At 38.9% G+C, this 144179-nt stretch overlaps 4 protein-coding genes and 1 long non-coding RNA gene across 5 annotated transcripts; 1 reads left to right on the top strand and 4 right to left on the bottom strand.

Annotated features, from left to right (window-relative positions):
- Positions 1-12224: 12224 nt before the first annotated feature.
- Positions 12225-19853, bottom strand: LOC139738552 (dnaJ homolog subfamily C member 27-like). The gene is made up of 5 exons (XM_071649174.1): positions 19719-19853; positions 16575-16647; positions 14162-14358; positions 13293-13363; positions 12225-12333 (listed from the first exon to the last, which is right to left on the bottom strand). Exons 1-5 carry the CDS (start codon positions 19851-19853, stop codon positions 12225-12227), a joined length of 585 nt encoding a protein of 194 aa, XP_071505275.1.
- A 2609-nt stretch (positions 19854-22462) lies between these two features.
- LOC139738553 (uncharacterized) lies at positions 22463-24685 on the top strand. The gene is made up of 3 exons (XM_071649175.1): positions 22463-22588; positions 23331-23428; positions 24487-24685. The coding sequence occupies exons 1-3, from the start codon at positions 22463-22465 to the stop codon at positions 24683-24685; spliced, it is 423 nt and encodes a 140-aa protein (XP_071505276.1).
- Positions 24686-31593: 6908 nt separating this feature from the next.
- LOC139738566 (kinesin-like protein KIF9) lies at positions 31594-47722 on the bottom strand. Its single transcript, XM_071649187.1, is given in 17 exon segments — positions 31594-31719; positions 32838-32942; positions 33611-33711; positions 34368-34547; positions 35159-35281; positions 36202-36458; positions 37648-37808; positions 38521-38576; positions 38579-38771; positions 40013-40224; positions 41113-41260; positions 42028-42204; positions 42685-42909; positions 44548-44654; positions 45140-45305; positions 45710-45835; positions 47564-47722. Coding segments are annotated over 17 exon segments (2622 nt in total).
- A 7945-nt stretch (positions 47723-55667) lies between these two features.
- Positions 55668-110166, bottom strand: LOC139738568 (krev interaction trapped protein 1-like). Its single transcript, XM_071649188.1, has 15 exons — positions 110113-110166; positions 109114-109453; positions 88755-88888; positions 76351-76485; positions 67139-67201; positions 64442-64535; positions 63662-63769; positions 61948-62046; positions 60992-61055; positions 59910-60061; positions 59057-59223; positions 58427-58562; positions 57553-57732; positions 56877-57002; positions 55668-56102 (listed from the first exon to the last, which is right to left on the bottom strand). The coding sequence occupies exons 2-15, from the start codon at positions 109372-109374 to the stop codon at positions 56004-56006; spliced, it is 1818 nt and encodes a 605-aa protein (XP_071505289.1). The 5' UTR covers positions 109375-109453; positions 110113-110166; the 3' UTR covers positions 55668-56003.
- A 10702-nt stretch (positions 110167-120868) lies between these two features.
- On the bottom strand, positions 120869-124149 carry LOC139738569 (uncharacterized). The gene is made up of 3 exons (XR_011711454.1): positions 124071-124149; positions 121813-121991; positions 120869-121258 (listed from the first exon to the last, which is right to left on the bottom strand). It is a non-coding gene; the product is annotated as an uncharacterized lncRNA (long non-coding RNA).
- Positions 124150-144179: the final 20030 nt, after the last annotated feature.

Here is a 144179-nt window from a genome sequence, read left to right on the forward strand (position 1 = left end):
TGACCTTTGTCACTAATATTACGAAATCAACAATTCCTGTGTGATTTATAAACCCTCTTTCTTTCCACGCATGCATACTTTGTACGCCGCTTTTATACCTGAAAAAAGAGAGAAAAGAATAAGAATACAGAAATAAAGTGTAACCAAAATCAATAACCAAAGTATCAGAAAATAAAGAACGGATAAGTAAATAAATACATATTGATGTTTGTGCATGTGTGAATAGCCATCAAGCTTGTTGATTTTGCAATATGCTTCGCCTTCCAAGAATTCTGAAAATTTAATTAGACTATATACAGACACGTTCAACTAAGAAAAACTATAAATGCTAGTGCATAAATTCTTTTTCCTCTTTTCTTCCCCATATATATGTATATATATATATATATATATATATATATATATATATATATATATATGATGTATATACAACACTGTGTGGGGGAATTGCGGTGTTAACAAAATAAAGTCGATATTGTTACTATTGTTACTACTGTAAGACTTATTATCGGTTCACACTATACTTAGCACACACTGAATCTTTGTTTTATGATTTAAAGACTCTTAGAATTTCTGATTTTCACATATGGCAAACAGCAATATTTATGTATAGATAAACTAACAATCAGCTCCCTGAATTGTTTAAAGATATGTATATTTCAAATTATAGTATTCATTCATATCCTATACCCGTCATGCAACAGATTATCATTTGGAAAATCCTGAATCATTATAGCTCAAAATTTCATAAGACATCATGTTCCAGGGCCCCATTTCATAAAGAGTTTATTTGATGGCAACTCTTTGCTGGAATGACTATTGTCATGGTAACGACTAGAATACAGCTTCCTGATTGGCTGTTTGCTGTGGAAAGTGGTCATTCCAGCAAGAGTTGTCATCCTAACATCTTTTATGAAATGGGGCCCAGATGTATGGAAATCATTGCATGATGACGCAGTTCTTCTCTACAATGTTTTAAAATCATCTTATAAAAACGTACTTCTCACAATGTACCTCTCGAATTAGAATTTACCTTTTTGTTATAGTTCCCAACTCCTGAACACTGTATCTCATCGCTTTTCTTCTCTTCTCTCTTCCCTCTACTCTTCCTGCTCGGGTACCTTATTCTCGGGTTTTGTTTTGTTTTGTTTTGTTTTGTTCTTTTTTTCGTCTTTACACATTCCACCTTGTGTTGTCCTTTTTGGTCAAATGACATTCAAAATACTTTAAAGATTTACATTATAATTTTGTTCTACGTGTGTATAATGTTTTGTTCCTTCCTTTAGTTAAATAAAAAATTGTTACAAGGCATATCATGTTCAGAGGCCGTTGTCCAAGTCAAGCGTTTTGCTTATTGATAACGGTCTCCTCCACCTGTACACTTATCTGTAATGATATTTATGTATTATTTCACATGATTATATATTTGTAATGCGAAATTTTGTTTATATTTTCATGAATTGTGAATGATATGTTCGATGTTGTTATACTTATTTTCTGTTATGTACAAGTGGAGAAATAAAACTTACTGAAACTAAACTGAAACATACTTTATTCCTTCACAAATCAAAGCATGTAGTATACATTCCTATATGTTACTGTGGGTAGGTAAGTACTTGGAAAAAATACAATGCACAATTGACAAGGGCACAAAAATATACATACATTTACAAACAAACATGTTTGCAATATATATTATATATATATATATATATATATATATATATATATATATATATATACATGTATATACATATATATATATACATATATATACATATATATATAATATATATACATATATATATAATGTATATATACACACACACACATATATATATTTATATATATATATATATATATATATATATATATATATATATATATATATATATTAGAAAGGAACTAATAAATCAGATCAAGTTCAACGAAATCATTGTACATGTGTGGGTGTGTGGAACATGGTGAAAGAGAGAACTGATGTTTGTGCTTCGACTTATTTTACGTGTACTCCTTGACAAAGTGCTTAGATGCTTTGAACAAGCTACCGACGGCCTCAAACGACCCCTTCGCAGAAAAGGAGAAAAACAAGAAAGCAAAGAAATCAAGAGAGAATGAGAAGGGAGAGAGAGCAAGAAATGAGAGGGGAGTGGGTGAAGAAGAGAATTGGTTGATTATAGTGTCGAGATTGGGTGATGTATCATATCAAATATTGGTTCAACCCACACACACGTCTGTGAGAACAAAGACATGGTTCATTGTCAATGATTGTTCTATACTCTGAAAGAAAAAAAATCCTAAGATATATCCATCATTATAATGCATCGAATGCACCTATATAAGAGTTTTCCCTTTTCAACACAGGGGGTAAAATTTGAACAATTATTGGTATAAACTTGCCAAGAATAAAGACCAGTTTATGACACATAGGCCTGTATTGCCTCGGCATCTGTTTCTCGCAGCTTTCTCCCTATTAGCCCTAAAACGGGAAAAGGAAAATATGAAAAAGTCGAGAATTTTGTGATTACAAAATGGGATGCAGAAACCGACCAGCTGATGGTATTGCAACGATTACAAAGTGTTCAAAATACTTTAAACGTTCGATTCTCTCTCACTGATTTTTAGACTTTTCACCAGCTATTGATATTTCTTTGATATCACCGTAAATGCACCACCCTCGCAAAGCACAATATATAGCATTCATCCAAAAATGCACAGAGATTATCTTACGATACGATTTTGACATTTTTCTAATCCAAGTTTACATTTCCTTTAATCAGTGCTAATAGCAGCAAATCGCGTCAATCGAATGTTGCGATGGAAAAACGATTCGAATCACATCTTGTCCGCGAAAAAGAATCACACGGGATTAAGAAAAAATTATATATCATACCACCCACGATAGAATAATATATTGAATTGAAGTGGTTGAACAAAAACAACAGATGAGGAAATTCAGGGGCAACTTAAGGATGGTTTTGATAAGATTTGCCGAAACGGTTATGACCTCATTATGTGAGCAGTTGGTCTAATGTGGCATCCTTCCGATATCTCAAAATAATTCCTCTTGGTGGGTCACGTTACTTTCTGGTCTCCTCTATTATACGGATAGGGTCTTGTTGTAGAAATATGGAACCAATTTCACTCATCCTGAAATAGGAATCTCGCGAACATATCAAATTATGTAGTGAAAAAAAAATCAGCAGAATTCTGTATTGGGATTGTTTCATGAACAGAACAAGTATTTCATTGACAAGAACTAGTCCTCTGCAAAGCATAAAAGGGAAGATAAAGAAACGCAAAACTTTCAAGTGCTAATATACGAAGACGTTTTATAGAATCACTGTTGTTGCTTAAAGGTCTGAATCACCACTGTTCTGTATTTATACTTTAATGATTTGGTGATTATATTTACAATAATGATAATGATAATAATAATAATAATAATAATAATGATAACAATAATAATAATAATATTGTTGTTGTTATTATTATTATTATTATCATTGTTATTATTATATTTATTTTCATCTTTGTTCCCTTTTCGCGTGAGTTATCCCTTTAGATGAATTGATATTGAATGGAATGAACACACACAAACACACACACACACACATATAGGTCATATATATATATATATATATATATGTATGTATAATGAGAGACTAGAATGTGAGAGAAAAAATATTTTGTATTTTGCAATTAAATTAATCCCCTATTTACTTTTTTTTTCTAGTTTGCAATGTGTTTTACAAATTTATCGAGTTATTCAATTCAATTCAATTCAAAGTTTATTTCATTTTTCGACAAAACATATAAGTTACACTTCTTTTGACAACAGAGAATAAGGTAAGCAGAACATTATGTATCGAAAAGAATATAAAACAATTGAGGAGGACCACATAGTAATTATACACTGTAGTAAAAAAAAACAGAAGTGATCGAAATATAGTACATGTATAACTTTGCTTAAAGTGCGGAAAATGGAGAGACCCACTAAAAAGACAAAGCTTGTAGAATGTGGGCCCCTCTGGAATAATAACATCAATGGAAAAATTAATTAAAGCATTATAAATACTATAGGAGAGGAAAAAAGAGGAAGAAGTCTGGAAGCCCACTGAGAACTAGAATCACAGATAAATACACTTACTATTACAGACTATTATTCATGCTGTGACAAGCATGCAATGGATTCAATCTTATTTCATCCCTTTTCCATTACGTATCAAAGAATGAACGTTTCATGTTTTATTTGTTTAAAAAGGTAGAAATCAAATCAAATTAACAAGGAAGACAAGTGATGATGATGATGATAACGATATTCAATTTCATATCATCCGAAACTTAATGTCGCAGCAGAAGTCTCAAGTATGTACAAAGGAGATTTTTTTTTCAGGTCTCAAAATTATCATCTATACCCTCTTTACATACTTTTTACTGTTCGGCTATAAATAGAAGAAAATTTCGATATAACTAAAGAAAACTGCCGGTTCGGAGGACTTCGTTATAATGGGAATCGCCTGTATTCTCCTAAAGTACTCATAATCACAACTTATCCTTCAATACTATTGTAATCATCAATATCAGAACAAATCTACTTGGATATGCAGAATCGATTATTTCTTATCATTCTCCCATCATTTCATAGTTATTAATTTACACACACTTCCTTCCTTCCTTCCTTCCTTCCTTCCTTCCTTCCTTCCATAAATTTCCTTCTTTGGGTCTTCCACTTTTTTATACACATTAGATTTTTAACGTTCCCTTCGAATCGGTTTTATAAGCTATACCAGTCCTGCATTGTAACTTTAATAAATAAATCGTACAAGAAGTGTTGAAAAGGAGCAAACACAAGCGATCGTGTATTATTTAAATACATTTTCTTCCTTCATTTCTCCTTTAATTATTTCTTTGAATCCACTCATGAGACAATAATAGGGCTGTTTGGCTATCAAATAGTATTGAAAAGACCCACGTTCTTCTTAGATTACTGCAGCTGCAAACATCTTATATTTATTTTTCTCCTACCGAGTTTTTGTTAATGGCCCAAAAAAGAAAAATCGTAATTCTCTTTTGTCAAACTTGTATACATGCACTCGAATATCCGGTACCATCAGTTCAAGAGCGTCGGTGAACCTCAAAGTCGAGATTTGTATGTAAACATTCTTAACGAGTGTCCTTTGAAAAAAAATTAACCGATTCACAAGCATAATAAAGAAATACAAATAAAACAATCACAAAAGCGTTGCACTTGAATTTTCCATGCGAAAGCGGCAGCGGGATTTTCATTCAGAAAAATTTGGGGTTGGATGTGAAGTACCGCGACCACTGCAAGACGGCTCCAATCAAGTTGTATATTTATATAACACATACTTTTATTTAATACCTGATCTCCAGGACAATTCTGGTGGCTTTATAGAGACACGATATGTTTGACTTCGTGGGTGTGAGAGATTATTTGTTTTATTGTGTAAAGTCACGTTACAAAAACGAAAGAAGACACGAGAGAAGAACGACAAACATATCCACTGACTTGGGCATCGGTGTGGTGTTGGAAATGATCTTGAATCTTGACCTCGGTTGATGCTTCAGGTGTCTGGAGTAGGGTGACGCCTCGACACCGTGGAATGGTTTATTTGTCGACTTGTCGAGATGTCTCTGGTTCCACTCGACATAATCGTATATGGTTTATTTTTCTTATTTCACGCGAACAATGGAACGAAATTCCTTTAAAAGAGAATGAAGTGGCGCCTTTTCTTTTTGTTGTTCTTGTTCTTTTTTTTCTTTTTTCTTGCTTTCATGTAAGGTCAAAATGATTATGGAGACGAAAATTGTTTACTATACTTGCGATTTTTGTTCATGAATATTGTCCTCTGTATGGAATCTGTGACAAAGGTTAACCGTTTGTATCTGCGTCCGTCCTATCAGGGTACAGAGATATATTTTTGTTTTTCTTGTTTGTTTTCTTTAAGCCGTTTCTCACTTCTTTTTCTTTTTTTTTTCTTTTTTTTTTGGGGGGGGGGATGATGGATAAAGGACAAAGAAAAACAAGCGGGAAGAGATCGAACCAACAAGAAGAAGCAATGGACGGGGAGTGGAAGTAGACATATGTGGTAGAAGTAGAAGTAATAGTTATAGCAGCAGCTATAGAAGAAGAAGAAGAAGAAGAAAGGAGGAGGAGGAGAAGAAAAACAACAACAACAACAAAGAGCTGTAACAAGAGGAGGAATGGGAAGTAGAGGTACACGGAGGAACAAACGAACTTGTGGTGGTATCAGTGCCCCATTTTCCTGGATTTCTTACAGAAAAAGAAACAGGAGTGGATGCATGGAAAAGGCGTTTTCAGAGTTATTTAGCCAGCCGAGGAAGGCGCTAATAGTTTTCAATTTATTGAGAGACACAACGGCAGTAATTTGGCAAATACAATGTATAGGCCCTATCAATTACAAGTAGAAAGTCCCCATTACACTGTTTCGATGTCGTCATCACGGCATATACTTTTTACCGGTATATCATGGGCGCCTAAAATCACAATGATCCGAGTCATTCTTCATCACGTGACAATGACGTCAGACACGTGACGTCTGATCCAATAACAAGTATTGCATTCTCTTTTTGTGTGTGTGTATGTGTGTGTGATTCATTCCTAGAAGAGAATATATATATTTTTTTAAATCTCCAAAGAGGGTAGGAACCCCCTCCTTCTGAGATCAGTGGTAAGAGACCAAGGTGGAATAGAGCTCAAAGCTTCTTATCAAGTAACTTCTCTCATAGAAAAAAAAAAACACCTCCAATTCAAAAAAAAAAAACAAAAAAAAAAAAAAACTGGTCATAAACCGTCCATGCAAAACATACTGTTCTCCTTCGGTGATGCGGCATAGCCACCTTGACTGGGTCGGCAATGATGGAAAGAAATTCATTTAAAAAAAGAGTTGTGATTAATACAAGAATGATAAAGGCGTAACCATTTATAATATACTGCCAATGAAAATATTATCATCATCAATGATACTATATATAGCCGTAATGTTGATCTTGGATGCCAAAATCAGTTGACCTCGAGATGAAATCAGCAAAAAGTGAAATGACATCAATAAATCAGCAAGAATTAAAATGATCGGTGACACGATCAGAATACTAGTACATTAGGCCTACGTATACAACAAGTATAGCAAAATGAATACAGAAAGAGTAAGTAATCAGGGGCCCTATACAAATACTAGCTGTTTGAATGAAAGCTTGAATAAATGAATAATTGCAACAACTAATCCAATCAACAAATGGCAGATCAATAATAGATGGAAATTAAACAGATACAGATCAAAAAAAAAAAAAGAAATCGGATTATATCAAACGTAGCACGAATATAATTCCACAATACATGTACGTATGTATTTAGATATTGCCAGCAAATACATGTGTACTAAAATAATATACAAGCCCCACCGTTGTCACCACAGCGAAGTTGGGTACACCTGTACGCGTACTCTATGTAGGGCCTACTAGTATCATATTATTCGCATAGTCTGTCATACGGGCGAGATGTTTATCGCATCGCGCAAGCGAGCGGAGACGCGCGCTCCGTGCGCTGCGTGCGCTGGTATACTCCAGTACGTGGATAGAGCAGTGTAAAATTTCAATATGAATGACGGTGTAAATTGAAGAGATATGAACACTGCGTGCTCTTCGCAGATCGGCCGGGCGTTGTGGCGTGCGCCTGTAATCCAGCTACTCTGGAGGCCGGGGTTGGAGGATCGTTTGAGAGCGGGAGTCCTGTTCGTCGTTGCGCTATGGCGATCGGGCGTCCACGCTAAGCTCGGCATCGATATGGTCGTGTGGTCGGAGGACCGGACGACCAGGTCGTCTAAGGAGGGACGAACCGGCCCAGGGCGGAAACGCAGCAAGCAAAAGTCCCCGTGTGGAGCAGTAGCGGGATAGCGCCCGTGAATAGGTAGCGGCGGGCAGCCCGTTCGACACAATGAGACCCAATCCTTTTGCTTTTTTTTTTTTTTTTTTTTTTTTTTTTTTTTTTATATAAATCGATGTTTGTTTTTCTTCCTTCCCTCTTTTCCCTTTTTCTATCCTTTTTCTCTCTTAATTTTCTTTTTTTTTTCTTTTGAAGGATCTTGCTTTGAACCTGTTTCTGTTTCTCTCTTTTTACTCGTCCAGTTTGAGTCCCTTTTTTTCATTAAACGAGTCTTCGTATCATCGTGTAATTATCATGAAAGATGACAATTTTTGTATATATGCAAGCTATCTGAGACTGAAGAAGAAGTATTCCATTTATTTTGTAATTGTCGAGTAGTGAAGTCAATTTGGAACGATCTTTATTTGTTTGATTAGAAGACATCATTTTCACACTTTTGTACCCCCTCTGTTCAATTTGAGAAACTGTTTTGTGTTGCAAATGACAGATTCATGGTACTGTATATGTATTTTTTGTGTATCTGTATTTGCAAATTTCAAAGTAATTACCATTCCTTGGCTGGGATCAAATTAAAAGGATATTGAATAATCATCTTATAGCTTAAAAAAAACAAGAACAAAAAAAAAAGAAGAAAAGAATCACCTGTCCACATGTGTAGTTGTTACACTGTATAATGTCCAGGAGAAGTACATGTAAAAGTAGATTCTGATCATGCTACTACAAAATTGTAGTACCTCTTTATTGCTTCTTTGGGGGAGGGTTTGTTTCTTCTTTTTTTATACCAATCATTAGTTATTAGTAACATTGTAGTAGAAGTAGTGTGTGGAGTACTGTTTTAACAAATTGAAGTAGATTAAATATGATAATTTTGACAAGCTTTTAGTTATATCCATGTTCATGTACTCTTAGAATGTTCAATTGTTCATAGTTGCTGTTGTTTTTTGTCTTTTAAAATCAACAAAATATATAACGAAAAAAACAAAAACTCAGTACATGTAATCTCATACATAGGCCCCTCCGACACAATGTACAGCCACACATAGATGCATAAACACACATACAATCCATTTACAACCACACACAAACTATCACCTGTATGTACAAGTCATTGAAAAAGAAAATATATGTTCTATGTACACATTTTTTAATCACATGGACACAATTAAGAAGGATATCTTGGGAGAGACATGTACAATGGACTGTACATACTTTAATAATACTTTTTAGAATGTAATAAAGATACAATATTTCCATGATTTAATTTGTACGATAAAATACATTGTATGAAAAAGAAATAACCCTACTCGAATACTGACACTTGATGATACTGCAATGCACTTTTGAAATTTGAATCATAAACATTAGAGAACTTCATTGCTCACCATCTTTCAGATTAAATTTCCATGAAGGACAGTAGCAATGATGTTAAATGTAAGAAATATACAGATCAATTTCTACTGGCACACACACACACACACACACACACACACACACAACAACAACAACAACAATAACAACAAGTGTATTATCTCTTTTACTGAAAAGTGGACAAATTCCATCTTTTCAGAATCCTGCTTCTGGTATGAAATGACCCACAGGAAATATGCCATGTACCATAAAAAGTGGATTTTTTTTTTTTTTTTTTTTTTTTGCACATTTTGCATGACAAGAGCAATTCAAATATACAATGACATTATTATACTCGCAAATTACTTTTCTAGCAATTGAAAAAAAAAAAACCCTTTTCAAATATGCAATGTAACATCAAAATATTCTTTCAAATTCCTGTCATTGCAATTCAAGAACTCTGCAAATTTTATACACAATAGAATACTAGTCAATAACACCAAGGTGCAAAGATGAGCAGGAGAATCCATTGAAAGCAGAAAGGAGAAGGAAACCACTTAAAATGTGAGGTTACTTATACTCAAAGTAGTTGGAGTATGTTTTGGTGGTCGCTCGTCTCTCTTCTCCATAGACATGGCAGAAGGTCTCAGTGTGTGTCATCACAAATAACTGCCACATAGTATGAACTTAATTTGTACATACATGTACATGCACCACGGTAGAGGTACATGAACTACTCCAGCACACTGTTGATCAAAGGTGGACATTATATTAATATTATGAGAAATTTCATGAGAGAAATGTCTGCTACTTTAAAGGTTTGCTGGCTTAGTAATGTATTTTAGGTTGATTTCATTTTGTTATTGTTGCTTTTGGTTGGTTTATTCACCTATGTTCAGGTCTACACACAGTTCTGCCCACTGGTCTCACAAAATAGCTGATATGATAGCAACTTTTGCTGGAATGGCAATTGCCATGGTAATGACAAGAATCCAGCTTCCTGATTGGCTGTTGCTATTGGAAGTTGCCATTCCAGCGAGAGTTGCTATCCTGGCATCTTTTATGAAATGGGGCTCAGATGTTGTGTTCACACTGCTAGTCTCCAATTCTCTGAGTCTCAGAGCCTCCCCTGTTATTAATCAACAGTAAAATAGCCTTGCCTATCATATTTCAATGATGCAGCACACACTTCTTAAAGGACAAGTTCACCTTCATAGACATGAGGGTTGCGTGAATGCAGCAATATTAGTAGAACACATCAGTGAGAATTAGAGGAAAATCGGACAATCCGTTCAAATGTTATGATTTTTTTAAGTTTCTGCTCAGTCACGGCTGGATGAGAAGACTACGATAGCTTGTGATGTCACATGTGTACAACGATATAAAGAAAGTATAAAGAAAATTCAACATATTTTCACTTTTCTTGCATAACAAAAGGTCACTCGACTTCTCTCTTTTAGAAGGCAGGGGTAATAATATTAACCTTAATATACGTCAGTAACAAGTTGAAGAAATGTGCACTTTCTTCAAAAAGTAAAGTTTTGTGAAATTCTCTTTTTATTTTCCTTATATCGTGGTACGCATCTGACATCATACGCTGTAGTAGTCTTCTCATCCAGCAGTGATTGCGCAGACACTTTAAAACTTCATAACTTTTGAAGAGATTGTTGGATTTTCCCCAAATTTTCACTGATGTGTTCTACTAGTATTGCTGCATTCACTCAACCCACATGTCTATGAAGGTGAACTTGTCCTTTAAGTCCAAGTACAGCTATTCTCCATTTGCAACAAGTTTCTTTTGGATACTGCATTATCATCACAGTGAAATCACAAATTGTTCCACTGTCTGTGACTACTTTGGAACAATACAATCTTATTGCACATTACATTCCTATAATTGTTGAAATAGTGCTATAGGCAGGACCCTGCCAGCAGGTCACATTAAAAAAAACAAGGAAAAGTAGAAATTACGCGGTGCGTAAAATATGTCCCCGCCGGAAGTAGCATTTAGTATCAAAATGTACTATATAGGTCAAAAGATCAAGGTCAAAGGTCAAAGAAGTCAAAGGTCAACATTCTGTGTAGAAGTTTTGAAGCCCTCACCTAGTGCCATCACATAAAGCAAACGGAATCGAAATCCGGTTAGAAATGGCGAAGGAGTAGCATTTTGTAGCCAATGTACAATATAGGTAAAAAATCAAGGTCAAAGGTCAAAGAAGTCAAAGGTCAAAATTCTGTGTAGAAGTTTTGAAGCCCTCACCTAGTGCCATCACATAAAGCAAACGGAATCGAAATCGGGTTAGAAATGGCGAAGGAGTAGCATTTTGTAGCAATATGTACAATACAGGTCAAAAATCAAGGTCAAAGGTCAAAGAAGTCAAAGGTCAAAATTCTGTGTAGAAGTTTTGAAGCCCTAACCTAGTGCCATCACATAAAGCAAACGGAATCGAAATCGGGTTAGAAATGGCGGAGGAGTAGCATTTTGTAGCAAAATGTACAATATAGGTCAAAGGTCAAGGTCAAAGGTCACGACTGAAATTCTGTGTAGAAGTTTCAAAGCTCCCATGTAGTGCTATCATATAAAGCAAACAGAATCAAAATTGGCTCATAAATGACAGAGAAGTAGCAAATTGAAGATTTTGATCACACACGGACGCACACACGGACGCACGGACGGACGCACGGACGGACGGACGCACGGACGGACACACGGACACACACACGTACGGAGCCCGTTTCATAGTCCCCTGCTCGAACTCGTTCGGCGGGGACAAAAAACAACAACAACAACAAGCATGAACTAGTGTTCCTCTGAAGTGCAATAGAATACCAATATGATGTCAATCCATCCACAAGAGAGTCATTGAGCCCCTGCATAGGTTCCCTGTGTCATGTACGTGCCAATAATGCAATGGTTCCCTGCAACAACACTACACCCCTTGACAGAGGGTCACCTGGGAATGTCTGTGTACGAATTAGGCTTATACATGACGGCCTGGAGAATTTCACAGAACATTTTCATAATCCCATCTCCCGTCATAGCAGAGGTCTCGTAGTATCTGTTTCGAGAAAACAAAGCAAAACAAAACAAAAAGAAAAAAATTACATAACAATCCAGCAACTCACGAGGTTGGCCTATTCCAGGTGCCTATGCCAGTGAATCACACAAAAGTGCTGTATATTATTGTATATGCCGAATATTTTGCAAGGTTTTTATTTTCACAAATTTCATGAGTTGGGTGTTATTCGCGAATTTAAAAACACACAAAAATATCAACTCTGATCTTAACATAAATATGATACGCACATACACATTTCTGCATTCAGTACTGTACTCCACGACCACGAATTTGACCACTCGCAAAATTGTCCGAAGTCTTGATTCATAAAACACTAGACTCTGTAAATATATGCCGTATATGGTATAACTCATATATTCCGCTTAACATAATATTACACAATTCAGTACTTGTACAACTATTTTGCAAGTGGTTAAAATGGCACTGCCAAACCATAGTGAGTGAATGAGAAATAAAATAATATTCTCTATCAATAATCTCCACTTTTGCATGGACAATGTACACTGTGTTTGTGTCATAGGAGACAATAGTTTGGCATGTTTATTTCTTTAATATATATACTTATAGTGGTTAACTCACAAACTTTGCAAAAACTAAATTCCACTGCCAAAGAGAAGGCATCATACAAAGTATTCAATAGTTAAGTGAGCACTGTTTGTGTCTATCTGTAAATCAACACACCAACCCATCTTTAGTGATGATGACATTGTGATTAGAAGTGAGACTTGAGATTTAAAAAAAGACCAATTTTGTAACCATTTCTGCACTTCTCACTGGCATTTCTGATTAAAAAAACAACAACAAACAAATGAAAACCAACAAAATAATGAGACTCCTCCTACTCATCTGTAAATAAAACACTTTCACTTTAACAACACCCTTCTGCACTATACTAGTATACCATATTAAGAATTTTCTTTACAAGAGCTTTTCCCTACCTCAGTTTCTTCCCAGCAGCCCAACGCATTGCTTCATCTGAAGACACAGCTCTCTTTCCTCTGATGTCAACCTGCAAGTTGCAAAAAGGAAGAAGAAATGAATCATGTCATTACTGTATACGCTATATATTTCGCGGGGGTTTTATTTTCGCGAATTTCGCGAGTCGGGAGCTATTCGCGAAATTTACAACACGTGAAAATATTACCTTCCAAAATGAATCCCTTGCCTTGATGATACAAACATTTCAGTTCTAGTTTACCATGTCACGGCTTACCGAACAGACCACACTGGCTAAGCTTGTGTACGCACGTCCACGTCTACTTACGAATACTGTAGAGAGCCAATCCATTATCGCAAGGGGACCACTCGTCAGAAATCTAGCGCGATGGACTTAACCACTTCAAAAATGTTGAATTCTAACTTACTAGTTCGCAGAGTTTGGTAAGTTTTTTTCATGCAGTGTATAACTAGTATCATTCTTATTTGCTAGTAAGTTGAAAATTCACACTTTCATTGCCACTTCATATTTTCTCTGGTCCCCCAATCGCAAATTTAACCATTCGCGAAAATGTGTGACAGCGGCAATTCGCGAAAATTTATGTACGCGAAAATTATAGCGTATACAGTATATCATTGTACAAAGTTGAACACAGGGACAAAATAAGCAACATTTCCATTTGCTTCTGCAATATGCATTTAATGAATGGATGTGTGAAGGATTGTACAGTGCATCATACATGACGTAAATTGTGCAGGGATTACTGTATCACTCCAGTGTCACTACAAGCTAAATTTCAAAATTACTGTGATAGCAACGATGTTTTATTCTCATATGATCACATTCTCAGCACCATCTTGGGTTTAGTACCTTATTGGCCACCACGACTGTGTGACACTGGGTGTTGCTGTATCTGGCCAGCTCTCGGAGCCAGAGCTCCAGGTTCTCAAAGGAGTGCCGGTTGGTGACGTCGAAGACGAGGAAGCAGGCTTGGGTGTCTGTGTAGAGTTCACTGCGCACCTCCTGGTAATCTGGATGACCGGACAGGTCCCACAGGTGTACTCTCACTGTTGGGGAATCATAAGATAATGAACTCTAAGAAATCAAGAGGAGAAACACAGAACATTTCAAATAGACAGTACACTCATTTTGTTTTGTTTAATTTCATTTCAATTTCACTTTGCTTCTTTTCATTCCATAGCCTTAAATAGTCTTCCATTCTACTTTCATTTCACTTACTTTCTTTACTTTCCTTTAATTTAATTCTACATCCTTTCGTTTTATTTTGTTTCCTTTTCCTTTGAAATGTAATTTAAAACAAAGAAAAATGAAGTGTAATCGTAGGACATAATACACCTGCTATCTAAAATAAATGTAAGACACTGTAATTACACATGAAAAAAAAAAAAAGGTCAAACATTCAAAATACAGCTGTCAAGTCACAGGATCTCAAGAGCAACTGTAAATTAGTGAGAAATAAAGACAGCCTACACAGATATGATCTTCCACAGATATACACGATGTACATCATACAGTATCAATATATTTGCATGTCAGTCAATATGTGTGTGGGTTAATGAAAATATTATGCATGTATCTGTGTACCTAAGTAATGATACGTGTTACATGTGCATCACTGATTTTTGCAAACACTACTCCTGGTTACCATGAGTTCCGTCTTGTTGGTAGCAGATTGAAATGACTTATAAATGATTTATATAGATAATTTATTGTCTGAATCTATAGAAACACAATAAATGAATTGGAAGACATAAACTAGATATATCGCTACGGCGACTGATATGCCTCTGCCATAATGCATGGTTCTCCTAATAGGTCTATAGTACAATGTCTTGACAATGTGTGATGACAGTTTCACACAATTGGCAAAATATTAGAATGACAGGTTTGACACATATGTGCTGAATGTTCACTTTCCTAGAACTGGGTTCAATTGGATGAATGATTAAAATGTCAGAGTGCAGGTATTTGGGGAACTGATGATTTTTACTTGACTTTTGGCCCTTTTATAAGTTTATGCATTGAGTAATTTTCAAGGTATTGAGAAAAAGTATAATTTCAGTATCAAACGGGAAAATAGCATTATCTAAACCTGGCCTTTGACCTTTGACCTCACAGTTCCAAAGAGAATCACTGTTAGGTTGAACATGCATAAATATGTAAGTTTCAGGATGATACCTTGAGTTACTTTTGAGATATGGAGGAAAAAGTGCAATTCAGCACTTTCACTTGACCTTTGACCTTTTGACCTTTAAACTTTTGGCAAGAAACTTCCCACAGAATATATATTGGGTAATACATGCATACATCAAGTTTTAAAAAAAAAACCTTCAGGCATTGCATAAATATAAGGAAAGTAGCGATATTTTGAGGAGTTGACCTTGACCTTTGACCCCCTGACCTTTGAACCATGACCCCCAACTTCCCTAGATAATCACTGCCCATTGGAACAAGCATATATACTAAGTTCCATGAAGATACCTTGAACCGTTTGCGAGATATGGAGAAAAACATGAATTTTCAACCTTTTTTTTTCACAAAATAATCTGTCACCTTTGACCCCGTGACCCTAAAAGCCAAACAAAGTATTATCCCCCCAGGATATACCCTCATACCAAGTTTGATGTAAAACCACCACACGATTCTTGAGATATCGACAAAAACAAAACGGGACGGACGGACGGACGACCCGAAAACATAATGCCTCCGGCCACTTCGTTGGCGGAGGCATAAAAACACTGTCAGAGACTCCAACTCTCCCGTCCAACTCACACATTAACTTGGAGTCTCCCGCTTGCTAGGGGTTTCAGGCGGGAGAATCTCCAGATCAGAAGGTGCTTCGGGTTGGAGTCTCTGCACTGTTTTTAATGATACAGTTGAACCTCTCGTATCCGGACAAGTCGGGACCGGGGCTTATCCGGATAAGGGATTTGGCCGGATACGAGAGACTCAATGCTTTATACATGTACATACACACATGTACTGATGTAGCCCATTGTAGTACCACATGTGGTAATGTGTATACTGCAACCTTTTCATTGTTACACTCAGTAACAGACCCCAAAATAGAGGTTCGTGTTTGCAAGAATGAAATCATTTTCTTTTATAAATTCTTGGGATGATTTACCTAAATAATTATTAAGAAATGTATCAAGTATATGTAATTCATGTGAAAAAGAAAAAATCACGGCGAGATTGCGTCCGTATAATAGAGAGATCCGGATAAAGGGAGGCCGGATAAGAGAGGTTCAACTGTACTCACAATCAATATTAGACACATTCTGAATCTTGAAGCCATAGTCCACTCCTACTGTGGGTTGGTATCCAGGGGCAAACTAGAAAAAGAGGGACGAATTGTTGTTATTCTTAATAATGTTCCAAGAATTGCCACGAAGACTGAAAAATGATGAATTTGTACAACACTGAAAGATTTGATAGCTAGCATATATACAAAATATGAACATACATTTCTAAATTAGATTTACACACATAGAGATAGATGCATGTAAAGCTTGTTCTATTATACCAGAGAGGGAGGGAAGGGGTTTAGGTACAACAGGTGCAAAATAACTTTAAGCAGAAACTACTCAGAGTTGTCATCTAAAGGGAAATTAAGGGATGATGGTTACTGTAGATGCTCTCTCCTCCTGCATTGCTAATACAAAGTCACATTTTTATTGAAATGCTTCATAACATCCGATCTTTAATACCCTGAAATGAAATACAGTAAACCTCGCATGAGTCGAAGCTCTCGGGACTGACGAAAATGCGTCGACTTAAGTGAAATTCGACTCTCGCGAGAGTCGATTTTTTTTCGACTCACAGTTATGTACATGTATTATAGTACATTTGCATGCATATGTGTGTGTGTGTGTGTGTGTGTGTGTGCGTGCGTGCGTATGTGTGTTTGCATTCAAATTTGTCTGTTCTTGAAGATAATGTTTTTTTTTTGTTCTAAATTGAACATGGAATTTGTATCAATACTAGTAGTTAAACGTAGTTCTGAGAATGTCTGCGCTGTAATGTGGCAATGTGCCGATGTGCTATGTCTATGGTGCAACATCTCTGTCACCCTACCCTGAGACAAACACTCTCCCAGGCCCATCCCACCTCCATTGAACAAAACTATACAGCCAGCCAGGCACGCACAAACAAGCTCCGCCCACTTGGCCTGTCACTAAAATATTAAAGCAGCGATTGGTTGACCAAGGAGTTCTGGCTTGACATGGATAAAGTATGGATGTGCTGTGTGTATGGATAAAGTACCGGGTATATGGATCGATGTGCTGTGTGTAAACATGTACTAGTATACATGTGTATGTATTCGACATGCGTGCAGAGCGGTACGGTGAGTGTGCATGCTTACCTGCAGCAGGCCAGGGACGGGGTTCTGCGACACATGACGCAAATCTCTCGTTTGAAGAGGCTACACATATCTTGGCAATCAATGACTTAAAGTCAAAGATATAAAACACCTGTTTCTTGACCCTGGCCTAATCTAAGCATCAGTCATCGCCACAGCGCCACAGGAGGGGGGGGGGGGGGGGGGGGGGGGGGGCACCGCGAGAGGAGGAGATTGTTTTGGTTTTGGCATGGGCCATGTAGCTCCATGGTGCGTGTGTGTGTGTACGTGTGTGTGTGTGAGTGTAGACATTCAGCGTATGCAGACAGAGCATGCCTGTACTGTAGTGACCGGAACTATTGTCATTCCATTTTGCTCTCCCCTTCTCCCTCCCCCATCTCTCCCCCCTCTCCCTCCCTCTCTCTCTCTCGCTCTCCCCCTCTCTCTCTCTCTCTCTCTCTCCCCCCCTCTCTCTCTTTCTCAATGATCCAGTCAGCAGGCTGATTGTAACCAGGGAGGTAGTCTCACCTCCCCGTTGTAACTCACTGCCAAATAGCACATTGTCAGCACCGGCAAACTGGCAATGCTCTCCTTCTTATTCCTGTATTTTCGTTATTTACGGGTCAATTTTTTTCGTTCGAAATGTAAAATGGATGACCATAGAATTTCTCAATAGAATATAAAATTGAAAACTTTAGAAAGGATAGAGAAAATTGAGTTCACTTTGAATGGTCTGCCACAGGCAGATATCCTTATCATGCTCTTACGTAATACGACAGCTGCTTTCTCAATGATCCAGTCAGCAGGCTGATTGTAACCAGGGAGGTAGTCTCACCTCCCCGTTGTAACTCACTGCCAAATAGCACATTGTCAGCACCGGCAAACTGGCAATGCTCTCCTTCTTATTCCTGTATTTTCGTTATTTACGGGTCAATTTTTTTCGTTCGAAATGTAAAATGGATGACCATAGAATTTCTCAATAGAATATAAAATTGAAAACTTTAGAAAGGATAGAGAAAATTGAGTTCACTTTGAATGGTCTGCCACAGGCAGATATCCTTATCATGCTCTTACGTAATACGACAGCTGCTTTCTCAATGATCCAGTCAGCAGGCTGATTGTAACCAGGGAGTAGTCTCACCTCCCCGTTGTAACTCACTGCCAAATAGCACCGGCAAACTGGCAATGCTCTCCTTCTTATTCCTGTATTTTCGTTATTTACGGGTCAATTTTTTTCGTTCGAAATGTAAAATGGATGACCATAGAATTTCTCAATAGAATATAAAATTGAAAACTTTAAAAAGGATAGAGAAAATTGAGTTCACTTTGAATGGTCTGCCACAGGCAGATATCCTTATCATGCTCTTACGTAATACGACAGCTGCTGGAGTCATCAAACCCTGGCTTGGCCTCCAGGTTTGTCACGCCTGAGCAGAAAGCTTATTTGCAATGGACAAGTACTTCGACTCCCAACTCCCAAACGACAAATATACGCACCCCACTTTGGGTATTCCCCAGTTGGGGACTCGCCTCAAACGAGGGATTGACGGCATGATGCCGATTTTTTTGTTCTCTTCTAAATGTAATGAGAATGCCAGACAAATCTTCTTCGGCTCAAGTGATGTAAACTACGTATATTTTGTACAAAAGGGACTGAATGTTTTACTTCGACACAGCCGAAATTCGACTCTCGTACTTCGGCTTATCCAAATATTTCTTAGAGAAAATACATAGGGAAAAATCGGGACTTTTTATTTTGCTTCGAGTTAAGTGATTTTCGACTCACTCGACGTCGACTTATCCGAGGTTTACTGTATGTATTGCCTGACAATATGTGGAGTTTCAACCATCCAATTATCAAAGTGGGGTGGGGGGAGGGGGGGGGGGGGGGAGTGGCGCGCACCAGTGGCGAGGAAACAACTGCATTGTACCAATCCAGTGAAAATATTCAATAAAAACAAAAAGTCCAGAGAAAATGGGAGGGGGGGGGGTTGGGGTGCACCCGGGGCACCCCCATCTGGATCCGTCACTTCTGCAGATTCGATGTATTCCACGTTCACTCACCTTGTCCTCACAAAAATGCTTGATGATGCAGGTTTTCCCAACCCCAGCGTTGCCCGCGGCAACCACTTTGATCCACATCAGGGAGGAGACCCTGTCCTTGACAGAAATTGGAAGATGACCAGCACTTCTGTCCATGTTGGTATCTGAAAGAACACAAAAAGAAAAAAAAATCAAGCAATTTAACTAAACAAAAGGTCAGCCCTAAATGACACTGATCAACCTTTCACACGTCGACTAGCAAGGGCATCATCAGCTAGGCAGGGCAGGGATTACACGTTGTTGGTAGTCAAAGCCAACAGTCACACATATTCATTATCAAGTTAACGATCAAAAACCAAGTTTACAATTGTATTATGTTTACATGTTGTTTGTCGAAGGTTATGATAGTGGGATTTTGAGAATAGAAAGTAAACAGTCTTTAACCAAGAACGGTGACGTACCAGATACACTTATACTATTAGTAATATGATACCGTGGTATATGAAGTGCACAGAGCGGGACCTGCTGGTTGATGGAGTATCGGGAGACTCGCCGCTATTCGATGGGCTCGAGTCGCGAGTCGCGAGTCGAGAGGCTGGGCTTGCGCTACTCTCGATCGTCACCGACTCTAAGTTGGAGATTCATATAACTCAAACCGACTCGAAACTCTGAGGATTTTACCAAAATATGACTTCATGAACATGCCTTCTTACCTTTCACAGACAGTCCTCAGTTTAGGGAAGAACAAACAAGCAGACTAGCGCAAAGTGAGCCGGTGACATTATTCATACTCGAACTCTAGTAGTAGTGCTCTTGAGGACGTTCCTGTTATGGGTCATGGACAACTCGACCTATAGCGTACCCGACCCTAGACATCACGACCTGAATACCAGATAGCTCGACAGAGTTGAGTTATCAAAGGTTTGGTTTTCAGGGATACAACCAACTTTTAAAAAAAAAATGTAAGTACACATGAAAGTTTGAATATAGATCGAATTTGATAATTCAATCTACATGAAAATCCATATTTTTTCGACATGAAAATTCTGATCTACATGAGGAGCTGCAGGATTAAAGGGGTATACCAGAAAATGTCATAACTTCACATCGGGTGGTACATAAATCGAAAGTGCAATGTACTAGTATACAGATTTGTGGAATCTGTTGTGGTCCAATACCCAGAACATGATATACTGAACAGGGATGATGACATAGAAGCAACGGCTCATCACATGGCAGTAATGTAGCAATGTAGCTTTGTAGCAATCAAAGACCCGTTCAATATACCTGTGTAGAATGTATATATACATGTTTACACAGACTGTTCTAAAGTTGTTCTGTTTTATTATCAGTTCTTTTATTCTTTGTTTTGTTATTCTATTTCAGTTATGCATTTTTATGTGAAGCTACTATAGGATCCTACTGGGCAGTATCTTATAAAGACTTGTGAGATTCAAATCAATCACAACTTTACGATTGATTGCAAATCCATCTTATAAAAAAGTTATGATTGATGATTAAGACGGAGAACTGCAATAAATCAATCACAGTTTGCGTTTGATTGCAGCTTTCAAGAGATTTGTGATTGATTGATTTCTATCACAAGTTTTATAAGATAGGGCACTGGTCAATCATAAACTAGTCTGGAGATCAAAGATATGATCGTCTTTCCGGTCCTTGAAATGAAATTCAGTTTGTTTAACTGTTTGTTGCTTTTCTTAATGCCTTCTTATTAAACATACCATTTTGACATCACAAATTGAAATTCATGAGAAAAGATGACATTGCACCACTCAACTCGGAAAACTCAGAAAAAGTCCTACTTTTGGACGGATTGTCCGATGCATTTCCACTGCAAGAGTATTCCATCCCACTTCCCAGGTTTAGCAAGCGGCTTCTGCATTCAATGAACTGAATATTTGGAAGAACTACCGGCCATAAGTCCTAATTAGAGCAATCCAGTACGGTGGGACAGTCAAGAATGTTTCATTTTTTTTTCCTCACTGAACTTGAATACTTCGAAGAGTATACGTATAAAAGCAATGGGAATGAAATTTGTTCCATGCCCATACTGATTGTTCATTAACTTAGATGGTTATTAATTTTAGAAGCAGAATTGATGAAAAATTTGAGGCTCTACTGAACATAACTACCTCGTATTATTTGCACCGTAGTGTGGATCTGACTGATGTTACTGTTGTAGAATCCGAAGATATGTGAACTAAAAGATGAATAACGTTTGTACTTTGTATTCGATTTAAAAAAAAAAATAAAATTTCACTGTTCTGTAAATATGCTAACAATGATATGTACTATATAGGCTATATAATGCACATATTCATGTGTTTTTTGTGATATGTCTACTTTACACTAGTTTGCATACATTCGGAATACATGTGTATATACATATCATTACATGAGTCACATAAATAAATGACGTTTTGATTTTTAAAGCGATGTTTTCTGCACTAAAAGATAAATTAATCAAAATAATGCCCGCCAATGACCGGGTCGAGTTGTCTAGGGTCAGGCTCGTTTTATCAAGGGCCGGACAGTCTTGAGGTGGAATCGTCCGAATTCGCAGCAATCCGTACCCATGGTACCAAGACGCTTCGCTCCCAGAGAGACCAGTAGCTGTACAACTGTACGAAACCAACGGATCAGGCGGAGGAGTCGGCGGCTAGCTGACGCTACATACTCACGGTTACAGAGCTTCACGGCGTACGACAGGAGGACCGACGACCCATATTTTGTGGAGCTTTAAAATGGCAGAAGAACGAAAGATCTGTAGTACCAACGGAGACGCAAACGAGGACAGAGAAACTGGAGAAGATAATCAGAGCAGTCGATCTTTAGCAGACTTTGTGACTCAAAATTATGCTGAGCAAAGGGTAAGATGCAAATTAATTCTACTCTCGTCAGCTTCTTTGTTTGTAGATTCTAATGCCAATGTAGCCCCGGAGACCGCGCCGCCAGGCGCGGTCCTGGCGGCTTCCCCGCAGTTTCGCTTATGTTATAGTTCAAGTATTCTGTGCGCTTGTGTAAGTGATTGTGAATTCTGTGAACATCGGTGAGCTGCTTATAAGACATCATTTTGTGCATCACAAGGAATGAAATGCATCAAACAGTCGCCGATGATAGTCATTTAGGTTTCATCGACCCATGTAAGTATTCCTAGTAGTTTCTGTTGAAAAATTAAGGAAATATAGCGCCGCAAAGGCACCCGTTTGTTCAACATGAAGATCTTTTATGGGAGCACGGCGCAGCCGCCACACTGCGTGTGGCGGCTGCGCCGTGCTCCCATAAAAGATGGCGCTATATTTCCTTAATTTTTCAACAGAAACTACTAGGAATACTTACATGGGTCGATGAAACCTAAATGACTATCATCGGCGACTGTTTGATGCATTTCATTCCTTGTGATGCACAAAATGATGTCTTATAAGCAGCTCACCGATGTTCACAGAATTCACAATCACTTGCACAAGCGCACAGAATACTTAGGAACTAACATAAGCGAAACTGCGGGGAAGCCGCCAGCTGGCGGCGCGGTCTCCGGGGCTAGTCCATCACTAGATAGTTTTATCCACGTGTTTTTAATTCTTCTGTTTGTTTGTGTTTTTTTTTTTTCAGGAAGCCCGACAGATGCGAAGTGGTGTCGCTAATCCCAGCACTGATGAAGAGGAGAGAGCAGATAAATTCATGGAAAGAGCCCTGAGTGAAAGCAGAAGGTGAGAATGTCATGAAATGGAGACAGAAAGTACATCATACAGTTTTTAGCCTTCCATTTGTAACACTTAACAGACCTTAATTGTGTTTGTCAGATTCTGGCAAGGCTAGGCCTAACGTTGGAAGGTGAATTGATCCTTAAGTGGAAGTTAAGGTTTAACCCATTGAGGAGAGGCTGACAAAGACTCCAACTCTCCCGCTTTCGACGGGAGATCTCCTGCCGAAAGCCCATTTTACCAAAATCTCCCGTTCTCCCGCTTGAGATTTAATTTCTCCCGCCCTGGCTCTGTGTCTCCTGCTTGAAATGATTTCTTACTTATTGCCATCGTATGTTTAAAAATAGGCCTTAGATAGCACGAGAGAGCATCTAGAACCCTAGCTAGCTTCCAGGGCCCTGGACCCCGTGATGTGCGCAAGCGCTTTGCGCACATCAAGTTGGAGTCGATCTCCCATTTGCGAGGGGTTTCAGGCGGGAGAATCTCCAGATCAGAAGGTGCTTGGGGTTGGAGTCTCTGGGCTGATTTGGTTCAACACGCATTTCCCATAGACACTTGCGCTCCGAGTAAACTCGGGACTTGTCCTCAGCCTTTAAGAATGAAAGTTTTGACATTTAATTAATTAACTGGAGGCTTACAGTGATATAGTGCAAGGTTATTGTACAAGTGTTTGTTGATTACATGTATGATGTATATAATCTGATAAATGAAAACAATGACGATGATATTGATTATGATGAAAACATTGTGATGAGGATAGTACCAATAATGATGATAATGCATAATATTAAATGATGATAACAATTATGATACTTAATAATAGTGACGCTAATAATAATGATAATGAAAGTGCAGGTGATATCAATGCTAACGACAACAAGAACATGTAACAATGGGCATATTTCATGCCAAATAAAATCTGTCACCGACACTTCTGTTTTTGAGTCATATGATTTACAGCATAGGTGCAGTTAAGGAAATTTTGCTTCGGAATGAATCGTCCTGCTATTGCTGTACAATGCAAAAGGAAATATTTGTTGTTGTGTTTTCCTCGATCCCTACAGGATGAATTTAGAGGTCGCCCGCTCACAGAGGCGACAGAATGAACTCTACCGCGAACTCGGCGAGGACAAATTCCACGCGTGGACCATGGAGCATGCGTCAGAGGTGATAGTCACCCTGCCCCGGGATGGGGATGCGGCCGTGGTTGACGTCATAGCAACAGATGCAGACAGCTCAGACAGCGGAGACATGATGAGATGAGAGCGTCTTGACATAAAGGGCTCTACTGTAAAACAACCTGAACTTTTTGCTCTTACATGTAATTACAGTGTATCTCGATGCATGCTCTTGGCATATGTATATCATATGGATTAGAATCATGGATTTACAGAAGAAGAATTCAAAGAAAAAGAAGGGACGAATTACATCGCTGTATACACTAGATGTAAAATATGCAGCTCGAGGCACACTCAAGGTAGTTTAGCCAGTGGAAATTAAGCATGTATTCCGGTCATGTGACCATGCACTTATATTCTTCATAGCATGCACTATATAGTGTAATGTGTTACAGTTGCTGCTTGACCGCAGAGTGCAAAATGAGAATGATACAAATGATAAAAGTTCAATTTGATATCTGTTGCAAAGCTGATGGCGATGCGTCTACCCAGCAGTCAGTCAACATACAAATGTAATTATAAGTCTCTTATGAATATCATGAGCTCTGTAGATGAATGTTGATTTGGCACTGGTAGAATAAAATCTGATCAATTGATTGATTCACTGATGTCGGATACATTTCCGAGCTAAGTGAAATTTGTTAGGTTGATCTGTCATACAAATCAAAAAGTGCAGGGTTTGATTAGTTAATACTAATGTGGTACAGTGCACCAGAATGGTATTTACATTGAATGCCTTGTGTGTTTCACATCAACGTAAATCCCCTTTATGCACTGCATTTGCCTAACACATAACTGTACTTTTACTTGCAGTGCCATGAGAGTTGCATCTAAATTGTGTTTGATTGTTTCATGGTAGAGAAGTGAAATATGCTGAGTGTGAGTTGTGTTATTAGTGAAATGTATGTATTTCAGATATCTTTCTTACATTCAAAACATCAAGAGTAGTGGAGTGATCCATTCCTTCCCTGCCTACAAACTTCTAAAGTTTAACTGTGTCTGTGTGTTGAAAGCTAATGTCTTATTGGTACACCATATGTGGTGTGTCATCCCGTTTCCCATACAAAGTCGCAGAACATAAAAGGAAGAAAAGTGTGAGTAAAGCCAAATTTGACAGTACAACCTTGACTTTTTTTCCTAATTTTTGTATATTCTGTCCTTGTAATGAGGCAGGACAGATTATACTGTATATCATTTTAAAGCATAGCATCTCACAAGATCTGTCAAAAAACAAAAATAATTTTCCTGACATCATATGGCTTTTGTGATGACACATCTCATATACTCAACTCTTTATATGACCATTATAGACACTTCGCTTAAAGCCCAAACAAAGTTCTGGTACGCCTGCAAAAGTTGTCAAATTTCGCTCCCAAATGTGAACGTATGCTTAGGAAATGTGCAGGATAACGATGTTTTTGCAAGATATTCGATGGGTAACGACGAAAATGCGAAATATTAGCCAAAAAGGTTCAGTCTCAGTACTTACCCGAACGGGGTCAGGCTAAACTCGGACTCGGGGATAACTCGGCTTCGCTTTTGACGGCGGGATGAGTTTTAATGGTTGTCCCTCTGATTGTACAGTGTTGTCCTATGGGAGCGGCCTGTATAAACTGTGTTCTGGCTACTCACAGTAATGGTCCGAGTTGTTACAACGCGCGCATCAAAAACCTCTTTTGCGCGCATGCAAAATTAGTGTGCGCCTATCAAGCACCTCTAAAACAATCAAAGGCGCTTGATAAACAACAACAAAAACTCCAAAGACCGCGCATCTCAGCAACTGAGGACCGCGCGCTGTCATTTTTGTTTTGTTTTGTACAGGATTACGTTAGCACCTGTGGTTAGCACGCACTTTCCTGTCCATTCAGTTAGGCCGCATTTGGTATTATGCAGTGGCCGGTAGAATGTGGCGATCACTAACTGCATGTGAATTGTCTGAAGTAGGGTCGAATTTTTCCCGAGACCGAGTTAGTCTGGAGCCTTCTGGAATAAAAGTCGGTTTTCCTACTATTATTATTTTTCTCAAAATACTCCAAACCGACTCATCATTCCGGCAAACCGCGTCAGCCAGGTAAGTTTCTTAGTGGACTCTTTCGATATATTGCAAGCAAAAATGAAATGGTGCTAGACGGGTTCTCAAGCACTTACTGAAACTTAGTTTTCACTTTAACTTGTCAAGCTTTTCCATCAGCATTGAGTATAAAACATCAAAACTTGACCTGGTTGTAAAGTTAGCGAGCTCACTGAGGTGTAGCTCAGTGAAGGAATGTCATGGTGACACAATAGGGCATAGGGGATTTGATGGTGATCTCTGTTCAGTAACAATTAATTTCGCCAGATCTGTGCAAATTGTTGAAGAAAGCACTATGGCAATTCAGTGCTTGCCAAGTGACAAACAAAGCACTCTAAGGGTTAATGTGCCGCACAGTGAAATGATGGCCGCACACTTTTGAAGGATACTGCCTGTAATAGCCTTCCTAGGAATGCTTGAATTGCTGTGTATGACATATGCAAGTAATATGTACGTAGCTGATTATTGAAAGCCATTCATGATTGTTTCCTTGCATGTGAAATACGAGTATAAATGGGCATTGTTAGATGCATTCAAGTGTACATGTATGTAGATGTTTGTACGCTAACCGTTCTTATACATGTACTTGATAGCCGCTCCTGTACATAAAAAGATGACATACATTTTACTTCTATTGTGATTGTGTAATTATTTTGATACACAGCATATATGTGACCGTGCACCTCAAAACGAACATAAAGTCGCACACACTGATTTTGCGTGAGGACTGAAAATAAGTGAAATGGGTCAACCTAGCCGAACTTGACTTGTTCATATTTTCTGAAAGAGCGGGTCTTCTTTTACATTATGCTAAAATTTGGTATCATAAAACGGGCAGGAAAGTGTGTTTTTGTAGCAGTTTATCTCGAATACTTTTGGTAGAATATTGTGATTAGGTGTGGCTTTAGAATCCCTTTTTCATTTCTGAAAAACCTTGTCCACACTCTTCACTATCAATTCTAATAACTTTTAAAAGGATAATGCTACTGCTTTGAAAGTTGTCATTAATTATGGACAGAATGTGTTAATGAGGCATGCTTAATTTCAGTTTAATCTGATAATCCCTTCATTGTTGCTACTCTGGTGGTTTACTTCATGTTTTTTTGTCACATTCATCGTACAGCAGGCACGGTTCGGTAAAGATTAAGCGCTTGAATAGACACTGTACTTCAGAGCCGCTTTCCTCAGTTCACACTTTTCCTGAGTTTGTGCTTTCTTTCCAATATTTAGATAGGTTAGGAGAGTCCGTTTGATTTGAGTTATACATCATTTTAAAGCTTAAAGTCTGCTCTTTCAGAATATGGTCTTAGCTAAAAATTCATATCTGGCGACTTTTTGTTTGTTTTGAGGTGCAGGGTCACATATGATGGTATTGGTGTCAGGAGAGATAGATGTGAAAAAGAAAGGAAGAGATAGAAAGGGATATTATATATATATATATATATATATATATATATATATATAGTGAGAGAGATATAGCAAGAGAGGAAGAGAGAGAATTTCGGAGGAGGCAAGGAGTATTATACTTTCTTTCTTTTTTTATTTGTGGTGGATGTATCAGTGTCCCTCCTATGCAACCATTAAATTTCTTCATTACTGGTCATTTGAAACTTGTAAACTCCCTCAAATATCTCTGAAATATACATCAACTTTTGTGATGCATAGCAGCTTATCAAAAGTCATCAGAATTTAGTATGTTAACTTTGTCTTGCATCGCCAGAGATTTTAATATTTTCAATAGATTTGCAGCCAGCCTAAGTTCTATGGTTGAGATGGGGGATTCAGATTTTAACCTTATGCAAGATGATAAGAAACCACTCGTGGAATATGAAAAGAGCATACGATTCTAACAGGAATTCACAGTTAATTTGATGAAAATCAGATATGAAATGGCTGAGATAGTCAAAAACAAAGTGATGCTAATAAAAGGTGAGTCCCAACTTTTATTACGACCTCTTTGTTTTTGGATCTCTCGGCTATTTCAAAACCAATTTTCATCAAATAAACTTTGAATTCCTCTTAGAATTGCATGCTCTTTCACATTATGCAAGAGGATTCTCATTATCTCACACACAAAAAAAAAAGAAGAAGCTGGAAACCTGAAGAAATAAAGACCTGCACAGACAAAACTATGACTGGCATGTGGCACAAAGAGCCTTGATATATTTTTGGCTAAAAAGTGTGTGTGTGTTTGCTTGTTTGGTTTTTTTTTTCCTATTTCCTTTTACCCCCCTATTTTTCCTAGATGAAAACTGATACTAATCTAGTGTCAGAATTTGATATCAATAAATATTTACAATGTCTTTTGCAAATGATAGGATGGGTTAATCACATGAATTTGTGCAAGAAAATATTTTGCCTCTTTCTTTCCACCTCTCAAGCTTTTTTTTTTCTTCATAAAACAGGTGAATTTGTTCCCCCACAAGAGTCACAAGTTAAGCTGTACAGTGGGATAGAATTCAGTTTGTCATTCATAAACTTGTCCAGAACTAGGGACGCAGGAACTCGGGCAGCAGCCTTAATAGGACCCTATTTAATTGTGTGCAGAATAAGCTCTCTAGATAGTTTTCAGGCCTTGCCATCCCGTCTATCTGGATTCCTTGCAGGAAATACTGAAGACAATTGGACAGACTTATCATTCCTCTCACACAATCAAGCTTATAATATCAAATTCAACACAAAGGACAATCATGAACACAGTTCGTATATTAGATGTTGATCTTTTTGCCATTTAATGTGAACATAGCGTATCGTTAAATTCCACCTGCCTACAAAACGACATCAAGGTGAATGCATCAATGGAAGGACATATTGCATGATTATGCTGATACAAATTCAAGTAGACATAGGCATATGTGAAAAAAGAAGAAGAAGAGATAACCTTTAATTGAAAAGTTGATTAGGCAATTGAATAACATATCAAGCACAATGTACATATTCCACTTATTCACATTATTTACACACACTGGCCGCAATTCATAAAGATAGTTTAAATCAAATCCATGTTGTGAATTTAGTCTATGAACACCCCCCCCCCAAACAAACAAACAACAAACAAACAAACAAACAAACAAAACGAAACAACAACCCAACATATGCAATAATAGGGCATACATCTCACATGCATGCGGCAGTGTTCATTCATTACTGGACGTCTGTTGGCACACACATTGGATCGCATGCATATACTCCATAAAAATCTGCATTATTGATGGATTGGAGTTAAACTATCTTTGTGAATTCTGGCCACTTCAGTGGAGCAGCTTGGAATAAATATATCACACTCCTCTGGATGATATCAATCTTAGTATCAACCAATAAGAGTGTCTGACTATCATATACAACAAATACACCATTTTGTTCCTCTCAGATATGTACAATTTCTGCATTCTCTGTACATTGCATCACATTCCCTGCAATTTGCACAAGTACGGCACCAGCCCATCAACTCAAATCATGTAAGTACAGTGTCTGCCTTGGATATGTTGATTCTGTTCATGTCAAAAACCTGTTTGTGTCAATCTCTCAGCATAGTGTCCAGATTTTGTTTTCTTTTAAACTTAATCACAGGTGAACTAGCACATAAGCAAAGCATTCCAAAAGTCAATCATACTTCCTACATCCACACAGAATTTACCCAAGTAAAGGCCGAACCCTGTACCTAAATAGCTTCATGGTATCAATGTTGATGTTGGAATGTACTAAAATACTGTATGTCATTTGAGTCTAAACAATATATTCTCATGATTAACACAACATGTTTTGTGAGAAGAGACATACCAACTTACGGTGTATGTATGTGACTTCACATATAAAGTACTGCAGTGGTATATCTGGTTCAACATATGATTGGGGTATGCCGTTATGTTCCTGTCATCGCAGTCACATCATTTTATATGATGAGCGGCAGCACACAAGACGAACACACAATGAACATGAAAAAAAAAAAAAAGAATGATATTGATCTCATATCCACTAAGCTTAGTATGTACTTTCAACAAGTTTTAAAGCAATATTTTCAGTTTTATAAACAACAGAAATGCAGCATACACAGACCATTTGTGACAATGTGCTTTATCTGTAGTTATCTCTTTTTTCTTGACTTCTTATATTTTTGGGCATAAAATTTGCCTCCACAAAGCTTATCTCATTTGACATTATTGAAAAAGGAAACATTTGATTCTTGGAGCATATACATTCCTGTATCAAATAAGTTTTCTCCATATTCATGGTACATTTCTTCTTCTTTTTTATAAACAAAGAAATATGGCAGTATTTGATGCCACAAGCATAATCATATAAGGTGCCAAAAGAACCAGATATGGTATGTCCTCATTAGGACAGTACTGTCACTGGCATACATGACTTGGAATTTGATTAATTCATACAAGAGTAGCATTCCTGATATCAATTTTGTCATCGACTATTGCTTGAGAACCTTACTCTTTACTAATGGGATGGGCAAGTGCACATTTTTGCCAAGTCATTACAGTATTTCCAAAACAGTTATGTAAAGCTACACATTTCCATTGCAATTTTGCATAATCATATGCAAGCACTTCATGGCTAATAATCCTGTCGGCTCATATGCTTGGATGATGTTTCAGTTACAATGTTCAGCCGATTTGGAAAGGCCTAAGTTAACATAAAAGAGGCCTGATATCTATCTCAAATTATGCATTCAAACTTTGAATCAAAGAAGACATTTTGGTTCTCCGTGTTGAAAAACTTTCACAGGAAGTCTGGCCATGGAAAACTCTTCTTTAGCTGAAATTGGCTTGAACTTTTCTTTGGCTGTTATCAATTGGACACAGCAGTGGCATTTATCTTTGTATGATCACTGCAGAATGCAATATGGAAAATTTATCATCCATGTAGTTGACAGCATAAAATTAAAAAAAGGCTTGTTCTTTGTGTTTGCACTAGTTTTGGACAGTCATCACAGTGGGAGGTTGATTGCGAACAGTGACTGTTGGCGAAATGACGGACCGCTTGCGATTGGACGACACTTGAGGCTGCGGCTGCTGCATGGCTTGCTCCAAAATTTGCTGCAAGTAGAAAACATAAAGGAAGAATGAAGAATCATATATCAATATCAATATCAATATCGTCGCTGGGGCGACAAAACCTCGTATCTACAAAATGTCAAATGTTCAGGAGAGCCAAAAAACATGGTGGCCAAAGCACTATAGTGAATGGGACAACCTTTCCTTTGACATGCCTTGGTGGCTTCATTTTTGGAGTAAGACAGTTTGGATTTGGACAGGACATCACTTAACCCATTATTTGACCTTTGATTAAAAAAAGTCATTTTCACCAAAATTGCAGATACAAGGTCTTGTCACCCCAGCAACGATATGTACTTCAGCAGATTTTGAGATGAATGAAGGATCCACATATTGCAAATGATACTTTTACAATTCTCCTCCTGCAAAGAACAAAACTGTCTCGTTTTTAACTGTTTACTGTTCCTGTTTTAATAATAAGAATACACTGATTAGCCAGCTATTTTCACACCTTTTTTAAAGTGCCCTTTTGTTATCAGTCAGTGTGGAAGAAAAAGAAAATCACTGATCAAAACAGTTTTGTGGGACTGAACGAATGAATGTCCATAAAGTGAGGTTTATTAGCTGCTACAGAGATGAATGTTGTAAAAATATTTAAAAATTATCACTGAATCAGAAGTAACCTCGTGCAAACAGCATGATACCCAATACTTTCCATAGTCAGTTCTTTAATATAACCATCTATCTGTACAATTACATAACCAAACCTCATAGAGGACTAACAGCAGCCTGCCTCTTGGCTTAAAACTGGGGCCCGTTTCATAAAACTTGTCATCAGTGACAAGTTGTCATAGATTTGACAAGCTACTGAAATCCTCGCATCTGATTGGCTGAGAGCAAATTTGTCATAGAAATGTGGCAGTTGTCACTGATGACAAGTTTTATGAAACGGGCCCTAGATGGCACAAGTTTGCTTATGTTGTTCTTCTCCAGGTACCTCCTTTTATCAATTTAAAACTAAGACTTATCGTAAAGTAGTGGAAACAATACATTATTAATACACACAGGAGGCTCACGAATGACAGGAAATCGATACTCCCCGGACTGAGTTGGGGGCAAAACGACAACTACATCAAAGAAGAGGTTCTTATTTAACTCACCCGTCTGTCTGTCCTCATCTTGGCGTTGTAGAATGAGGCGGAGTCTGGGTTCTCCATGAGCAGCTCAGACTGCAGGCGCTCAAACTTCTCTCCCTCGTCCTCTGGCTGCAGGAGAAAGCAGACAAAGAGAGATCGATCAGAAAATCAATCTATCTCTGGAATATCCATGTTTCGGGACAGACATCACCAACTTTATTCATTACATTCCAGATACAGAAAATCACGAGTTTAATTTCACAAGCCTGTTATGGTCTCTTTTATTTTGTAGAATTAATTCCAAATACTTTGTACACTGCTTTGCAATACAGGTGACTCCAGTTACAATGAAGATTTCGGGAACGGCAGTTTTCTTTCGTTAAATTGAAATTTCCTCACAACTGAAGGGGCTTTTGCACCATAGATTTTAATGATGATGATTTTGGGACTTGAATTTTCACTTCGCTATAACAAAATTTCGTCAAAACCGTTTTCATTTTACTGGGAGCAGGGATTCTTTTGCAATGCAGTCATCATGTTCTGCAATATCATGCGAGCAATAATTTTATTAATAGAGACAACATAAACACCTTTAGCATGAAACCTGAACTCATTCCATTAAATCATACATCCTCTACCTCTTCCTCATCTGTATTTGATACTGTAACACACTGCTGATCGTAACTTTGCAGAGAACGACTCTACCCCGAAAAGTTCTCTCTGGTCTCACAAAATCCATGTGGTACAACAAACCCAGCCTTAGTCAAGGTAAGGTGGGTCCGGCACATTCTACTTACCATGTCATACATAGTTCCTGGTCTGACTCCGATGCCAGCCCCAGAACTGCTCTGTCCCTCCTCGGCACTCAAGAAGCACTCCGAGTACCAGTTGTCAAATTCTGGAATGAGAGCAAGAGGAAAACTATCAAACCTCACCAAGCATACTCTGGAGACAAATAGTTCACAGCAGAGAGAAATTAAAGGAATAGTATAGTTTTGGTTGAGACAAGACTTCAGGTTTCAAACTGTTTTGTGAGATGATGAGAAGCCTCTTATGAAATATTAAAGAGCCCACAATTCTAAGAGGAATCCAAAATTTATTTGATGAAAATTGGTTTGAAAATGGCTGAGATATCCAAACAAAAAGAGGTCATAACAAAAGGTGGGACAAACCTTTTATTAGGACCACTTTGTTTAACTTTGTTTTTGCATATATCAGCCATTTCAAAACTGACTTTCATCCAATAAATTCTGAATACCTCTTTACTTCTTGCTCATTTTGAACTGTACTGCTACAACAACCTTCTGTATACAGACCATTTTCATAGGCAGTTTTGCTCTTCCCAGTATATTAACCAAATCCTTAACTTTAACAGTCTTAAATTCAGCAAATGGTGTGGTCAGTACAGCTGTAAATATGGTACAATGCCAAATAGCATTCTTGTTATAATGGTTCAAAAAGTATCATTTCACATGACTTTTATCTCTTCACAACAAGCAAGCAGCCACATGTGACAAATACAAAATGATAAATTGCGTGAAATTTTCCACTCACCCGTGACCAGACGTTGCCTGCACTGGTCCACCAGCTTCTGGCAGTACTGGATCTCAGACTTGACCTGGCGGAGTTCCTCGTAGTCGCTGCGGTACGAGGCCTTGAGCTCCTTCAGCTTTTTAATCATCTGGAACTCTTCCTCACTTATCACTGTCTCACCCTCCTCGTTCACAAATTCCCCTGGAAAGTCACAAGAAACCACAAGAGTGTTAAGGTTTCATCCCTCATTGGCACATTATCCAAAGAGTGATTCAATACCTATACCAAGCTCTAACTTCACAAAATCTGTATTGAGGATTTCTGTATGACACATTAAAACATTCATTTTAGTGGAGTTCTCAGAACATCATCATGAAAAAAATATGAAAGGAAATTCAAAGCAACATCTATTTCCAATTGAAAATACCAAAACACTGGTTTCAAAATTGACATTTTCCCTTTGAACTGATATATGTAATATATCTTTTAGATACAAATGGAACAAAACCATTCTACACCCTCTTTATTTTCATATTCTTTACCACATGGTCAATACTCTGACAGATCTGGTTCCTGATTGCAAAATCAACTACACTCAGCACGAAATGCAGAAAACCACAGAATACTCCAATTATTAATACAGACACACAGAAAATAAATGCTGCATAAAATTTTAAATTTGCATTCAGGAAGTTTGGAAAGTTGGACACATCGCAATACGAGCACTACACATAGAGCACAAGAAGAATACTTCTGAAATCAAATCGAACAGATTTGAACCAGAAAGCGAGTTCTGAAGAAAAAATTCTGACCTTGTTCTGCCTTCTCCTGCCTGAGTTTGTCGATGGCTGTCCTTGTGACGTCAATCTCCTGCTTGGTCATGTTGATAGTCTTGGCCAGATCCCGGCAATGCTTCCGCTTGGACTTCAGTATATCTGTCCAGCAATGGAACGGAGAAGGGGGGGGGGGGGGGGAAGCATGATGAGAAGTATTCACAACTTGAAAATTTGAGAGTATATAATGCTTCAAATTCTAATCCTCCTCTCTTTGTTTTATATGTCACCTTTTATCAAAACACATAAATTCACTCACCTGAAGCACTGAACAGGAGAGTAAGAGGTCTCATGATATTTCGTTCAGAAAGGTCCAGATGTCAATGAATATACACATGTATTCAGATATTTCTATTTTTGAAAGCATATACATGTATGCTATTTCTACTCTTTGAAAGCATATGCATATATGCATAGTATCAACATCATTATATCAATGAGTAAAATGTACAATAGTATATAGAAGAATTTAAAATGAATATGTCTTATTGGTATAACAAATTGGTGCTGTTGTTGTTTTGTTCCAGTGTTCCACGTTTTACAAGCGTGGCTTTTTTGTGGAACACTGTTTTCCATCATTGTGATTATTTACTATTTTTGTTGCCATGACAAAGTGCATTGTTTCTTTTTTACGACATCATTCGTGTATAATATACTTTATATTGTATTGAAAAAATCCTTTATCAGACGAGTGTAAGAGAAATGAAAAAAAAATTGTATCACTTTGGATTATGTCAACTTTTTCTTTTCTTTTCTTTGTGATGATGGAAATAAATAAACTATTGAATTGAATTGAATTGAATGATATTTCTACTTTTTCAAAGTATACATATAGGGCATTTCTACTTTTTGAAAGCATATTCATATATGATATTTCTACTTTTTGAAAGTATACATATAGGGCATTTCTACTTCATGAAAATATATAAATATATGATATTTCTACTTTTCGAAAAGCGCGTTTCTAACTTATCAAAGAGACTGAGAGAGGAGAAGAATCACAACGAAGATGGTGCTGGTACCTTTATTTTCCATCAATATCCTGTTGATCTCACTGCCCTTCTCATGCTTGAACTCCTCAAACGCCACGGTGCGGAGGGGCGGGGTGTTGGGCCGGGCCTGCCCCTGGCCGTCCGAGGTGGGGCCCTGGGAGCCCGTGGCCGACCCGGTCTCCGTCCGCACCGCCGACTCTCTGGTGTCCAGACCGACGTTGCCACCCCTGACGGGCGACGCCCGCTCGATACTTGGAGATGGGCTCGACGCTCCTTTTGGCTGAGGGCTGGAAAGGAAAATAAATACAAAGATTTGCATCAAAAGAAGGTGGATTCCTCACTACAAAGAGATCATAAGATTGATTTGCATAAGGCAGGGCTCGACACTTGCGGTGGCCCGGGGACATCAAAAATGAAAGTCGGGCCACCAAATTTCAAAAAAGTTCAACTTTGGTGGCCCGCCTCGGGCCACCAACATTTTTTTAAAAGTAGGGGCCTATGTCAATAAATTCGTAACCTTTTGTGCCAGAAATGCATAATAAAAAGTAATGCATGCAGTGAGTGTGCGACTCATTAAAGAAAAAACAGGACTCGTCTTTTAATGTTTGTTTTTTTTGGGGGGGCCATCAAATGTTTCTCTCGGGCCACCCAAAAATTTGAAATTGATGATTTTGGTGGCCCCATCGGGCCACCCAAAAAAAAAAGTTAGTGTGGAGCCCTGCATAAGGGTTAGTGAAGTGATTTACATAGGACACCTGTTGCTTTTTCCTTTTTGCATTCAAGACATTTGTTTGAATGAAGCACATACAAACAAGAGCTGACTGACTAATCACATGACTATCACTATCACATGTTGTGGAATGGTATATATCTATTCATGAATTTCATAAGTTAAATAAACATAAGTTATATTGGTATACACAAAATAATGACTAAACGACAAAGCATTCTTTTGCAGCCAGAGACTGTATCACATCTCTTGAACACATAAGTATTTCAGTAACATGCATTGCAATTAAGTTGATATGATCATAACATCCATTTCAACACAAGACCCATTGTCAGGAGTGCATCATTGGGACATATTCAACAAAAGAATTTGGCTACGAAACAAATCAAAACAAAGCAAGTACACACATACACTTCAAAGCACATTCCTAACTAGACATCCACTTCGCATCCGATCAAGTCCTGTAATGCTCAAGTTGCATCAGACCTCTAAAGTCTTATGAATCAGAAAATTGGATCTGAACTTATGTCATGTGACGTTTCTCCCATTAACAATCAGTTTCTTTTGGTGTCCTTCAAATGGAAGAAGCTGATTTTTAATCAGCAAAACATCGCATGATGTAAGTTTAGATCCAGTTTTCTGATTCATAACAATATGGAGGTTACATTTTGACTGATGAATAATGCTCTACATTAGTCCATACAGCATCAGTCCATTACAAAGTAGTAAACAGTCTTCGCACATACCTGCCCCTGTCCTTTGCTTTGCGTCCTCTTCCTTTCCTCGCCGACACCACGGAGGAGTGGGCCGGTTTGGAAGACGCCGGAGCGACCCCGATACCGAAGCCCTGTCCGTCCACTTCTCCCACGTAGGTTGCGCCACCATCCTCATCGAACACTACACCAGCCTGCAAGGGTAGGAGTTCACAAGCAGAATGTCATGAAATCAGCATCATGAGGGAACCAAGGAGAATGAAACAATAAAAACATTACAAAAATTATCGCCTCGACTTCACAGAGTGACCCACATCAGGGAAGGAAAATGATGTTATATAATCATATTTGTTGCATCAAAATGATACTCTGGTCAAAGTTTCTAATGATCTTTAGTATGACATGCAGCCTATAGATACAAATTTTGAAAATAATAAGTTAGTATGAACAATCCTACCTTGAGTGGTGTATCACACATACAGTCTATATGTGCAAACTGCATGGAGCTCACGAGAAATTTGTGACTACAATATGCTGACATCAGAAAATTAATTTTCTTTTTTCATTGTTTCTGATATGCTTTCCAAATCACGATTACATCATATTGTGGCAAAATATCCAATTAAATCTATCCTTCATAAAATCCACAAAAATTTCCGGATCACTACCAAAATGTAATCATCTGTTCCTTGTGTCATTCTCAACCTTTCCCGCAAGTTTTATCCAATTCCGCGTACCAAGTTTTTGAGTTATTTTGCACACGGACAAACAAACAAACGGTAACGAAAACATAACCTCCTCCCTTGGCGAGGTAATGAGGGTTCTCTGACATCCTCCAAAGCATAGAAACACAAACAGAATATGTAACTATAATATAAATACAAACAAATACAGTTTTAAGCCAACCTTTTGGGCTGCTGCGACGGCGTTGGGGTCTGTGCGGTCGATGAGGGTGAACTTGTGCGCAGACGGCTCTCCACCTCATTCTCCATCTGGCTGACCATGGTCTTGAAGGAAGTGAAGATGGACTGGACCTGCCGGACGTTGACGATGTCAATCTCGTCCAGGGATCCGTCCAGGTACCGCCTCACCTGGTTGTTGATTTCCATCAGCTGCGTGTCCGACAGCGGCTCATACGTCACCTGGCTTCGGTTGGCCTGCAGGATGGCATGGTGACGGCAAAATACTTTGTAAATGAACGCGTCACAGATGAACACACCTTCAGATACACCTGTATTTGTACGGTTTGTATAAAATCTAGCTGATTCATGGAGCTGAGAGTATTCCCGATCTTCAAACCTACCTCGAGCACCATTGGGCGGCTAATGAAACTAATATTGAAAGTTCCCTGCTCCTCAACTCATTGTGCAAAAGGCCAATATTCCAAACATTGATTAGTTTGTGTGTGGTTGGGAGTTTGAGCAAAATATGTGAAGTTGGCAAGCCGTTGACTTAGTTTGGCGTGTGATTGTGGCACACAGAGTTAACATACATACAGAAAGAATCTGCACCAGAAAACAGTGACTGGAGAAAAAGCAAGGTTTCCTTGAAGAGTGTCAAAGCAATACTTCAGATAAAGGGGTATGTTCTTCTACTTTTCATACATCATGCCTTCATCGTTTCTAGTGGGTGCAAAAATTAAGACGAGGATGTACCCATCCACAAACCTCCCAAACCTTTCTTCAAAAACACTGTCAACTGTTCGCAGGTGTCGTTTTTAGTTTGGCGGCGATTTCAAAAAATTTCGAAATTTCTTGCGCACGTTTTCCGCACATGGGGTCATGAGTTGTTCTCAAAAATGTCTTGAAAGCTTCATCATGTGCGCATGACATACGCAAGATGTGCGTGATGGTCGCAAAATCTTTGTGAAACCCCAAACAGATACCGACAGTTTAAAGAATGTCTCACGTATGTTTTGAGAAATCTACAAAGTTTTTCTGATCATTTTACGGCATATCCGCAAACTATTCACATACTTTTTGAGACATTCTCAAGAACATCTGGCGCATGTTTGGGGGCAAATCCACACCCCTTGACATCTGGACTCGATAACACTCTTGCCCGAGGTGTCTGACTTCATAATGACTTCATTTCATTTCATATCATATCATATATTAGGTTTTTTACAAATTAAATCATAACATAAAATATGAATAAAGTAACAAAAAAATTAAAAACCCATATAGCTAGAGAACGAAATGTTTGAAGAATGTTTGATCAAATCCTATATGGATATGTAGCAACATTATCCAAAAAGATAGCAAACTCCTATTGAAACAAGAGGTGGGAATGGTCAAAATTCAGATTCTTTTCTCCGAATTCAGAATGGTTGGGAGGTCTGCATCCCTTCTGTTTGAAACGCCTGCAGTGACAGAGACTAGCTTTGAAGCCCACTCACCAGGGTATCATGCATAGCCAGCTCATGCTTCAGGTGCTTGATCTCCTTCTCCAGCTTCTTCACCAGCAGGGCGGGGTCGAAGAACTCGTTCACGGCGGGGTCGATGGCGACGCACATCATGCGGGTGGCGAACCTCAGCGTGGAGATCGTCTCCTCAATTTGCTTGGCCTCGCCCCAGATGTTGGCTATCATCATCGTGTTGCAATTACCACCTGTGAGAAAAGCATTTTTCCCCCCAAAGATCAAATGTTAAGTCAACATTCTGCAACACCTGTATAATAGTACATACTGTAAAAGTGAAATTTGCACATATTTTGCACAACATGAAACAAGTGCGAAAATAAACATAGACAATTTTTTTTATTGTTGTGTGTAATACTGTTCCAAAGTTTGATTTCGCAGAATCAAAAACATGCAAAATTTATCTAGCCCGACTGAGTGTAAAAATTACTCGCATGAAAATGTCAATTTTTACAGCATGACGTCTGGTTGAAGTTTTGGCAAATATTTCAGTAGATAAAAATAATTTTGTTAAAAGGGAACGTCATGATGTAATTCATTAGTTGTTGTTGTTTTTTTCAGACACACTGGCCAATCAGTATAATTGTAATGTAATTGCAATCTTTTCATAGAAACAAACAAAAATCCACCACTCAAGACAACATTCTTTATCATCAATACAATACATACTCCTTGGTAAAGTTTTTGACAAAAAAACCCCAAAGAATCAGGATACAATTAGCATAATCAAGAGGAACATGTATCCAGTTGCAATTCATTATGTTTACAGAAACACTGGCAAATCACCATTGTGTTGTAATTACCACCTAATTTAATTGTAATATCTGCAGAAATACAAGCAATTAATCAATATAAAATGAAAGTAGAAAGAGACAGAGGGAAAAGAAAAAAAAAGAAATACTACTCACATACAATGTAAATAACTGGGAGAGAATTAGAAATGGGAGAACTTCAACACATGAAGCACACTTTTCTATTTGCTGTTTTCATGTTTGTTTTTCTCAAAGATCTTTTTAAAATCAATTTCACTTAAAAAAACACCAAACAAACAAACAAACAAAAAAACTATGCATGCTGACCAATGGAGTCTTTCAGGCAGTGAGTCAGCTTTGTCTGTCGGTAGGGAATGTGCTCCCTCTTTCTGTCGGCCAGAGCGATGGTGGTCTGCTCCAAGAACGTCAGCGACTTGTTGATGTACACGGCTTCTTGCTGGGTCTTCCCTTCAGACTGGGTGGAAGAGATCCAAGGACAAAGAATCGCAACAATTAATTGTTTTCACATGGTTTCATGCTGCCTTAGTCACCCTAACCCTCCAGCTTCCCCAACCCCTTCGAAACTGACACAGAACTGACGCAGAATCACGCTCTTGAAATGTCCAAGTCGTCAAAAACTGCTCCATTTTTGCTGTCTTCTCCAGCATATGACAATGCTTTGGAATTTGTAGGCAACATCATTCCCTTGAAATATCTTTTTTTCTTCCACTGACTTCCCTCCCCTATCTAATAAACTGAAGAGAGGCAGATCATAAAACTCTGCGGTACACTAATTGCCTCTGACAGAATTGACCTGCACTCAGTGCAGGCCACCTACTTAGTAAAATCGATCAGCAACAAATCTGTACATCTTCTTGTCTCCTTTTTTTTTTCCTTCTTCTTCTTTCTTGTTTTTTTAACAGCATTTGGATATGCTCCTGGATAGATAACACACCACACAGGAAGAGCATCTTCCACACAAAAAAAACACCAAACAATAAAAAATAGAGGAAATCAATATCTTGGTGCACTAGGACCACCTACAGCGTAGTTTCACAATGACAATGTCCCTTAAACTTGCCACAAGCACCACTGTTTTCCTTTGATTTCAGAAAAACTTGATTTTCCCCCATCTGGCATTGATATTGCGTGTGAGGATTTTCTGTTTCGTTCCCACCATGACACACATAGCAATTGAAAAAAAAAAAAAAAGAAGCAGAAAAAAATGTTTTCATGACTCACCCCAGTCTTGCTGAGTCTCTCTGAGCCAGCCAGGTCCACGAGGTTGAGTTTGCTGCGGATGTACTTGGCGTTGGACTCTGTCCGCGAGCGCGACTCCACGTGGATGGTGAAGATGCAGTGGGAGCGGGAGGAGACACTGTTGAGGGAGTGGGCTGCAATGGCGCGGTTTGTCTCGCCCTGCGATCAAAACAACAGACGCAAATAAAGACAATATGATGATAACTGCTAAGAGGAGAAACTTAATTGTAGACTCGAGTTGACTATACTGAATAAAGTGAAAGCACACAGTCAGAACAGAGAAAGTACATAAAAGTAAAACCAACAAAGAAACAACTGTAAAATAAGAATGAAGAGAATTTGCTTTTTATGGAGATCAAGATTGCAGTTACAGACAATTTTCTTAAGTTTGTTTTTGCTGTTACTCTCCATGAATTAGATCGTATGCTAGATCTGTATCATCATGAACAAGTGGAAAAGAAGGAATTAGTCTGGAATTTGAACCCACATCACCTACAGTAAGCAGTAGGTGATGTAGGTTTAAATCCTAATCAATCCTCCCTCCCACACTTTATGAATGCCAACTGCATCTGGTCCCACATGTAGCAAAGCATGTTGGAGAGAAAGCAGCCACACAACATTCTGCACTGCTGCACACACCTCAAACAGGAGATTCAGGGCCTCCTCTTCGTTGTGGGCCAGATGGACGCCGAGACCCTTGATGTTGATGCCGTATTCGTCCTCGGTGATGGTCATGTTGGGCAAGCCTTGGATGCTGTAGGGCAGGGTGGAGAGGAGGTCGAACATGGTCTCGTTGTAGATCTCCAGGTAGCTGATCCGCACCGTGATGGCCTGCTCGGGCCTTTCCTCAATCTCCTTGTAGACCTGCAAACCAGAAGGGAGCATGACAGACCGACAAATGATGACAATAACAATCGATGGTGATGATGATACAGTAACATACTGTATAAGCCATATATATTTGGCAGGGTTTTTTATTTTTTGCAAATTTTGGAAGTCACATGCTATTTGCTAATTTACAACACACAAAAATTATTACCTCTGATCCCAACACAAATGTGACATGCATGCATGCATGTTTTGGTACACAGTACACAGTACATGAACAAAAGGCATTATAATACTGACTTTGCGATCATGTCTTCAACTACTCAAGAAATTGTCAGAAAGACCCGATTTGCGAAAAATTAGACTCATTAAACATATGGCATACACAGCATTCAAGTCTATCAACCCACAAATCAAAGCACACAACGGATGTCTCCTCAGGCTTTAAGAACTTGTGAAACATGCATTTTTAAGAATGCATTTTTAAAAGAATGTCATAATGTGCGAGAAGGTTTGTGGCATATCTGAGTGCATTCCAAGGAACTTTTTCTCAATTAACAAGGTTTGCAATCTTTGCAGTCACCATGGTAACAACTGATTACAATCATAACTTTTTCACTGTCATTTTCATTATTATAATTATTAACCATCATGCTGGTAAATGTTTGTGAACACTTTTAAGGCTCATGAACTATCATGCCCACTCTGCCTATGATCTAAATCTAACCGAGCCACCTAAATGTACGCATCAAGCATACTGTGCACTGTAATGGGATACAGCTAGTAATTACAAGGCTCAAGAGCAGCTTTTGTTTGGGATGTAACATATCTTACTCCATCTAAAAGCAATGATATCAGGTTTGTCTACGTTGTCAAGTGACATTTGTAAGGCTCTGCACTTCTTTAGGGCAACTCCCGCAAGTTATTTTCCCTGCTTTGACGAATGCCCCAATTCCATTTCATATTACTGTTGACAAAAGGAACAAATTGATCAGTAATTAGCAGTCATGATTGCACCTTGCAAACATGAACATTGGAAGGAAACCATGTTTTCAATACAGTACAGATGATTTGTTTACAGTTTTGAACAAACTTTCTCCTGTTTTGTTTGGCTATTCTAACCAAGAAGGACTTTAAATTCAAGTGCAGTTAAAAAATAACAGCCAAACAGCATTTAGCTGTCTCTAGAACCAACTCATTTCTTGTGGAAGCGCACAAGTGTTTGTTGTTCCCTATGGTTTGGAAAGTTTGCGATGTATCATCAAAAGAGCCCACCTCCCTTCATGTCCTTACAAGAGACTCATCAAAACACGTAAATTGTCATTGCCCAAGTAGCTTTTTGTAAGAAAGGGCTATGATAATAATAATAATAATAATAGTGGCTACTTGTATAGCGCACAGGTCCACTTTTCAGTGCTCATGGCGCTTCAAAAATGAAAAGATATCATATATTTACATGCATATACATATTCAAACATTTCAACAAATAAGAAAATGGTAAACAAAAACATATATATACCAAATAAAGAATACAACATATACCAATTAAAATGATCCACATTCATTCTTGCCCATTTCAATGTTTCCTATTTAAAGCCTCCATATAAATGGAAATAGGTGACATCATAATCATTTCCTCCAGTGTGAGCAAGGTGGAATGTGTCGGACACTGACCTGGGAAATCGCCCGGGGAATGATTCCCCTCTGCTTGTAGTTCTCGGTGGCCCCAGTCATGGTGTATGTCTTGCCTGCCCCTGTCTGTCCATAACACATCAAGGTTCCTAGGTGTCACAGAGGGAAACATACATTTACATTACTATGAAATGAACGCAATAATATCAGGGAAATTACCAAAGAAATACATGAGACTCTGGAAAAAAAAAAAAAACACCCAAACTTAAGTTAACAACAGCAACAACAACAAAATCACAACTACTGCTCTTTTAAAATGCTTGCACAATCTTGATGTATTATCCCTGGGCTCCAGTTTGAACATTCAAGGAAAAAAAAAATTAAAATCAAGAAAGGTAGCTGATGTCATATAATAGGTTGAACAATTTTTGTATTTGTAATCTTATCTTACTTACAATTTACGTTTCTATCCAAGCAATATTTTTTGTTGTTATTTTACTTTTTATTTTAGTTATTATCATAATTTTCTGGGGGCGGGGAGGCTTCCTATTTGACCAGAAAAAAATGTCTCACAACCATGAGATCGAATAACATTTTGTGGTTGCAAGAACACACAGAGGGTAAGGACAGTCACCGTTGTAGCCATCCAGGAGCTGGGTGATGAGAGGTGAGGCCACTTCCTCATAGACCTGGTCCTGGCTAGCATTGTGGAGGATGCCATCCATCTTGAATGACCAGTCCAGGAGCTGGTTGTTGACCACTCCTCTGCGGACATCCTTGCGAGCGTGGATATTTATGGTCTGGAAGTCAATCACATAATAGCCACAGGTCAATATCATTAGCATCTACCAATTTGAATATAGGCATAATCAGTTAAGTCTTGTCACCATAGAATGAAAAATAACATGAATTAGTGTTTACTACTCATTGCAAAACATTTGATGTAGACTTTCTGATTCAATTTGTGCTCTATCTGACAATGATTTTACTGGTTATGTGCTTCTCCATCAATCACTTTTGAATCAAATCGTGTCATCATACGTAATTTGAAACGATTTAAATCTATTAGGAAAGAGAGAAACATTATATTAAAAAAGATAACAAGGACATCTTAATTTTAAGCATACAGCAGTACAAGAAAAAAGCACCTGCACAAAATATACAAAAACATGCACATACAGCTCTTCAAAACTTGTTTCATTACCTTTGTGTCAGGAACAATTTCGATCATGTCCTGGGCAAATTTGGCTGTGGGCCGGGTGCGTACATAGACGCGGACTTTACTGCTTCGCTTACTCATGAGTGAAGTGCTGCTGAACCTCAGTATACCCTGTAAAATTGGTATTGGAAAAGAGAACGCAATTTAAAAATATTCAATCATTGACAAGTACAATGTGCATATGCATGCACATTTAACTGATGCATGCACATTTAACTGATAAAAAATTCAATATGCACTTCAATTCAATACGTCCAGGGCTAGCATGAATTAGTACATACATGTAATGTATGCTGCAGTTGCAAATGAAAGTTTCAGGACTATCAACACACAAAGTGTAACTGCTGAAACTAGTCAGAATTCCTGTTAACATTCATGAGTAGATGAGATTGTTTCTTACTGGAAGACATCAAAGACTGTACACAATGATGGCAATTAAGTTTATTGACATTATGAACTAGAAAAGCACTCTGAGAGCGCAGACCTCCGCCAAGCACGAAGCTTATTTCCACCACTACACTGATCTTGTTCTTCCATAGTAGATGTCATAGGTACACACCACATCGGTGCTAACAGTCGCCAGATTTCAAAATATAGAAGCCTTTGTTACGTCATAAGCCTTCAGCTGCATGGCGCGCCTCGCCCCAGCAGAAACTAGAGCACGCACTTTAGTGCGCGCAGGCAAACCTCAAATACGCGCAGACTGAACTCCCAAGTTCATTGACCCTACCTGCCAAAACATCAAAAATCCTTCATAAATTCCCCCAAAATTCTCGGATCATTACCAAAAGTTAATCGTTTGTCACTTGTGTCATTCTCAACCTTTCCTGCAAGTTTCATCCCAATCCGTTAACTACTTTTTGAGTTATTTTGCACACGGACAAACTAACTAACGAACGAACACACAAACCAACGGTAACGAAAACATAACCTCCTCCCTTGGCAGAGGTAATAATATCAACAGGCACATCAGCTCCAGTGCACAGATGGGAATATACAGATATGGTACTACTGCACAGCATAGTAATTCCATACACGTACATCTCTGCATAATAATGACATTCAATGCATATATAGGACTTCATAGACTAGCCTAACTGAGCATTGAACGGGCCAAAATCACCAAAAATGCTACACAAAAATGTAGAAATGCTATTTTAAAAAATTCACATTTCACCGCAGAGTTAAATGACGAGTTTTCAGAAGATTTTATCGCATAAATTGTTCGAAATGTTAATGTCATACCTTTGACCGAACAATATGAAATTTGAGCCTCGTTTGACATTTTTCTCTTTGCCATTCACCTGGTACAAATGTGTACGGTGAATTGTGGGTGTGAATAGTGATTCTGGTGCATGAAGATGTAAAATACATCAATCATTTCATTATGAAAATCATGTCCGAATTAAAAAGAAAAATGCAACTTTGCACCGCTCTAAAAGATAACTTTTGTAAAGGGGTGAACTTGAAGTTTATCTTCGAAAAATCCGAGTGAAAGGAATAATTCACATAATTTTGCAAAATTCTTAATTTTCAGGACTTTGTGAATATCTGGTGGCATTTTTTGCTGGAAATTTCATCCCCTGAGTATGGAATTCAGAGAAAAAAAAAGAAAAAGAAAAAAAAAAAGCAACATACAGTAATACAATTAGTCAATACACTCTCCTACAATCTGCACATGGCATATGCTGATATGGCACAACTACTGGTAAACAAATTTCTTGTTAAGTCTCAGGAACGATATCTAACTGTTAGAAGGCCTTCCAGAATCTGGTTTATACATATGTAGTCATAGACCCTAGTCCCTAGTCTACAAGAGCCAGTAAATGCTGTGTATACCATCTTTGGAGTTGCAGTATTTTCTGTGTAAACCGGACTCGCTGCCAATGAATAATCATCTTCCACTTGGAACTCATCCGAGTCATCTGCCCCACCGTCATTGGAGGGTTGATTTGATTTTGAACCTCCCCTCCCTTCTCGTTTGCCCCGCATTTTCATAGCTCTAGGATTTTCAGTTCGCCAATCTTCTTTCAGTGGAAGCGTGTTGGTTGGTAAACCACAAAGAGATCCAAGCCAGGCAGAAGCTGTTTGCTACAACTCTGCAATCAAAAACTGTTTTAGATGTCGTGTGCTCTGTCTCTGTCACTTGGCAGTTCTGTGCTACATGTAACAGTTAAAATGATAGAGCTTTGTGCTTGCTCGTGCTGTATTTCCTTGCTGCGCCGCAGATATCTGTTTCCTCAGTCAGATACAATAACAATTCTGGGCATATAATGCTCAACATCCAACTTATGTCTGTCTGTAGAGACTGATCTGGTTCTGAGCTGAGTAATGTATGGAACAGAACTTGTTTCCGGTTTGTTTATTCCGACTGTCTGTCAGCTGGGCCCAATCCAAGTAGGAAGTGTGCCGTTTTTTATTTCGTGATATGTTACGTGTGCCTCGATCGTCGTCACAGTGCAGTCCAATCTCTAGCCAGCTTGTTCTTCTTACGGCCGTTATGACAACATAATTAAAACGTCATAATAAAGTAAATCATTACTACGCACGGACGTCATGATGAAACAAAATATATGCCCCGAAATTATTTCAGATACTAATGTTAGAGAGCCTGTCTTTTCACCATCATGCCAGTGTACGCCCGAGCTGCGCTTACAGAACACGATCGTGTGGAGACGGACGCTTAGTACCCTCAATCCCCGGCTCCAGCGGGACACAGAGCTGCCAGAGGTGGCGTGGAAACACGGTGTGCAGCAGCGGTAGTTGTCACGATCGTAAGATTTACTATAAATTCTAAATAGCTGGGCATCACAAAAACGCCCCAAATCAACAAAAGTAAGAATGCAGCGAGAGATTATTATCATAATCATGCTCTAGAACATATACATAGAACTTACCCAATGAAGAATGTCAGGAATAAAGAAAATTTGTCCAAAAAATTAACCAAAACTGCGCGTACGGTGATGATACAATTTCCGTGCGTGTCGACAATTTCATAGTATTTTAGTTTGTTCGATCGCCGACGGACGCGCGACGCGTCCGTCGTAACAGAATCGGTATTTACCGTATCGTCGCGTTGTTAGGGATCAGGCACATGCGCAGAAGCGGGAATCTTCAAAGTCGCTTGCATTATAAATGCATGCTACACAGGTACCGCACCGGTCCCTTATCTTGGACCCCTGATATAATAATAGACCATTTAGAAGATCTTAAGAATTCATGAAGCCAAAGTCGTGATTTGAGTCATTTTGCACGATAATCATTTATTCATGTCATCCCTTTTCAAACCGTTGCCCCTTCTGAATTTCTGGGTTTCTATTTTTTGTGTTCCTGTATTATGTTTCTATATCAACAGCTGCCATAAAATGTAGGTCTATAATTAACGTTAGTGTTGTTGCTTGCAGTCTCTGCATGTAATGAATTAGAGAATAAACCTCATCATCTTACTTTGTAACTTATCTAGTGTATATTCCAAATGGTTTTCCATTCTTAAAATTGTACTTCTGTATGCAAGCATTCAAATTTGAAGTGGATCTATTCTCTGATATCTCTGCTTCTTTGATATACTTCCAGACATGTAACATATTGACAGACAATGTACTACAATATATCACATTCCATAATTGAAAGCAAGACATTAAATGTATTTTTTTTTTTTTTTTTTGCTATATCATTGGGAGTGATTGACGGATTGACTTATTTTACTTTTATTCAAGGCTTCAGTTCTCTGTTGTAGTGCTTAAACACAACTTTCTATGACTGGGTAACAGTGTATAATTGTGAAATATAAAATGGCAATAACAGTTGTGATCACTTTCATACTTTGAAGGAGCCACAAATGCAACAGAGAAGATTTTATATGGAAACAGTCAAGCACAGACAGGAACATCTAAACACAAACAAACATATTTATATAGCCTTCAGAAAAACATATTGATACATACGTATACCCTGTATAAACATACTATGAACACACATACGCACACCCATACATCCTCTACTAAAAAAACACACCCAACACCTATATACCCATACCAGGGAGGTGAAGGGGAGTCTTCGCTGCCCGTACACAGGCTTACGTTTTTGTTGTTGTTTTTGTCAATCTTTCATTTTTCTTTCTCTTTTATATTAACAATATACAAATTAATTCACTAATTCATAAACTACTCACTACATTAATTCATACTCTACACATGCACACACACACACACACACACACACACACACACACACACACACACACACACACACACACACACACACACACACACATGAACACACCAACACCCATACCATACATAAATTCACAATGACTCTAGGCACACTCCCAACACACATTGAATGGAGCATGACAAGATTATTCAATATCTACAAGGGCAAAGCAGTGAAAATATCAACAAAACTCAAAAAGCAATTTAAAAAAATGTTGTAGCAGGACCCTTCTCATTCTAAACTAGCAAATCCACTTTTGGTCCAAATATATCACTTTTATCAATTACCGTACCAAACACTGTCATCTACTCAGACAGCTTGTGAAAATCATACTTTTTGATATGAGTTCATGATCGATCACAAGTAAGTGCTCCTGAAGACATAATTAGGAGCAATACCACATCATTGTTACCTCTGTCAAGGAGGTCGTTTTTGCCTGTGTTTGCATGTTTGTTTATTTGTTTGTTTGTTTGTGTGTCTGTTAGCAATAAGACTGTATGATTTAACATTGGTTTCCAGTGATTCTTGTCTGTTTTGGGTTTTGTTGTTGTTGATGGGTCTAATGTGGTAAAAGAAGCAAACATCTGATTACAGTTTAGTGGTGATTCGGATCATGATCTAGATTCGGCATTTTTGTCAGGATGTGTTTATAGTTCTCTAACATTACTCACATTTTGGCCAATGCTAGGGTTTGCATTTTCCAAGTGCTTCTAGTTTGTTTGTTTTTTATATGATATATCAGATTGTCATCATTCAACACATTCATACAAAGGAGAAATGAATAATTACCACAGGGAGCAAGACAGATTTCCATGTAAAAAGCGCTACTAAAAGAGCAAAACAAGGAGCACCTCCCTTTTCACTTTATTCCTCGATTACTTTATCCAAAATAAGAATCATATATACACACACCCTGGTCATTTCATCCTTGCAACATTCAGGAGACATATCACAAGTTCTTTCAAGTAGTACATAAGTCTAATATTTTTTTTCGTTTTTCTAAAGAAGAAGATGTACACCTCTCGTTACCTTCTGGGCAGAGACATAAAATCTTAATTGCAAATAATTCCATCAACCATCAACTTGGCAACTCTCAAATTACTCAAATTAACAAAGTCTATGACAGTTGTATGACATCAAACAAAGGATATTGTTTTCACAACAACAGCTCATAAAAAGACTCAGATATGGATGACTGTAGATGGCAGTATTGCAAAACACACCACTAGCAAAACACACCCTCCATTTTTTTTTTTTTTCTGATGACCCCATTCAACTGGAGTTAAAATACTGCATACTGGGTAAAATGTAACAGCAAATAATATGTGCAATGTAGGAGGAGTACCAAATTAGTCTCCTTTTTCCCAGAAATCTTAAACACCTTGACATGAAAAAAATAAAACAAAGAAAATTTAACAAAACAAAAAAGTAGTTCATTTGGCAAAGAGTGAGTCTGCATTTTATAAAAACAATATAACAGGGAGAGGGGTTATAGAATAAATAAATAAATAAATAAATATACATTCAAAACAGTTTACTTTCAAACTATAATTATCTCTCAAATGGTATTGCATTAATACAGTGATTAAGAAAGCAATTAATGACCAACTTAAATCCAGATATTACATCTGCAGGAATGAACTACTAGTAATTCCATCACTGCACATGATTTCCACAAAATCATGCATTCTAAAAGGATATTCTATTTGTCACAAACTGACTAGGAGATGTTGTAGGCATTAACAGCACACAACACAAAAATTCAGAGATTAATTTCAGCATTGGACAGTCACAAGCTCAGACAGTTTGCTGTCCAATTCCATAGGTGCTAGCTTCTCACGAAAATATGTTGGTTTTTTTTCTTTTTTACGCATAGGAACAAGCTGAAAATGAGATTTTAACCTTAGAAATCACCTTGCCACGGACATATGAAGAAGCTGACATTGTGCAGTGTGCATGTCTCATTATTCTTCAGTGAAAGGCAACTATCATTCCCGTAAGGATACGAGAGGGGACTTGTTAACAGGAAGAACTGCCATTCTCACTGCGTGGGAATATATTCGGACCATCAGTGAAATAAAGTTGATTTGAATTTGGGGACAACTCAAAATTATTTGCATCAACTGAAAAAAAAAAAAATATTTCCAAAGATTTCTCAGAGTGGAATTCCCTCTTTAGAACTATTCAAAACAAGCAGCATACTGTCACAGCTGAGTCATATCCCTACAAAGTATTATGACTGAAAGAAGAAACCATTAATACAGAAATACACTGTGTTTTGATCGAGCCTCCATAAATTCCACTAGGGAAAAAAAAATGTGTCAAGAATTTCTGAAATTTGTAATACATCAAGCTATATAATGGTCCTAAAGTTGAATACATTCATTATGAGTTGATCTATTGAATATAGATAGAAGTGATTGTCTCAAATTAATGTGAGAATCAAAACATTCTCCAACCCAAAAGTTCAGTATGGCACATTTACACTCGCACAAGGATTTCTGTAAAAAAAAACCACAACAACCAGAAAATGTAACATAAATTTCGCAATACCAATTCTCAACCATCACAAGTACAAATACACATAGAATAAAATAAGTTCCTTTCTTCAGCAAATCATCAACACACATGAGTGTTTCACGATTTGATGATAACGATATTGAACCGGGGCTTGAGAGTGAAGGTGGAAAATGTACATCATGCTGCACAATATTCTAATAAAACAAGCTGGAAGCAGTTTGGGGGTGGCGGGGATATGTCAATGCATACAAGCATCTAAAATACAGTTTTCAATTGTGTATGTATCCTGTTGATAAATGTAAAACACGACCTTGCTGAAAAACAGCTGTCCAGCTGAAAGCAGACTTCTATACCAGTGTATGATCAAAATAAACTCAAACTCAAAGAGTTTGCTGGAAAAAAAAAGAAAGACAACCAAAAGCAAAAACAGAACACAAAAGGCTATGCAGTAAGGAACACAGAAAACACAAGAATGAAGCTCCATATCGTTAACAGTTTGATCTGAGTGGTAGATGCCACATCAGTTCTGAGATAGAATGGAACTGTCTATGCCAACAGTTTCTCAAATTTTATGACCACGTGGTTGCAAGCTGTTGTTTTGATGCTGGGTAAAAAAATAGTGTCATCACTCTTGATACATGGTTTTTTAAAATCTATTTGGCGCTTATTGCGAATTGCCAGAGCACCTGCCCAGGACGCAGAGTGTCTCACATCACGTCACTAACTGTTCGAACTTTCGCAAGAAATTTACATCGGAAACTAGCACAAGAGCATGCACTGCCGCAGAGTTGTTTAGAACGATTTGAAGAAAAACAAAGTTCAGCCTCGACTGCAATCATTTCACCCAGCCAATGTGAGTAACTAGCTACATTTTTTTCCCCTACTTCTACGACTAGTACTATTGCTAAATTCATAAATATATCATACATTGCAAATATATACAGACACATGTAAAATTAGCTCTCTTCTTTCCTTCTACATACCACCATCAAATAATGTATTGCAAAATATACAGAGATCTGTTCAAACTCTCATCACATGACACTGTTAGATATCCTTCCTTCTGTCAAGCAAAGGAAAACGGAAAATCGTTGCAACCATTTCTTCCCTTTTTTTTCATCTTTGATTTCTTACAAACTATAATGAACCACTTTTTCTGTCCCTGTTCTGAAAAGACCAATCACAAGTTGAGCTATGTTGAACTTCAATGCTAGTAAGGACTAAGGACTATCACCGTCAGCAAATCACATTTATTCCACTATATTTATAAGCGAATGTCTATTGTTTGGACCAGAAAGTCGACACAAAACTTCCTGATGCCAAATGTGAGTGTTTCACTGAATATGGACACATCTCTACAGCACTGATCTCTCTTTGAAATATCATGGCACTTTTGCATACATTTTATTGCAAGTCATTTTTCTATCTTTCCATTTCATCTATTAAGCTAGTACATTACAGAACTTTGCCAAAACAAAGAAATAAACATAATCATAATATCTAACATGTCTTTTTCTTTGTTTCATTTCCTTAGTTCTCTGCCTTAAAGTGGTGACACATCTAAACAGGTCGCACGGAGGCAAAAGCTCCAAGCCGACGACTGAAAATTGTAGCCAAGGGGGTGCGAGATACAGTCCACATTAACAGTCGATGCACAGTAGGGGCCTTTTTCTTTCATCAGATCTTCGATCTGGGGGTACGGACGTGAGTCACGGTGTGGAAAGGAACACCCCACCGGAATGCGAGCAAGAGGCCAAGAACCTCGAGTGCTCACTTTCAATTTGCCTCATGACCCACCCCAAAGAGATAACATCAACACATACACACACACACGCAAAAAATAAAATACAATACCAATGCGAACGAGAACGATTGACTTTCTGAGTACTGATACTGACAAAATGTGAAATGCCTTACGGCGACAGTCCAACTCTTTGTCGGTTTGTGTATCTCTCTCTCACTCACTATTTCTCTCAATTCTTTCTCTCACACACTCTAGCAAAGCGACGATAGAACAGCGCAAAAGCCGACTTAATACTATTTGTATATATACCAGTATTGGCCAGGTCCTTGAGGTAATAAGAGTCAAGCGTAGTAGTGTAAGAGTTCTTCACATAACGTAGTCTACATTTACTGGTATCTATTAGGAAATATGCAAAGAATTTCACCTATGAACATCATGGGGGGGGGGAGATATATTTTTGCTTTCTAACAGACTAGGAAAAGTGAGGGAGATGTTCAATAGTGAAAATATGATCTACCAACTACATGGATACCGTTATTCCTGATAAAAAAAAATCTTGTAAATATCTTGCAAAAGGATTTTCATCGTCCTAAACTTTGCTACAGTTTAAAATAGGTGATGTTTCAATGCTCTTTTACCAGAGTGAATACGCAGCACATGTTCATTAAAGAAAACATTGACAAATATTAGGACTTATATAGTTATATCAATAAATCACGTAACTGGTATGGCAGGGGAAAACATAATATAAGAGCCCATCTGCTGGTTATCACACTGATAAGGAATGGGAAAGAATCTGTTTTAAGTAATTAGTCTTCCATTGGAAGTGACTGCAAAGGAGATGCTTCAAAACCATCAAAAATATAAGCTCCAATATCATTGATACTGACTCTAGAATATTATGAAGGAAATTTCTGTAACTAATATCATTTTTATGCTGATGAAAATTTTGTAAACACCCTTAAACAACAAGACAATTTGTGTAATTGGCCTATCCTATTCTTTTTTTCATTTTCTTGATGGCTTCCAATAAAAATAATTTTGATTCTACCACGTGTGAACACATTTTGCGGCCCTTGTCAGCACGCCTTATGGCAAGGGGAAGTAAATACCACAGATGGCCATGCTAGATCCCCTTGGAAATCATTCATCTTGCTGTGTTCACATGCAAAAAAGCTGTTATCTACTGCTACATCACATGCAGATGCAGGGGACTATGAGGTACATGTAGATAGTACACAGACAGCATCTTCGTGCCGCAACTAATATCCTGGTCCAGAGCATTATTACTACCACAGTTAAACAGTGGTTAGCATATAGAGTCAGGCCCTTAATCAGCAGCTGCAAAATTTTCCCATGGCATGTGTTACGGTTGTTAATGCATCACAAATAAACTATGGTGCCATTGGTTGGTTCATTGCAGATTACAAGGTCCTTGCTTTCATATAAGCACTTCACAATCTCCATCCCTTGTTATTAACGAGATCATCTGCGTGGCTGGGTCGGGAAAGAAGTGAAGAGGACAAAATCAGGAGTCTCAGTCCACAGCTCACGAGGCTAGACGAAAAATAATCTTCAGCAAAGAGAGCATTCGTATGCAGTTTCTGCTAGGAAGCAGCGAACGTTCCTCACAGCAAACGAAAGTCATGCACAAGTGTCCCACGGACAGAAGTGGTCTATGGAAAGCTCCTTTTTCTTTTGGACACATCAGCATGAATATAGACACTTTGGAAACAGGGAAGCTGGAATCCAATTCTGCCATGGAGAGTCTTGTTACATGCCTGCTACCACGACCTGGCTGCCTCAGTGCCTCTGTAGGCTGTTAGCCCTGCTCGTTGATGGCTGGTCCTCAGCGGCGAGCCGGCCCGACAGCTTGTTGGCAAGGTTGCTGATGATCGCCGCCTGGAAGAGAGGAAGGATTGGAGAAATTTCACGTGTGATTATATTCTCTACACACAGTCTACAAGAGGGACTCAATCGTCTTCATACCTGTGCACAAAACAATCACACAGCATCGTCTTCAGCTGATTTCTACCCAAGCATTCTAAGCATGCATACCTGCCAACATTTCAAGATGAAATATCTTACTCGTGGATTGCAAAAATCTTATTTTATATGCAAACTGAAGTTAAATATCTTACTTTCAGTCAAATCTTCAGAAAATACACATGAAAGGTATATTTAAATATTTTTTAAAAATCTGATTTCTCTGACAGAAAATCTGATTTTGCTATTTATACCGTAAAAAATCTTACTGAATCTGATAAAATCTTATTAGTTGGCAAGTATGAGCATGAACTCAATATCTTCCCATAAGCCTAAGCATAAAGCACAATTTACATCGAGTTCTCTTCGATGAACGGAGTAAAATAACCCCCCCCCCTCAAAAAAAAAAAAAAAAAGAAGAGAGAGACAGTTTCAATGTCATTACAATAGGACAAACACAAAGAAGGATCTAACATTATGAAGTTTCACATGTGAAAGCTTAAAGTTTCACATGTTATCATGAAGTGGTGACTATCACTCTTTACAACACATGCAAATTAGATTAGTAAGGGGTTTCTTTTTCTATAACTGCCTGTCCAAATATATATATGTATTTTTTTCATCTTCTTTCTTTTTCTTTTTTTTTTTTGGGGGGGGGGAGGGACTGGTAGGAGAGGGGGGTATTTGTACCTGTTTTGTCTTCACAGGGAGCGTCCTGTACCCATTGCCATCCTGTATGAGCAGCGTGAGAGTTAGCATGTCACTGGACACCTCCCACGTCAGCCCCTGCTTGTAGCCCACACTCAGGATCATGGTCTGTGGAAGATGGATGCAAAGATATGCCCTCGATTTTATTTGACTTGTTCGTGCGTCCACTCATTGTTATGTCATTCAATCATCAGATATCATAGCTATTCTCTGGCTAGTAGAAATCACAATTCCATAAATGTGTAGTTTAAGGGTACCAAAAAAAAAACAAAAAAACAATTATACCCTTTCATCTGAAATAATACACCTTCCCATTGCACTTACTAAAATCAGTCACAATTACATGATCCTATTTTTGCACATTATTACAATGGAATGAGAATCTTCCTTTACTTTCATTTGCTGTAATTTGTTTCACTTTATTTCATCTGGTTCCATTCAGTTGAGTCTCTTTTGACATTGTTCTGTTTGTTAGGAGAGGTAGTATTACATAACATGGCCAATCTATTGAGCAAAACTTGTTTGCAAGACCATATAACTTGGAGGGAATTTCCCCTCATGTTCCTTACCATTCAGCAGTTCCAAGGAAAACTAAACACTTTCTCTCGTCACAATTTCCAAATCTATATCATCGACAGACCAAAGTAGACATTTATACCTTGCTTATTGCATTGATAAGATGTATCCCTCTTGAGTTGACCCCTACAAAGACAGCAGGCGACCTCTGCGACCCTCCCTGACCTCTCCGACTCCCACCGAGCTGGGCTGAACCGAAGAAGAACGCCGACCCATAGACCGGGAAAGACCGGCAGAGATCCAAGTACATCATTTGAAGCTTCTGCAGAGATAAGAATTCCCCGATTTTAGCATTAAAAAGAAAAGAAAGAATAATCTTTGCCAGAATGCAATGTCAAATATAACAATACTATGAGAAGATAAGAGTCAAGGAAATCAATTACACAAGAAAGGCATCACTCCTGATGCACTGAAGTACTAGCAGCAGTGAATAATCCAATCGATTAAACCAATAAAGAGTAATTTGCTCCTAAAATCTAAAGGCAATATATTAAAACAAATTTCTACAACTCAAAAAAACAAATTATTGCTGGTAGTGACGACATTGGCAGAATTTATATCTGACAGAGTGATTAAATCACAAATGTACTTTATGAGTTTCTGGATACACCATACTTCTGGAAAACTCCATAAAGCCATTTTGTACAAAGTTCTACTGTCCCAGAAGGTGTGGATCACACACAAAAAAGGGGAGTCAGGGGGAATCTGCATAGAAACAATAATTATACGGCTTGTGCAATTTTCTTCATAACGCTTGGCTATGTTTCCAACTGGCTGTCTCCATGGTGGTAGTCACGAATCAACCACTTAAATGGAGACATTTCTGTTTATTGCCATGGTAACTGTAATAATCATTCCACATTGCAATTATTATGGCAAGGTTTTTTATGAAAAGGCTTCCTGGTCTAGACTATAGTGGGTCTGCTATAGACCACATCAAATTATGCAACCCTCACCGTGACGTCTCGTATTCCCTTCTGTGTGACGTTCCGGTGCTCGTTGACGATCTTCTGTGCCCAGTTGATGCCCCTTGACCCCTGACCCTTGGCCTCGAGCTTGATGCCAGGGATGAAATGCCTCAGGTTGATATTACTGCGATTCAAGATGAGGAATAAAGGATGTACGGGATTAGAATGAAGAGCAGTGCCAATACATCAATTATCAGTAAAATGGCAAATGCATAGAAAAAAACAATCTCTTGTTTTTTGTTTGTTTGTTTTTCTTTCTTTCTATTCTGTACCCTAGGTCCAAAAAAACCTGTAATTGTTCATAATGAATAATGGATAGTGTTTCTACTATACTCGGAATGAGTTTTGATGAAAGAAGTGTGAATCTGAAAATATACACTTCTGCACATACATGTGAAACAAATGTTACACATGAGCCATTAGTCATACTGAAAATGCATGGACTAGAAACATTTTTACACATGTATCTTGAGCACAGGATGTGAATGCAAAGAGCTACATTGTACTGATAAGACAGCAAAATACACATAATACGGGCAAAACACAGCAAAAACAACAGATAAAGCAAAACAAAACAAATTTGACCTTTCCATCAGCGCTGGGAGGTTTGGGACTTACTTAAGGAACCCGGCACGATGCCTCTTAGCGTCATGATCGCCGTACGTGATCTGCATGTAGATACCCGCCAGCGTGATGGCGTCGGTGTCCGTGGAGGGATACATCCCCTTCAGGACGTTCAGGAGGCACTCATCAAAGAGCATCTTTATTGCCTGTGGGTCCCGTATCTAGGCAACAACAGGAACGACAGAGCACACACAATGTGATTCATGTTCTCCCAAATTACTGAGATATGTTGTTGTTGTTCTTTGAACCACCAAGGTACTTGCTTGACATTTACGTTTGGCAGCCCAACAACCATATTCTCTGCACATATTGAATAATGGGCTTAGATTAATACATGAATGGTGTATGGTATACAGACCGAAAATAGCCAAGTTTTGGTGAATGACTAACAGGATGAACCTGGGAATCTTAATGATACAAAAGCGAAATGTCAGTTTTCGTCTCGGTCACATGATTGTGAGTAATAATCACTCAATACATATCAACAACATTGTGTTGTTCCACATCTTATTGTGGCTTTCTACTAGCATTGCAGCAAGCTACTTAATCCATAAAACTGGAGGAGAAACACCAGAAATGAAGACTGTATAAGCTGTTATTTTCGCGAGAGTTTAAATTTCGCGAATTTCGTGAATCACAGTCGGATAACAAATTTAACAACATGTGAAAAGGTCACCATGCGCTGGGGTGATAGTGCTTTAACAACAGCATGAGTGTCAGTCGCAAAAAATAACATCTCACGAAAATGTCTGTGACCTCCACACTTGCGAAAAGATCTCAACGCGAAAATAAAAAATAACGGCTTATATCAATCCCAAGTAACAGAGGGATAGCGGCTCGCACTTACTGCACGTTCGTCCTCAACCGTGAGCAGGGCATCTCTCCTGAGGTAGAGGAGAGGACGCTCCGTATCCGGGTTGTAGTTGGTGAGTTGTCTAATGATGGAGTCCCACTGCTTGAGGTGCAGGACCGGCTTGTGTTCGGGTCTCATCTGCAGATCTGGATGAGAAGTAATGAGAACGGCGAATGGGAGGGGTGAAACGACTTGGAGGAATATTCATATCTAAGCAATGTGATACACCCAGCAGTTGGAAGGGTCTGGTCTTTACAACAAGCAAAAGGAGGTGGCCCATTTCTGCAAAACCCTCATAGACCATCTGCAAATTAGTTTCGAAGATAAGCTCACCCAGTTATGCCCAAACTGAGGGCAAGTGTACTGCAAGTCTAGAGATGTGAAAATAAGAGTGTTTCTGAAAATAACTGATCTGCTCTCAGCTGTTCTGAATCTTCCAATCACCTCATATGAAAACAGGACTCAGGATTAGAATACTATGATCTTTTTGACAACTTTCAAATATCTAAATCAATGAGATTTCAATTACTGGAACACAGTGAGAGCATTCAAAAATGAGGGTTGTTTGCAGTTGAAAATTTGCCTTTAAAGCTCTGCTCTACCTTATGCGGAAATGGACAATCATCAACTTTTTTTTACGAATGTACAATCATGCATGCATGTCTAAATGTCTAAATGTAAGCATGTAACTGTAACAGGTCAGTGTGTGTCATATATGCATGGATGTAACTATGTGTGTAAACCAACTATCAATCTGTCCGTTCCCCCCCCCCCCCCTTTATCTATCTAGCTAGGCATCTACAGTACATCTATGTACATTATGCTTCACTATGGACAATAACTAAAACTTAAAAGCTCTCTGAGCAGTTCTTACTGTATGGGAAATGCATTGGCAAATACCAAAGTGTGAAACTGTAATTTTTATTCAGCCACCAATTAACACTGCACATGTACAATTTGCAACTACAAATACTAATTCTGCTTTAGAGCACAGATATTTGTAGTGGATGCATTGAAAGGTATTTACAGTGCATACCACGCAGTGGTATACCTTATCACAAAGAGACCAAACTTACGCAAATTCTGCGATGCTATCCAGACGGCAAATATGTGATGTCCACCCCGCGGTAGCTGGAGTTGCTGGAAGAGTGAGAAAGATGACGGGAAAAAACACAAAAACATCAGATACAGAATGTGACTACTTTGCATCAAGATTTCTTTGAGCTTTACAATTTGTCTGCAGAATGGTTCGTTCTAGCTCGAAATTTGTGAGTGCATTCACTGATGTTTTCTCGTTTTCTATTGCAAAATGAAGATGTATTAAAGGAGATTTTTTTTCTGTACAGACAGGGCAATAGATTGATAAGCACCAGGTTTCACGAAGACAATGTATGGTGTATGAAACTCCAGCTTTACAGGACTCTCTTAATTAGTACCATAAATTTTCCTTTTCGAGATACCATCAAAAAACTTATTTCATTTTTATGCAGTCCTGGGTTTTCAAATTATAGTTACGTGCGTCTTACATTAAGCCAGCTGAAAGACATATTAGTCTTTAGCAAATGGTTAAAAAGAATGCAAAGTCACACGATAATCTATTTGTTTCTTTTTGGATCTTGTACACTGTATCTCTTTACACAAATTTATGGTCAGCACAAGTATCTTTCCAATGACATATATTATGTTTCATTCTTTTTTAGCACTTTCAGACTTGGAGTCTGAAAATAAGAGGCCAATAAATACTTCCCCACCCCCCAGGAAATATGAGGAAAGAACATCAGGGGGGCATTTCATGAAGGAACTTGTCGGATAAAATGTCCGACAAGTCAATTATATCCGACAAGTTCAGAAAAATCAGCCAATCAGACTAAAGAATTTCTCAAAACTTGTCGGATATAATTGACTTGTCAGATATTTTATCCGACAAGTTCCTTCATGAAATGCCCCCCTGATGTCTGATGTCCCCAACCATAAAAGATACATGTACCTAGACCTCTTACACATTGCTGTCTGTTGCCAATACTGCACCTACCTGTACCAGGTCCCCAATGCTAGTATTGCTTCCACGGTTCAAATCCAACACCACATGGGACCCATCCAGGTCCATCAGATGGACGTCAATCTTGTGAGGCTGTTAGAGATACGGAGAAACGGAACATACACGTTAGGATGGTAAAAGAGTCAAAGGTCAGAGGTCAAAAGGTCAAATGTCAAATGTTTATAATAATAATAATAATAATAATAGTGTATACTTTTATAGCGCAACAGTCCATCAAAAGATGCTCAAGGCGCTTTTAGTCTTAAAGGTAGGGAATCCCATTTGCACGCCTTAAATGAAGAGCTGTATAAATACAGTGGTATGTTGAAGAGAGCATCATTTTAGAAACTCCCATAAAGTATTGAAAGTGGAAGGTAACATTTAGTACATTTTTTTGACCGTTAGATTTTGAATTGAATTGTTTTCGGGGCTCACCGTAAATTCCAGTACATTGCTAGGCTACCTTTGCAGACCCACGTACTGCATGTGTGTCCATCATGTATATTTTGTGAAGAAAGTTCATCAACACTTACAAACATTTCTATATACATTCTTGCCACACACTCTATATGTTATTACATCAGCTCTTGTAGTTTTAGATTTGTGTTTATAGATCACAAATACAGAAGAATGCAACAAAAATGCTTAAGTGTGGCTGACACACAGAACTACTGAGTAGTTGAGTTTTGTGCATTATTCAAATTTTAGATAACTGTTGACTTCCAAATTTCTAAGCAGTGGCCTAAGCAAGTCCCCTGAGGTTCATATCTAATGTTTTGCTGCATTTTGGGAGGTCTGTAAAAGGTATCCCCTACCTTTAAGGTTAGGAGAAGAAAGAAAGAAAGAAAGAAAGAAAGAAAGCAATTATAGCAATAACTGACTGCATCTAACTTGATTTTCCTATAACAACACAGGAATTCATCTTTTAAAATGTGCCCACACAATTAGCTTTAATTTTCCTAGCTTTTTCATCAGCCTTCAGTGTTCCATCCAAACCTGAGTGAGTTGTAATGATAGCAAAACCCACTAAAAAGAAGCAAGAATGTCCCTCAATTTAGGAAGCAGGAAGGCCATGGTGACACAACAGGAATTAGGCAGATTAGGTAATCTCTTTTCACTGATTATTATTTTCCACACATCTGTGCCAATCGGCAAGGAAAACACTCCAGTGTGCATGCCAATTAGTGAACGCAGCACAGTAAGGGTTAAATTAGTGACAAAATTCCACCATGAATGCTATTAGATGATATACACTGTACATGTACTGTCCTGCAACATAGTGGAGATTGAATCTCTATTTCAAACAAATGTATCACAGAATAGTTACGGAGAATAACTCTTGCTTTCTACACAAACATACAAAATATGACTACTCCACATGATTATTATCATTTGCACTATATGACAAGCATATGTACATCCATCTACTATTGACGATCAACACAAGTGTCGTTCATAGCAGTCTACACAATCTGTAATGACTTGTTGGTATCATCATTAGCATATCTTCCTTATCCTCCTCACTTTTTTCTGCAGTAGCAACAAAAACATAATTTCTTGCAGCATCATCTTTGCTGTCATCGCCATCAACTCTTGACACCATAATAAAATCTGTTACAATCAACGTATAATCGGCACCATCGTAATCTCATATGTCAGAAACATTAATCCTATTAATTCCTCATCTCTGTAGCAATGCATCACTTACCGGCTTCCTTGCTGCCTCTTTCAGTAACTTGACGGTTGTTTCCCAGTCATTTTGCCTTGACTCCTCGCAAAGTTGTAATGGCGTTCTTCCCTCCTTGTTGACAACCAGCTGGAAATGGAAAATCCACCATAAAAAGAGAAAGAAAAAGAAAAAGAGAATAAAAAAACAACTCCTCTTCTCTCTCCTACTTTAAATTGGCAAACTTCTAAAATGGGCCCAAAACAGAAATTTGAAGAGATAAACAAATGTACAAGTAAGTATACAGCAAAATCAGTGCATTGATGAACAGAATGTAAATGGAGCATGTAATAATGAAGTCTATTCATTATTCATTCAAACTAGAAAAAGTAGAAAAAAATGCATGACTGTCAATATCATTGGTTGAGAAAGATAGGGGCGTGAAGTGCCACTAACTCTGTGGCGATGGTGACACCTTCACGCCCTTGTCTTTCTCAGCTGACGATATATGAATGAGCCCACCTCATAAATTTCAAGTGAAAAAAAAAGTCACATCAATTTCATACCTGAAAGACACAGGACAAATACAACTGTAGAGCTAACACATATCATTCATTCTCATTGTTTTCTATTGTCTTTATTTTGGCCCTTTGTCATTCACATTTGGTTCTGCTAGCCATACCAACCCACCCCTCCCCCCCCCCCCCCCCCCCCCATGAAGTCCTGTCCCTGTCCCGTCACTGTGAAGGAACAGAGAAACACAGCAAAGACAAGACAAGACTGATCATCCCATATCACCGGGGAAAAAGTTTGCAGCTGTACCTTGTCAATATCTCGGTGATTGAGGAGCAGCCGCACGACCTCCGAGTGACCCTTGAAAGCCGAGAAATGGAGCGGTGCTGACCCACTGTCGTTTCTGAGACAGAGAGAGAACAAAAGGAAACCACAGAAGATAATGTCAGAGAAAATTATGATTGACAGTGCTATCAGATATTACTCTTATCATATTTTCCTCAGACAGGCTAGAAAGTTCATCGCTTCCTTCGTAAAGGCAACTACGCCCAGAGAGTAGGCGCTGGTGCACCAGTGTACCTAGCTGCTGTTCTCGAGTACCTGACCGCTGAGATTCTGGAGCTGGCCGGCAACGCCGCACGCGATAACGCGATAACAAGAAGAAAGAAAAAGGAACCACAGCCAGGGCATTAGATCTAAGCCCATGCATGTATATATTGACTGACTTGATTTGATTTTACTTGATTTACTGCTTTTGAAATACTGATGAGTGTATCATCATCATCAATAGCTCAGAGTGCAAATTCCAAGCGATAAAAGTGATGCGATTTAAAGTCTTTTTCTACAAGAACAATACATGACAAACTTATGAGCAACACACCAATCACATACAAAGTAGCAAATATTTGTTGTTTAGACACGATGAAAAATATGTATAAGGTAGTAAACTTGAATAAAATACCACATACTGCTATTGAAGCATGGATGTCTGTGCAACATCACTTTCATTCTTTTTCCTGGGTTTTTTGAGTTAACATTCCCTCGTTTTCATATCAAGGAGAAAGACACTCTTTTGCAGCTTTAGCACTCTGCATGAATTAAAAGAACTGAAACAAAGCAACTAATTCTCCATCTACCAAGGATGGCTAAGACTGCACACTTGATTGTTTATTGGCAGTCACAATAAAATTACTAGTTTTATGAATGCATGTAAACATCCAAAGCCGTTTTCACCTTCTTTCTTTTTCTTTTGGAGTGAAGACAACAGATAGGAAAGAAATGGAAAGTGGTGAGCTACCATCATTTTTTTTTCTTCCTATCTTACAACAGACCAGGGGGGTGTTTCATAAAGCTGTTCGTAAAGTTACGAACAACTTACGAGCGACTGGTGATCAGTTCTTGTGCTGAATTATGGAAATTCTGATAAGTACAGCACATTAGAACTGATCACCAGTCGCTCGTAAGTTGTTCGTAACTTTACAAACAGCTTTATGAAACACCCCCCAGGTCTGAACTATCCCTTTAACCCTTGGCCTAGAGGATCCCACAGGAACACACACAAAGTTAACAGGAATCACAGAGTCTCGTGGGAACAGTTTTACTGACAGGCAGATCGGCTGGCTGCCCAACAACTAATATTTGGAATCAGCTTATAGTTTGTTCTGTTTTGTTTTTTTGTCACAAATTCAATATGTTGTCTGAGTTTGCATCGGCTGATTGCCAGTGACATTTCCTTTTGTCTTGCTCATTTTCCGACAGCATCATTTCATTTTGCTAAGTACTTAACAGGTGTAGAGCGTTATTTTATTTCTTCCCCTCAGAAATTATGACTATTGTTTCATGCCAATAATCACGTCCTACGAGTGTATCTTGGCAGCCGAGGAGGGACCCGGATTTTGACCGAAGTGTATCCCCTATCGCAAGAAGAACCTGAAACGCATTTGTTGATTTCCAGATTTAACAGAAACTAGACGTATTTTGCACCAGCAAATGTACTCTGCAAACGGCTTGAACACATAAACGGGACGGATTTCTGAGGCGCTGGGTGATATTTTGTCATTTGTGGAGATTAATGTTGTCGAAACTATTTGCGTTATGATCTCTCGCCACCCACTAACGTTTCCTCTCCAGACCGAACAATACATCGCGTCCAAATTTTCGGGAGATTTCTGAGATTTTGTCCTGCCCGTGGCTAAAGACGACATCACTTCATAGACAGGATATTGCAGACAAACATAAAACCGCAACTATAACATTCAGGCAGAACGAAAAAAAAAAAGAGGAAAGAAGAGTACGCTTCCCGGCTCCAGGATTAAGACCTGTTGGGGTAAGATGCACAGCAAATGTTGAAGGGTTCACATAACCCTCAGTAAAAAATATTTCAGACTTTCTTTCTTTCTTCATTTTTTGTACAGCTTTGTATTTTTACCTATGATATAAAAGAAATTCTTGAATTGTTTACTCTTATATTGTCAAAACAATTTATACTTTCATATCTACACATATCCGGTTTTTTATTGATTCAAGTTCTAAATCTTATCGTATTTTGCATTCGTGTTTGTTTCAATTCAGTTACAAACCAATGATTATAAATGATTACATATATCTACATCACAATATTTCTTAAGGGATCATTTTCAATAAGCCTACTTTGTGCTTCTCATGATTCCACCACTATCATATTTGACACCATGTATTTTTGTTTGTTTGTTTGTCTGTCTGTTTGTTTTTAATGCAAAGTTTGTAAACCAATTATGAAAGTGGAAATAAATGAAATGAAATGAAATGAAAATACTTTCATCCCTTGCACACTGCCCACACATGTTTCTCAAACAGGATAGAATTTGCCATAATAGCAAGATTATATGATTACCAGCACATAAAGTGTTGCTGTTGTTGTGTGTGTGTGTGTCTGTATGTGTGTTTTTATACCACATTTTGCATGACATAAAGATCTTTACAAGGATTTTGATGCTGGTTGTATAATGCAAGTTATTTTGTACTCACTCTGTGTTAGGTGAACAGTTGGGATCTAGCAGAAGTGTCTTTACTGCTTCCACATGGCCATTCCTGTGAAGAAGTGAAAAAAAAAAACAAGAGGAACACATGCTTTGTTTATTGATCACATTTTGAAGCAACTTGCTAATATGTAAGTCCTTTTTTTTAACATGAATCTTGTGTGGTAGAGGTATGTTCTTGCTAATATTAGAAACATGCAGATAAGAATTAATGAGGCATTAAACACCATGGAAATTTGATGGCATCGTTCTTATCAATGAAATATCACAACAGTAATATACTGTAAAAGTGGAAATTTTTGTGCATTTCGCGCAACCAAACGCTGGCGTGAAAATAAAAGCACGCGAATATTTTTGCATGCCATATGTTCCAGTAGTTAATATCCTGATTCCGCAGAATCAAAAACATGCAAAATCCATCCTATCCAGCCGAGTGCGAAAAATTACTCGCGCAAAAATATCCACTTTTACAGTACCGCAGTCATTCACCTGGTATCATTTTCAATTACAAAATATCATATTTCTGGCTTACAATGTGCATGTAGTATCCAACAGGAAAAAAATACATCAAAACAAAACATGAGAAATACACGGCTGTACAATCGGTGGTATTTCTTGACAAGATTCACACTTGTCTGCAGATTTTGTGCAAAGTTTGAATTACAATGCTATTATACCACAGTATTTTGCAATGTCTGTGTGCACAACACACAATACCACGCGAAATATTGCGGTATTTTATCGTCAGTGTGAATGCACCTATTGAGTGACTGCATAATTGTAAAACAACCGCATAGTCAGGCTTATCTGCCACAGGTGTGCAGGTGTACAGGTGTGCTTCATTATGACAGTCATGTCCTTGGCAATGTCATACTTAGTGGTTTTAGAGTGACAAGCAATAAAAGGGTAACACATAATACCATGGAAAGAACTTGGAGCACCACAACGTGATAGAAAGGAAACAATAATAAAAAAAAAACAGCAACACAGACTTCCATGGGGATGGGGGGGGTGGGGATAGAAAACTCTGTGGCAAAATGTTACGTGTGAAGTATTATACCCATCAAGATCAAGCTTGTCTCTGCACGTCAAGTACGAAGGAGAACTTGTATCACACACAACGTGGAAAACATGGGTCTCTGCGACTCCAATCAAATTCTTCACCCTGCGCCATACCTGCATTGTCTGTATGTCAGTTGCCTAATGAATGAACGAAGGGTGAAAAAGCCTAGTTTGCCATGACGATGTGTCAGGGCATCCTAGTTTGCCATGACAATGTGTCAGGGCATCCCATTTTGACAGCACAGATTTTGAGATGGTGCAGACATCACTAAATATCAATTGTGTCTGCGTCTCACGGAGGCACGGTACTTTCGCAGTCATGACTACCACTGCACAGAGTGTGCTCTGCATTCTGTATTCGCCGAATATTTTGCAAGGTTTTAATTTTTTCGCGAATTTTGTGAGTCAGGTGCTATTCGCGAAATCAAAGAAACATGATAAAATTGACTCTGATCTCGATATGAAGGTGACGTATTGGTATGCACATTTCTCCGTTCAGTTCAGTACGCCACGATCGCGAATTTAACCACTCGCGAAATCATCGGGAAGTCCCGATTCACGAAAATTTAGACTTGCTAAATATATGGCGTATACAGCACTCTGCCATGTACAAGAGTATTCATTATATGTGTAAACTAAAACCTATAGCAAAAAGTTTTAACTTTGCAAGCACTACAGCAGCAAACATTAGATGCTCACAGCTGACTGTTTATAGCTAAATTGTTGCCATGGTGACTACAACTATTCTTAATTGCACATGATTAAAAAAAGGACATAAATAAGGAGCAATGATAAACACAAAATACAGTTTAAGAACAAAATATCCTGTAAATGATAGATCTAGGTATGTAGAAACAGATGAGCATGATGGATGAAAGATACAACTTTGCATTTAACAGAGGAAATGATTACTTAAAGAACATTTTGGCTTTCAGTACTTTTCATGCTAACTCAGGTATCCTTGAAAAAAAATGTGTTTAGATAGTTCTATGGAAGCACTGTATAAAAGTAACAATGAAACTTTGCAAATTGTAATTTTGATTTCCAAAAAGGCACACCTACATTGTAAGTATCTGTGGCCATGTCTGCTTCTGCAGTAAAGACCAACAATTTGGTCCCCATACTAGGAATTTAGGAAGCGGGAGGAGGCTGGGCTCAATCAGAGATTCTCTTGCCAAACTTATTAATAGTATTTTTTTTTGTGTGTGTGCATTTTCATGAATAATTTCTGCCACTTCCTCTGACGTCATTTAAGTATGACACAGTAAGACAACAACAAAAATCTGAATACAATATTTAACAAAGCACAAAAGGTCTATTCCTTCATTTTGCTCGACATTGTGGCCTCATTTATCTAGTATGTAAAACTAATCATTAATACATGCATCACAGCTGGCCACCGATGATTTTTTTTTTAAATTTAACCAATTTTAGCAATGAAATGAACGTTGTATGTGCTTTGCACCAAATGTTCTTCAGATAAATTCATTCATTGAGAAAAGGTAACAACTGACTTGTCACAGAAAATGATCAGCTGGTTCAACAGGGAACAGTGAAAACTGATAACTCAAATTTCCCACTGCATCAAGAAATTGCTTCCGCATTGTTGGAAAACTTACGAGCTAAAGATGTACTGTAAAACATGATATATTCGCGGCATGAATTTTTCGCGAATTGGAACCGACAGCCTTTTTCGTGGCATGAAATTTTCGCGAAGTGCCACTGGCGTTCAATATATATAGTGTAAACAAGGACTTTCGTGTGCATTTTAATTTCGCGAATCTTGGCGCTCGCGAAATTAAAGTGCACGCGAAAATTCCTCGTTTTACAGTATGTGCATATTTGCTGACTTGCACTTCAGTTTGTGTTTCATGGCATTCTTAAAACCTGCCACATCCATAACCATGTCCATGTTACATAGGAAATACACCAGACATCTGTCATAAAGATACAGCCACAAGAGACGGAACTGCTTAGATTCTGGCCATGAATAGCCATGTGCCTGATATTCGAGTGCATTTGAATGTGTGTCTGTTTGTCCAATTGCGTACGACTTTATCGTAAATGCAAGCATGCGCAGCAATCTCGTGAAAGGTAAGAGAGCACCTCCTAATGTTGCAGACCTGTAGGTCCCCATGTCGAGGGGTAAGTCCCACACTGCAGGACTTTCCCCTCCGAAACCATAGCGTGGATGTTCACTGGGACTTGTCCCCCCCCCCCCCCCCCCCCCCCCTCCCCACGAAGCAAGTCAGTCCGGGAACAAAACTTGGAGGGGAGAGTGGCCATGGGCCGTAAACGATGGCACCCAGCTGTATTCATCAAATGTGCCTGTGCATGACTTCTGGTTTCAAATGTGCGCATGCATGACGTCTGGTTTCAAATGTGCGCGTGCATGATGTCTGGTTTCAAATGGCAGGGCTCGCTCCAAAACCCTGATTTTCCCTGCAGCTTGTGGACAGTCAGTCATAATAAAAGATAAGATCTCTGGTGACTGTCCCTCCAACCCTGCGTTCACATTGTCCCCCGCGCCACGGGAAAGTCCCGAGCTGTGGAACTTTCTCCTCCAAAACTATAATGTGAACGCTCGCTGGACTTGTCCCCTCGTCCCCCGCGAATCAAGTCGGGTACGGGGACAAGATTTGGAGGGGAGAGTGACCTTGGGGCGAAATTGATAGCGTCCAGCTGTGGTCATCAAATGTGCGCATGCGCTATGCCTGGCAGAGCTCGCCCCAAGCCCCAATCGCCCCCACAGCTCGGGGACAGATGAGATACCAATGTGAACGGTCAGTCGTAAAAAAGATAAGATCTCTTGAGGCTGTCCCCGCAGCGCGGGGGACAATGTGAACGCGGTGTATGAGTCTGATGCGGCAATGGGGGGGGGGGGGATCCAATGTGAATTCGGGGATTGTTGTCTTAAAACACTACTCCTCTATCTCAGCGAACTTGACTCCTTCCCCCAGAGACACCAGCGAGAGTGGCAGGTGTGGAATGAAAGATAACAACCTGCTACAAGCTGATAGCCCTCTGTTAACACCTAACCCGTCATTTCTCTCTGGGAGAGTTGGGGGGGGGGGGGAGGGGGAGGGGGCCAACAGAGAGGGAAAGGGAGGAAGAGGGAGGGAAAAGGGGGCGGAGGAGAAAAGGGATGTCCCTTGTGGTGTGACCACATGCCAGTTATCTGTCAAGGACAGATACACTGTACCATCTGGTTATTATCTAATATACTTTATGTGTTCTTTTTAAGAAGAAAGACAAAGAAGAAAGATACCTTTGTTAGATGGGAGACTTTAATACCCAAATTAGGCCAGAAAGCAAGGAGAAGGGTTCAAATTTTCCTATGGCAGATGACATCATTCACTGATGTGTCATCATTACTTTAGTTCTCCTCTCAAAGACAGAATATACTGTTGAAGTGCTTCATGTTATATATCATATATGATATGATCTTACATTCTGATGTGAAGCCATAATTGCCAGTTCATCACATTATTACTAACATTTTACAGATTTAAAAAAGATGAGATATGAAAAAAGAATGACATCAAAATCAAGCATATGCTTTACAAATGAAATTGCTCGATGACCAAGAAATACCATACTGTAAAACACAATATTTTCGCGGTATGAAATTTTCGCTAATGGGAGCCGACGGCCCTATTCGCAGCATGAAATTTTCGCGAGCTGCCTCAATGCATATAGTGCAGACAAGATCTTTAGCATGCATTTTAATTTTGCGAAACTCAGCTCTCGCGAAATTCGGGAAATTAAAGTGCACGCAAACATTCCTTGCTTTACAGCATATTGTGTGTATATATGTCATATCCCTGGAAATATCGAAGTTATTTCAATTGGCACTAATAATGTTGACACAGTGCCAGATCTGTGAAAATTTGACCCTCAAAAGGTCAAATGTTTCCAAGATCACTCCAGGATAAAATGAATATCATTATCCTACATTGTACCTGGTACATGGTCCTCTAGATGAATTGAACAGTTTTACATACAAAATAGCAACTCTCATTTTCATTTGTACATATATTGTAAAACGAGGAATGTTCATGTGCATTTCAATTTCACAAATCTCGCAAGACCCAAGGCTCACGAAATTCAAATGAAAGCGAGAGTTCTTGCCTACACTATATGCAATGAATGTTAAAGGCAACTCGCGAAAAATTTCATGCTGCGAAAAAGGCCGTCGGCTCCAATTCGCGAAAATTTCATGCCGCAAAAATATCATGTTTCCCAGTACACTGATCAAATACAAAATATGTTTCTGTATAAAGGCAAATTGTGTTGGACAATGGGAAATAGTTTGATGTGCAATATCTTGTCACAGGCTGCCGATGCAAAACTGATATCATCCATATTTCAAATTTGCCAGTCACACTGTCCAGACGAAACTGCAAACATTGTTTCATCTCCTTTGTTATTGACATTATAGTACGCTTTCTCATAGTGTTGCTTGTTCGTTTCTTTCTATTAGTGCCTGGCATGAAATTAAAGTTGTCAGGTGGCCAGTCTACCTCACAGATGTGAGAAGGCGAAGAAAAAAAATTTGACCCAGTTATGACAATACCCTTGTGGCATGCATGCACGCTTGCATTCTACTGAATGATGTCAAAAAAGGGGGTGGGGTGGGGGAGAGGGAGGGATGGGTAGGGGGGTGGGGTGCTCTAGGAATCTAGGTGTCATGAGTCACAATGAATTGAAAGGGTGTGTGGGATGATGCTTCAGGTTTCTGATCGACTGATTTGGCCGAGGGTCTGGCGGGGAATACAGACAGCAGATCCCTTGTGTGAGTCGTCTCATCTGCCAAGCCTTGTTCGAAAGATGGCATTTTATTATCAGAGCAGCGAGGGCTGAATTTCAGTTCAAAACAATGACTGCATTCTTACAGACCATGAGAAATTGCACAAATCCCTTTAACCCGTCGAGGACGGACTGATCTTGCTATAGCATGCATTTCCCGTAGACACCTGCCTGAATATTCTTCCAGCTTCCTACGAGTGCACAAACACAGCAACTTCGACTCATGTAGAAGACTTAATAGATCTTTGGACCTAACGCAAACAATTGGAATCATATTCCACATGCTTTCTCAATGTGTCACTGTTTATAAATTGACTCATTGACTTCCGCTTGAGACATCCTCCTCATTGTAACTTGCAAACATGTATCATCACCTTTAGAAATCATCCAACATAAGACAATTACTGGAGGAGTTTGGAACACAAAAGAATGTTCCATCTAAAGAGTTTGAAATTTTGTGAAAGACTATATAACAGGTATCTCCCTACAGTAGCTTTGTAAAGCCTTTCATAGTTTTAATGCATTCTATGTATTCTTAACAATGATAGTGATAATAAATCTTTGTCATACCAATCTAATTCAAAGTGCTCCAAAACAAATTGCATCAACTTTTCAACCCCCCCCCCAAAAAAAAAAATAATAATTATAAACTTTCGAAGAATCCTATACTGACTACAAAAAACAACAACATTATTTTAATGTTTGGTGTGACAGTTGCCAGTTTGTTAATTATACAAAAATTTCACACAGGGAAAACATAACACAATGTTATGCCCATGGGCAAACATAACAAAAAAAGGTCTGACTACCTTCACCCAATCTCTGACTGAGTATTTTACCAAGGAGCTGGATTTTACTAACCCACTCACTATATCACTGCGCATGTACACCCTGTAGCTATTAAACTCGGGCTAAAAAATAACAACTTAAAACATCTAGGCCTACTATCAATACAATCCCTACATAGCATTGTATCCACCATTCGTACAAAACCATGATTGATTGTTTGATAGTCTGTTAGTGATGAGTCAGTGTTTTCTCCAGCGCATAACATACCTATGATCTGTCACACCCTAAAAACGCCAGTATAGGGACTTGTCAAAAAGAGTCCCTCTGATACCCACTGTATGGACACACACCATGTGAGAACATGTGTTTTCATTTGAACACGTGACGCCCGTGATCGAGCGGTCGGGTAGCAAATTGAGTTTGCTCGGCCAGCCGAAATGCGGCCACATCTTTCGAATGTCAAAACGAAGCGACATGTAATCTATAAAATGGCTGTTGTCACGACTTACATATTCTCTGTAGCCGAGAACTGTTCATGCATGTCTGATTGAACCCATTTGTTGGGCTACCTATCTCAATGTATGCCCCTGGCTAAATTGTAATAGCCTCATCACATAGATGTACAATGTATGTCAAACGAAGTGATGCTAACAGTTGCTACAATGTGGCATATTCTGTCTCTTCATGTCAAATTCCACCTGTTTGCTATCAGCTGCCTTTACCTCTCCCATTACCACAAACACCTGCACTGCTCAAGAAATGTCAATGGCATATCAAATTATCATCCCTTAAAGGGTTAACAAAGACTTCCAAATAAGTATTTTTCTTTTACCAAAAACTTGGCTGGTATACTGCAAAAGCAGAAACTTCTGCATGAATAACCTTTATCTTGTTTCATTTGTTCAGTGACTTTCACTTGTTAATGAGTATTTCTGTACAAAATTGTGCCTCCAAAAATACTCATATGAAACTACTTTGGCATTATTAAAAAAAAGGGGGGTCAAATAAATGACAATTATCAAAACTGTGAAATATGCACTTGTCACACATGGATGTGATTTGTCAAAACTATCAAAACTCCACAGAAATGTGTTTATGATTACATGTTTTTTGGCATTTCAGAAAGTCGTTTCTAACCCCATTTTTCAAAACAGCTTTGAGTTGTATCAACTGCCCAGATATCCCTGAGAGTTGTTCAAACCTTACTGCTACACCAGAATTGAATTGATAATGCACCCAAATTGTCACTTGGTTTATAGCTCTAATGGATATCAATGAAGTCAGACCTTAGTTTATGTACTGCCTGTTGATTATCCTGCTCAGCTCAGCAGGTGCATACAAAGACACAGTAGTGTGGGCATTCATGGGTGGCTATAGATTCATTCCCTGCCCACAGGGCTACATTTGGAAACCATAAATAGCACTGGTCAGCGAATATAAGCATCGAAGCATATGCTCATCGGTAATGGTTGACTAAAGTCAAGATTCTTCGGCTGTGTGTGAACTGGTTACAGCTCGTTATTCCGAAGGTTCGTTATTCCGAAGGCTCTTCAGTCCGAAGATTCCTTATTCCGAAGGTTCGTTTTTCGGAATTTCATTTTCGGATGAACAAATCTTCGGAATAACAAACCTTCGGAATAACGCCACAAATGTTCGGATTAACCAACCCTTTTTCATTTTCGGATTAACGAACCTCTAGGTATAGGGAATTTGTGTGTTTCGGATTAACGATCCTTCGGAATAACGAACCTTCGGAATATCGAATCTTCGGAATAACGAACAGCACCCGTGTGAACTTACACAGAGATCAGTGAATTAGTTGTGGACAATTCCTTATGGGGATTGTCGACTCTACCTGGTGACTGAACTGGGCCAGCCTTCGCACTCCATGCTGTTGCCATGCTACCAGGTCTTTAAAAAAAAGAAAGAAAAAAAAAGAAAGAAAATCACAGGCTTAACCCGTTGAAGACGAGTCCCAAGAATACTTGGGCAGGTGTCAATGGGAAATGTGTGTTATACGAAAATCAGTCCGTCCTCAACGGGATAAAGGTGCATGGTCGCGGTGTTTTAGTCAAATGTGTACGCGGGCGCACGGCGCAAGTTTACTATAGAGACCTACACAATGCTATCGACTCCTCTTTGACGCTTACGCTGTGGCCCACTTCCCCGAGTCCGAAGAAGTCCGATCCACTGTAGTCAGTGGTCCAATCACAGTTCGGCTCATGATTCGGCTGAGGGGGATGACAGCTTTAGCAAACGTCTTTTGTGATGTCATAATAACAAGCACATATGCACACACCCTGGCATTACTACAAACTGCGCGATGCGCAGAGAAGACAATGAAGGCAACATTACTTAGCAACACCTACGCACTTTACTCTTGATGACAGCTCAACTTCGGTAATCTTCGTATCAATGCAGTATCATCAACAGCGCCCTCTACACTACCGGGACCATGCACCTTTAAGAGGGAATGAGGAGGGAATGGGGCTTTCAAGATGCCACAAGAGAGGCAGTGTCTTGGAAGGAGCCGCATCTTACCAGCAGGCATAGTGGAGAGGAACCCACAGGTGGACGTCTGGCTGGTCGGCCGGGTAGCCCATGTGGAGGAGCTGCCTCACAGCGTTGGCGTTACCCTCGTAGGCGGCACTGTGAAGCGGGTACTGGTCCACCCAACTGTATAAAGGGGAAAATGCAAGAGTGCAAAAGAATAGGAGACATAGAATTAAATATATCTGGTCAACCCATTGATACAAGTTTTCTCAAGCCTGTCACTGATTGACATATCATGACTCACAGCCAGAAATTGAGGGATTAGTTTTGTTTAAATGCATGAAGGGTGTCCAAAAAAGAATTCAAAAATTAACAAAAGATCAAAAATACTCTTCACTCATAAGAATATTTCTCAACTTGTCAGCAATAGTTTTGATTTGCTTCACAGTAAAAAATGAAATTTATCCTGTACAGTATATATTCCTTTACCCCTTCGAAGACTAGTCGAGAGTATAATCTGGCAGGTGTCTATGAGAAATGAGTGTTAAAGTAAGATCAGCTCTTCCTTAACAAGTTAGCATTAAGAATATTACGACATTTGAGTTTAGACCACTGTTTCCCTCATTTACTACAAGGAAAAAAATCTCACTGATCTTAAAAAGCATTGTTCACAAGCTACAAATCAAAATTGTTTTTTAATCTCACATGAAACTTTCAAACAAAAGCATGAATAATATAATGACCAAATTTTGTTCTGATTTCACTAGTTCATATTTTCAATACCAGCCATCCATTCATTCCCCTGATTGACCTTCAAACATAAATTTGACAATAAAGCTCAATGTACACAGCAAGTTGAAGGGTAATTGTGACCTTTTATCAAAACTCCCCATGCTCAAGATGTTCACTCTGTGTGTGCAAAATGCATACATGATTTTCAAATGGAAACACAGTGTGCCAAGTAGAAGTGACTAGCAGACCATTTACCAGGAAAGATGGGGAATCCATTTGACTATTGATCAATATAATATCATGAAAACATTTTTGTCATCTGTGTGGGTGAACAAATTCTGGTGTGGGAACAAACCGCAAGTATAGATTTCATAACTCGGTGGTATGAACCAAAAAGCAAATTGAGTCATGTACATGTACGCATGCACCATACTGAGGAGGATATGATTAAACTTGTTCAATCAATTATCAACCAAAGATAACCATAAAAACCTCTCTTGCCTAAATTCACAGCTGAAGTGAAGCATAATTCTCTAAAACCTACATAAATTGAACACAACTCTCCAAAAGAAATGGATGCGCCACTGAAAGGAAGTTGAAGACTGCACCAAATTTGGTTTTCTGCGATCAAAGGAAGTTTTGCAAATCTTTTTTTCCTCTCCAATTTTTAATTTTTTCTCTTTCTTTTCTGCGGCAGGGCCTCAGAATCCTGTCTGCAGGGAAATTGCGATAACTGCCCGGAATATCCAAGCTGGCGTTTTCTAAATTGATTAACCCAGATCGCATAAATTACATGTACGCGCCAAGAGAGCCTTTCCTCCCGATAAGATCAGAGTTGGCAAAGGGTTTGGTGTTTCAAGGATAATCATATCATCACTGTAGTCTATGAGGGAAAGGTGTGTCTTTCTTTCTTTTTAAAGCTGTGGTTTCCCCCTTTAACCTCAATAGGTGTGATCGACACAGGAATGGCTTTATCTTCATCTTCATCCTGTTTTTTTCTTGATGGTCATTGGTCTGTTAATATAAGCCAATTTGATACCTGTGGTCAACAGACCTCACTTTCGAGAAACAAACGTATGTTAAAGAAAGTTTCTCGGAACAATTCATTGTTAAAGAAAGAATGTCTTTATCCAGATTTTGTTTTGAAAAAAAAAATGAAAGAGAAGATGAAGATTAGTGTACAAGCAAATAAGAGATTTGTATTAATAAAGGGGTGACATCATCACTCAGTTTAATTTGCATTATACCAAGTTCTAATATCACTGTGCCAGTAAAGCATGGTACAACTTTACCACTAAAAGTAACCTTCTTCATTTGTCTGATTTTCATGATATGTTGACTTGAAATGGATTTTCACTTCAATTTTCTACATTGTATGCACGAGAACAAAATTCAATCACAAATATGAGTATGTTACCTTGAAACAAAACAAAAAATATTCATATATATCCACAAAATCTGTGAATGTTCACACTTGTTGTTATCCCACATTGATGAGCACACAAGAAGTGAAAAAAGATTAAACCAGGGAGGTGTTACAGAGATGGAGTGGCAACTCTTCGTAATTCATGCAAACACATGTTTGGGTTCAAGGCGTTACAATGGGATGTCTAGCATTCCACTACGCTTTTAAGTCATGCTCGGCACCACTCTAGTTGCAAGACGAAGTTCGGAGACGAAGAATGCATTTCACCTTTCGTTGAATTACAAGCTTTATTTCACCATAAAATTTTAAATGAAATACTCGAATTGATTTAGAATAGTTTAGGAAAGAATTCAATATTATAAACATGTATTTCTAGTTCCTTCGTAATGCGCAAATCGAAATGAAATGAAACTTAGGCCCTCTTAAAAACCGAATATTTTTCTATAATGCGCACATTTCCGCATGTTAGTTTTGTAGCTTTTAATCTGGGATATTTTGATCTTTCAAATAAAGTATTCCGCTAAAGCGTGTTCCAGCGTGCTTTTAAACTATTTGCTGTTTAACTTGTCAGTTTTACACTGCATTTTGATTCGCTGCTCCAATTCAAGGTACACAAATTCATTGTTGCCATCACATTGAAAGAGCGAATTGCAGTAGGGGCAAGTATTTCTAGATGTGAGAGTGCTAGTCCCGATTATTGATGCTCTCTTTTGTCAAATCACATGCGCATGACTTCAAAGGAGAGCAGTAGTTGTCTCTCCTTCTCTAGCACCTACCTGATTAAACTCTCCCTCTAGCAAAAATCCTATACACCTAGAGTTCTCACTCAATATCTCCAGAGAGGAAGAGCAATTGAATACATTATACTGCAAATATCAATTTGAATATCACTGTTTCACTGTACTTCATTTAGTTTCCAAACATCATCCTCCGTTTAATCTGTTCTTTAATACAAAATGCATTTATTTCAATAGTACCCTGAAGTTTTTTTAATGGTACACAATAAAGTTTTGAAATGGCTGAGGTATCCAAAAACAAGGTAAAACAAAGTGGTCCTCATAAAAGGTGGGACCCACCTTGTAATATTAGGACCTCATTGTTTCTGGCTATCTCAGCCATTTCAAAACCAATTTTCCTCATTATTATAAACTTCTGAGTTCCTCTTAGCTTTACATGCTCTTTTATTTTTCATATGAGGTTTCTCATTATCTGACAAAAGGATTGAATGACTGAAGCCCTGCCTCAACCAGAACCACTTCATCCCTTTAAACTACAATATATTGTACAAACAACATGTGTATGTGGAGTTGATCGATCAAAGAAAAAGGTGTGGAGGAAAAAAAAAAGTTGATTAATTCTTCCTCTAGCGTGTTTCTATAAAAGCTTTACTGCTGGATTCTATTTTGACAAGGGATATCTACTACAAAGTGTAATTAGGGGTACAGTGGAGAGCAACCAATGAATAAAATAATGTAGAAATAAAGGAAAGGGCTGAGCTGTGTACACAAGCACTGAAATCAACAAGCTGTTGGATGAGGAAGACGCAACTTTCGCAACAATGACGAGGAGCCGCAAGCGAGAAATTTAGCCCTTCCTCGACGAGAAATACAAACCGCCAATTAAACGGCGGTTTAATTCCAGAATGCATGTGTTCGGCGACGATAGACGGGATTCGGAGGGGATTCGCGGGGCAGGAAAAAACAGTGCAATGTCATTCTGGAGAGTGCCGGCTCTAATTAGGGGAGCGAAACGAGCCGCTCGCGAGCGCGGATCACATTTGAGCGAGTTGTAAGTGACAGTTTCCCTATCTGTCAACGTTCTTCTCATCGCCTGTCAGGTTTCTAATGTGAGGCGATATCTTGAAGGTCAATGCACAGGTAAAGAAAGACAAAGAATAAAACAAAACAAGCAACAAGTTCTGGAAGTCAAAGAACACTTTTGTACCAGGCCACGATGCTTGTTTGCATTTTTATTTTCTTAACCTAAAGGAAACATGATAATCAACATCATAATGTCAACTATATGCCTCTGCTCTCTACAGTAATATAGCCTGCTGATGTTGTGTGGGAGCACCAGCTACAAGTACAAGAAGAAGGAGGTTTTCTATCTCTTAAAAGCATCACATTCTATTTCAGACCATGATCCTAATCTAATGATGTTATTTGTTGCTTTTTGTTCTGGCATGTGCTCTCATCTAGTTTCAAAATAGGTCACTACCAATTTGGAAAGCAATCCTATACTTGGGACTTTACTTTTAAACTCATCTGAAAAGCAAACGTTAGCATAATCATTTTCCTTCCAACGCCTGCTTTCTTTAGTTCAAATCTGTTATCAAGCATACTTAAAGGGATGGTACCATTTTGATTGAGATGGGGGATTCAGATTTAAGTTCTTGCAAGATAATTAGAAACCACTTATGAAATATGAAAGAGCATACAATTCTAAGAGGGATTTAAAGTTTATTTGATGAATATCACTTTTGAAATGGCTGAGATATCCAAAAAAAAAAAATGAAGGTCAGTACTAAAAACAATCTTTAAATGGGTCTTCACTTTTGAACTCAACTAAACAAAAAAAATCAACATTATAATCATTTTCTTTTCACTGGCTGTTTTCTTTAGTTCAAATCTGTATCACAAACTGTAGATTTAGTTGAAAGAATATAAAACCTTGTACATGCTTTAGAATTTTATCTTAAATTGTGACCCATGACTATCCAGTAACAATCTCAAGAATGTTATATATGTGACCCGCTACAACAAAATGATCCTAAAGTCGGGCGAGGTCATGTATTTGAAAATTGCATGGCATAATTTCCTAATCTTTCTGCTTTAAATTGATATATAACACATCTTATAAAGATAATCGGCTGCGGAGATATCGATGTTTAAAAGAGAGAATGTCGAGACGTCTGGGAAATCACTGTTTTGAGAAAAGCACCCTGAAAGTTTTCCTTGCGACGCAATCGCGATCAAGGGACACGCAAGTCAGTTTTCACCTCTGGACAATAGAAGGCAAGCCCTAGCAACTCCCGAAATGCTCATTTAAGCACAGCGTCGGCGGTCTCCTCACCGACCAATCAGTGACCAGGATGCCAGGAGAAGCGGCTGGGCATAGCGCACCCCGCCTGCACGTACCAGTACCAGTCGACTGGGCAGTGTGTGAGCTTCACGCTTCGGTTAGCGGCAAGCAGCAAACTGACCAATGAGATCAATCTGATCGTTGTTAGGGGTGGAGCCTATCTGTGGCGCTCAATCCAAATTTTGGAAGCAGTTTCTGCTTCGTTGAAACGCCAAAAAACATGGCCCAGAAAAACGCTATTTTTTGGTCTTTCCTTTCACCATTTTGCTTCAAAATTTCGACAGATGATAGAAGATATGTCAGACTACAATAATATGTCAAAATCAGTTTTGACCAATTTTGATGCTCTGACTTCAAACTCGATTTTCACGGCTTCGACCGTGCGCGACTTTAGGACCCTTTTGTTGTAGCGGGTCACATATTTTGAAATGCTCTGCTGTATATTCATGATATGCTTTGCTGTATGTTCATGATATGCTTTATACTTATTTGAAGTTTGTCTGGTTTATCTTGAATTATGCCTAAGAAAAGGAATGTAAATCTCTGTATTTTTATATCAACAAGGGTACTAAAACCTGTAATTATCACCCAAGTGGATTGGAGTACTATGTATTAAACAAACAGCATGTTATCAAGATTTCAATGTCCTCACTATACTGTAACTCAGTGTGTGTTTTTGTGTGTGAATATGCACACATACAGAGGCAGAAAGAGAGAGAGAGAGTAGAATTGCCCATAATTGCCCATGATCCAGATGATGCTTTAATACTGAGGAATTTGGATGAGCACAAAAAAAAAATAGAAAAGTTGACCATTTTGTTGTTGTTATTGTTGTTGTTGCTGCTGCTGCTGAAAAGAAAAAGTTAACCATGCTTCACAGAAGCATGCACTTGAACATGGCCAGCCTTTTGGGTTCCAACTCTATACCCAACCTTGTGGTTCTTATCACATCTTTATTCAGAGATAGCTTCCAAACCATACACCTAAATGTGCTTAGACTACAAAAAACAAGGGCATGATATCACATGAAATAATCTCCCACAGCTAATTATACAAGATTTTTTTTTTCTTTGCCAGAAATGGACTATTCTTGCCCTTGACTTCTATAAATGTGTTTTTTCTTTTCCTTACTTATCTTCGCCTTCCCCTCCCCTCCCCGGCACTCAGAGTAAAGCCTCGCTGACACGCGAGTCACAAATACACCGGGTAAACGTCGTCTCACCACCGGTTTAACTTGCACCGGCGGGCCCTATTGGAAGCGATCAATTAGTGGCTAATCGCATGATTTACTTTGACATCCAGCGCTCCCTAATGATGCGGCAAACTTTGGTTACGTTGTACAACATCAGATTTAGAGCACAGCTGGGACCCATCCAAGTTCACCTGGCCTGCTATAAACCGCGCGAGAACGTGTGATACATTGGAGGGATTAAATGTGTATCTTGTACAACATACCGGCACGAAACATTGGTTGTACAAGTTGTAGTACATGTACCTGTTTCATCTGAGTGACGATCTTGAGACATAAATGGCCATTATTTCCATAGGGGTTCATTAAGGGGCGCTTTGGACTAAAATTATGACAGGGTTTGACTCTTTGTTGGGTGTTACATGTAATGCAGGGTAAGACACAACTGACCAGCCATGTTGCATTTGCAGTAATGTGCAGCCTAGTGATATTTTCTATTGAACAACAAACTAGAAATAGCATACATATGAGCTCATACTCACTTCATACAATGTACATACATGTATATATATGTATTCAATAACTTTGAAATAACCCTTAATCATAATAATGATGAAAATGATGACAAAAATGAAAGTAACAGAGAAAAATAAGTCATGATTGAGTAGCAGTATTTAATGGTAATTTTGTGATGTTTATAAAGAAAAAATGCAGATGATATTACTAATGATGCTACAATCATCAAATGTATCACCATTTTAAGGTTCTCAAGCATTGAACAGTGGTGATGAAGGTACAAATTGAAGTATACACCAAAGCTTTTTTTCTTTTTCTTTTTTCACAAGCGAGCTTTCGTTGGATTTGGTAATCAGGCAAATAATCTGTTGTCAAATTGAAAAAAATGGGTGTGTGCCAATTATTCTACCCTCTATATGACAGCTCCGATAATGACATAATCCCCGTCCTGAAGTTCTACGAAGAATCTGTAGTTTCACATCACACATTTACCCCCCGCCAACTTATGATTGAGCCTAATGCTCCATGAGCTAAAGGCATCAACACTTCATATACCGCTATTTCCTTCTTTTTCACACCCAACAGATATCACATGAAATAGAGTAAGGAGTTGACAAACTTGCTTCATCAACACTCCATCATCGAGCAAATAATTTTAAAACAGCAAAGCCTGGCAAATTGAAATCAATTCTCTACAGTCTAAAAAAAAAAAAAAAAAAATCAAACTTTAAAAAGTACAAGGGTTATTTAAACGGTGATAGGTGTGTGAATGCAACATTGTCACTCCTTCATAGTAAACATGTACATGTAAAAGTACCCATCCAAAGAATTTGACCCCATCACATGACTATAGTGCCCTCTTCAAGCTAAATACATTTCCTGTTTTTGTGCAGTTGATTTTTTTAAAAGCCTACACAGCTCACAGCATTATGTACATTCAAATGTTGGCAACCCCTACAAATCCTTCTGTGCACTTATGATATTATTACAAAATCTGAGTATTAAAAATTATTGGTAATAGTAACATTTTCTAGTTATTGATCAACACTGATAAAAAAAAATACTGATAAGAGGGCTAGAAATGTTGATAATAAATGAAAAAAGATAGGATACAACAAGCTGAAAGTAGACCTGGGGGGCATTTCATGAAGGAATTTGTCGGATAAAATATCTGACAAGTCAATTATATCTGACAAGTTTTGAGAAATTCTTTAGTCTGATTGGCTGATTTCTCTGAACTTGTCGGATATAATTGACTTGTCGGACATTTTATCCGACAAGTTCCTTCATGAAACGCCCCCCTGATGTGCATGCACGCAAATTGGCTTGTTAATTGACAAATTTATTTTTATAGTTTTTGCGGATATTTTCTTTTTTCAATGAGGAAATTTTACTGCTTTATGATCAACTATAAATACGGGATACATTTCTCTGCTTGGAACCTCATTCGCAAGCATTAGCGTTAAAACAGTGTATGTCCTGAAGACAAGCATCGTACAAACGTTCTAGTTGTCAGCGATGCCCTTTAGGAGCACTTGAAGTGCTGATAAATATTTCTATTACACCATTGCCATGGCATACTGACAAAAATTTTGCAATAGGAGATCAACGGTTAAATCCGTGTATTCCCTCTTTGCCAAGACGGACGTCACAAACAGACGTTTCTCTCTCTCTATGACCTAAGGGAAATGAACGCTGGACTCTTGTTTGCCCCAAACCACCAGAAGTCCAGTGGCGGCAGGGCACACTCGTCCCCCTACACTCATCCCATCGCGGGCCATGAAGTGCCGCCTGGGTGTGATGGGCTATATTAGATTAAAGGGATATCGCCCAGGCTCAGCCGCACTAGAGCCGCTCTCGCACATCTGTCCTCACAAATACGGTTCACGTCGCAATCTTGGTCAGATGTCTGTTGTTGTTTGTTGCTTGCCCCTTTGCTCTTTTTCGTCATCTTCCTCGTGAACAACAATCTGACTTTAATACCTCACAGTCCCCAGATCTGACCTACAATCCTGTTTGCACTTTTGTCAAGTCTTAGACGAGAAGAGCGCTGATTACGAATATCCTTTACGAGGCTGTTTTATGTCTGCACAACAGCATACAGCTAATCTATTGCCATGCATTATCGCTGTCGTAAATTTGACTCTTGCAGAAAGGCTAGAACTCTTTGATATTTGTGAGGACCCACCCAAAAAGTGCTATGCCACCGTCTGGTAGCGGAAGGCTGTCTTCACAGTCACACCCACATAAAAACCCGCACACAGGCATTGGCGGCAGCGCAGCGACTTGCTTATTTGAAATCATGTGCCAGAAATAGGACGCTCCTGGTGTCACGCTGGGGTCAAATTTGGGTGTTCACTTCCTGCTGGTTCCCTTTTGTAGTATGATCAGTCGGATTAAGATTTGCAAAGTCTGAACAACATCCAACATGTGCAGATTTCACCAACTGATGAACAAGACTGGTTGCATTTGGAAGCTTCTTTATCAAATTTTGTTTAAACATTCTAGACTGTGCAGATGAACTAAACTCAGACCACTGAAGCATACCTGTCTTCATATTGGCATACTCTCCATAACAGAACTTTGATATGTTCATGCATATTATAAATGGACAAAAATTTCTTCCGAATCTGTGTTACAAACACACACACAAAAAAGGCAGATTCTACATACAACTTTTTAAATGAAGCACATGAGTTGAAAGTAGTAACAAAAAATTCTTAGAGAAGTCCACTACAGGTCTTTTAAAGCTCAGGTTATCCAGTATCTTTACAATACTTTGACTAGTCTCTTTTAATACATGATAGACATTTTACCAATACCACAAAAAAAAATAACCACGTATCAAGAGACCTTGCATCTACTTTTTCTTTTGTGTGATCCAATATCCCATGTTAATATCCTTCATTGACTCTTTCTCCTAGTCACCTAGGATGAGCCACAAGAGATCGATAGTCAATCATTCACATACTTTTCCAGAGTGCGAGCGGGATGGATCGCTTTCCATTCCTTCGCTTCCTCTCCGTACTTCTGGGTTCCTGGCCGGACAGCGGGGCTTCTCGTGGACGAGGGGCACGCGCGTCCCGAGAAAGCTGTCAGAATGACAACATCACTCAGCACGGCCGCCCGCCGAGAGTCCGCGGCGAGAGCAAGACTTGGCCCCACCAAACTCCTTCCTGTCACCTCCCAGTTACGCCCACTGCTACCGATAGAGTCCCTCAACAGACGTACCTCCGCCGCAAATAAACAAGTATTCCGTTAACTCGGGGACTCGGACACATTTTTATCACTGCGCACGGGGGCATCGTAAAAAGCGACCACAGAAAGGGGGGATACCTTTGATATTAAACAACCCTTTGTCTTTCTGGAGCACTATTCGTGACACATACGGAGGAAAAAGAAATGAGGGAATTCACCAATAAAACACATTTACCATGGCCCGAAGGCAACAAGATTCATCAGCCTCGCCCTGGAAAGAAAAGAAGGTGTGTATAAAGCTGCCAAATGCCTCACTGTTCATCAAACGTGACATCTTTATTGGCGATCTAGGCAATAAAGGACCCAGATTATTTGCTTGACAGCACAATTGCTACAGTAATTGACATAGCTTAAAATTGTATGATGCACGTTGAAACTTAGTCATTTGCCATCGAAAATGAAAAAAAAAAGTTAAATGAAAATATAAAATACAAGATCACAGAGGAAAAATAAATAAGAAAAGGAATTTGGAAAATATATTGCCTAGTAGCAGAAACTATAATCACACCTACTGCAAAATCATTTAATCTGAATAAAACTGTTTCCAAAAAGTAAACAAAAAAAACCTGTTGATATTTCTTTGAGGATGGTTTAGATATACAAAATGTAAGTTGAAAACGAATAGCTTAAAAATTGATAAACTACCATACACAGAAAAATAAGTATTTGAAAATGGTTTTAAAAGATGTTGTGTGTTTTCATTGTGCATACAGAACACACATTCCATTATTGTCTTTGTATGTTGAACACGGGCACACACACACACACACACACTAAACTCCATAATCATCACAGTTCAACGAACTGCTTATCATAGTTGAACAACCAATTACTATGATGACTGATACTCAATTTTCTTTCTCTCCTTTTTTTTTTTTTTTTTTTTTTTTTTTTTTGCTGCTGTCATTGTTATGATTTGACGAGTTCTTAAATGTTTCCATCTTCCAGGTCCAAGGGAAGGAAATGATCTTAATTGGAAGGTTAGGATAGGTGAAAATTATGGATTTCGCATCAAATGTTGTTGTCTTTGAGATGTTGGTGTATGATGCCGGATTAGGAGGGGGAGGGGAACGCGACCATTCTCCCTCAGGATATTTCGTCAATCGAAATCCTGACTAATTCGGAGTAATTTCCTCCTGCGGCCGCGGGTAATTGTTACTCGGAGACTTGCGGCAGGCAGCAAGGAATACCTCGGTGTGCTGTAAAACGAGCCGATTTCTGGTCGCGGGGACTTCTCGCGGGTAAAGACTTGCATTAGATGCTCGAGCTGTAACTTAAATCAAGCAGAAAATGTGAAGAATCAGCTTGGATTTGCAGCTAGTGTCATCAACTAACAATGACATCCTGGTTTGTTTGTTGCTGTTTTTTTTCTCCAGTTTTCTTTCCTTTTCTTTTCATTTTGGGGGAGGGGGAGCACATTCATCTTTTCTGGAAGGCAATGTCATTATCTAGGCCACAATAGATGCCTCAGTGCTGAAAGGTCCACATGTTATCCTCAATACTAAAGATGCATGGTTTTTCAAAATATAACAGCAGTGCAAATCCCATCTACTTTCACCACTACATTTTCTGTTTTGTTTTGCCATTCCATAGGGACCATGTACAATGGCAAAAACAGAGATATAGTTTGCAAAAAGAAAAGAAAAAAATGAGCTTTTTGATCCGATGTTTACATCAGTAGAAACTCCTGTAGAAAAAGAAAAAAAAAAATCCTTGGGGTTTGCTCTGATACCAGGTTTGGTATTAAGTAGTGCGCAACCACAGCATGTCTCTGCTCTGTGGTCAACATCAATAACAACACCCATGTATCCTTCTTCCTTGTGTGTGCCAAGGTGGGAAGGGTGACTAGACCAGAGAATTTTCATCTGTAAGAGTCCACCCCCCCCCCCCCCAACCAATAAAAGGACAAATACATTGTACGTGAGCAGAACTGTACACAAATTATAATCATACTTTGGAAATGGCCCCTTGAGAACCAGAGGCACTCAATCTTGAAGTCCCTGGTTCAAGTCCCTTGACAGCAGAGTGGCAGTAACTTTAATAGGTGACAAATTTTAAAGCATCATTGCCATGTTCTTATAAAGACGGATCTTAAAAGAACTATTGGTCCTGTGGTTGCTTGCTTTACAAATATTCACAACTGTCTTGCCCAGTGGCCACGGAAGTTGAATCCAAACTCATGCCAAGTTCTCCTTTTGATATGGAAGGGTCTTTTATATTTAAAAAGAAAAAAAAAGTGGAAGGACTTACTTGTCTGGTGGTGTGTGTATGTTACTCCTGGTGTCTTCGTTCTGCGATGCTTTTATCTTGTTGTAGTCCGGCACGCCCCTCCCAAAAAAGAGGTTGATGACCGCCTTGTCCACACTTATGAATTCGTTGATTTTCTGTAGAGAAATATAGGGAGAGAGAGAGAGATATTTTTTTTTTCAAAAGTGAGAATTGGAATCACTTAAGAGAGGATGGCATCTCTACAGAGCTTGCATGCTTTTCTGTTGACATCATACCTTGAGACAAGTGAATAGTGACTTCTCGGTGGTATATGTGTTTGTTGAAGCAAGGCAACTATGTGTTTGCAAGAATGCCTTCTGCAAAAAGCCATACATTGTACCCACATATGGGAATTTGAGGCTCTATATCATTAAAGCCGAGTATGATACAAACATTTGATTCTTCACAATCTTAATAGCCACATTCACTTTCAATGCACACACACAAATATAGATCTGTATGAACATACATATAAAAGTAGTGTACAATAGATTTAGATTATATAAACATAGAGAAAAAAGCGATAGCGATATATTGAAGAATTGCTTCTCACATCATATGTAATCATTCCATTCCATTCTATTCATCTATTTGGCAAAATATAAACCAATTCAGTCATAAGAGAGAAGCAAAGTATAACATTAAAGGCCAGGACTCTTAAAAAGCAATATTCTTGTCACAAATGTACACACTAGTAGTTATGTACATGTATGATGTACTGTATGCATGGTTGTTTTAATGTGTATGTACACAGGTTGACCAGATTAATGGAGAACATTCTATGTGGTATAGATTATATAGTACATACAGGCTGACCAGATAAGTGGAGAATTTTCTAGGTGGTATACAATGTAGCTATACAGTACATGCATGTAGCAGGAAATACATTATAGCTCACTCAATCTAGAATGATTTCACCCATTCCAGAAAGTTCTGGGAAGTGCTTACATGTTTGGCTGAGTGAGGCACTGTCCCTGTAGCCCAATGTGATTGGTAGTTATTCTTGGTAATGATGTTTTGTACATAGTTAGGCAGTGAGTCATCCAGGTTTCCTGGAACTCGGACTGGCTAGTAGGTTGGAGAGAGTTATAGAATGTGCTAGAAGGGGGTGAATGGATAGTATATAAGCCAGAGAAATTCTGCAGTAGGCAGAGTACCCAACACCTCTGCTCTGAGAGTTACGTCACTTCTGGCTCTGAAGTGACTTGTTATAGTCAGTCCTGTGTTACCTGCTGACCTGTTATGTTTGTGGAGATACTTGGCTTGGGAGACATTTTTTGCCTGCAGAGAATTAATGTGCCTTCATTGGACTCCATATTTTAATGTCAATGGACATTGCTACGGCAAAGCTGTGATGGGCTGGATTCATAGCTGGACAATATATTCTAAATACCAATTCCTGGAAGAAACTTCTATTCTTTATGTGAATTCATAGAATTTCCGAGACAGATATAAAAGAGAGGGAGAGAGAAGGGGGAAAAAAAAGGAAAATGAGAGGAATGAGAGCCAAGTGAAAGTCTGCCTCCCCCGCAAAATGTCATGCACCAGTTTTTCAATGGATTGTAAAAATATGTGAAGATGTTTTTATCATTCAATTCTTCCCTTTCTCTATTTCCCAGTGAAGGGAATTTATCTGTCAGTAATTCTCACTCACAAGGAATGGCCAGGATGTACGTATACCAAGGAAGGTTACCGCCCATGTTTTACTTTCACCCAAGTGATTTTAGAGCATTGGTGTTTTTCCTCATTCTTCTCAGCGCTTGACAACAACAAAAAAGGGCGGTGTCTCGCCGAACAATTCAGTTCTTAAAATAGCAACCACACACAAGTCTACCGGTATCTGTTTTGTGACTTCCTAATAAGTGGGTGCTTTCTATAATTAGTAGCAGTCTTTTACGCCGGTGAAAAGGGCATGATTGTAAAGTCTGGAGAGTAACGGGTATGCACCAAATAACCAACAGACAACAAAAGATGGGTATCAATTGATCAAGATCTTTCTGATCAACCTGGAGCGCTCGTGTTATGCCGCGATAAAGCAGGCTCACCCTCCGCTCAGCGTGACTGAATATTAAATGAGTAAACTTGGCCTCTGTGACATGCAGCCCATCGCGAGTCGTGTGCCCATAATCATGACAGCGTCACATGTTTGTCCACGACTTGACGTTACCTAGAACAGACTCCCAAATTATCTGTGCGCATCCATGAGGAGCTTTTTACCGCAATCCATCTAACTCTCTCAGACCCCTTGGCAACGCATTTGCGTACACCATCTACAGCATTTTAAGCTGGTGGTCCTCAGTAGGTTAAAACGCTCCCGTGCCTGGGACGCAAGAGAGTCTGTGAGACAAGACTAGCATGAACACACTCAGAGCAGATGTCAATATGGACATGCCCCTTCATCAAATACAAAGCATTGTTGCAAAAAGTCTTCTCTTGTTTGCTTTGAAAAGCTTCCTCACTATACAAAAGTGTGAGAGTTTGCACAAGACCTGGTGCCCAGATCTTCGTCCCACGATTCCTCAACCCTCACCCACAGGTTCACTTGATTACAATCAAAGTGTCATCAAACAGATCTGCACTATAAATCATTACTTTGAAAAAACAATGATTGTCACACTTCTTGGTTTTATGAATCCAGAATGTAGGGTGTCTAACCCAGTGGAGTGGTCCCACCTTACAGTTACATCTCACTAGACCCCATGGAAGACCAGCTATTGCAGCTGAATATAAAATACACTAGGCTAACCAGCCATCTTCTCAGATGGAAATGAAACAAATGAACTAACACACAAACAAATGCAAGACTTGGATGCAGTTCGATTTGACATGCAATAAAATCTGACGCCATGGTTCTACTTGTGAATGAGATGCTCAGAGATCATGGATGGGGGATGGGAAGCAATGTACCTAAATGCACCTTCAATAGTTCATGCCTGTCTATACATCATTTAAATCTAATGATAGGTAGTTTCACTACAATGACTGAAATTCTGCCGTCCACACAGTGGTGAACCCGACACAATGCATGCAAACTTGGCAGAGAAATTCTCAGGTCCACAAGGGACGACCTGCTCATATTCGCTCATGACAGAACCAATTTGGATCCTCATATATCTCCAAAGACACAGTCACACCTGATTAACGGTCCAGCCGCTGACTCACAAGCCATTTCATCTGTTACCTTGCTACGACCAGCAGAAAGCAATATGCCTAAAAGAATGTACTAGTTTTTTGGGGGTTTTTTCTAACTGTTCATAAGAACAACACGGCATTACATAACATGTTTTCTCCCACCCACCCAAATTTTAATTTGAGGGAGGACCCCATGACTTTTCATACTGCTTGCCCTACAGGAAGATTTAGCTGCCCCTGGCAAGCTGGCTAGTTGGTTTGCATTGTGTTCCATCAATGAGATAAAAGTGCTGTTCATACACAAATCATGCTAGTGCTACTATAGGCCTTCACCTTCCATGACACACTGGAGGATATCCACGCAAAGGTAAAAATATGCTCATAACAACTGCATGCCATACCCAGCTATGATGGTTCGACATAAACTATGTACAAGGTACTTTACAATGAGCAGTATGTCTGACGATTCAACAGAGCCATAGTAAAATTAATTTCATTCACTAGGGTTTGCTATTTCTGGTTCTGATCTTCTTTAACGAGTTGCACAACAAATTTGATTATTTAAAAAATTCTGATTAATTCTGTAAATTCTAATTTTCTGTCAAGGCAGTGTCTTCAATAAGTCATGCCTCATGGACCTATTCAACAGCACAGTATACTGTGTATATAACCAAGAATATAATTTTGCAATTATGTTTTGGGGTTATGTTTTTTATGCTGGCCATCTGCAAGAACAAATAAATCAAAGCTTTGCAATAAAAGCTACATCACAGATTGCAGTTTTCTCTACAACTTTGCTGTACTGCATTTCAAGCGTTAATTCTTAGAAGTTACTGGGCTATGAAAAAAATAAAAAAAATTATTTTTCAAAGCCGAAAGTGCTCATGAGTTGCTGTTTCAGAATAATGTGGCACACAGGCGGTTTACACTGTGAGACAGAAAGAGTCAAATTAACATAATTAATTAAGTATAATGGATTTTAATAGAAGTATCAACTTGTACAGTCAAGTCATTCATGATTTCAAGATTAGTCCTACTATGCTTTACTATTGTACTTGAACTGTTTAATCTTTTTATTTTACCCTATTTAAATGAAAAGAAAAGAAAAGGACATTCACACAGGCAGAAACATGGTTTGTTTGTTTTGCTGCTTCGCTGTCGCCTGGGGACAGCACATGAGAGGCACATTAAAAAGCAGTTACCGATACAGCCTTAAACGTTTCTGACAGGAGCAGTCTTTCCAGCAAGTTCAGGGGAAAAAGGGGGCGAGTACAGCATACATCTTGCTGGATGCAGTCTACTCCAGCTGTAAATAATATTGGGTTAGATTGGCTAGGATCTAACAACCGCTAACAACCACCTGCCATTCATCAAAACTGTAGTTAAAAGCTGTTTCACTTCCATACAGGGAGTGAAAAAGAATTCCCCCCAAAATGCACAGAGACACAACTCAAGTACTATTCACAATCAATGGCAAAGGAGACGCAGTAATTTGGTTTTCCTCCATTTCCAGAATTGCCCGAAAGATCACCATGTGGATGCGTTTACACCGATACGGTTGATAACTCCAGGATGCACGTGATAACAATCCGCTCCTCTTTGGCTTAACTGAGTTTCAAGTCCTCAAAGTTCAGCTTCAAAAAGGTGAACCCTTTTCTAGACTGTGCTTAGTTCATGGACCAAAGTTGTATTATATACAAGTCCATGATTCTACCTCCAACAGCAATTTTCAAGTTTATACCAAAACCATCCTGTTCATGAAAATAATAGCCACAGAGATGAAGCTTTCATAATCTGCAAGACAAGACACCAGTATAATCATCAAATGCATATTAAGTGGACCCTCCTGTAAACAGCAAAGATTAAAATATATGGCAAAATTTGGAAGTGAGATCACTTCACCACAAATATGGTTATTTAATGTAAGCACCATTTTCCTTTTTAGTCTGATTGAAATGATCACGCTATTAGAAAGGTTCTGAATCAAAGCACTCTATATATGATATTCAAAAACTGACAATGTTCTGGAATTGCCTGAATCATGCAATAAAAACTGAGCACCCCTTCTTTATTAGAGTACACCCAAGATAGTGTCAGAGAAGAAAGGGTGGGAGGTGGGGAGGGGGTGGGGCAAGAATGAGAGGGAGAGGGAGGTGGGGGAGATAAGAGGAGGAAGGGCAATTGACCTACATCCTTTGCATTGAAGAAGATTGTTGATCTCGGCAAGGTCAATGACATTGGCTTTGACTGTAACCCACAGGGCCCGAGTTGATGTGGCAGTGAAAACAGCCATGACAAGGTAGATTTGCACCTTGCAGTCGGCTTCAATTAAGATGATTCATCCCCCCCCCACCCCACCCCAACAATGACTGACACCTTATGAAATGAATAAAGGAGTGCATAGAGACCCTTATAAGATGGCTAAGTAATTTCCAGCTTGCTGATTGGTCAAAGCGTACCACGTGATCATTCGCGAAAAGTGTCTATCCCTGCACGCCCGTGGGATTTTCGCGCACCCAAATTGTCTAATGCACGGTTACTGTAAAAGTGGAAATTTTCGCGGCGTTCAAATTTTCGCGCATTTCGCGCAACCAGAGACTAGCGCGAAAATAAAAGCACGCGAATATTTTTGCTTGCCATATGTGCCTGTGCGTGATGTCTTGATTCCGCGGAATTAAAAACATGCGAAACTCTTCCGACACGGCCAAGCGCGAAAAATTAGTCACGCGAAAATATCCACTTTTACAGTATTCAGCACAAGCTGGGATAATCTCGGAGAAAGCCTACTCTGGACCATTTTCCAACGGTAAGTACAATTTCAAAATCTTTGATATTTGATTTTAAATATTTCATTATTTCTTTCTCATACAAGGTATATTCACCTCGCGTTTGAAATTACTTAGCCATCTTATAAAAGGAATAACGCATTTTCCCGTCGTTGTTCAGCGATATGCAGTGCACTCGAGGTTTCTTCTTCGCATGCACACTCCACACTCGCCTCTGGCTCGTGTGGAGTGCGCATGCTCAGAAGAAACCTCTCGTGCACTGCATACTCGCTAAACAACTCCACGGAATGCGTTATTCCTATAACAATGCATTCAGCATTCTGTGAGCATCTGTGCAGGTGATGCAGTTCCTTGTGACAGGATTGGGTCTGGACTCCTTTGCAAAATGAATTCCATTGGCACATTGTGAACATTAAAAATAAAAAACAAAATAAAAATATGAGACCTGGCAATAGACCAACTTGCTCCACTTAACAGCTTACCTATTTCCCCTTGAGTTTTTATCATCTTCAAGGGAGGAAAGTATAAGAGATAATTATCACAGTTTGGTGATATCATTCCACTCCATAACAGGACACACAGACAAATTCTTGATCTGAGACTTTTATCATAACAAACAAAAGAAAAGCAGTAGATCCTATAGCTATTCAAACACTAATCACCACTTTAAAGTTACCTGGGAAAAGAAACTTGATGCCTCATGTGGCTGTGCTTGCTTTTTCATGAAACAAAAGCTGTCTAGGAGGATAGACTAGCACAGCAGGAACACTGTAGTTTATACAAATGTAAAGGAAACCTTCTTATGATAGCAAGCTTGCTTATGACGACAGTACCACTTCCAACAAGTCGAATTCGGTGGTCCCGATCCATTGCTGCATTAAGCTAATTTCTTTTTAATAGGACATTTACAAGGTACCAGTTATAACGAGGTAAAATCAGTGGTCCAAGCAACTTTGGTTATAATGAAGTTTCCATATAAAATCATACTGACTATAATTATGGCAGTAGGCAAACACACTGAAACAGCATCCACAGAAAGCTGAAGATTTGTTGACATCAATCTCTAGCATGACACAACCTCAGGTGGATATTTGTGCCTTGTTTTTCTTCTTCCACCAGAATGCACCTTTAAACATGGCAAAAGGAAACATGCGCCAAAAACTTGGCACAAACATGAAGTGAAAGCCAAACATGTCTTGCACAAAAACAGAGGTTTACACCAGGAAAGTCATTCCGCAAATTTACTCTCTTTTGGTTTGAGTCCTTTTGTCAGAAGAGATGCAGATCTTACTACAGGGTGTGTTTGTCTTCTTCCTGGTGACTAGTCCCAATACTCATGCTTTCATATTCTCAGACGCACATTCCAGATAAACAGGCTATTACAGATGGCTATTAAAGGCACATGGTCCCGGTGTTTTAGTCAAATGCGTACGCGGGTGCACGGCGCAAGTTTCCTATCCAGACCTACGCTATCAACTCCTCTTTAGCGCTTACGCTTTGGCCCATTTCCCCTAGTCCAAAGAAGTCCGATCCACTGTAGTCTGTGGTTCGATCACAGTTCGGCTCATTATTCGGCTGAGGGGGATGGCAGCTTTCGCAAACTTCTTTTGTGATGTCATACTAAGAAGCACATAAGCATGCTTCCTGGCATCACCACAGACTGTGTGACGCGCAGAGAAGACAACAAAGGCAACGTTACCTAGCAACACCTACGCGCTTTACTCTTGATGACAGCTCAACTTCGGCAATCTTCGTATCATGCTAACGGTGGTCGGCAGTATCATCCAACAGCGCCCTCTAACCCACCGGGACTATGCGCCTTTAATGTGCAATGATATGTTGCACAGTAAAGAGCTTTTATAGCATTTTGAAATTTGGAGAGTGTGCGATCTAGTGCATATTAAAGGGGACCTCCGGATGATTTTCAGACTTTTACATTTGAACAACTATAAATTAGTCAAACCGAGTACAGAGTTTCAGAATTTATAGTGATTGGGATAAGTATTGAGAATGTTTTCAAAATTTATTATGAATTGCAATGAACAAGGATGATGACATGACAGCCTCACCATAAGAATGCATGAGTTGGGGCTCAAGGAAGCAGAACAAAAGAAAAAGGTATGCATGGATTTTCACAGGTGAACTTGTTGAGCAAGCGGTATTGTAATGGATTACACTGCTACATTTCTGAAATATATGAGGCTCTGATGTCATCATCACTGTTCAGTGTAATTTGTTTAAGATTTTCAATTTATTTGTTTCTCTGCTCAAGGACCACAATAAATTCCATGGATCTATACATGGAGCAGTTGATTTATGAACTACATGATGTGACATTATGAAAATCGTCCGGAATGCCCCTTTAAATGCTTTGGCTTATTCTGATTAAAAAGACAAACAAACGAAACATAGCCTAAAAATGTGACTTTTTGGTGATTGGAAATCATATTTTGTTTGTGCCTTAGGTTTGTTTTGGGAATGAGGCATGAGGAAAAGCTTGTCAAGCATGTGAAGCCCTCTTTTAACAGACCTTACCACGGCAACGTTGCAGCAATGTCCAGAGAACCAAAGTCCTTGCCTCCAACAATAAAATAGCACGAGATTACAAAAGCAATTTAAAAGCAAAAGTTGCCACTACATCGTCTGAGCAACTACCGTTTTAACAGGCAGGGTGAAAAAAGATTACCCTGATGCTGCTGCAGTATTAAAACTCTAGTTTGAAAGGCTCTGTTAAAGGGGAAATCCAGTCCAAATATAAGTTAGTCTGATAAGAAAGAGTAAAGTATTATGAGTTCAACGGTATAATTTTGATCAAAATCAGATGAAAAATAAGGAAGTTATGACATTTTGAAGTCTTGCTAATTCTTTTTGGAAACAGTTCTTGAACAGTCAATATGAATGCAAATGGCAAAATGAGCATGTCATCCCCTCACAACTTCCCATATATACACAGTTTGTACACAACATTTTGAAATTTCCAGTTTTTCATTCAAACACAATTATGCCCGAGGCTCAAAGCCTGATAGAGTGATATACAAATTGTATCTAACTGACCACTATTCTGAAGTTATTGAACCAGGAATAACATCATGTTTCAGACTTTAATGACAGAAACATTGAATTTTCGTCATTTTTTTGTACACGATAAATGGAAAATTGTGAGGTTATGACATGGTCAACTCACTCATTTGCATAATATATATTCATATCCACTGTACAAGAACTGTTTGGCAGAAATTAGCAAAACTTCAAAATTTCATAACTTCCTTATTTTTCATCCGATTTCAGTCAAATTTTACCATTGAACTTGTAAGATTTTACTCCTTTTTATCAGACTAACTTATTTTTGGACTGGATTTCCCCTTTAAAACAGGGCTTGAGAGTGAGAGAGACCCCTGATGTGCGAGACTTGGTAGGTCTGCTCAATCTACTTTATGTTGGCTGACAGACACCTGAAGAGGGTGCTAATTTATGATTCCGGACAGTGAAGATGTTTCCTTTCCTACCCCCTCAGACCATCACTCACACTCAGTCTGCTCCGTATCTTTCTCTTTATCTCGTCTTTTTACAATGATTATTTTTCTTAGTTATAGTACTATGTCTCTCAAGGAAGCGTTTTATAGAGGAAGGTGCCTCCCAGAGGAGCACCTGGATGGAATTTTAAAGGATGTCAACTCTCACACTGAATGCATAATGAGTAGTGGTACCTCATCTCTTATAACTTGTAGCATTTATTATGCTATTTCAATCACCAATGCATCCTCATAATCATGGATTATATAAATCACATTTAAAGAGCATACTTTGATGTTGTCATCAAAATATGATGGTCATACACATGAAAGTTGTGTTCACAAACTGCAGGATTTTGTAATTGTGAAAAATAACAAGAAGTCTGTGCCACACTCAGAAGCAACCGAAAAATTGCATCTCTGAACACTCTCATGTTGAAAATACTTTAATATCAGGGTTGTTCAATGCTTCAAACATTCTCTATTCTGAAAAAGGTTGAATTACATTGAAATGTTATAAGTAATCTTATTGTTAATTTGTGTTTTGCATGAATGGCAATATTAACATGAGTGATGAACGATATTTAGCCAGCATAAGGAATCACATTTGACAATAAGCAGTGAATTAAGATCAAAATTCGATTTAAAGTGAAATATATGGAAGAAAAGTTTTGAACTTCTGCAAAAGGCATAATTAAAAAACACTTAAACATGAGGTACTTTGCATGAACAGTGAACAAACCTTAAAATGACTACAGAGGAAAGAGAGGGTGTGCTCATAATTTCCTCCCTCTGATAGAATGCAGAGCAACTCCGAAATTGCAGATTGTCGATGCCCGAGATCCGTCATGCAAACTCCGTTTCACTGCAATTTTTATGAATTAATTGACCCTGGCACCAGGAACAAATAATGGGGTTGCATGTCATCCCAAGGGGTAACAGGGTACCAGGGTAAAGGGTACTGGAGATTAAAACTTATTAGGAAAAGAGAACCCTGGGCTTCCAGGACTGTCTCGACTTCTTTGACATAAATTTGTTCGGCTTTCCGGCCAAACAGGAATATGAGCATGATGTTGTTGTGGCCGTTGTTTGAAAATGTGAGTTCACCTTGCTGACGATATCTGTAGTTGTTTCTGATTTCAATTTATAGATTTTTTTTTCTTTTTTGGTGATGGTGGTGGGTTTTGTTTTGTTTTAGTTTTGTTTCTGTTCCTTGTTTTTTGAGGGGCAGGGGGATTACAGTACACACATTTGAACTTTAGCAGTGACTCCAACTGCAAGCATCTCTTAAACCAGGGCTCGACAGTAACGGTGGCCCGGGGCTGCCAAAAAAGTACGCCAGGCCACCAAAATTTCAGAAATGAAGAATTCGGTTGCCTGATCGGGCCACCAAAAAGGGTCGGATGTTTGCCTTTGGGCCACCAAAAATAAAAGTTAGTGTGGAGCCCTGCTTAAACTTGTGGTTCTCCCGCTTGGAACTCCTTGCATGCTGGAGACTCTGATCTCCTGAGCATGCACACATGACTATGCGTGCACAACACTCATCACAAACGTGAAGCACAATGTCCAATACCGCCCAGGTCCAGGGCTCTAGATGTTCTAGGGTTGTAGATGCTCTCTGGTGCTATCTCAGCCTCCTTTTTAAACTAAAACATGACAAAAACTACAGTTTGGTGGGAGAAAATAAAGCTTGAGCAGGAGAAATTCAAATTCCAGTGGGAAAGCTTCAAATTTTGCGAAACTGTCCTCAAGAAGCAGATCTCCCGCTGACATTATAAGGAGAGCTGGTGGTCTCTGCTTCAGAACAGCCTCATTTCTAATAACCTTCACCAAGATTTCATTCTGCTATCAGAGAGCAAGCTGCACGGTATTAATATGAAATTAGAAATTCATTACCTAAATACAAAATAACAATTTACCAACACAATCCTTTGGCCAAAAAAAAAAAAAGAAGAAGAAGAAGAAGAAGAAGCCAATCATTTGATAATCGTTCTTCTATCAAGACCAAGAGGCTTTCACTGTGTGGCAGAGCGTGCATGTGTTTGTATGTGTCCGTCTGTGTGTGTGTGTGTGTGTGTGTGTGTGTGTGTGTGTGTGTGTAAATTCTTTGAGCAGGGTATCAAGGGGGAACCCCCTCTATTTCTTTCATGTAATAACTCACAGGGTGTTGGATGAAATGTCAAAATATTTGATTGCACAACAATATTGCGCAGAATAACAGTTGTGCCTCCAAAGGAACACTCACACACTTGTGCTCAGCACAGGAGGGAGACAGGGGGAAAAAAAGCAGAGAGACAGAGGCGTTAACTCTTAACTTGATTAGGAAGTCAAAAGATGTTCATCATCGGACTCGTAGGAAAGGCAAAGTGACAATTGAATGCTCGGAACGAAACCGAGACTGGATTGCTAATGGTTGCACTGGAGTTTTCTTTGCTAATCCACACAAGGGCTACGGCACCTCGGGGCAGCTGCACTTGCGTCCTATCAATGCTTGGGACAAAGGAGCGAGATAGGACTCCGAAAGCACTGTTCGCACCCCGCGGGAAGCGAAGGTGTGGGCAAGCGAGATACTCGCTGCACCGCATCTGGACATGCCCCGAAACATCACTGCCAATTATAACAAAGCCAACTCAACATTTAAAATATCCGCACTCTTAGTCCCCGCAGGTACAAGCACTTTTGGTTGCAAATGGCATACCAATTGTACAAAGCCCCCACTCCATCCCCCCATCCCCCCCCCCCCCCCCCCCCCCCCCCCCCGAAAGGTCCGGAATACGTCACACTGCATTGTCAACTTCTGACATCAGATTGGGATGACTAGGAGCAGACCGCTAGAAACTTGAACAATGCCACACCTCTCCCATCCCTTCAGTCTAGAGGGATAAGCATCTGGTCCTGATCCTGTAGAACACTAGAAAGCATGTACAACTGCGATGTACACTGCGATGCCAATCCGAGAGCTCCCACACTTGGATGCGCCTGCCTTCCCCTGTCCTAGATTCTTCATCTCACGCGCTGATGAAGAACATGCAAGACATTCAATGTGGAATCGATGAAAAGACATTTTATATCATGTCCTGTACATGAATGCTCCAAGCTGGGTAAAAATACCACCTACTGTACGTGTACACTTATGAGAGAAGAAAAAAAAAGTTTCTGGGCGCAACACATGTGACCCGTCTGATAAAGTCACAAAGCCAAGAATGAGACTACTGTAAAGTGATTTGGCTGAAAAATAAGATACATAATTTGTAGCATGGTAATACTTTGAAAAATATCAACAGATTGATAATCTATCATAGCATCTTCCTGTCTGAAGTGAGTAATCCTGTTTGGAAAGTCAAACTTTTTTGTTCTCATATTAACATATGATCTTTGTTTTATCATCCATGTGTGTTTTCAAATGCTTTATTACAATTGTAAATCTCCTCCATGCATGAGCCTTGCATATAACATCCAAAGCTCATTTTCTCAAAACAATGTCTGGTTAATGACTTTCTTACCAGTTTTATGGTATATTCTTTTGGTTAAAGTAATGAAACTATTATTATTATTACAACCATCATTGCCATCATCACTACATGTATTACTATTACTATATTATCATTATCATTATTATTATCATTATTATTATTATTATTATCATCATCATCATTATTATTATCATTATTATTATCATCGTCATCATCATCACCATCATCATCATCATCACTTTCATAAACTGGACTAGAATGCATGGTTCTTCAAATTATATTGCAGTAAGTCTACAAATTACTTTTAACACTACAGGCCTAGATGTTGTACGTGCCAGAAATGCATTTGAAATTCACAGGTACAGCATTAGTATAACATGAAAATGGTGGATTTCGTCACTTCAAAATGTCATTAAAATTCTTCATCCTTTATGTCTGTCATGTTATATAAGAACAAGACAAAGCCATGCATGATCCAAATACTTGGATCTATTAAGTTTTAAAGCTACTGACCTTGACCAATGGGTCTAAATTTGAACAGCAGATATCTATGGCATAGGGATGCCTTTTTGATGCCATACAAACTGATCGGGAATGAGAGGGTCAACATTTTCTAGTTGCTTCTACAAATGTTGTTGTAATTGAATTAACTTTTACAGTTGCTTTACAAGGAGAAACTGACCCAAATTGGAGGATACATCAGGATTACTCCTTCGAATACCATGTGAGGAGTTCACAGACAGAGAGCTTGCCGCCACTGTGGATTTGAGACGGTTCGACCGAATTTCCTTCCTCGACTGAGCGTGGACCAGAATCAGAGCAGCCTTCCGTGAGGTCCACGCACAGGCCGAGAGGGAAGGAGGAGGGGGAGGGGAAGATGATATTCTTTAAGAAACATCACGGGACAAACAAGATAAATGTGTCTACATGTCATGTTCTCTCCCATCTCCCCCCTCCTCCCCCCCCCCCCCTTTCCTCCTGGTCAACTTCTTCCAAGCAGATCTGTCAATCTGAATTGACCAAACGGATGCAAACGAGAGGAAACAGAGAATTTGTTCGGCCCGGTGCACATCGACACGCGCGGCAGAGATCTTGGTTTCGGGATTAACCTGGATTTGCTTAATGAGAGCCAACCTGCCACTCTCCAGAATTCCTGGTAATTCGATCCCAACCTGCAAATACGAACCAGGGAGGCGATCTTATGATAAAGAAGAAATGATAACAACAGTCCCAACTTTGGCCCTCGACAAATGCGCTGTAACGAAATACTACTTCGTACCTTGTTTTGAACCTCAGAACCTGTCTGCGGTCGCAATTTGGGGTCTGTTTGCAGTAACTTAATTTTGAATCTGGGTCATGTATAGACAGTGGAGCCATAATTTTCAAGCCAGCCGCGGCCTACAACTCAAAGGAAACACCCCCCTTCAGATGTCAGGCGTGATAGCTTGCATCATATCGGCGATTCTGATGGGAATCATCGTCATACAACCCACGTTTCTCAAGGAATCACAATCTGTGTGTTCTATTTTGTAGATCTAAATGCAGAAGACTTCATCCCCCAGCCTCCATCAAACTTACTGTTTCAATACTCTATTCAAGAGCTACCTCATTGCAGCATTGGTGAATGCATAAGGGGGAGAGTCTCTATTTACAAGTGAGGCCAAACTTCATTTATAACTTTGCAAATCCTACTGGTCAATTCATGCTGCAATGAGGTAGACTTTATTCCTTTAGTCCCATGCATTATTATTTTTTTTAATTCATCATGAAGTCTATGAATAACAACAAACAAGTACTTAATGTTGCAAAACAGGACATAAACTCACAAAGGAATAGAGAAACTGGACATTTCCTAACTGGTACAAGCCAAACCTGCCTATAGCAGTCACCTGCTGTATAATGACCACTTAAAAATCCCTCCCCCAACCCCCCCCCCCCCCCTGAAAACCACATTGAAGACCCTGTCTTTAGCAGCCACCTGCCACCTGTCTATGATGGGCACTTTTTCTGTCTCCCTTGGGTAGTCACTACAGATAGGTTTGAATATAATTTCAACCAAAGCAGATAATACTGTACATACTGTGGGGGGGGGGGGGGGGGGGGATATGGAAGTACTTCAGAATTAACTTCAACAATTAACAATCATTTTTTTAAAAATCCAATTACTGCTGGAAATCTGCATGAACTGAAAGGTAACATCAGATCAGTGATGCTCATTTCAATAGCTGAGCACTACGACACCTGCAGCTACCTTGGCAGGCACACAGCATTTGTCAAGACAATGTCGCTTCACTGCAGGGACATGCTTTGACTTTACAAAGGAAGACAGAAAAAAACAAACAAACAAACACCAGCGTTATATACTGCTTTGCAATGTTCCCAATCTAACCTGAATGTTACAAAATCCTAAAGCTTCCTGGTTTGTCTTCATTTGCTCTGTTCCTTCTGGATTACGAGCTACAATGCCTTCTGGCCTTGTGGCTAGTGTGGTGCGGTCAGCTCAGATTAACTTCAGTATGCGATTTATATCAATGTATTATGTGAATGTCCGTAGCTAGTCTCCTGCAAATGCCGACAGGTAAATTATCTAGATGGTTTGCCTGCTTCGATCTACGGTTTATAAAGCTTGGTATTGTTTCTCTGCCTGTGGCTTAATATCCGCCCACCCCTCTCGTATCGATCCAACTCCAAGAGCAGTGTCTACCGCACCGAAACCACTCTCGGCTATGACTCCATGATTTGTCATGTACCTCTGCAAGGTTGGAAAGAGGAAGGGGAGAGGGATTAGCAATGAGGAGTATCAAATCGTCGAGCAGAAATACAGGATTAAGTCAGATTATGAGATCAACTTGGCGGGGTTTAAACAAAGTCATCAGGTTGGCTCCGTTGGTGGCCACGCTCTCGACAGAAATTAGTATCGACAATCGCACAGATTTCCTCGCAATGCATTAACCTACAAACGCAGCTTTGCACCGTGTAAATCCTAACACAACGGGGAATTCAGTTTCTCCGTTGTTGTTGTTGTTTTTTGTCTTTTGATCCACCAATTGAAGGCCTGTCATTGATCATCATTTGACAGTCGGCTGTTAGATCCTGACACTTCAACACGCAGCTCAGACAATTCTTACAATCACTGACAGCTGAGAGACACAGTGTGCAATGAACAATGGATGCTTGCATGAAAGCAGAAAAAAAAAATACCTACCCTCAAATAAAGTAAACAAGTAAGCGAACAAACCAATAACATCTGCTTGAAATTCAACCTGAATTATTTTCTCTTTTTTTTTCCATCTTTTCTCTTGCTCCTGTTCTCTCTTTTTCTGTTTAATGGCCTGCCTATCCCTATCATACAATTTTTCTCTCTTTCAGTCTCTCCTTCCCTCCCCTTTTTCTCTCTATTCCTCCCATCTCTTCTTCTCTCTATTCCTCCTATCTCTTCTTCTCTTAAAAATCACTAGCATTAATTTCTGACTTTTTTTTTTCAAGCAGTACCTATAATAAATTTTTGCAATTTTTTCAAGGACAATCCATATAATTACCACTACCACACTGTAAATCCGGAAACATTCGCAGCTTGAAATTTTCACAAATTGGCACAATAGCCTATTTCACAGCACAAAATTTTGCGAATTGCCACACTGTCATTCAATGCAAAGTAAAGCCATATTTCAACATCCCAAAATATTTGACCAATCATACATTGTACTGTACCAGCTTTCCTCATTGACTCTCAGTTCAATATAAATGAATTGATAACAAGAGGCATAGTTATTTTACTAGGCCGTTCATTCCCTTCAGGCTGCTATATAAAATAAAACAAAATGTACCAGTCAGACAAACATGCAAAAACGGTGTAAAGAAACTTTTTGTTGTTGTTTTTTAATCAACATTTGTTATCGAAGCTAGCAGATGATTCTTTATGTGGTGTATCTTATTTCATATAGAGATGCATATTAATGGTTCAAGTACGTACTAATCTCAGTTACAGTGTACTGGTACCCATGACAACACTGTGAGCTTTACTGGTTCTGTAGCCCACTTTAATATGTGATCATGCAGTGACTGTAGTTGCCATGGCAACCAAAGTGCTCAAATAGTCGATAAGTTGTGGCACAGCTAACAACAGAAGAGTTAAGATTGTGGTACGTTGGGGAATAAAATAATGCCAAATCCTTTGTGAAACAGGAGCTACAAATAGGGTCAGATACGATACCATAATACTTCGAAACTCAAAACCTCTCCCCCCCCCCCCACCTTTTTTTTCTAATGCAGTTTATCTCACACATTCAGACTGTAGGGGAGAAATCGTCCACATGGGGCAAGACACATACAACTGTAGCTGGTCGAGCAGTAAAACCAGTCATCAAATCCGCATGTATGCCCTGCAGATAGAGAATTATCAGCAGTTGGGGCTCAGCCTAAAAAAATCAGGATCAACCAATTTGGTCGATGACAGACTGATTGTCCGGTAGCTCGTCATGGCTGCATCACGAACGTGGTCTGCAGTGTTCCACCAAAGTGATTCCATACCTCTGTAGTCCCTATTGATGGTCACATTACATTGTATTCTTTACCTCGATTACAAACCCTCCTGACTTCATAACCTAATTCCTGTCTTATTGCCCGATAAAGTGCCTGGGAAACAAAACAACAACAAAATAAGAGGTGTTAGAAAGATGAGATCTTAGAAAGAGTTAACACTCCCACTTCCCCTTTCTCTTTGTTAGTTTTCACTCTTCTATGATCTGTCATTGGTACTGAAAAGTAATACTCATGCTGGGCTCCAAGGGAGGTGGCAAATTTCCACTCAGCGTCCCAGCCCACAGGGCCGGCCTATCAGCACAGGATACCCCCTCTCCCCGCTCCTTTCCGACACCAGGGCCCAGTCGCAGCACGCACTGGATTTAACCCTCCCGGAATCAGCACTCCACTGTGCCACGGGCATCCTTCATGCTTTACATTCTTCTACGGCACTGAAGGGGTTAAGTGAAATACAACTTAGCTTGGGGAGGTGGGTAAAGCTGCCTTTATCTCATCTATGATGTGATATCAGCTCTTTTCCTCCCCAAAGGAAAAAAGTGTTCAAACTCAAAACAAACTGCGGACGCCTTACGTCATGCTCCCCGGAGAGGACAGGGCCCGATTCATGATAACTGTGAGATATTTTCCCTTGAAATCTGGAGATTATGTTCTGTTCTTTCAGAGATTATAAACTACCCTCCAAACTAATCCCATGCTCAGTATGCATGAAATGCTTCTAGAATTCTGAGTCATTTGAAGTATATCCAAAACATTTGTTACTGGTACAGTAAATTGGCATAAGATATTTGTGTTTTCGTGTGTGCGTCTGTGTGTCATTACGTATGTAGCGCACAGACGTGTACATACATGTACCCTGTAGCCATGATTTCTTGTATCACAGCGAATTGATCTAAGAAATGCATCAAACTATTATATGTCATGTACATTTAGACGGTGCATGTTCTGTCATGTGCCACTCTAGATTATGAAAATGTAATGATTTTTCAGCATACCTTGCTATCAAAACAAAGATCTTGCAAAGAATGGATAAACAACACATTCATATTCACTTGCAAATTGTGTTTCCAAAATCAGTGGGTCAAGTACAGAAGTAGTTGCAAGTAGACCAAAAATAACGAGCAGAGCATTGTGAGCGGCATCCTGTTTTCTTTGTGTTCCCTGGACACAAAGAGATTACGATCTGTCATAAGGAGGCGTTGGAGGGTAGAGTCCTGAGTGCATACTGTTACCACAATACTCTCTCTGTTTCGCCAAATCAAATCTCTCAGATCGCTGTGACTCTGACACACGCATTCACAGCATCATGCATCATTCATGCCGCCGAGGGAAAAATCATTTCTCGGCCATGTGAGACCAGAGAGAGGGCTGTTGGAAGATCTTTCTTCACCTATTCACACACTTCATACTTGGCAACATTTTTTAATGGATTTGAAGTGATTTTTTAACTCTAAAGAATTTCATACAAAGGCATTAAACAAAATGTGTGTTGTTCTTATGATTACGATCTACACGTATCCTATGATTTGCAGGAATTTCGCATGATTAGATTTGTGACCAAAACATTAGTAGCTGCTCTGTCACATTCAATGGCTTCTGAAATCTTAAAATGCCCTCTTTTTTTCTCTCTTTTTATGGGGATATTTATATACTTGCAACAATTTTAGATACATTAGGTTAATGAGTTTCATGTGATGGGGGGGGGGGGGCAAATTTCAGCTATCCTTTCAAAGAGTGGTAAATACGTAAGTATGAATACAAAATGTGTGTTGTTTTGATATTGATAACCTACAGCACTGTACACTGTATCACATGATATGGAGGAATTTTGCATCCCATGGGTAAAATTGTGACCGGAACATCAATAGCTGCTCTGTCATACTCAATGCCTTCTACAAGTTTGAAAACTTAAAATGCCCTCCTTTTCTTTTTCTTTTTCTTTTTTTCTAGGGGGGGGGGGGGTCCTTAAGCGATACAGCATAACAGCAGGTTCAAATCTCTAAACTTTGTTCCACAATAAATTATCTTAACACTTCCTTGCACAGCCTCCTTTGCAAAGTGCATGACAACAAACCACAAATGAAAGTGTTATGGCTAACTAAATATGAGACTGACACCAGAAAATATAATGCATGCAGATGTTAATAACACAGCAGAAACCCCTTTTTCATTGTTTCTTTGGTTTCTTTTTTCAGTATAAAACATCTACAAGCACCACCTCAAATTCAATCACTAAGACATTTATATCCATTCCACATCCTGTTTGCATCTATTTACCAAATGACAGTTACTGTTTGTTTGTTTGTTTGTTTGTTTGTTTTTTGGAAGGGTGCAGTGACATTTGCAATTTGGAATCATTTGATAAAACCTATTTCACCCCGAAATCCATCTTTGTCATAAATGGATAGTTTTCTTTTTCTGACTACAGAATATTGATTACCAAATTGAAAATTAAAATACAATTTGTAAATCAAAGTCAAACCGATCTTGCAATATACATGTATGCCCCAGGTGGATGGTATCTGATTAAGAATGAATTCTCAAGACAACACTTTATACACAATTCACATACGTATGCCTTATTCTCTGTTTCTGTACCACTTAATGCTGAGGGAAATAAGCATAAATTCATTATTTTAATCAGGGTCCAATGTACAACTTTAAACATCATTGTAGATATCACTACTGATTACTTATCCAAGAACTTGTAGTCTCTATCCATCCTTGTTACATGTATTACCATCGAGATGGTATAATGAATTGTATGGGTACATGTACATGCTCAAATTATGCCACGACAGACTAACAGTAATAAAGATGCTGCTTTAGCCTAATACAGTCTCTTTATTATTCTTCACTCAATGTTTCAAGAGGATAATAATTCTTGTGAGGTACTTACTGGATCATTGGATGGAAGATCAGAGGACGGACGATGGAACATGGGATTGATGACTGCTCTGTCGCAATGCTCTAGCATCTTCATCTTGGTAAGCGCCTCGGCCGGGGAGACCCGATATTGCGATTGGCTGACCTGGGTGATGTACGCGGGATTTGTCACATTGCCGCGAAACCGCCTCTCGGGCGGGGCAGGTCGGTTGCGGTTGCGGGCATGGGAGCTCATGTCTCCGTTGCGTCGGAGTGACTTCGGGACCACAGGCATGAGTCAAAATGTATGAGCGTGAGCGGGGCAGAAAGTCAAAACAAAGAGGGCAAGGTGACGCTAAGACCAGTGGCGTATCCTGGTTTGGGGGAAGAGATAAGACAGACACAAAACCATCCACTGTCACCGACTAATCTCTCACTAATAGGCATCGAGCATTATAGTGTAATTTACAAGGCAGTAGGACTGAATCATGGGCTGCTTATTAATCACGCCACATGACCACATACTTTCACACCACTCAAGTTAAAGACGACATGACGCAATGTTTTGAACACTCCTCTGAAGAGCCAAGCCCCCGGATCATGACAATTGAGATGAAAATTTGGATATTAGCCATCGATTGCTTATTCGCCCGTATAAAAGGGTATGTTCTTTTTAATGCCGTTAGTGTATTGTGCCTGCTCTAACCTTTACTTAGAACTGTGTAGTAATGATGAGACTACCACAAAGATAACCCCCCAAAATGATCAAACAGGCACTGCTTCCATTTCATAAAAGAATGCCCAGTGTTCTTTATAGCAATAAGGAAAAAAAATCTACTACAGATTTATTCAGATGGTCCCATTAAACCTGGGATGTTTTATACAGTAAAAAAATTAACTAGTTTTAAAGAAAAAAATCAAACTCAATAAAAATTTCATAGAATTGAAGTAGACTAAAAGAATAAAAAGTTATTCATTAGCAAACAGATATTGATAAAAAAAATGAACATCATTTTGTCATCAGAAATCTCACCTTCTTGATATGCTGTCACATCATAAGAACAAGCAAGTGCTATAAGGTCAAGTACACAGTGTATAACTCAGACACTGGTCAGCAAAGCAAGGACCTGTTGCTCTGTGCTGGTTGAGTGTGCCCATCAAACTGAGTCAGACAGTCTCGCAAATCGTAGCAAGGCGGCTGGAGGGCACGAGCAGAACCGGTGCTCTCTCTCTCTCTCTCTTTCCCGCGTCTGGCTGATCTCGTCTCTTCACTGCCTTCTTAACGATGCCTGAACGCCTGACTTTCTGCGCGACTGCTGCGAGGGTGACCGTCGTGCGGCGTGAGCTGTGCCTCCGGTTATCGTGCCTCTGCTCGCTGCGCTTGCGTCAGAACTCTCTCCCCCTCACCCTCTCACCCCTTTGCAAGCTGGTGTCTCCTGTCCTACAGTGTATTTGGCCAGGCTGGTCTAATTAGATTTGGTGATTCAAAGCTGGGCAGGATGCTGCGCTGACTCGAGAGGACATAATCTGCAACGACAAAAGGAGGATGGGCATTCCTGTGTTTTGTGTTGGGAAATGTTGCAAAAACAAAAAACAATTATCTGCAAGACTCTGGGCACCAGTCATTAGATGGTGTTACTACCAGCTTTTTAATGAGGGTAGGGTATATATTAAATTTAGACACCTCTATTCAAAAAACTACCGGTAGATTCCATTTCTCTTTTACTTCTAAACACATACAAATCATGTACCTGTAAAGCAAGTCATCAGCAAAACAAGGAATATACCTGAGATTATGACACAAAACTTTTACATTTTCAGGGTACCTCCTGTGCACAAATGAGTTTACAAACAAGTTTATAGGTTAAGCTACCAATTTAAAAAACGTTGGCAAACATTATTCATCACATGAGTGTGATGTACAATGTACATATTTTAATCAATTATACATCCGTATTTAACCATAAATTGGATAATTTTCCTTTGCACTTATAACATTATGCAAACTCTGTCAGTATTTCTTTGTGTGTGTGTGTGTGTGTGTGTGTGTGTGTATTGTGTATTCTGTGTAAAACAATTTATTCAGACCTGACCTTACATAGCATGTTCTGGAAGAGTCGCACTAAAATTTTTGTTTGAGTGATGGTTTGTGAATTTAGGGTCAGAGCTGCTTTTAAATAGCATTGGCCAACAAAAATTAATTTATAAATAAAACTATAACTCAGGTACTGTAAACACTAGTCTTTGTTTTTAGATCATTAAACCTGCATACTTCGCATGGTGGTATACATTGTACATATGCTTGCCTGTTTGCCTTGGGCAAGTGAAAAATCAAAGTCAGGCAGGTGTTTTGGAACAATGAGAAAAAAAAAACTGCTGGCAAGCATAAAGTTTTGAAGCCATCATTTTTTTTACTTTATCCCCCTACAACCTACAAACCCACAAAGTCAACCATACAGAAGCCCAAATATAATGATTATTAAGTGATGCAACACACTTTAATTTCATTTCAGTATGATCCGCTAAACTTTCCAACACTTATGTGAAGAAGCCCCAGTGCAATGCAACATCCACACTCAATCAAACCAAGTTTCTTACACCTATTAACATGTGTTGTTTATTCAATGAGTGTGTTTTATTAAGCCCTTGACTTACAAATGATTTTCTAATTCTATATCATTTTCTTATATTTTGGGACTTTCTTTTCAGGCAAGTACAATTCATGTTCGGGTATAGTGTTCTGCAACAATTACAAAATCTGCTTGCATGACCGGGCAAGTGGTAAAAAAAGTTATGTAGCACCCTGAATTCAACACTTGTAATTATCCTCACACCTTTACAAAGATAATTAAAACTGGTCACTGCTGATAAACACTCTTGGTTTGCTTTCAAATGAACTGTACACCAATTTCACAGGAGATGCTGGTGGTTAGGAACAGCTAGCAAAAAGGAAAAAAACAACAACATACACGTACAAACAAAATTAACACACTACCATGGGTAGACACAAAGAACTTTAAAAATACATCAAAGTGGCATTATCAAGTGACCACCTCCCAACCAGAGTATCTTTGTTCAAATGAAAAACAATAAATGTCATCTCAAGACATAAATGTGTTTCCACATTTCTAATCATCAAATATCAGAGTTCACTGTCAGAATGGTATGTTCTTTTCTGTACTTTTCATGGCTAGTCATAAATTACACGTACCTGGTACATGTATACTGAGTATAGAGTATGGGTCGATCCAACATTATGCATAAAACTTGTACAACATACAACTGTACCAATATACAGTCAAACCTGCCTTAGCGGCCACCTCTCTATAGCGGCCACCTGTCTATAGCGGCCACTGAAAAATCCCCCCGAGAGAAAAGCCATGTTAAAGACCCTGTGTATAGCGGCCACCTGTCTAACGCGGCCAGCGGCCACAAATTTTGTTTCCCGCGATAGATTTTAACCTGTCTATAGCGGCCAAAAACCCGATGGAGCCGTAGCCGAGCTGATAATTCAGGGTGTTTTTCTGCTTTTTATTCGTGCCAGTCATTTCTGGGCAACATTCAGTGATCGCCACCGTTGCATTCACCACTTATTCAGTCACAATAATGCACTAATTCATGACTGTGCACATGCTACATCTAGTGTACTGTGCAACAATTTCATAAACACCGGCATTGTTCTATGAATGATACACACGTGTGCATACGTACACACATAAATGTACATGTACACGTATATATAACAACGATGATATATGTACATGTAGGCTATGCACACAAAGTTGGATTACCTGTCTATAGCGGCCACCTGTCTATAACGGCCACTTTTTCCGTATCCCTTGGGTGGCCGCTATAGACAGGTTTGACTGTACATGTAAATGTACATGTAAATATTCATTTTTCTGTTGTTGTTTTTTACTGCAGTAAGTGCATTATTGAACACTCATTCCATTACTCCACAGGGTCTTGATATAGTTCCATTTTACCCTCTCAGATTTGACTCCAATATCATAAACATTACTAATTCTTTTTGGTATGCCATCCTAAATCTGAGAAGGGGAAAATGCAAAAAGAGGCAAAGGATACTACATGCTGTACATGTATGTATCAGAGTTGGTCAGCATATCCTGTATATATTTGGCAAAATTCAATGAAAGGATATGACTGTGATGATCTTTATTTGAATTTTTCCCCTTCTGTTGACTTGTGTTTTCAACTTCCAGCTATATCGTACTTTGGAACATGGTTTCATGCAATTACAAGCGCATACGATGTACAACCCTGTGGCTAGAGCAGTCATTCCACCAGGGAAGTCCAGGCGAGGTAGCAATATGCAGTTGTGTGCCAGTCAGCTGGTGCTTTGTGATCGTCTACATGTAAGGGCTGAATCTTCAGCCATAAGGTGCACCAGACTGAATCTGATTGCACCTAATGTAAGAGTCACCATCATCATCACCAAACAGAACTACGCAAAGTACACGTACATGCTACTACAAAATAAAAAGCATTATTATGAATATGATTAAACCTACTGTACAATGCTGATTCACAATCATACATTGTGATTAAGTATGCATTTATGCACGGTAAGAAGACATTGGAGATGTGATAACGATGATCATGGACTTTATGGCAATAGCATGACACACATTTTATTTCAACCGCATCTCGTCCCACTTACCCATGGTCATGCACATTGTCATTGGTGCTTTGTGCTTTGCATTGGATTTGCATCAAGTATTCAACACTTGCACTCAAACATAAATTTGATTTTTGATTCTCCCTGCTGGAGTAAAGCTCCACTATTTTTACAATTTAAGTTCATGTTTGCAAGCTTTAATCTTTCAAACACACTACAATAAAATCTAGAGTACAATCATGTATGAGCATGCATGTAAAATTGTCTCTAACGTATAAACGTTAGTAAAAGTGACGAAAAAATATTGACTGATTGAAATTTTTTTAAAAGGCTAGACTAGAAAAGAAAGAAATCCTAACGTTAGTAGCAGCATCATTCTCTACATTCAGTCTCCAACTCCAAGTCTCAAGAGGTAAACTTACAGGTATCTTTCAAAAGAAGAACTTCAATGAAAACGATGATCATGAAGTTGATGTCAATGATGATATGCGACAGTGCAGTGCGACATCATGTCGTGACGTTTTGTTGGTTTTCATTTGAGTCCTTGACATTGGTTTTATGATTTCTATGAACAATGATGCTCTCAATATTACTCTTCGCTTCTCGATGACGTATGAAAACAGAAATAGAAGAAGGGTCTGTCCACTTAGACATAAATTAACTCATTTTATGCTGAAACATCAAAATTCACTAATGAACAGGTGCAGGTGACGGTTCACTTCATGTAGTCTAGACTATACGTCTATTACTATTGGAAAGTAGTGCGACAGCGTAAACTAGCTTCTCCACTGGCCCGCTGCTCCGGGGCGCACATGGGGCAGTGATCCGCTAGTCTACGCCTGCTGCATGAAGTCCCAGTGCACTGTAAATTTACCAGTAATCGCACCTTTTGAATGCAAATTTAGACGTCTGGAAGTCATTTTATTAAAAAATAATGTCACCATTATTCTTATACGAATACTCACTTTGGACATGATGTGTTTGTAACGTGAAGATAGGTATATTCCTATGAGAAACAGGCGACTCCACCCAAAATTCCGAGGTTTTCTGCTGTCTTTCGTTCGGTGGAGTGCTTTTACCCTGGCCCATATGCATAGCTAGCACGACGTACAAAATCGCCGTTTATCCCCGGCCCCATGCATAGCATGCACTGCAACGCTCAGTCAGTGTACACACTTACGCACACACACACACACACACACACACACACACAACACGCTGATTGCCGATGACCAATACAGAGGCCAGCTAGCCAGGGACGCTCATCAGGCTCTGTCTGTTCCTTGAAGATGTGTAATACACAGCGTAGCGAACTGATGCGTCAGTTTGTGACCGTCATGAGTTTTTGTTTGTTTGTTTGCTCGTTTTTCTGACCTCAGGAAAACCCTAGGTCCATTTACTTGAAAAGTTACCTCTTCTATTTTTTTTAGCCCTTCTGTTAGGCCAACGTCCACGTCAAAGAACACCACGTCATTGCATAAATGACACCCACATTTGCTATATTCACAGCGATGTTCCATCAGCACATCTCTTATTTCGCAGTTGGTCAGTAGGATGAAGGGTTTTTCTTTGTTTTGTTCTGTCCGCTTTCCTTTTGTTCATTTGATCCGCAGTATTTCTATTCATTTAACAGAAAGAAACAGAACTTAATTGCAATATATATTGCATTGTTTTGCGAGTTATCCATTTTTATATTTTTCTTGCGTTTAATGTGCAAATTTATATTGTGATTGTTTGATTTTCCCAGAGGGAGTTTATCTCTCAAGGGGAGGAGCAACAAAAGTTTAGATCTTTATATAAAAAAAAAGAACAAGAAATGATAGATAAATTGATTAAAATCTGATGGGGTCTTCATACTTGGTTTTTTTCTTCCTTTTGTTTTGTCGTGTGTTGTTTGTATCAAAGTTGATTAATAAAAATGTTAGATTTTACATTCAATTTTGGGGGAGAGAGTGAAAGCTATTATGCAACCGTTATGGTTGCCGTAACACAAAACCTTTCTATGCTCGTTATGACTGTAAATGACATTGACAAAGATTTATTAGAAAAGTCAGCCTTCATTAATTGTCACGGTTACAGTTCGTTATTCCGAAGGTTCGTTATTCCGAAGGTTCTTTAGTCCGAAGGTTCTTTAGTCCGAAGGTTCTTTAGTCCGAAGGTTCGTTATTTCGAAGGTTCGTTATTCCGAAGATTCGTTATTCCGAAGGTTTGTTAATCCGAAAATGTGAAAAGGTTTGTTATTCCGAAGGTTCATTAATCCGAAAATGAAATAAGGTTCGTTGTTCCCAAGGTTCATTAATCCAAAAATGAAACAAAGCTCGTTATTCCGAAGGTTCGTTTAAGGACCCTATTTCATTGTCGGATCAACGAACCTTCGGAATAACGAACCCTATTTCATTTTCGGATTAACAAACCTTCGGAATAACGAACCCTATTTCATTTTCGGATTAAGAACCTTCGGAATAACGAACCTTCGGAATAACGCCACAAATGTTCGGATTAACGAACCCTTTTTCATTTTCGGATTAACGAACCTCTAGGTATAGAGAAATTGTGTGTTTCGGATTAACGAACCTTCGGAATAACGAACAGCACCCCACTGTCACATAGGCATACATGTTTATTTGAAACAACGATAACAATCATAGTATTAACATGTAGAGCTGCGATGAGGTTATCCGTGTGCAGCAGATACATTGGTGCAGGTGCTTGGAAGAAATCAGAGGGCCTACGATACGTTTGATATCTTTATATAACATACATTTAATTCTAGAATGAGTGTATTATGTCCATTTATAAACCTTTGAATTGTACACAGTTTCAATGAATAATAAAGAAATTGACTATAGAGGATCTTATAACATCATTATGTATGAAGGAAAAAGGCATATTTACAGTTTGTTTTGCGAAAATATTTGACACTTTAGTTCTGCAATATCACTTTTCTGCCGGTCCAAATGTAACGAACCATTTCTTTGATTTAATGTTATCCTGCCCATAATTACTATATTCGATTAGCATATTGTAGGCCTAATATCATCCCTTATAATATTTGTTCTATATCCCCCTTGTTTTATTTCAGTGCGTGAGACTTTCAAAGTAGGGGTGAATGAGGTCCCTAGACTATAGTAGAGTGCGGAATCAGACTCGTCACTCATTCAGCTTTATTACCTTATCATTTTTTTTAATAATAACTATGCAAGGAGGTAAGGAAGTCAAAGGAAACACAATTTAAACAGTTGAATATATATCTAAATGTCAATTTCGATTAAATTCATTTTATTTCCCTCAGTAAAAGGTAATCATAATACAAAGTAGGCCTATGCATTTGTCAATTTATGTTATTGAGCAATTTGAAAAACAAACAGTACAAAATATACTTGTATGTACAATATATACAAATATCTTTCACTATAACGGACTCTAATCAATGATAAATCAGAATAACACTTGAATATCAATCAGTCCATTTTTAGAATTGAAATATTGAAATGCCATATGCATCATGTGGAAATATGGAGGCATCTATAAAAGTTCTTGGTTATCAACGTATGGGCACGATTCTTTCAGATAAACATTCCACTTTTAAAAATGGTCTTGAAATATCATTAGATCCAAATGATCACACCACGATTTGATTTTTGTCCTCGTAATACTGGCGACACTCCTATAAATGGAGAGATGATTATCTTAAGCGTCCATGTATAGGTTACATGGGGAAAGTTAAAAGCGTTCGATTGTTGAACACAGATACGTAAAAAAAAATGTCATTTTGATCAGATCCTACGAACTTTCGATTTTAGTGTCTGGTAGACCTAGCGATATAATGTATGATAACCTTTTTTTTCTCCCTTTTTTGTCCAATGAGAGCAAGCCTCTTATATAACGAAACACTGCTTAATTCCAGCAGCACAACTCCAGAAGGTTTTGATTGACGGCCATCTCCCACTGACAAACCTCTTCCTACTCTCGCTCGTGGGACGATTTCGGGGTATTATGACGTCACATGAATTTTTGGAAATGAATGAACGAGTTGAAGCTCTAGACGTCCTAGACCTCATCCGAACCCCCTTTCCCTCCCACCGCTCTTTCCGATTCTCTTTATTGGTGGTTTGTTGAGTTTAAAGACATGAGACCAGAAAGACCCACGCGTTATTAAAGGTCCTGTTTACCTTTGGGAGCAGTGATTTTAAAAATGTTCAAGATATCACATTTGATGCATATGTGTAGGTCTGTTGTATCACAAAACATCCTACCATATAAATTTTTTGCAATAAAGCCTAAAATTATAAGGAAATATCAGTATTTTTCTCAATTAGCAATTCCTGTAGACGGTTTAGTCTGGAAGCATTCTTATTATAACTATTGTTCACATTTTTAACTATTTATATTTTTACTATTGAACATTTACAACTATTTCAAAGCACTAATGCTGGGATTTTGTTTCATCTGCAAATGGTAAATTATGTCTTTAACATGGCTGATGCCTCAAAGTTCAATAATTATTGCACAAAATGTATATAGTAACAGAAGACGAACAAAGTGCTGGGGGTTCAAATAGGTCAGAAAATAAAGAAAGAAAGAGGCATATGGAGTTTGACAGTTTCACAAGTTTTAACTGAATATAGCCATTGTTCTCAACCAGATATGCTAATATGAAATATCTGAGGTAGGATCTATCAGCTCACTTCCTCGCACAGGATTTGTTAGGGCAGAACACCATTAGTAATATTTATGTTTTGTTCGATTAGTAAGCAATAATTGCAACCCTTAAGCAGAAAGTCATTGTTCCTTGGAAGAGGGTGCAACAAAACAAACATAAATATTTTGTGATGCGAAGGATATCGGTTGCTCTATATTTGATTGTTGTAGGGTTTTTTTTTTTCGAGAGAAGATTTACGAATGTCATGTAGTTAAGTGAAAGACTCAAATGCTCTGTCACCTACGTGCAAGCATCATCGCCTTATCTAATTTGCATACAAAGTGGTTACTAAAAATATCTATCGAGTGATGTCATTGTTTCGTGAAAAAAAAATGTCTAAACAATGAGGCTGAATAAATCCACTTTCATATTAATAGCTCCGACTTTGATGGAATCCCCTACAAATTCTTTGCCGAGTGTCACACGGTTGTCATTCTTTTCATCACAAAACTTTTGAATATCATTATGCAGTCACATTGTACTTTTTTGTACTAATTGTACTAATTGTACTAATTTTTCATCATGTACTACGACACCGTCCGTCTTGTCTTACGACATCGTTCTGTCTTAGCAACATTTCTCATGTTGATCATTTTCGTTTTTGTTTTTTGTTTGTTTTGTTTTTGTTTTGTTTATTAAGGTTATAAAGGAAACCAAATCCCAAACATTAATGTGGATGAGTGAAAGCAGCAACTTTAATAGAACAAGACAAGTGAATGTTTGAACAAAATCGGGCAATCGATTCAAAACTTACGAATTTTCAAAGTTTCACTGGGTAAGGAGACTAATACACATCATGACGTCATTATTGACAACGAGATAAAGAAAATATTTTATAAAGAAAATTCAACATATTTTCACTTTTCTAGCATAATAAAACAACATTTGACTTAACCTTCAGAAAGCAAGGGGTATGATAATATCACCCCTAACATATATCAGAACAAGGCCATAGAATGTGTGATTTTCATGAAGAATGAGATCTTGTGGAATTTTCCTTTTATATATAATTATTTTCTTTATATTCAGTAGCCCAAAATGACGTCATGAACTGTAGTAGTCGTCTTATCCTGCAATGATGTCGCCGAAACTTTGAAAAAAAAAACATAACCTTTGAATTAATTGTCTGATTTTGCTCAAACATTCACTGAGGAGATGTATTGCACTAATATTGGTGCTTTCGCTCAATCCACATTAATATCAAATTGGGCTTTATGACAAAGAGCTTGAACCACATCTCTCGTAAGATGAGAAATCGACATGATTGTGCGTGATGAGCGTCTGAAATGTGAGACACACACAAACGTTATTCAAGTTTATAATTGTATTTCAACGATATATTGGTGAGTCCATGATGTTTTGCAAGGGACATTCACAGTATTTCCTTCGTCACCATCACAGGATTAGTTTCATGATCTAAATCGAGATCTTATTTCGCAAAAACAGAATCCTACTTTCAGTCTACTAAGATCTGAATTAGAGGGCGCTGTTTATCTTGACTAGCTCGACTTTGTAGTACTCGCTTACCACTACGGTAGAGACAGAACACTGCCAAACTGCGTTACAAAGGTAAGAATGATATTTATTCACATAAAAGGGTTTGTCATTTATATTGGGATCATTGATTCCATGGGGAAATGTGGATACCGGTATTCAGTGCTGTTCGATTTACTACTACTACTAGCTACTTTGCTGGAGCTCTGAGGACGTCCTGTAAGTGTAACGTATCCGCGTATTGTGTAGTCCCATCTATCAAAAAATATGATGTAGCAAGCTTCCCCGAGTAGTTGTAATTACAAGTCAGAAGTAGAAATCTGTTCAACAATCATATGTCATTTTATTTATAGACATTACGGAAAACTAATTTGCAAGCGCAAGGAGGGTCAAACATGTACTGCTTATGACACTGCCATGCTATGATGCGCTCTGTATATTTGGTTTGACTAAGTAGTAAGGGATGTATATTAGTAATTAGACAGAAAGATCCGTCTGTCCGGAGGACTCTTTTTGTATTTTGCCATTAACGCCGTCCTCCGTAGACAGACGGAAGGTTGTAGTACCCATTGCTGTGTGGATGTTCTTAACCACTGTCTCTATGGAAAATTGGGTGAGGTACCTCACCCTTCTTGATTGCGTCTAATTCACGGCCCTAGGTCGGCAAATTTAAGCTTGAATAGTTAAATCAACTATTCAAGAATAGACTAGTCTACACTCACCAGATTAATGAATAATCCAATATTTCGGTCGAATTTTCAACGCAAAACACACATCAACCAGCCCGTCGCGTCGTCACGTTCAAACTGCAGAAACATACAGTATGAATCTATTAGCCAATCACATGCGAGGTAGCTTCTACGTGTTTTTTTTACTTAATAAAGTACCTCGCATGTGATTGGTAGGGACGCCGAACGTCAAGGACATAGCCTTCAGAAATTGGACACCCGCTTAATTACGTGTTAATCAATCCGCACCATCTCGTAACCCCGCGTACGTCAAAATGAATGAGGGGTCAAATTGCATCCGCCGCCATTAAAAATGAAATGAATCCTCATAAACTTACCACAAATTCTACACGTTCATCTCACTTTCCTACCCCGATATGCAGTTATGACAAACTTTGTACATTGTAAATCATTATTACGGAAAGACTTGCCTAAACATGATGTGGAAGACGCAGAATATTCCAAAATATATCCGAGTACATGCTGACGGTTGACCTTCAATCGATGACCATGCTGAGTAAAGTGATTGCGCAATGCCTGGCCCCGCCCTCCCCAGGGGCCCCGTGTAATCCTAGTAGCGGGCGCCCCACACCTTTTCACTTCTTTGGCTGGGGCCCTGTCGACGGTACATCAAAAAAATCCAATTTGTAGTCGAAATGACAGACATTTGTCCCCTTTATTTATCTTTTCAGAAACTTATTAGATTGTTTGCTTTGATAAGGAGCTATACATAAAAAAAAATGTAGCACTTTTACTGTTGATAGGACGCGTTGGGAACATGTATCCACATTTGCAAAATATTTTTTATGATTTTTTCCATTCGGTTTGGGCCCCAAGGGCCCTAGCGCATTTTTGCGCAAAGGAAAAAACCCTTTATTCATGAGATGATGTCATGCAGGTTCTGTTAATAGGCGGAGCTAACGCCGACTGAACTCCGGTGTTTAGTCTTTGGCCAAGGCAATTACGATAATTATACAAATAATACACAGGTGAGAGTACGTCAATGAAGTTGTAGCGCACTCAAGGGTATTTACAATTGTGAAACATGCACGATCGAGGCGAAGCCGAGTGCATGTTGCACTACATTGTAAATGCCCGAGAGTGAGCTGCATCTCCACTAATTATTTGATTTATGAAATGGGTCGGAAACTAACAGAATTTTTCATGTACCTTTGTGGGTCAATACCAGTCAGCTACATGTAGCACTCGCTCAAAAGTCAAGATGTCCGAAGATGTTCGTCCCAAACATTTACGCACGTCGCACTCGGAAATCCCGCACATATACGTAGGCCATCGCCACACATGTTATGCACAAGGAAAGGCCGGCTGGCATGGCACGGCAGCCAGAACTAGAAATGAATTAAGAGAAAGGTCAGTGACAATTTGACAGTTGACAATTGACAATGACAATGACAATTTAATTTATCTCATGTCACCCAATCAGGGTATTGGAGATAACCATGTGAATTATACATTTGAGATTACATATCGAAAAAAAAAAGAGAAAAGAAAAACGATACGAAAAAGTACAATGAAGGTACATAAATTTACTGGGGAAAAATGTGTAATCTTATGCAATGAACCAAATAACCAAATAACGAAAAGTTGTTTAACTAGAAGTTGTTTACAGGATTGACAGCGCGTACTAAGTAGCGCGCGACGCACTTGTAACATCTGCGCATGCATGTATAAGAAAAATCATGAGCGCACACGTGACTCATTTCAGCGCTTCCAATTGGCTACATTCTTGAATCCATTATATAATGCCATATATTTTCCCCATATGCGCACGCGTACGCGTACGCACGCTATACGTTACACACGTTTACCATAACGCTACGGGACAGCATGCAAGGCTCCCACCGTAAACTCTGTATTCCAATTTAAATGATCTCTCCTTTAAGAATTCTAACCAAAATTGATCTAATTGTCAAATATCTAACAAACTATTTTCATCTGCCTTGCTTATAAAGAACGCAGTACCTGTTGTATGCAGGTACTCGTATTTGATCGCGTGTTATCCCCACGCACCACGTCGGGTTTGGTTTATGCTGTAAAACGAGGAATTTTCGCGTGCACTTTAATTTCGCGAATTTCGCGAGCGCCAAGATTCGCGAAATTAAAATGCACGCGAAAGTCCTTGTTTACACTATATGCATTGAACGCCAGTGGCACTTCGCGAAAATTTCATACCACGAAAAAGGCTGTCGATCCAATTCGCGAAAAATTCATGCCGCGAATATATCATGTTTTACAGTATACTAAGTACGTACGCGTACGTGTACTCTATGAACAGGGGGCATGTTCAGTGCTGTAAAGCGATCGCGCTGTGTGCGTGACTGCTTGGACGTGGCCTATATAGTATGACATGTATGTTATTGAATTAAACTGATATGTGCCTACCTTTGCTTACTTATGCAATAAACATAGACTCAACATCACATAAGCCAATAATAAACTAGAAAGAATTGAGGTTGTAAAGCTATACTCTCATTACGATGTTCCAATCGTAGGCATATATTCCTGTGACATATTGCCGAATTTGCATACCACGATTACCAGTATAATACGGTACCAACTTCATTCATATTCGAGTTTGAACTTCATCAGGATTTCACAGTTAATTGAAACTTCATGATATTATAAGTACAAAGAACATTATATGATACGAATAAATGATACTTCCAATGGAATATAGCTGTGCTGAGTTTCCCGTTGACATCAAGAAACCACGCCGTGCAACACATTCGTTCTCTCTCGATCCCGCACTCACGATACACCTCTGCCTCTCTTCTACTGGCAGAGCAGAATTAATCCGTACCAACTTCATTCATATTCGAGTTTGAACTTCATCAGGATTTCACAGTTAATTGAAACTTCATGATATTATAAGTACAAAGAACATTATATGATACGAATAAATGATACTTCCAATGGAATATAGCTGTGCTGAGTTTCCCGTTGACATCAAGAAACCACGCCGTGCAACACATTCGTTCTCTCTCGATCCCGCACTCACGATACACCTCTGCCTCTCTTCTACTGGCAGAGCAGAATTAATCCGTACCAACTTCATTCATATTCGAGTTTGAACTTCATCAGGATTTCACAGTTAATTGAAACTTCATGATATTATAAGTACAAAGAACATTATATGATACGAATAAATGATACTTCCAATGGAATATAGCTGTGCTGAGTTTCCCGTTGACATCAAGAAACCACGCCGTGCAACACATTCGTTCTCTCTCGATCCCGCACTCACGATACACCTCTGCCTCTCTTCTACTGGCAGAGCAGAATTAATCCGTAGCTGCAAACCTTTCTGTTAGAAGTGTTAATCAGCATAACTTACTGCTAGAAGACCTGCCATAAATATGAATATAGATACAACATAAACAGACTAAAAAATTGAATGGTCTTCTTACCAACTGTCATGGCGACATGGACCTTTTTCTGCGGAAGAGAGGAAGAGATTTAGCGTGTCACAGTACTCTATGAATAGAGCGTGCCTTCTGTTTCACAATGCGATACTACGTGGCGTGGCGTGGCGAGGGACATTAAACAGAGAATGGCCTTGTTTTGATCACGAGGAGGAGAAAGGCCTCCTGGGTAATATAAACAAAACCGAGAGAGAGGTGAGAGAGAGAGAGAGAGGGGGGGAGAGAGATGGGGTGGGGGTGGGGGTGGGGGGTAGATTGTGTGTTGTGCAGCAGTGAAAGAGTGAGCTCTATAGTAAGAGGAAGATTGAATTGAAGAAGAAAGCAAAAGGAGAAATTGTACTGCAGAGATAACAATCCATGCTTTCCTTCAAACAACATATCTTTTAGTGTTCATGGTTATCTATATAATCATTTCGTTTTATTTCAGGTTATAGGGCTATCATACTTGTTATCTTAATTTTCATACAAAATGATTCATTGTGTCATATGATTCTGTTATGTTTCTGTCACTATTATTTTTGGAACGAAAATAAAAGATTACTCATACTACAACGGTATAAAAGGTGAAGACATACTTTATGTCATTTCTCGCGTTATTTCAGTGTTGTGTCTCGTGTATGATGTTCGGAAATATTTGATTGTGCATTGTGTATTGTGATATAACTCATGCATCTATGTTGACAATTATTTTGTACATTGGCGGGTGTAGGCCTACATGTATCTTTTATATACACCTGAAGCACTTCAACTCAATATTGATACGCAGCTTACAGCTGCGCTACCCCTTGAGCCCATAGTGTTCGTATTTTCTATGGCTTTCCAGCCTCTATTGCGATAAGAAGTTAAGACGCTTAAGCTCAATCTTAATTGGTCATAAACTTGACCTCCCAAGCACACAACAAAGGCCTCTTTCAAATTTTGTAATCCCCTGTTGTTTGAACCCGACTGCTGGTAGCCTTGGCGTGGGAACTATGTTGTCTTTTGCGATAACCTGGGCTTGAAAAGTTAGCCGGAATGCCATATGCTATAGTCAGTATACTAGTACTTCTCGAACGCCAGCGTGATAGGATCACCAAATCTCTAACCTCGTACATATCAAAAGTCGTTATATGCAGTATCAAACTTTTCAAAGCCTCCAACATTGGTAAGCTATACGTGTTTCTTCTATTTTGCATTAACTTGTTGGGTGTGAAATAAGTAAAATGATGATGTTGTATCCGCTTTCAGTTACACGATGCTTTTATTATATTTGAGGAGTTTCACATGAAGTTCGAAATTTCCTGCTTCTTGCTGGGATTTCTTCGTCATCAGAATTAACATTCAATACATTATTCTAACGTCTTGATATATTACAACTACGGTGTATTTCAATTACCCTTTATAACATCTTGAAGATGAACTATGCAATTTGTCTTGTGTGAAAGTGACATTTCCGGCGTATATAAACACAAATAACTTTTGCGGTAACTTTACAGTATGTCGGTCAAGGTTGATTATTCTGTATGATTGTGTGTGCTTTTGTCATGTCGGTATAATTTGGTAGTAGATGGATACATTTTATATTGAAATGAGAAACAGTGAGTTAGCAAGCATAGAAGCAGCGTAGTCTCATTGTAGTGGTCAATCCTTGTTAGCGTATACACATCCCTGATGATTATATTGTTTTGAACTTGCAAAATAGTATTTTAGAATTGGTCTTTATTGCTAGATTCGTATATATCTTCGTTTTCAAACTTGATATCGTGTGCTTTTTATCTGTTTGTTTCATTCCAGAATTTTATTTATTGTCCTTATGTTCACCTGCTGTTCTTCGACTTTTTTTCCGGCTTTTGTTGAACCACTTCGGAGTGATGAATTCGTTTCGCGAACTCTAGATAAGTTAAACGGTTGATTCATCAGGTTCTTTTGTTGGATGTTTTGTCGTACATGACCAATACTCCTCTTTACGCGCTTAGCAAATTTTAATCGCGTATAAAGCGAAGCAGCCGAAATAATCATCGTTGACTCATATTCAAACACTTCGAATTCGGTCTTTGCGAGAAAATGAGAATGGTAAAACGGTCACTAATAAGTCTTGTAGTTTGTTTGTTTTTTCGCTGAATTCCCGTTTCGAAGCATATTATTGTTCGGGGTTTTTTTCAGAATAATTTAATGTTATTTCGGCGAATATGTTTGCGATAAAGCAGTTCAAAAATGCGGAGGTATGACGCTGAATTGTTGCTGTGGCCAAGAATTGGCTGATACGCAGGTATAGAACCGTGCATCAATTTTGTTTTTCATGAAGCATAAATTGTGACTAATTCCGGTTTTTATTGTTGTTGTTTGTTTGTTTGTTTGTTGTTTTGTTTTTGTTTTTGTTTTGTTTTGTTTTGTTTTGTGTTTGTTGTTGTTGTAGTTTTGTTTTGTTTTTGTTTTTGTTTTTTTTTAGGGGGGGTTATACACCAACAAACAACATCAATCTTGGTTGAGCGCACTTGGGAACTGCCCCCAAGGCCCTGCCCAAGCCCTCTTTTCATCCCGTAGGATCAGGCGAGGAGTTAGTTCCTGCATGGTTCCTGTATTTATTGTCGTATGCTTGCAGGTTCATGTGGGCAGAGAGGTGACTGTTGCAGGCTCTTTTCTTCACATTACTAACATCTTCCTTCTGCCAATCAGAGTCTGTGACTTTAGCTTGTTGCTCTTGGCTCTTCGGTACCAGTGGCGTGTATTCCTCTGCAAGTCAGCTTCAAGGAGCTTCGTAGGCCGTGCGATGTATTAGCTTCTGTTGGGAGATAAGAAAAAAGGCGGGAACAATGATGCGGTCATACACTAACATGCATGACAAACAAACACACACACACACACACACACACACACACACACACACCCTCACACACACACACACACACACACACACACACAAGGAGAGAGAGGGAGAGGGGGAGAGAGAGAGGGGGGGGGGGGAGCACACTCCTGCACACACTCGCTCGTCATCAATCTCTCTTCACACATCAGTCTGTTATCTTCTCTTCCTCTCTCTCTCTCTCTTCCCCCTCCCCCCCCCCCCCCTTTCTCTCTCCCTCTTCCTCTCCAGCGGCATTGTTTATAAACCTCCCTGGTTTATATTACCCATCAGGCCTCTCTCCCGCTAGTGATAAAGGCAAGGACTCTCCCAAACATACGCCATTTTGTATCTCCCATGCGCTTGCCACGAATATTAGAGAACTGACCTGAAGCGATCCAAGCAGCTTTCATCAGAAGGGATTCAGATGTTCTGGGCGGCATATGCAATTGGTAAGAAGACATTTCAGTTTTCTATTCCTTTGATGTTCATACAGTCATGTGATGTGTATTATGTCAGTATAGTAAGTTATATCAGGCAGTTTTCTGATCATAGAATAGCTTGACCGAAGATCGGTTCCTATCTTGTTCGTTGTTGCCGGGAATTATGTTCCGGCCCGGGCGGGGAGGCATCACGAAATCCCTTCCTTCCTATCTGAAGGAGAACCGTAAAAGTAAAAACAGACAAGGAAAACAATTTACAAAATCCCCCCAGACAGACGGATTTTTCCGCGTACATAGATTCAAGACAAAAAAAAAAATCCGTCCTTGCGGAGTTTTTAGTATTTTTTTTCCATTCACGGCTCTCCTCCGCCTCCTTTACTAGAGTAGAGGGGATTGTATGAATGAAGCGAGACGCAGCATTCTCCGCGGACGGACGGAACATTATCCCGACGACCAGGTACAAAAACGATCTTCCGGTCAACAGAGATCAACACTTTAATACGCGTACGGGCAATCCATCTAATTCCAAACGTAAGATGTTTGGTATGTAATAGCCATTTATAATCATGGATTAAGGGCTGGAATATTAAACACTGACAAATAGAAGTGATGCATATGAATCATAGTACACAATGAAGTAGAGGTTACTAGTATCCTTTCTGAGGGGAAATCTGCGTGAGTTCACGTATTATTGTTTGTTGGTACATTGTATCACCAATGTCCCATGCAATGCTCACTCGAGATTATTGGAACCATGGCTTGCTCCTGTTATTAGGCTTCAATGTGCTGGTCATGATAATTATACAAAATAAGCAAAGAAATCTTCAACCAAAACAACCATTGTTAAAGACGGAACTTGACTTCAGTGCATATTCAATGCAGCCAAAACCTAGTTTGCAAGCACAAACCCTTGTTGGTCGTATTAGGAGTCTGCATGTGCCAAGACTAATACACGCACCATTGCACTGCAGCCTCTCCCAAACACAGGGCCTATGGGACAGTGCCGAAGTGGTGCATATAGTAGTCTTGGCGCAGACTCCTTTACGACTAACAAGGGTTTGTGCCTGCAAACTAGCCAAAACCGGGATGCTTTTGTCCCCTGCCTGAGCTATCCCATGCTAAATGTATCGGAAACGCTGCTCCGCGCACGGCACCTGTTGTATTAACGGTGTCAGAATGATCAGCTCCACCCTTCCAACTTTGATTTTAAAAACGTTTAAGATATCCCATAATGATTCATATGTGTTGTCTGTTGTACACTAATCATCCTAACATTTTTTGCAAAAACCTAAAATATAAAGAGATATCAGTATTTTTCCTCATTAAACTAACTGTTGGCGGTTTTATAGTCTGGAAACTTTTTCTGTTGTTCACATTTTGTATGTTTGACCAAACTTACATAACATCGATTATACCGGAGTTTAAATTTTACAATAGTTATTCTATCCATGCATAGTTCACATCTAAGAAGTATTTTGAAACACTAATACCGCGGGGTTTTTGTTTCATCTGCAAGTAGCAAGGCCACGATTTACGACCATTAGATCAATACAATGAATGAACACCAAACATTTTGTCCTTCCCCCATTCATTGTTTGGAATTGATGTTGAGTCTAATCCCCCTTAATGGATGTATACCTTCTCCATGCCAAAACTAATCCCTGTTCAACTTCAAGACCCCGCCCCATTGTCATCTTCATTGTATGTTGATCATTTTTTGTGTGTTTGAATAGGGGCTGTATCGAGTGAGTCGTACTTTTCAAGTGTATATGGGATTTGACGCTCGAAGTTATACATGATATATATTATTAGAACTAGAAGAGATTTGATTAAATACTTAAATAGCGAATGTGTGTATCAGAAGTCATTCTGCAGCGTAGTATAGGAACCTGATTCCAATACACAACAATAGTATTCGAGATTAACTCATTATACGCGATAAAAGGAATTTTTTTCCATATTGACATTCTTTTGCTTTGATAAGCATATTGTGTGAAAAACAAATGAAGTTTCGTTCCAAAAATGGAGGAAATAGCTGTACACTCGCATTAGTATAACTAGTATTCCCCGATCCTTTGCGAAATCAGTTTCCATTATATATATATATATATATATATATATATATATATTTATTTATTTATTTATTTATTTATTTTTTGGATAAACTGTAGATATCTCAGCACATTAGCGTTTCCACGACGATCTGCCATTGGAAGCACAGACGCACCAGAATTCATCGCCTGGCGGGAGGATGGACTGCCCTCCGTAGCCTCATCACTCCTGCTGCCGTCAGGCCCTGGCTGAAAGTCACACCCTTCAAGGCGAGATGACAGGTCACAAGCGAGCCGGAAGGACGTGTATTAGTTTGCATCTATAGGCAGAGTTATAACACATTTCAATTAGGGTGCATTCAAACGGTATTACATGCATATACAAACATATTCTTGTCTTCCTAATAGATGTTCTTTGTGAAGAGTGAAACTAGATGTACAAGTATATAGGCCTAGTCATCGGCGATGCTGATTTTAATGATAACCAAATGCTGACACACGGACAATTTAATCAAAACATAGCTGTGTATTTTGGTTGTTATCCATGGAGGTTACTATGAAACGTTGAATTGTCACACAAGTCCTACTCAGAAATTATGATTTTTCAGACTGATACTTAACTAGTAATAGAAGGCCTTTTTACATGACTATATAAGTGCAGATTTCAATATAATCGTTCTTCATTATACCTCCCTACAACGAGGGTAAATATTGAGGCTGTTCATATCGCCATTATCGTTTCATATTTCTATCTTGTGAAGAAAGATAAATGGAGTATAGTGCTAATTTGTCACGTGACAAGATTTAAAAAAAATCGAAGTTCATCTAGCTGTAATCAATGTTAATGTTGCCATCATATCACCAGTTTCATCTGTCGTTTCTTGTGAATAATATAAAGGGGTACGGGGCTTGTGTAACAGCACTGAGCAACTCGTACTAGCTTGGGGCAACCACAACTCTAAATATAGACTCGATACTGTCAAAACCATGTTTGTACTAAGGGAAGCAGAGGAATAGGTCAGGAGGAAGTAGAAGGTGAGGAGAGAGGAAAAATTGGACGACGGAACGTCTTGCTTGTTGACTAAAAATGAAACTTTCGTTACACACACAGCTAGCTGGCCAGTCAGTCCGGAAGAATGACGCACGCACGCAACACAAGCACGCCGATGCGATGAACGGAGGTACAGTGAGCAACGGACCCGATTCACCCGCACACAACTGACTTCGGCCAGCCTGACAGCGGAGTAATATGGTGCTTCGTACGTGGTAGCTTTGCCCGTGAAATTCAACTTGAAAATTTGATTTAATTTTCAGTTTGAGCTCGTACAGATATAGTTCAACTGTAAACAACTCATGACGTGTTACATTTGGTTCTTCATATGGTTCTTTCTGACCATATTGATGATTTTTTCTTGATTCGGTCATCGTAAACCCGTCCGTAGTTAATACTGCTGATGCACATAAACCAATGCGCTTACACTTGCGCACAAGTCCCCAATCCTTCATTCCGAGCATCAGTTGTCACACTCTGGAAGGGTTCACGATTAACCAAATCAAGAAAAATCTTGATCTAGACAGAAAGAGATCTTTTTATGAACCAAATTTTGCAAGTCATAATACGGCAACGACTAAACAACATCTGCACTTATTCAAATTGAAATTGCTTTTCATTTTTAAGTTGAAATTTAGGGGCAAAGCCACCACTTACGAATCACCAAGTCCTATCGCTCAACAGTGTACAACACACATCTGCAGCCGGAACATGCTTCACGTTTGACTCGCAGTTGGGTTACTACTACGAAATGAAGATTAATTTTCACATCCACCGGTATGGGCTATAAGTTTACGAGAAAGGTCGGTATAAAAGAAGAAAATTGCCGATCTGGAATACTTGGTTACAATGAGGAGTGAACTGTAGGTACCGAACTATGTCAACTAATCTTAATTAGTATTGCAGAAAAGTAAACAAACGACTTCGATCAAGATCATTACCTGACATAGCTCCGCCCAAAAGTCACGTGAATTGGCCAAATCTGAACACCGATCTCGAGCACGTAGCACGCGCGAAATCTAATTAATATTCCAATCATTTTGAACCAAACTGGTGTCAGTTTAACTCGGAAATTTACGCTTTTGGGGAAATTTTACCGTGAAAAAGACGAATTTCGGCAGTTGGAACGCTGTTGTGTACACAGGTAAGGTATCATTTCTGTAAAAAGATTGTGTTTTGAAAAGTGTCCGGCAACCCTATGATTGGTTTACAGATTCAAAATGGCGACTTACAGCTAGCGAACGGCGATGTTGCGATATGGATAAAATTTCTGCATTATAACCGCGTTACTGTGAGTATTTCGATTGCAAAATGTGAGAAATTAACCCCAAATATTGCTGCATAATGTGTCATATCATGTCAAACTTGTTTGAATGTAAAAAAGCTGCCTGTAATTTGGTTTATCGTAACGTTTTATCTGTGCGCTACTGCCACACAGTAGCTGGCATCATTGACTTCGGTCTGTATACGGAGGGGATCCGTGAAGCCAGACGTAGTCTCCGCGGAACATTCCCCTACGGACAGATACAGACCGATCTTTCGGTCAAATTAGTAATATAAGATTGTAAGATAGGACTCTAAGTCTCTATGTCTTAGGAGATTTTACTTTAGTGGGAAGATGAGCAAACAAGGACTCCGGAAGGAGATACTGGGATAGAGTAAACCCCCAGTTTTCGGCCGGCCTCCAGAATCCGGACACCTATCACTTGTCACCCAAGCCAGCAAATTCTATTGTCACAACACGCGCATATCATATCGCTTCACATACTGGCACTGTCGTTCACAAGAGGAAAGTGCCTTAAGCTTAGTCACCTCCAAAAATCCATCTAGACTAGGGCATAAAATCTAGAATCTCACATCAAAAACGCAGAATTGCTGCAACTTTTCCAAAGCGTGTGCAAATCAAGTCTCGTGTTAAGACTCGGGGTCGCCGAAAAAGAGCTAAAAATTTAGAAGTATGCCGATCTGTTGCAAGATTTTTCGCTTATCGTAAGCTCAGAGTGTGATGGTATCCTCAGAAACACAAAAGAAATACAAAATCTTCATATGTGCATATATGCAGTGACTGAATGTACATGGGTTGAATGCAACTGCCAACTGACCAGAATTTGGACACCAACGGGTGCTGCAGATATGGTATGGCGCATTTTTCAGCAGCCTTGTACGTGCATTGGCATAGAATGTGCATAGCGCGCTTCCAAATTCTGAAGAGGCCAGACGAATTCTGGGGGATTATCAAGGTACCCTAATAATATTTTGGGATTTTGTGAAATTTTATGATGTATTTAACAAAATCAACATTGAGAAAAAGCAGTTTCAGATATGTTTAACATACATTGTTGTAGATATAATATTATTTGAGTTGAACAAATATTGCAGAAAAGCTTGAGTGTCCAAAAACTGGTGGTTTTACTCTAGACAGTCTTACATGATGGGAAACTACCAAATTTACATTTTTAGTCTTGATTGTTTGATTATGAAATGTTCTACACTTTGTCTTTTGACCCCTAGGTCAACCCAGCACTAAATCGTATTCCAGATGGCATCAGAACTCATGAGAAAAGATGTCTCAGTCTTCAGTGGCATTGGAAAAGAAGAGTTCCTTGGAGTCATTTATCCTGAGGTGAAAATGTTTTTTTTTTTTTTTAATGGATTGATAGATTGATTGATTCTCTTATCTGTATCAAAGTTTATATTTTTGGTTTAACTATCGTATCTCATAAAGGAATGTGGGCTAGGAACCCTTAATGGTAAGGTACATACATGTGATAAACTTACAATGATACTAAAGTGTATAATATAAAATGGAAAAAAGAAACAGTAGAAACACATGTTTTGGATGAAAACAATTAGGATGGCACATATTCCATCTAGCAATCCCTTGTTTCTTATCAACTTCCTGTGATCCTGTTTTCATGTAGAGGAAGCCAGCCATTCTTCGGGGAGTAGACATTGGGCCTTGCTCAGCAAAGTGGACCCCTGACTACCTGGCGGAGCAGGGTGGGGACAGGGAAGTCAAGATTCATGTCAGCCCCACCCCTAAGATGGACTTCATTACCAAGAACTATGCGTACAGGTAACTTGTAGGGGAATAGACCAGTTCGTAATTCCACTTTGCGCATGAGCAGAAAAGGTCATTTGTACCAACAGGCATTTTGGTTTGTAAATTCCCTGAGATAAGCATCTGTGATGCGATGATTATTAATGTGGTCCTTATCTAAATGGTGCTTGCCAGCACATCCACCTGACAGCAAGAATGGTATTTCGCTATATAAAAAGAAATAGGCTGTTATTGCATTCAATACAAAACAATGAAATGGATGCCTGCTAAATTGTCCACTGGTGGAATATTCTGATCACCTGATCTAAATGCAAGTTCATTCTTTGTTTGAACATGAATTCCATAAATTGTCACATCGGGCATGCTTATGCATTATGCCGCTTTGAAAACGAGTGAAGTGCCTAACCAACTGAGAAAAAAGGAAGGTCATTTAAAACAATGTGCACATGAGCTAATTACGAACTGGCTTATTGCATACCCCCAGATTTGTATGCACAAATTAGACTTGGCAATTGATGCAAAGCACATTCCATGAACAGGTCTCGAGCTTGTGTGCCGATAATGGAGGAATTTTATAGTTTGAGGCTTGAATCCCAACGAGTAAAGGGACCTATAGCATTTTGGGGGATCTCAAACAGATACATGCTATGTCCATAGTGTTATTTTGTAAGAATATCACCAAGTTGAATTTCTGTCCATTTTGTGAAAGAATCAAAAGCTGAAAGAAAAGTCTCTTGAAGACATAAAGATGAAAGAGACAAACTTCAGTGAATCATGTTCTTTGTAATTCGCAATACTAGGAGACAATTTCAGCCAGTCGTCAATCAGTCTTTCTGCAACAGATACGGTACCACTGACAAATGAAACTTTGTGGAAATTTGATGGACCTCTAAAAGAGGATTTTTCATAATGATGATAGGCCTCTTTTTGTAAACTGTCTGAATTGACGTTGATCCAGTGGTGGTATTTGATATCAGACTAGTGCCTCACTAACATAGCTCACACTGCCAAATTGCTTTGTGGTAACAAATGAAGAAGATTACTTAAACAAAAAAGATATTGAATGTGCTTTGCATCAATTTCTAAGTCATCAATGGAATCTGATTGCCGCAGTATACATGTAAGCATCTCTGATGTGATTACTTATTTTATAATTCTTGTATGGTCTATAGAGCTCATGCCATATTTGGCCTTTTCTTTTTAAAGCAGCTACATGAGCATGAAGACAATTAGTGCACATCAAGCATCTGACTCATTTTCCCCCCACAAGTTGATAGAATAATTGATTAGATTTTTGTTTCTCTCACTTCAATGTGTATGATTATGGAAGTGATTTGTACTTACTGTAAAAGTGGAAATTTTGCAGTGTGTTGATTTTTGCACATTTTGCACGACCAGAAACTGTGGTAAAATAAAAGCATGCAAATATTTTTGCTTGCTGTATGTAACACTATTTAATGTTTTGATTCTGCAGAATTAAGCACACACTAAATTAATTGTACCCAGCTGAGTTCGAAAAATGACTTGAGCGAAAATTTCCCGTTTGACAGTAAATGAATATGATTCACCATGATTCTGCATGTTTGTAGATTGTAGTAAAGCAAATCAAATTCCTCGCTGGTTCCTTGTTTACTCTTGTTCCAGGAGTCTTCCATTCGCTGAACTTGTTCGTCGATGCTCAAGAAACTCTCAAGATGACTATTTTTTTGACAAGGTGAGAGGCTTCTGTTGTTTGATTCTTTCTTTGTGTGTTTTTAAGAAAGGTGAAATGTAGCAGAAACTAAGAAGAGGGATGTTGGTGCAATGGTATATTACAAATCCTATAACCCTAGAGTCAAAAATTCCAGCTGTCATCAGTATTCCATATTGATTTTTACCATTTTACTTCAGAGTTAAATTTTATAAAACTAAAGCTGTGCTCCCAAGTGAAGTTTGTCGTATGACTGTTTTTGGTCTTACTGATTTTATTTGTGTAACTTTGCTCCATGAATTGACATTGTTTTGACCACAGGATGAACTGTATTACCTCAGATCACTTGGGGAAGATCCAAGGAAGGTGAGACCACTTGCCTCTTTTCTCCTCCACCCTGTAGTAATATGTTTGTTTGGCTCTCAGATGTTAGAAATGGGACCATCCTGACCAAGATGAGAAAAAACGAATATTCCATTTGATGCAAGTACCATTCAGTGTAGACGTACCCGGATTGTTGACACCTGATTTTCATAACAACCTTTGAATTCCAAATTGAAGGAATTCTTCTGTCAGGTTGTTTTTAATGCAATTGAGTTCAGTTGCAACTTTTGAATTGCTGCTTTAGGTATTAGAAAGTGTATGCAAAATAGAAGCTAGAAGGACTTGTCAGGGATGAAAATCTATTACAATAGATCAGTGTTTCAGAGTGCAACACCATCACCGAGCTGATAGCAAAGCCAGAGGGCTTCAACCTCCCTCGGAAACAGCGGCTCACCCTAAACCGCATCCGAACTCTCCATACAAGGACAGGCCACCGTCTGCACAAATGGGGGTTCTCGGCTAGCCCAGTGTATGACTGCGGCCATCCTGACCAAACCCTGCGTCACATTGTGGAAGACTGTCACTTGCAGGAAGTTCCCAGGCGGGCTTGATGAACTTACTCAAGCAAGTGATGCTGCCCTGAACTGGATCCGCAGCTTAGATATCAACCTATAAGGCTATAACCCTCCACCCACTCTGTTGTACTGCATCATATGACAGAAGAATGTTTCCGAGTGCAACATATACTTTTCTGTAATGCTTTCGATAAAAACTTTCTAATTCCCACATCGCTGTCTTTGATCTTCTGTAATACACATGCATTTGTGTACGTCGTAACTATTTATTTTTTTAGGCTCTTGTTGTTTTGTGATTGTATCTATCTATGCGTTGTTTTTCTTGTCCACTTGGTTTTGAGATTCTTCATTTTTTGTGTTGTTTGGTTTGGTTTAATGCAGGGCATTGCCGATATCAAGACGCAGTTCCCCGCCCTGGCAGCTGACCTCACCATTCCGGAGTTCTTCACCCATGAGCAGTTCTTCTCCAGTGTGCTCAGGGTTGGCTCAGCCAATCTGCAACTGTGGACACACTATGACGTAAGTACTGTATCTCCATGTGAAATCAATATGCCTGTATTACTCTCCATCCCCCCTGTTCTCTCCGCTCACAGCAAAAACAGAAGAAGAAAAAACAAGGACAAAAATAAAGGCTGACCGTCAGCAATTTTCCAGAGCAGTATAACGCTGTTGATTATGAAAATCTGTCAGATGCATTTGTTGACCTTCCAGCCTTTCAGGTAATGGAAAAGTATGTATTAACATCCATGGTAGTGTGTCACGATTGGAGGAGGGGGATGGATTCTTGTTATCCTTATGATATGTGAGTCTGCTCTTTATTTGTGATCCAGTGTATTGTATCCCCCATATCTTTCACAATCTTGATATTTCATGAATCGGGACTTCTTGAGACAAACTCACAAGGGGTTGAATGTGCCCTTGAGGACCAAAGCAATGAAATAAGATATTGATATTAGCCATTTTAAGAAAGTTAAGTTGGAAGTTTCACACCTTGAAAATGTTGTATTCATTACATTTATGTTACAGGAGGCAATGTTTTGGCATGTTATTTGTGTCACAAATAACAATTGACTCACGCTTAGTGCCAATAAGAGCATGGCAAAATATCATAAACATTACTTGATAAATTTTAGAACTTTTGTCATTGGATGTCTTTTTGAGATGGAGAATAAGGGCTGCATGTAGAATTTCCCAAACTGTCAAAAAACTCAGGATAGGCTCATGTGGTGTTTCTGTTTCTCTGAGGGACGATAGATAGGGCTGAATGGGGAATATACTGAAGCATAAGACTTTATTGAAAGACTCATTTAACCACATGTGTGCTTTGAGTGCCATTTGGCACAGAAAACCCCACAGCATTGAACACACTGTCCAAAGTTCTCACAGAGAAAGTATTCAATGTATTAATCTTTTGAGAGTGGCTGATTCATGAGGGACTTTTACCTGTCTAGAGATCAATGGATCTTTTCTTGCACTCAAAACTTGTTAAGATTTTTTTAACCTTTTTTTGGCACCATGAGATCTACGTATAGTCACATGCATGTCTTTCATGATTGTGATAATGGTGTGTGTCACATGGATGCACCAATTTCAAACTGATTTAAGGCACTCTTTTATACTTTGCTGCTGCTCAGAACAAGGGATTAAGATGTGAAAATCAATGGATGTCTATCAATTCTCTCTCTGCAGGTCATGGACAATGTTCTAATCCAGGTCAGAGGTCACAAGAGGGTCATTCTATTTAGTCCCCAGGATGCCAATTATCTTTACCTCACAGGTGAGGATGAGTGATAAGAGTCCCCACCCCGACCCCATTTATTCAAGAATAGGATGGATAGCTTGAAAGAATACTAGATTGCTCAGGCTTTTGCTAAGTTATGTCAAAAGTCCTTCTTTTGTATCAGTCAGGATTGATGCCAGAATGGACATCAGAGCTTTTAGTACTTCATACAATCTTAGCACACTGCCAAGTCAGTCAATTGCTGGAACTTCGCAAACAAATTGGTGATGTTGCATATAACATAATACAAGTATTCCATTTAAGTTTCTGTGTCAGATAGAGTTTAAAGATATCTTGTCATTTTCTTTCTTTTTTCATTTGTAAGATTTAAAGTTTACATGGCATACAATTTCATAATGATTAAAAAACAAGTTTAATCAGTAGGACATACCATCAATCAGGTATGAGTTAAACATTATTTCACGTCAGATTTTAAACCGGATAATGTTTGCTTATTTCCTACTAATTTGCAGGAGATAAATCAGCCATAAGTGACCTTGACAATCCAGACTACGAGAAATTTCCGGACTTCAGATTTGCCACACCCTACCACTGCAGATTACAGCCTGGGGATATCCTCTTCATTCCAGGTTTGCAAACATGACAGATTCGCTAGCATTTTTCCTTGGTTTTCTTTTCAGGAAAACAACAGCAACAACATTAACAACAACAACAACAACATACAAACACATATACCTTGTATGTACAAGTTTGCTTACAAACAAAAACATATTCTCATGGTTATGTGCTATGACAAATGATCCATTTGTAAATAGTGTTCAAATTCAGTGTAACATGGTTTTGCTCTGACACAGTTGCTTTCAGTCCCATTTTGTGACACAGACTGGTTTGGTCTGACCCCCTCTTGATTACGTTTTGAGTTGGTCCACCAGTGAACGCTTCCTTACTCTGTTCACTTTGGCAACGGTGTGCTTTGGGAGCATTTAGTCCAAGCTCTTATTACAATCTGAACCACTTTCAATGACTCCGGTTTGCTCTGGCATGCTTTGAAAATTAGGACTGAGCCTACCTTAGCTTCAACAGCCAATGTGGAAGAAGTCTTTTCTTTGATCTTTGGTCATATGCACATACTTGTTTTCGTATGATAAAAATATCATGCTACAGAGCTTATAGTCGGTTATAAGTTTCCTATTTTTGTGATTACAGCACTGTGGTTCCACAACGTGGTATCCCTGGACTTTAGCGTGGCTGTCAATGTCTTCTGGCGCCACCTCGATGCGAGTTGCTACGACAACAAGGACACCTATGGCAACAAGGACCCGTTGGCAGCCAGCAAGGCCCTGCAGATCATTCAGCGCGCCGTCAAGTCCCTCGAGGAGCTCCCGGAGGAATACAGGGACTTCTACGGCCGGAGACTGGTGCGCGAGATCGAGAAGAAGACCTACCTACCCGGCAACAATAGGTGACGATGAGGATGCTCCTCCCCTCCACCCCCCAGTGCCAGATGAGACGGTCCTCAATGACTTCAGCCACACCCCCAGCCCCCAACCAATTGACTTTGCTATAAGCTCCATCTGTGTCACTTCTTCCAGGCCTGCGGAAGATTGTTAAGAGTAGTACACCACGATTACGAGCTGCCATGGGCTAAGTTTTAATAGTTTGCCACGGAAGTGGGTCTCACGTCATGGGTCGCATGATCAATTTTTGTTTTAGATTGTCTCATATGCCACAGAAAGAAGACATATACCTCAAACATCATTCAGAAAAAAACACAACAGCAATAGAATAAAAGTGTCGAACTTGAAAAAGAACATTGAAAAGTGTGTTAGCTTTGCAAACAATTTGGATAGTAATGTACATGTATATATTTGTTTGGCAGATCTGAATTCGTTTAATGCTAAGCGTTAAATTGTTATATACAATTTGCCCTACTTTATCACATGAAAAAATATTTTTAAAAAGCATTGGAAGTTGGAAAACTGCAAAGTTTATATTGCCAAAGTCGGGTGTTTTGCACATTTTTCTTCCTGTTATAGTTTCCGACTTTATACAGGTAATGTGATGATGCACCATAAATGTGTGAATCAGAGCTGACTATCTGCTGTTGACTACTACCCATGTATATCATGAAGTTCAGACAGTAGTACACAAGCTGTTGTTTCTCAATGTATTCAGTCAAACCCAGAAGGGAAGTACCACAAAATTGAGTGTATGATCAAATTGAAACCAATATCTGGCTCAATTGGGGGATAGGTAACGAATCACGTTGGGGAGGAGCATTTTCAAGGTAACAGCCATGCAATTTTATACTCTGTGCAATGAACGCCAGACGATTTGTCTAGGTTTGAATGAGTACCGGTAGCTAAGGCATGAGGAAAAGCTGATGTATGATGCCTGTTGGGACGATGTCAGCTTGGAAAACAAGGGCTTAGTGTCTTGTGTGCTGCAGATTTCTGTAGGAGGAAATTTCCTCTGCACAGTGTCCACAGTGTAATGGGAAGGATTAAGAAGCTCATAACCAAGATGTGATGGATCGCAAAGATGTACGGCTGGGTTGTGAGAAGCAACTGTGCTGTGAGAAGCAACTGTGCTGTAAACAAGACTGAAGAGCATCTGTCCTAAAGGGAAAACCAAAATCATCAATATATAAACAGAGTGGTGTGTAAAGATGTACATTCTGTGAAGGACAGTGAGGTGCTGCATGTAAGATAGTCTGTGTGTCAGGAAAAGAGAAGCCCTTACAAGGATGTAACAGTACCGGTATGTATCACAGACACTAAATCGTGCGGTAGAATTGTCCTTCAAGGCTGCACCAAAAGTCAACAGTTTTGCTGTTCTGTGCTCTAATGAATGTAGAATTGATGCTGAAATAAAGAGGATGTTTGGACTGCAGAACTGGAGATAATGCTTTACAATGTGTGTGTTCTCAGTCATGTAGCCTTATAGATAAGACAGTGTTGATAAAATTGAAATGTAGTGTACAAATGATATATACATAGAAGATCTTTGATTCAGAATATAGAAAAAACATTGCATTACACAAGATATTAACACTGATAACAACAGGTTTTAAGTTTCAGGTTTTATTGACATTTATTTCTAGCAAACAATACACATAAGTACAGATAACATTTCAGTGATTTTAAACATGCTTGGGGGCACATCTCTAAGAGTAAAGAACTTGTGGCGAGTGTGCCCTTAACAAAAATAAGTATACATGTAATATGCAATGCATTGTACTACACGTGTACCTGTATGCAAGAATACAAGATACAGAAACAGATAGAAAGACAAGGACAAGAACAGAGACATACATATGGACATTTACTGTAAGAGTCAATATTTTCGCATGATTAAATTTTTCGCCCTTGGCGGCTCAAAAACATATTTGCAAGTTCTTGAATTCATGCTGTGCAATTGTCAACCCATTCAAAACGTGCAGATAAAATTGTGAAGATATTTTTGCGGGTTTTGGAGTTTGTGCTAGCCAAAAGCAGCACAAAATGCGCAAAAATTTCTGCATGTGTGTGTGTGTGTGTGTGTGTATGTGCTACTTTTGTGCGTATTTCTGCAAGAATTGAAAGCGTTGATCTAACGTCTGTGATTAAGGTACGTCAAATAGGGTAGCTTGATATGGGCAGTGCTCTTCAAGATTTCATTCTGGCATGCTATGTTTTAGTTTGCTAGTGCTGAACGTGACAGAGTGATTTTTTTTTTCCCATGCAAAAACAAAAAACAAAAAACAACAATAACAACAAATCCCCTGGGGCTTGGAATTCTGGGTCTCCAGGTGTAATCATTTCACATCAAGGTCATGATTCATGATCTTCTCGTGACATTAAAATGTATGACAACATTCTCCATCACAAAAAGAGACTTTCGCTTCTGGAGAAAAGATGATTCCATTCAATGAAAATAAAAGTCTAGTGACTTTATGCAAAGTGAAACAGATACTATTTCATCAGACGGATGCCATTAGCTCATTTGTAACGTGAGCTCCTCAAAACAACCTGTATTGATATACAATACCACAATATCAATCATAATTATTGCATCTCACATGTATTGATGCACACATATTCTAGATGTTTCATCCTCACAGAAAATGAGTTTAAGAAGCACGCTTATCTTGGGAAACGTGACTATTTCATTTGAGAATGGAGCCAATAGCATGGCATTAATTTCCTGTTGATCTCAAGGGGGATAACATGGTATCATATTTTTCAAGGTTTGGCGCCCCCGCATGGAGACCTTTGGGAATGACTGGCATGAATTTCTCAATTTGCTCTTCCCATGTGTTTCAACTTCAGAGTGATTAACTGCGTCAGACAAAAATGTTTAAAAAGTTAAGAAGTGAGAGGGGGTGACAATAAGCCCTCTCTGTCCCCAGGGAACCAAACATGGCTTGGATTTCAAGAGTTTTAGGAATGCAGAATCTAGAAAACATCTCAAAGAAATTTACACTTCCCGAGAGCGTGGGGGATTGTGATGTTTCGGGCACAAAAGGAATGTGGAAAATATGTCGGCAATAGAACAGTGATAAGTTTCATGAACCAAATTCAAGTACTATTACATGAAGCTAAAGTCGTTTACAGACTTTAGATTTAAGAGATCTAGTGAAACAAAGCTTTATACGGTGAAGGTAACTTCACAGAAGAAGCAGTATCGAAACAAACAATACTATATATAAAGAAGTTTCATCAAAATCTGACAATTGTATCAAAAGATGTGAAAAAGTGCTTAAGTTCAAATGTTTTCACGAAATGGTGAAATCAGTCACAAAGAACAGTATGCAAAATGAGACAGAGCAACCATGATGTAATTGATTCTCACGTGGGTTGTACATAGAAAAATATGTATACATATAATGTTAAGATTATATTTTGGATTAGTAATTTTGCATCTCTACAGTGTCATCACGTCAGTGAGCAGCTTTGAAGTTACAGTTTGGTCACAATCTGACTCAAAAGATAGGTTTATTCGATTTTGAATTCTTTTTCAAATGTGTATTTAGTAGAAGAATTGCATAGAGATCAGTGGGAATTTTATGAGGTGCTAGCTTAATAATATAATACTGTAATAACTCGAACATGGAGTGAACTTTTACCATTCAATGTTTTGAAAAGTATCAATTCTTTTTCTCTCAAATGATAATAACAGAACACTCGCTCATATTATGAAAAGATAGTCTTTTCTTTTAATATGATTCTTCCAAGGAGAAAGCCTCCCTTATAAACCCAATTAGAACAAAAATAGAAGCGGAAACAGAACAAGACAAAACAAAACAAAACAAAACAAGACAAAACACAACAGCCTCATCTCTTCCCAGCATTCGTGCCTGATGCGCGATCAGTATAAAAAGAGGGGAAATTAATTTCACGGGTGTGCGTTTGAAACCCGATTTGCCGACATCTAAGCATCAAAAGTAATCTATAATTGCTGAGACTTCGTGCTAGTTCTCCCTCCGGTTTGATGTTCTGTTTTCGTCTTGAGCTTATTAGCTGTGCCAGAATCACGAAGATTCCGAGACCCTACGTTCGTCCATCGCCTGACCTCGTAAATAATGAAATTCTTGTTGATTGCAAAACGAGAGAAAAACAAAGAAGTTCAGGTAAAAAGACAGCAACTTTACACCTCTATCGAGGGAAACGAGCTTCAGCCATCTGCTGGAACGTCCCCAGCGTCACGCGATGACCAAGTTATAGTTGCACAAAAGTGTGCCAATCTTAAAAGCGGAAGAGCATCTTGCCCATCTAATAGTTGGGCCTGTGATTTTGCTCCCGCGAGGAATTGTATTTTATTTTGGTTCTGGCGTGAGTGATATTCTTACAGCCTGAAGGTACCCTATATATTCAGAGGATCGTCAGACAGCGATTTACCATGGTATGTATGTACAATGACTTTCACAGTTGCTGTGGTGAACGCCAGCATTAGATTTGTTTGTCTTTTTTTAAATAAAGTTGTACTTGTTAAGGATTGGCTAAAGGGTGTGGTTTTACAAATTTCACGAGAGAGAATGTATACTGCTTCCTGGTTGGGTGAACTTACGAGACATATTATCATCAAAACGTTTTTCGGCTCTTCATAGTCCATTGTCTTGATTATGACTATCACTCCTATAGTGTTTCTGCGATTAACGCTCCATCGACCCAAAAATCATATTGCAACACTGAGACGTAATTCCACCTGCTCAAAGAAAATCTCTCTTTAAGTGATTCCGAAAAGAGGCCTAGTTTGAAAAGTTTTCACATCCGTTTCAAAGGAGCCCTGAAATCCAAATGCATGTTGATCTGTGTTGATTTATGATACCCTCAACATCACTTTTGCGATGAAACGA

The sequence above is a fragment of the Diadema antillarum genome, unplaced genomic scaffold (genome assembly GCF_040938485.1).
Source record: "Diadema antillarum isolate AM-2024a unplaced genomic scaffold, OU_Dant_1.0 seq00000754_RagTag, whole genome shotgun sequence".
NCBI classification, from domain to species: domain Eukaryota; kingdom Metazoa; phylum Echinodermata; class Echinoidea; order Diadematoida; family Diadematidae; genus Diadema; species Diadema antillarum.

What these genes read in the sequence shown, in the direction of transcription:
- LOC139738553 (XM_071649175.1), top strand. Translation starts at nt 22,463, where the DNA reads ATGGCAGAAGAACGAAAGATCTGTAGTACCAACGGAGACGCAAACGAG. An exon ending in AAAATTATGCTGAGCAAAGG is followed by an intron (nt 22,589 to 23,330) that starts GTAAGATGCAAA and finishes TTTTTTTTTCAG; the next exon opens with GAAGCCCGACAGATGCGAAG. An exon ending in GCCCTGAGTGAAAGCAGAAG is followed by an intron (nt 23,429 to 24,486) that starts GTGAGAATGTCA and finishes CGATCCCTACAG; the next exon opens with GATGAATTTAGAGGTCGCCC.
- LOC139738552 (XM_071649174.1), bottom strand. Translation starts at nt 19,853, where the DNA reads ATGGACAGAAGTGCTGGTCATCTTCCAATTTCTGTCAAGGACAGGGTC. An exon ending in GAATGTGTCTAATATTGATT is followed by an intron (nt 14,359 to 16,574) that starts GTGAGTACAGTT and finishes ATTCCCCAACAG; the next exon opens with TGAGAGTACACCTGTGGGAC. An exon ending in GCTGCTGGGAAGAAACTGAG is followed by an intron (nt 12,334 to 13,292) that starts GTAGGGAAAAGC and finishes TTCTCGAAACAG; the next exon opens with ATACTACGAGACCTCTGCTA.
- LOC139738568 (XM_071649188.1), bottom strand. Translation starts at nt 109,374, where the DNA reads ATGCCTGTGGTCCCGAAGTCACTCCGACGCAACGGAGACATGAGCTCC. An exon ending in CCTCTCCACTATGCCTGCTG is followed by an intron (nt 67,202 to 76,350) that starts GTAAGATGCGGC and finishes ACTTCTTCACAG; the next exon opens with GAATGGCCATGTGGAAGCAG. An exon ending in CGGTTGAGGACGAACGTGCA is followed by an intron (nt 59,224 to 59,909) that starts GTAAGTGCGAGC and finishes GTTGTTGCCTAG; the next exon opens with ATACGGGACCCACAGGCAAT.